Source organism: Salarias fasciatus, chromosome 23 (assembly GCF_902148845.1).
Source record: "Salarias fasciatus chromosome 23, fSalaFa1.1, whole genome shotgun sequence".
In the NCBI taxonomy this organism is placed as follows: domain Eukaryota; kingdom Metazoa; phylum Chordata; class Actinopteri; order Blenniiformes; family Blenniidae; genus Salarias; species Salarias fasciatus.
The window spans coordinates 13,846,859-13,991,037 of NC_043766.1; the positions used below are offsets into that span (position 1 = coordinate 13,846,859).

The following is a 144,179-nucleotide window of genomic DNA, read 5'->3' on the forward strand; positions in this document are numbered from 1 at the left end:
ATGCTGTTGGATATCGAGTAGTAGACGTCTGGTCCATTGAGTAGGTGAATGACTACATTAGCATTTTAGCTCTGATTGGCTAATCTGCGAGCGAACAGGTCAAGTAGTTGAAGCCAGTGCTAATGTCATCCAGATAACCCATACTACAGTAATTATATTGTTTCAGCTTAAAAGAAACAAAAATTTGATTTGGTCAATGATATTACAGAAATTCAATCATCAGGACAGACATTTCTAGAACAACCTGGCATACTAAGCAAAGGTTAGAAACTTTCAAAACTAGCTAGGTTGTTTCAGCAGGAGAGAGATCATTTGTCCAATTAATTTCCAAGGACTTCTGTTAGCTCACTTCAATGCAAAGGATTGACTTTGAGAGCCTTGCAGGGAATCAACCTGTCAATAACACACACCCATATTGATCAGTCCTGACTTTCATTTAAAAGAGCAGTTTCACCAGACACTAAATCATCATCATGAGTAAGAATACAGACTTCCTACCTGACACTGAAGGCTTTCAGGCATGGCTGGATCATTTTGAGTTTGTTTGTTTGCTTGTTTCACCTTGAATTGAAAGTTTGGGCATAAAATGGCTTTACAGTCCTGTCTGAAAAGGTGCAGGAGTTTTGTGACACAATTCGAGATTTGAATTGATAAAATGTAAAAGTCTGTGCATGCGAGGCCCAACACAAGGAGACCACAGTTCCACCTATGCCACAGGACAGCATGGAAACCCAACTATGGTCCCCAACACAATGAGAAAGGAAGCTTTATTGGAAATGACCAGCAAAGAAAACCTGACTGAACTGCCCTGGGAATGCAAGGAGGAAGTACTGTGTTGATTTTGGTGAATATTCAAATTATGTGAATTTATCTTTCATTTCTATTGCTTTGTCATTTTATTAGATTCATACTTATGCTTGTGGCAGATGTATTTATATTGTATAGCTGTGCCTCATCACAAGACAGTCGTGGGTACAAATATGGCCTGATCGTTCTGTTTTTTCTAGTTATACACTTGCGTCCTGTCTGAGGTGTACCTTTCCTTCACCTTAAGTCACCTGGGATCAACTCCTTTAACCCACAACCCGCACTGGACAGAGCGAATGATGGATGGATGGATGGAATCTAAGAAGGCCTACCACTGCAAGACCAACATCATATCATGACTTATTTCATTCCATTACTGTTCTCATTAATTTTGGAGGAGTAAAATGAAATTTATTTGTCTGTCTGTATGTCTGTCTGTCTGTCTAAAAGTTGGTGCCAATAAGTTTTAATGGCTTTCAAATCTAAAGACTATGCATGCATTTCCTGCACAATGGTGTCACACATTTAGAATGAAAACCTAAATATGGATTTCCTCCTGACCCGATAAAACACAAGGTATTTGGCTATTTTCACTTCTCATAGTAGGTTTGTATAATCAGGAAGTTGCTCTCATGCAATTCAACTAAATTGAAGCTATTGCTTGAATTTACTGAGCGTATTTAGTTTTGAATTTCTATTATAGGATTATTGTTATTAGAGATGAACTCTGAGGTCTCTTCATGTGGTGAATACCTCTGAGTCAAGTTGGTGGCTGTTTATTCTAAGGATGGGCAGTATATTTAGAAATGTGCGTAAAGTTGCAGCCTGATTGCACCTTCTTCCGAAGCCTTTGTTTGGATCTTAGACAAAAGAACAGAAACATGAAAGAGCTTCATTCTGGTATGATGCAACCAAAAACTCCTCTGAAGTCAGTCAGCTCTGTTTTAAATGCATTTTGAGCCTCTGAAATGCTTTTAGCTCCAGCCTCATGAAGACCAGGGCAATTATCAGTATGAAAATTAGGAAATAAGATTTTCAATTGTAGCTACATACATACCAGAGAGTTTTGTTTTGTTTTATAACAGTGGAAAACACAAATGGATTTAAAAAAAAAAAATCTGATGCAATGTATGAGTGCAGAGCACAGCAATCTTTCACAACCCAGGATAAGGCCCTTAGCGTCCAACTTTAGCCAGATTAATGGGTCAAGCAGAAGGGAGAACTACAAGTGCACCTGGTAGGTTAACAAAGGGAATGAATTTTGGCCATTTTGTTAACATGGAGCAGGGATTTGCAAACATTTTTGCTTCAAGACCCAGTACAAAAACATGGTGGCTCTGTAGGTACCAAACATAAAATAACTAGACTCATTAACTATTGATCCACACACAACAAACCATTAAAAAACGATTTCTTTGTAATATATTATGAGTCAAGTAGGGAAGGGTGCACCTAATAGTTTTAACAGATAACTTCGGAAATCTGCAGACCCTGCTTTTTCTTTAAAACTATCATTGCCCTACAATTTGCAACATAGAAAACACTGAGGCCTCTCTTCAGTGTTATGATTTGATTGAGAATACGAGCGCACAGGTTCTGTCACGCTGTAATTTGCTCTGTCAATTGTCAATTCTTCTGTCAATTCTAATTTGTTCGCTGTATTGTGAAAAAGAAAAAATCCATCCTTCTGTATAACAAACACAAATTCCCTTTGGGCAGAACTGTACACATCTGTGAACAATACTGCATTAAATATTGGAACTGAATATACAAAATACACAGTATTGTAAATCATGCATGCACATGCAGATGTTCCTGTCTGTCCAGACACATAGTTTCATCGACATCACAGCTGATGTTGTCTCTTGTAATGCAGCGAAGAAAGTTTCTCCCTGAGTGGCAAATTCAGCCTCTGCAGGACTCTCCTGGACAGATTTTGAAAACTAGTCCAACACTTTTGTATGTAATAACCCAAGCAGTGAAACTTGTTAGACAACTAAATAATTAGTTCATTAACGATAGAAAATATTCAGCATCCACAAGTAGGTTCAATGTGACTGACACTGACACTCTGATAATGTTATTAAACAGTAAAGAGCTGTATGAAAGCAGCTGGTGCTCATCCAAAAGCATTTGCAAGTTGTTGGAGGGAAGGAGAAACTGCTACTGCAGTGTGCACAAATGACTAACTGTTGTTGAGGGTGAACTAACTGTTAAGCAGATGTTAATAGTGTTGTGAGAAATGCACCAAAGTGACTGAGAAAAGCTGTAAATTGAACGAAGCAGGTTCTGAAGACGGGTGGCCCTCCCTGTGGGGTGGGGCTGCCATGGCGGTCTTATTATGCCCTTGATTTCACATGTTATCAATGCATATGTTTCTTACTGTAAAAACAAGCAAAAACACAAAAAAAAGTGTAGTAAATACTGTGTTATATGAGAATTAAATATGCTAAAACCTTGTTGTTCTTGTTTTGCTCCAGTTATGCTGCTCATTAGATTTGGTGTCTTGTTAACTGCACTGCGGAAACAGACAACAAAGACCAAAATGTAACCAAAAGGAGACATCCCTCCTCTTCTTAATACTGACAGTGGAAAATGAAGAAGTGAGATGTACACTTACAAAGGCCTTTACAGAGAGAAAGACTGAACTTAGCAATCAAGAGCATAATTTTTTTGCTTCTTTAAAAGCACTGAATCACATATATTCAAAACTATGCTTTCAATTCATAATCACATTGAAATGTGATACAGAGAGAAAGGTGTTTGTTCTGGGAAAAAGAAGAAGTCAACTGAAGAAGTCAACTGCACTCTGTTGAACAATCAGCAACAGGGCTCATACTGACAAACATGGCAACGTGGTTTTCTTGCAACATGGTGTGATGTTGAGACAGAGCCACGTTGTCAAGAGAGACTTTAAATACATTTACCAAGAACAACCACATCGCAGAAGTCCATAATGAAACACTAATTTTCCTATGAAAACCTTATTTGTTGCCTCCCAAGAAAAATCAGCAATGGCTCTGTTTGACAGATGAGCTGCAGTGGAATTTTAAACTGAGAAAAGAAAGATTTTACTATCAAAAACCTCACAGGAATCAATTTAAGAACTGCTTTAAATTCTTAGTTTGGAAACAAATCCACTGAACTAATAGGAACTCAGCAGGATCATGAGCCTCAAACTGGTGCAGTTATTTTCTGAGCCAAAGCCACAGTTACCCGCATCCTAGCTGACATGACACAGTCAAGGCTGAGCTCAACGGAAGCTGTTCAGAAATCACACCTTTTTTTTTTGTCCCCTTGACCATGAGCACCCACAAACTGGCTTTACTGCTAAGGTTATTGGTGGCACATTATTATTAGGTATGGGAGGGTAGGCATGCTTCTAGGTCTGCTTGGAACAAATTCATACATTGATAAAGTCACAGATTACCGCAACAAGCATGTCATAGGAAACCTGAGCTTCCCCAGGAAATCGTAACCATGCACAGCAACAACATGCAAACTCTGTACAGAAAGGCTCTCATTTCTGGATCAAACCAAATACAGTTCCTTCATAAATTAAGAGTACTGCGTCGACATTGAATGTATGTTCTCACCTTAACAGTAGAAGCAGAGTTAGCACAGAAGATGTAACTGAACACCAGTGGTTTTTGACTGCAATAGACAAAAACATGCATCTAGAATATTTCCCAATTTTAAGTTTTTGTAACGCATAAAAATATTTCATTTAATGGCACTAAACTGGAGTTAAAGGCATGCATGGTGACAGCTCAATTTTTTTAACCCTAAACACAACGTGGCACACTAAATGAAAACCTTTTTTCTTTTTTTTTTTTTTGGTCTGAATCACATCATAAATTGACACACTGCCACCCTGTTCGTTTGAGTTTCTCACCGCCTTCTTAAAAACCAACCACAAATTGAAAACAGCAGTCACATGGCCTGACTGGTGACTCAGGAACTGGACAGAGTGAGTAAACCTCTACGTCCCTCTGTGAAGGTTATGGCCTGTTTGGCTCAAGCTTAAATAAAAAATGTGATTATTTTGCTTTGTAATTAGCTGCAGCAGCAGCAGCAGCACCAAGTTACTGAAGATGATACAGTAAAAAACACAGTGATGTAATCTTTCAGGCCTGAGTAGAAGTCTTGCATGTTCTTGGCAGTGCAGACACAAGAAAAACAGCTCACAGGGCCTTCGGTGCCAAATAAAGGGCTTGACCCTCAGACCAATATCGTAAATCAAGAACTGTGGTCTGTGGAAGCATTTTATCGGTACCATCAAGCCATTTTTATGTCTTTTCTTCAACCATTTGCTAGTTTTCCATGAATTACTCATATTCTGTAGGCTGTTCTCTTCTGCAATAAAATGCATTTCAATAGCTGCACCCACTGTGCTAATGTTTACTTTTACATGGCGCTTTTCATGTTGTGTACATGAGTGTTTGATCTGACCCTCTGGTTTTCCTTCTGCTTCATACTAATAGTCACTTCTGACATTTCTGTTGTTTTGTAATGAGTAGTTTTACATGATCAAGGAATAATTTAAGTTCAATGTTTTAAAAGATTTAATTGGTTATAGTCAACTCCATTCAGTTATCACTTGTGTGGTTTCTACACATTATACATATATAATATGATGTATTTTTTTACTATCTCCATAAGCAGATGTTTTGATGTGAATTTCTGTGGACCCTGGAAATAATAGTCATGTGTTACTAGTGCTAACATGAAATAGAAGCTGGTTTAAATTAGTCCTCAAGAAAGAAACTAAAAAGATAGTAAGCTTACTTTTAAACATTTCACTTATAGCCCAGAAATGTGACATACGTGGCAAGCTGTTTTTAATTCATAAATATGCAAAAAAAAAAAAAAAAAAAATCTGAGTTTAATTATCATAAGTGTTTTTTAATTGACAGAAAAATTTAAACAAAGTTGCATGTGTTGTTAAATCGACATTGAAACTTACCTCTGAATGTGGTCCTCATCTACAGCCATGCTGGAAAAATGTTGGCAACAGCAGCCGCTCATCATGTGGAGCCGGAAACAATTTCAGGTGACACTCAAAAAAAAAAAAAAAAAAGTAAATCAGGAACTGTCCACCACATGGCCGACATATACAGGGAGAAAAAAAAAACATCAATTATTTCGGCATGTACCTCAACTTTGGTTGTCTCCTCAATTAGGTCTGTCCAAATATATCTGTATTGGCAACAACGGATCACACTGAAGTCAAGTCTATGTTACCTACAGTCAAGTACATTTCAGGCTGCCTTCTCTTCTGTCAGTCTGCAGAGGGTTCAAGACCAAGGGGCACTCCTCCAGAGGGTGAAATAGAAACAGAGCTGATTTAATTCTGCTGGCTGAATAACTTCTTGCTCACATGTATCCAAATGTAATTTAATATATTTGTTATGTGTAGCGTATAGATTTTATATATTTATCGATTTATATCTTTTTACATATCTGTGCCTTTACTTGTACTTTGCACCACAAGAATTGACTTTTAATTTTATTGTTCATGTATAATGACAATAAAAGCATTCTGTTCTGTTCTATTCTAAATCCAATATATGTCACGGCTTGTTTTAAGCTACTTAGTTCTTGCATCACTGACAAATAGACAAGCTTTCTTACATTTCTTTATCTTATAAAATACGCAGAAAGACAGACCTCTGAGAGCATTGAAATAGGAAAACAGTTTGAATGTCTGGCTGTTTTTGCTCTTGTCTCTGAAAACTATTGCTTCCCAGCACCTCTGATAATCAGTAATTAGCACATTTTTAACCAAATGAGAGCTGAAAAACAAACCGATTTACTATTGTACATATTTAGAATTATTCCATACAACTTATATTAAATCTTTAATGATACTGAGCGCAATGTTTAAAATGATGCTACAGAAGATTTTATGTTAAAACGCTTAAAAATATTCATTGAATCTTGTGGAAGTGTGCTATTTAATTGTGCAGTATATACTAAGATTTTGAAGCAATAATACAACTACTAGTATTATTAGTAAGTAGTAGAAAAAAAATGGTTTTTTATGCACACTGAAGTTGTAAGTTTTAGTTGTGGAACCATGGTAAATACTGTTGTTAGTCAACCAGAGGTTTTAAAAAACAGTTGTATCTAACCTCTGATTTGGCTTCTTTCTTTTTTTTTTTACAAAACCAAAACAAAAAACCCCATCTTTTTAGCACCACTCTGTTTCACATCCTTCAATTAGCAAGCTGTAAGGAAAATTTGTGATGTCGTCTTCTTACTCAGAAAAACTCCCTTTATACTATTGCAAGCATGTGAACTACAGATGAATATCAATGTGAAAGTGTCGGTGAAACTTCCTCTCTGATTAATCAACTCATGGAAATGACAATCAGACGAGCTGGTTTTCAGCGCCAGGACCATGGAGCTCAGCATGCTTTACAGTAAAAGTATTTCCTGACACTTTTTTAAGCACGAGATGCTTATGTAGATGTTGAGGAATAAGGTGTGGTCTCGATGAGAAACTACATCATAGCTTCCTCTTATTTTTTTCTTTCAGTTTGTACAATCTGAATTGTTGCTCAGAACTTTAATCTAGTCTCTTCTCCTCTCTTCTGCTCTCCTTTGTGAATGTCCAAGGCCGTACAGTGTACACACTGGCCGTTACACGATGCAGGCCACAGACCGTTTTATTAAATTTTACTGTCAGTTCCTCTGCGCTGTCACAGCTGTAACCACGGGGAGGTGAGATAAAAATGGATCGAAGCAATGTTCGTATTCGCCTGTGCATGTGATGCACCCAGACACATGCAGTTTTTCCTCTACCCTTTGCACAGTGCACCCACACTGACTGTGGTTTAAGAGCTTCCGATGCGTTCACACATCTGCCTATTGTCTCAGTGCCTTCATTAAGATTCAAAAATGAGTTTATCAAGACAACACATAACGCACACATGTGAATCACTCACAAAGGGTGATTTTGTGGCTTAAACAAAAATTAATAGTCACAACAAATGTGATATTGTCATACTGAGCAAATTCATATTATAATAAGTGTTTGTTAATCATTAACATTGAAAGCAGGTTAGATGTGATATAAGTCAATCATTAAAATTGTATAGTACTTTCAAATGGGTGAACATTTGTGACATTCATTTAGCCAGTTTAATCTAAAGCTCCTACTGACATCCTGTTCTGAAAGTTTTTTTGTCTGTATTTGTTATCAACTCAGCGTCGAGTTCTCCTGTGGACTTCAAAATACATTCTCTAACAGACACCATTTGAAATCCAAGCTACAGCGCAGTGTTGAAGGCACAGGGTATTCTTCACAATATCTTATTTGTTTTGTCAATTTCTCATGTGGTTAACAAACAATTACAATCAGTTTTATGAGAAGAAATGCAAATACTGTGTTGTCATTCAGTGTTTTACCCCCAGCTTGTGCCTCATAAGGAGTTAAATGAAATGGAGACATGCTACTTCAAAAGGCCTGTGTTAGAGATAATTGTCAGAACAACCTCTTTTACACTTCCCCTTTCCCCTTCCTGTCTACATGCTCTTTAGTGCAGCGTCTTTGTACATTATGTCACTTGTCAAGCTTTAAGTGTGCTTCCTCTCTACAGAGAATTCACATGATATCATTCCTTTTTGGTTAAAGAAGAACATTTTCTTAGAGCTCCTCCATTCCTCAAATCTCCCGATTAAACTATTAGACCTCAGCTCGTGTGCCTTAATCAACAAAGTCAGCCTCAACCTTAAGAGGTTCACGTCTCAGTGAGGAGAGATGGTGAAACAGCTGAAAACCACTGGAGGGCAGTGTGGCTTCATGTTGCACCACGGTTGTTCCCCTTTTTTCACACACATCTCTCTACTGATTTACTGACTTGTTTTTTTTGTTTTTTTTGGAATAGCCAAGTGGCTGAATGCATTTTGTACACGCACGCACACACACTCACTCACTCACACACACCCACACACACACACACACACACACACACACACACACACACACACACACACACACACACACACACACACACACACACACGCATGCACGCTCAGTGTTGCGATTTGGACTCCTTTTGGTTCCTCTCTGCCGATGACTGACAGGTTCTTAACGAGAGCAGCCTAGAGCGTTTGCCCTCCAGGCCTGTACATCAACCATCAACATACAACACACGCACACGCACTCACGCACATGCACGCTCACTCCCATATTTATACACACACACACATGCATCCAGTCTCGCTCTGTACAGACATTCTTGGTCCCATTTGGCGGGCTCAGGCGGTGTGTCCACTGGCGAGGCAGCGTTTGACAGTCACCGGGAGACGCTGCGGGTTTAGCAGCATTAACATGTTTCTATGAAGCAGCCTTATCCAACACAGGAGGAATGTCAGCTGCACAATTGTTTAATAATGTTCCCTACAAACACATTACAGCACCAGTAAGGGCTAGCCGCGGTGCGTCTGTGTGTGTGTGTGTGTGTGTGTGTGTGTGTGTTTCAGTGTGTAGTTAGAGTGAGGGCCACAATGATGAGATGGCATAGCTGGGTAGGTGAGGATGGAAACCCAGAGCAGCACATGTTCTCCCCCCCTCTCTCCCTCCCTCGTCTCCCTCCACCCCATATGATTCATCCCTCCTCTCACCTCCATTACTTCTTTTTTTCATTGGAGAAGAGAAAACCCAATTAAAATACTATGTGGACGGATACGATGAAGAAAGACATACCACCTCCATGACATTCTCTCTACCCCCCGCGCGGTGACAGATCTGGTGCATTCAAAAGGAGGTGAAAAAATGTGCAGGCTCCCACCCCCCTGCCGCCATTAAATGTTGATGTATAATCTCAAAAAATATAAATGGATGTGTACGCCGCGTGAAGATTAATGTATAAATCAAAATCGACTACAGATTCAACCCACCCACACACACACACACACACACACACACACACACACACACACACACACACACACGCACTCGCTGTTTGTTTATATGGAATTGCATGAGAGATTCCTATATGCCAAAAACCTGATGCAGCAGGAGGTGGAAGATGTATCCATTTTGTACATTTCAGGTAACACACACATACACGGACACCCACAAGCACTTTCATATGCATACATATACAATAACGGATTCATGTCTTCCGTGTATATCTCCCTCCTACCCCTCTTCCTCTACTCTTGTTTTCCTCTCTTCCTGACCCAACATCCGGCCCTCCCATGAGATCCTGCTTTCTGCTGCCAGACTGGGCCTATATAGGCACACATACACACACACACACACACACACATACACACACACGCAGCCTGGCTCTGTCTCTCTGTGGACATGTGAGCTGCCAGTCAATCCTGCTGCAGCTCGGTTGCAGACCTCACAGCTTTTCTGTTGTCGGGGTCAGAAACTGGAGATATATGAGTTTGCGTGCACACACATTCACACACTCTTCCAGTGCCTTGACCTTCTGGTCAAGGGGCTGCAGGAGTGTGTGGACTCTTCCTGTCAGGCCTTACTAAATACTATATGCTGCTGATATTTACTCACTTCAATATTGCAACAAAGCAGCTGAGGATGCTTAAGGAGACCTGCACACCTCAAGCAGGAGGAAAAAGCTCCACAGTTCGACTCCAATCGTTAGTCAGCAGCAGCAGCACAGGTATACAAACATCCAGAATAAAACATTTCTCCCCCTGTGAAGACATGCTGAAGGGACTTGGTTAACTGCAGTAAACAGAGCGCCCTTCAGTGAGAAAGTCCAGAGGGACCACAGTAACACCTCCCTCCCTCGCTCGCTCGCTCTCTCTCTCTCTTTCTCTCTCCCTGTCTCTCACACACACTCACACACATTCATACAAATCCAGTTCTGTGTTTGAGTGGCCATTTAGAAATCTTGACGGCAGTTCACTGACCCAGCACTAACAAGTCAGCTAGCACGGCCTTTGAGGAGTAGCGCCTCTTATCTAGTGACCACACAGGGCTTGCTATCAGCTGACCGTGTTTGACCACTGGTTAAACTGATTAGCCTGTCATCCAGTCAAGTTACAGTAAGCAGATATCCAACGATACTCCAGCAATGCACATTTTTGACTGAAGAAAGCTTTTTTTTTTAATTAATCGAGTAATGAGAGGTGCCTTTTCCAGTAAGTTTGCTTGAGCTCCAAAGTGTGTATTTATAACATACAGAAACACAATGCTTTTAACTAAAAGGGGCAAACAAAAGCTCAGTTTTTTTTTTCAATCCACTTGTCCAGTTGGATTGAACAAATGGTCAGCGGTGGAGAGATGGCTGTGTGGACATGTGATGGTCCAAGTGTCAGAGACTGGGGGACTCACCCGTTTAATGAGAATCTATGGCCCGTTCTGATAAAGGGTCTGACTGAGAGGCTGTGACAGTCCTAAGGCCCACATGTATAAATGATGTGGGTGGGTGGTTGATGGGAGGTGTAGAATGTGTGGCTGCATAGACTCCATCCTCAGAGAACATGGGTATCATTTAGCAACGGGCCAGAAACTTGACAAATGGTTGAAGACAGAAAACCACAAAAACTACTTGGAGAAGTGAGACCAACAAAAAAATAAACAAAATGTCTAAAGTAGGACTGTCAGGGTGAAAACACATCATGCAAGTAGTCAGATCTAAACCGTGTGGATAACACTGCTATAAAAAGCAATTACTGTCTCTACTGCAATGTGCAGGAGCCCAACTGTAAAGCCTGATCTCGGAATTGACATTCTAATGCTATTCTTATTGCCTCAGTTTCAGTCACTGCTTGTTGCTCTTCACCTTTTTTGGATTTGAAAACAATTCCAGAGCTGCTGTCTCTTTCTTCTTTACTATGATATATGCTAGCATTAACTGAAGCTGTTATATGACTCGTTTCTATTTAACTAAAATTCTGTTTACTGGGAAAAAAAGCAACTTATAAATCCTGAATTTACCCATTTCTCCAGAGAGTAATACAAGAAAAACGTTGTAATGGAGGTATTCACCTGTGATTGTTTACAATCATAGCTTCAACACTAGTCTACCTTTATTTGATATGTTCACTGTTTGCAGCATCTTCCTCCATATAACTTACGTAAACTCTGCTGAGGCTGATCGTGAATCAGCGATAAGACTTCTCTGATGCACTACTGCAATAATACACATAACACAGGACTGCTGAAAAGTTATTTTCCCCCTGAATGGTCCTTTTTATTTTTAACAATTAGCAAAGGAGGTGCACTTTTTGTATCCTTTTTTAAAGGTAAATAGTTACTTTTCTGAAAGTTCTACATTCAACTAATTTGCACAACACTGGATATTGAAAACGCAGCGGTAAGCTTTACAGAATACGTCAATTAAGTGTGTTGAGAAGAATTTTATGAAATATTGGAGTCATATTTTTGGAGTCTCTTTCCAAAGTCTCTGCAGAAGTTACTTTTCCCAAATTGTCGTTATATTTGATAGCGAATTCAATTCAAGGTGTTAAAAAAACAAACGAAACAAAAAAAACCAAAAAAAAAAACATGTATAAACATATATTATAGATTTGCTTTATTTGCATTGATGGAAGTGGCATTTGTATTCCCGTGTGGAGATTATTCAAATGGCTACGCATCTGAAACAATTTAGAAACCACACACACACACACACACACACACACACACACACACACACACACACAGACACACACACACACACACACACACACAGAAAAGCCTTTGTTATGTTGAGAGCGTTTTTCTCTGCACGACCGAGAGGGGTTAAAATCCGATTGAGTCGATATCACTTGAGAATAGCACATTTACCGTACAGTCTGAGTATGTGTGTGTGTATGTGCTTGTTGTGTACGCGTGTGTGTTTGTGTGCCGGCAACATGGAGCCAAGGGACTTCCTCCCTCTCCGTCTGCAGCCCTCAGTTGAAATAGAATTGAATAGTCTGAATCCTCAATGGTAAATGTTCACAAAGTCAATACCAACTGTTAAGTCTCCCCTGCATTGGGGTTAAGGGCATTACCATTTCTGAGACTTAGGAAAACACACACACAAACACACACACACACACACACACACACACACACACACACACACACACACACACACACACACACACACACACACACAGTGAAGGCGTACTCACCAGATGCCCCATGAGAGGATAAAATATTTTTGAATCTTTTGCAAAATGCTTACTGTACATTCTGCTTAAAAATTCTCTTTCACTGTAACACATTCATCTAAGGCTTGTTTTCGTTTTTGTTCACTAATCTCTGAACAATGATCCTGGTGGGCGCACAGCATTTTCTGAAGTGACATTAGTGCCTGAGGGACGGTGGTATCACTGATCTGACTAAGCACGAAATCCAGTTCAACTCAAGAGCATTTAAGTGCAGAGAGGCAAAAGGGAATTATATTAATATTAACTGCAGGAAATACATAATCATCACAAAGATTTAAGGCTTTATGTAGAAAACTGCTGGTGTGTTTTCCCTTAAACTCAGCTTAAAACACATTTATTATCATTTACACTCTGGCTCAGCCAGGAGAGTTAGGACTGGACAGTCACAAAGCAGCATTAATCTCATCCCATGAGCAAATCTCTTGTATATCTGACATTTTTCAGCCAATCTTATCCAAACTAGCTTAAATACACGTATTTACTTTAAAGTATGACTAATTTCAGGCAACTGCCATTGTCTGGAAGTTAACAACTTAAAAATATTAATAAATACCTATATAAATACCTTATACACACTTATATATTAATAACAGAAAGAACTCAAAGTCATTAAATGTAGCTGTGGTCAAGTCATGCTTTTTACAATAAGCATCGCAAAATTTCATATAAAACCCAATTCATTGCTAGATATCAATACAATTGACTGGAGCCTTTAGTTTTTTGAGTGTGGTTGCACAATTCTACATGTAAACATTGATCTGCTGTCCTTTTGAGGAGTTCTGTGTATGTCTGCTCAGGGGAATGAATGGCTTACAATCAAACACCATGTCAGGAAACCATCCAACGAACGAAAAATATTTTTGATCCCAATGTTTAAAACATTTATTCTAATGTGACTTGTCAGAGAAACTAATGAACAGAGATATTTTGAAATTACAGCACAAATTGCCAGTCGTACCAGCATATAAGAGAAAATTCAAGAAAAGGTTAACAGTAAGGCTGAAATAAAACAAGCAGGGTTAGGATAGTTACTCTGAAAACATAATTACGGTACAAGTTGCTTGTTGAAAAATGCAATCAGCAAGTTACTCCAACTACCACATACTTAAAATAATAGATCATTTATATTTACTTTTATTTTACTTTAATCAATAGCTTAAAAAAATTTTGTCTGCTGACAACACTTTGAGATGGTCAAGTTTTGTCTGTTTATGGAACGATGCAGGGTCCTGGTCCTGGTCCTGGTCCTGGTCCTGGTCCTTGTCAGCTGCTCTGGGCTGCTCACTTTACTCCACCTGGCGGTGTCATGACTCAGGAGCAGCTAACTCCTTCACACAGTGCAAAATTAACAGTCAATTAACTCATTAATAATAAATTATTCAAGTGTTTTCATGAATCACCTGGTAGTTTGTGATGATAATAATTATCTTTATATCACAAACCCTGACTAAACCTCATTCAACTTTGGATGTAACAACACTGCAGTGCCAGTTGTAGTATTTCCTGTTTACTGCAGTTCAACCCCAGATTATGTCAAAAGAACCTTCGAAAATTCTGTGGAAGGAACTTTTTTTTTTAAGAGTTAACCAATCTAACCTTGCAAAATTGTGAAATTGTAACTGAAAATGAAATTCACAAAATTTCAAAATGCATAAACTACACAGAAAAGCCCCCAAAGCAGAAATCTCAATAAATTCTTTGAATTAATGAGTGAGTGCCGATTACCATCTTTTTTAAGTGCTTGTCTCAGAAATGCCCACACATAGTAAACACGACTGTCCATAGTGCTAAAGCTGCTATGAGTAGCATGTGAGCATCAATACCACAAAATCCATAACTCCTGCACTACCCAACACTGATCGAGGTTCTGCATGTGTTTCTATCATGTGTCTGATTGTTCTAATTTTATGCTACCAAGTATTGTATTTCATGCTTCTGTGGATTTTTTCTGTTGTGGATCTGTTTGGCTTAAACTTTACCAGTATTTTTAGTAAAATGAGCGCTACTTAGCAGGATTCCAGGACTCCTGCTAAGTAGCGCTCACATTTTAAATAAATAACATTTAGATTTTTGGTATCCTAATTACGTAGCACCATTATATCTAATCCATTACGCCACAAGTCTGAAAACAAGACTTGAAATGGGCAGTAAAAAAGTCAAGGATCCGAAATATAAGTGAACTCCAAAAACTCATGATAAGTGGATGTTGACAATAACAACAACTGGACAATATCACATAAACTGTTCCTCTCTGAGAGTTGCTTGTCAGAGGTGACCTAAATGAAGACTTAATTTTTTATTTACTTTGGCAGGTTGTTTCCAAGTCCAGGGGTTCTGATGGCAAAAAGCTACTGATTCTCACTGCTGAACCCTGGAAACCACAGTTGTTCAGTGAGCAGATTCACAGGCTGGTGCTGAATCATCATTCCTGTAATGTAGGGACTCCAGGCAATTAAATTCTAAAATATAAATCAAATGTGGACATAATGTCTTCTATTGACAAGTAGTGACTTTTTTTTTAATATGGTGTTAGTATTTTTATTCTTGTAAATTTCAGATGGTTAAAAACAGTTATTGGGATTATGTTCCAATGTTACTGTGCAATAGTGTGTAAAAGATGGTGAAGACCTTCCATATAAACACTTCCTGTTAAAATCAGTGTATGAAACTTTATTTAATATTTGTTTTTGCCCACAGTGGTTCATATTTATTGCAGCTAAAGTTACCTGTTTTCAACAATTCGATATTAATATGGAGGGAAACAGCAGAGAAAGAATAGAAGCAATAAAATGAAGTTTTAGCTGGCAGTCATGCGCTCCAGACCTGGCAGAAACGCTTTTGCGAGCACATTTCCACATCACCTGGGCGCTCCTGCAGAGTGTAGGGCGACAACATAAATTTAAGACTCTCTAGGTGTTTGCAAGCCTTAAAACTGGATCCAGTTGCTCTTTAGCTCAGGTCAGGCACAGGTTAGTACAGTTTGTGGCGGCGCTCACTCTGTGCTTTTGTGTCGGACTGTGATAAGTTACTTTGGGCAAATTTGCTAGTCAGTGTGGTTGCCAGCTTTTACGAGTGGTGCAGCTTCTAATGCGTCCTGCTGGTCATTAACGGTGGGCCAGCGCAGACCTTTTACCACAGCGCAGTGTTTCATTTGAACAGCGAGCTATAAAACCCCAGGCTCTGTCACTCAGTGTCATTTAAACCCGGACTGATTGGAACTATCTCTGGCCTTTGCTTCCCTACCTTCCTCCCCGCTTGCGTTCTTTCCTGGTCGGTTCATGAATAATGAATGAGGATATATATGCAGGCTGGATCTCAGATATTAATGGAGCTGAAAAACAGAAGGAGAACCATCCTTTGTGCTGCCAGCCATTCCATCTCCATGCTGCTGAAGCTGCCCCTGCCCGGTCGCACCTTTTTCTCACCTCGCCTTTTCCTTCCTTATTTTCCTTTCCTTCTTTCTGCTGCCAGTGGGTTGAGATGAGACAATGCTCAGTCTCGGTTGCTCTCTCGCCTAAAGTTATTCACTTTCTCCCCTGGCCATCACTGTGGGGGCAAAGGGTGGTCAGTCACAGCAAAATGAGAGCTTCAAATTATATATATATCTTAAAAAATAAGCTGAAAAACTATAGCGACAAATGAAAAGTTGACTTGGCTGCATGTGTAAGGTGACCATTGTCTGTTAGACCAGATCTCGTTCATTCAAGGGCATGGCAACGAGCTTCCTCCTTTGTTTGCCCCCGTCCTGTCTTTCTTCCAGCCCTTCCATGATCTGGCGACTCTGGCCAGAGAAGCCCCCGGCCAAACTGTGGCAGTCAAGGGCGAGAGGTACAGTACTGTTGGGTGAAGGGCGGCTGAGTGGAAGCTGGTCTTAATGCACATTTTTACCCAGTTTTTATCACATATTTTCATCACGACTCTAGAAAACATGTTTTAAAACGACTGACCAATATTGTTATTTGCCATATCTGCTATAAAAAATACTCACTTGTATCACATTCTGTCACCCAGATTTGCTGAGTCTTACTTACAAAAGGCTTAGTTGAAACAGTCCATGTGGCTCGGAGGGGCTGGCAGTCAGCATAGTCTGGCCCCGGGGCTGGCAGAGTCACTGCCATCCTTGGATGACTCGCCCAACAAGGCCAGAGGGCACAGATAATGGGCAGAGTCTTCTAACCCTTTATTTGTGCCAGGATGTCTCCACATTCGACAATGTCTCATCCGCACCTTATAAGGCCAGACAGAATCACAACTGTGGAGTCCTGAAAGCTGTGAATTGGCTCCTGATGGACGATAGTGGAAGGCAGGTTGTCCTAAACCTCTGACCCGGGCTGCATTATCCTGGAGGCCTCCCGCACACAAACTCGTCTCCCTCACATATATTCGATGACCTATTTACATGGGTGATTCAATCATAAATGGGCTTATTGGTCAGTAGCTGCAACTTCAAATAATACAGTATTTTTCATACAAAGCCATGCAAATTTACTGTCAGCACTGTAGTCCGGAAGTCTTCATGTGACCTACACTCCTCACAGATACAGCTCTTCTGAACATTTTTCCAAATAGTTGCAGCATACAATAGGAAGGGTGAAATTTTATTTAAACACTGGTCAGCGGGTCCAATTACTCTGCGTCTGTCACTTCGTTAACATTTCATAAATATATTCATGTCTGCTCACAGCCTGTACTTTTTTCATGCACACACATTGCACAATTTTAACTTTGCACAACTTGTTAATAGGACTTGCAAGTTGGCAGAGCTGTTTTGCTGTCCACATACTCCAAAGACTCACATAAAATATATTTCTACCACGAAGCAAGGTTTTGATCTTGGAAGTGAAGCAGAGTGTCAGTGAAATACCGTTAAAAAGGAGTATAGTTCAAAAAGTTTAAAATTTAACTTTTTGTGCTTGCTTGGGTGAGCGTTTCAGCTAATTACGCACAAATCCCTCACGCTCACAGCTCCAATCCACCGGCACCGCTGTCTCAGCAGAGGACAAAGAAAACAAAGGAGACTGACAAACAAACAGTGAGTGAAAAAAAAATATATAAAAGAGAGGAAGCTTTCTTTCCATATAGCAGCTGAGCTGAGGCGACAGTGGCGTTTAATCAGTTGGTTTTTCCAGCGCCGTCAGCGTGAGCAGCCTCGGCGGTGCAGCCCTCTGATCAGTGCTGGGAGAGGAGCTCCCCACCGAGCTGCTGCCGCCCCTGAACCACAGGTCAGTCCTTGGTGAGTAGGTTTCATTCTGCTGTCGCCTTCATAGTACCATCTCCTTTTCTCATTAAGATACTGTGTGTGTGTGTGTGTGTGTGTGTGTGTGTGTGTGTCTGTTGCACACACAAGTGTATGTATTTATGGGCATGTGTGTGTGTGTGTGTGTGTGTGTGTGTGTGTGTACGTGTGCATGGAGTAAATGCACCCCAGGACTCGCCTAAAGGGGATGTGGATTCCCGGCCTCCGCTGAGATACGGCAATACAACTAGGATTTCTACCAGTGGGGGGGTTGTGTGGGTGTGTGTGTGTACATGTGCACACATAAATGTGTATTGGAGAGATGCAAGACGCATCAAGTGACTCGGTGCCTCGGGGTCAGACACACACACATGCAGAGAAGGCGCTGGTGCTGCGGCGGGGTAAACAAGAGCAGGCTGTTAGATCTTATCAGCCTCATCACACGCTTTATTATGCTGATTTGGGAGTATACTGTAAACTAATCAGGAATCCAGGAGTCACAGGGGGGCACTCGGCTTAAAGGTTAGGCGTATAGAGAGAGGAGAACTTGCTCTGCATCTAAACTCATAACTTTTTTATCTTCTTATTCTTCTTCTTCTTTTCTTTTTTTTTTTTTTTTTGTTACTCCACCGCCACAGTACAAAAAGAGCTCATAGCTGAAAGGTTGTAACCTTTCACCCAGGTTTGAAAGGTCCACTTCATGTCTGCCTGGGTTCATTTCAGAGGTGTGGGGTGATTGACTGGCACCGGAGAGCCCGGCATTGACTTGGGGATTTTGAATTGAAGTCAGGACTCGGCCTGTCTGTGGCTATATGCTAATACTGGCCTTTAAACAAATTCACAAAACACACTTCCAGCCTCATGTTTGTTCACTTGCATAAATGCATATGATTCTTATTCTGCACTGAGCATCTCCTCCGACTTACACAACAACACGACAGAGCAATGGCATAAAGTTCACAACGTCTATTAATTTTGAGGCATCTGAATAACATCCCAGTGTTTATTAGACCTGGCTTCGCGCTTAATAAATAATGAAAAAGCGAGGCTCCTCTGGTTTTGTGGACTTTCTAAACATTTCTGTTTATGATTGTCTTTGATAAAACGTCACTCAGTTCAACCATTTCTGAGTCAGAATGTGACCGGGAATGTACACAATTTTAACTTGGCTCTTTGGTGATTCATGTTTATGGAGCACGTCTAACAGCCATACTGAGACAACCACACACATTAACACAATGTGGCACATGAGAGAGTTAGACGACAAGTAGCATATGAAGGCAACACACTGGTGGGAAAAAGCTGGAATATGGGGGAAAAAAATACTTTTCTTGGTGAAAGATGATGGAGTGGAGACATAAGTATCAATTAAGAGATTTGGCTAAATGCATGGATGGACTGGGACACAAAGCGCCCTCTGGCTGGGTTGGCACTGCCATCAACCACAATGTGAATTCATAAATATAGAGCAAAGTGGAGTCAAGAGCGTTTATTCCCATCAAGAAAAATAAATGGTTTAAATGCATATAAAACACTTGCATGTGCGCGTGTGCGCGCACACACACACACACACACACACACACACACACACACACACACACACACACACACACACATACAACTAGAGACTTTTTTTCAATATCAGGCTTAGTTTTGAACATTTACTCTCAAAATTAAAAAACAAAAACAAAAACATAGATGTAGATGTGCAAACTCTGAGGAAGTTGACGTAGGTAAAAATGCTAACTCAGGCCTGAAGCCTGTGGAAAGTTTGCATGTAGTCCGGCTCTCTCTTACAGTCCAGAGTCGTGCACATGAGGAAAGCTGCTGATTCTAAATTGTTCCCATGTAGACTTCACACTTCCTTCAAGAGTCGTGATTGTCTGAGGGATGTCTGCTTGTTTTTGCAGAGAAAGAAGAAGTGTAGGAGGCCAGCTCATGCTGTAAGCTGGAAATGGACAGAACTGAACAGTGGGAAATAGGAAAACTTTAGAATAAGTGCATTATTATCCATCCATCCCATCTTCTTTTCCACCGCATCCAACCTAGCACTGTGGAGCGCAGGAGTAAATTACGGCTGACTGGACAGGGTACACCCTCGACAGGTCGCCAATTGCATTACTTCCAAGAACGGTACAATTTAACATCAAGCACAAGTTTTTGGATTGTGGGAAAAATATGTACTGGGGAAAAAAGCAAAACTGCAGACACAGGGAGAACATGAAAAGAAAAACCCACAAGCCCAGGCTCGAACCAGCAATATGTTTACTGTGCGGTGTGTGTTCTGACCATGAGGCCATGTGGACATTTCTATGGTTTTGAAATTAGGCACCAATCATTGGAAACTATCATAACACTGACGTGTTCTTCAGTTCTAAACATGCTGTGGTTCATAAATACTGATCAAGGCTGCAGTAAAAGCACAGTGTCTGTATTCTTGTGGGTTAACACTGGCCTGACTTGAGCGTGTGTGAGAGGTGACTTGTCCGGAGATTTAATTCGCGTGGCTGTGATTCACTTGATCACGGCACTGTCCTTTCATTTCACTGCAATTCAGAACTTTCAAGCGGTCCAAGTTTCCCCCATGCTTCACCTCTAAACTAACATGATTGGTGGGATTTTAATCACCCAGAGAGAGTTTGTGTCAACGTGTACAGCACGCCTCCGAGCTGCGGGGATGCACTCATGTGGCCAGATGGAGAGAGCATCAGTTTTAATCTGCACCTGCGTGCACTGGTGCTCCTTGATATAATAAGCTGTCTTGTGCGTGTTCATGTGGGCTGTCATCATAAGACGGCGTTCGCGTTCATCCCAAGCAGATCCTCCGCACCCCTCCTCTGACACAGGAGGCTCCAGCGGGGCTGTCTGTCGTTTAGGACTCGTAAACAAGGTGCATGTTGAGAGTCGAAGGGTCCTGCTGCTTTGGTGTCTCCTGTCTGCTGTCAGGGAACGCGCAACGCCGTCGAGCAGCCGAGAGGAGACAAGGACAGGAGAGGAAGAGATGGAAGAGGACAAGAGAAGGAGATATATCTGAGGGGAGGAAGGCGTGAAGGAGAACAGCGCAGAGGGCGAGAAGGAGGAGAAGACAGTGAATACGGACAATGTCAGAGCAGAAGACTTGATGGTTTAGAAAAACACAAAGAAAAGACCAGGACAAAAGTAATGAGACAAGATTAAAAGTACTGGAGCAGGATGATGCCTCATGTTTTGTTTTTCATTAATTCTGAAATCGGCTGCTGGATTTGATATCATAGTGAAATATGTCCATATACCATGTGTCCATCAAGAAAGGGGTTATAGGATGTATTGAATTAAAAAAATAAAAATAAAAGGACACTGAAATGGAGAAAAGAGGAGAGGACAGAAGGGGGAAACAACACCTTAAAAACCTAAAGAAGATAATGAGGAGATGAAACACTTAAAGAGATGGTAAAGTAAAAAAAACATGGCAAACTGAGGGAAGTATTAATGAGATTAATCAAAGCATATATATATATATATATATATATATATATATATATATATATATATATATATATATATATATATATATATATATATATATATACATATATATATATATATATATATATATATATATATATATATATATATATATATATATATATATATATATTTTAAGTGAAAGTCAAAATATCAATTTAATCGAACACAACACAGTCTTTGACATTCAGGACATTAGAGGTGCTTATTCATCTTGTAAAGCTGCAGAGTATTTTTTACTTCATTGTCTAAAAAAAATAAAATAAAATAAGATTCTTGTTCATAATTCTGGTAGCCCCTAAAGGAACATGTCAGAAAAAAGAAATACGTCAGAGAAAAAAACTGAAGTTTCTCATGTGAGCACGACTCAGGTTTCAAGTGCAAATGGAATAAAGAGCGATGGGGGATGCTGGGATTTTTGGCTCTTTGAAGGGAGCCGGATGTTTTGGATCAAACAAAAAGACAGAAATCAAACACAATCAAAAAGAAAAGCGTGCTGCTGCGATGATTTGTTCCGAATCGTCTCTGCGAAAGACTTGTTCCATAGATTTGTCTCGTTCATGAACATCAGACCTCCACAGACCACAGAGCCGACCACATCACCTGGAAAGCATGGATGCTGAAATGGGTTTATTCACCTTTCTGAAAAAATGAAATACACTCAAACTGAGCCCATTCCCACCAGAAACTCATCCCACTCGCACGTGAAAGCTACGTCGTGCCCACGATCTCATGAGCCCAACCGGTTTCACGTGCGAGTTAGGAGTTACATTTCTTGCATTTTTAGAAAACTGACTGAATCCACCTGTGCTTCGGTGCTTTCCAGGTAATGCAGTCAGTTCTGCGGAGGTCTGTCATTCATGAGTAGGCCTAATCTATGGAACAAGTCTTCTGCATAAACGATGGGGAACAAATCGTAGCAGTGCTCTGTTCTTTTTCTGCTTGCTGTATTTATGAATTGAAATGGGCCTCAATCTGATAGTAAAATCTAGGGAATCAATATATATAAAAGAAGACAGCAGTTTAATCAGCAGTTTCATCCAAACCATCCGGCTCCCTTCAAAGAGCCAAAAATCCCAGCATCCCACATCGTCCTTTATCCCGTTTGCACATGAAACCTAAGTCCTGCTCACGAGACACTTCTCTCATGAGCACAACATGGTATCTAGTTTTTCCAGTTCTCAAGTTGTTTTTCAGGTCATTAAAAAAAAATGCAATCAGCATTGCTTAAATTTGTCATGAACACAAACATTGATCTGTTCCAGCTAATGTGGGCTCAACATAGTGTGAAGTAGATTTCTACTACAAACCCACAATAATCTGAAAACAGGACAATGATCATCCTGTTTAAACAAGTTTTCTTTATGGTTTCCATTTTCAAAGGATGGTGAGCAGCTGGTCTTGTGACACAAACACTGTTGTTTTGAACCTGCAAGGTTAGTTAAAGCTAACATGTGAGTTAAGTTCGCCACAAGGAGGTCAAGAGCTTTAACGTTTTTAATGAGAAGCCATCGGTGAATTGAACATATTGACAAGAGGGACCAAAGAAAAAAGTAAGTGAAAATAAGACATGAGATGAAGAGGAGAGAAAAAAAAGAAACAAATAAAAGAATCTAAGACATCAGAAAAGATGAGGAGACAAACACCATAACAAGGAAGAAGACAGAAGACAAAGTCAGAAGAGGACAATAAAAGTGTTTGTGACAGAACAGAAGATATTCAGGAAAGGTGGGGGAAAACAAAACGCAGTGGGAGGGAAACAGATTGAGACAGGAACCCAAAAAAAAACTGGAGAAAACCAGACAGGACAGAGACATAACTGACGATGACGGACACCCACAAAAGAAGACAAGGCCAAAAAAGTCTAAATAATTAATAAGGGAGAGGGCACGGAGAGGAGCGCAAAACAAAACAAATCCAAAGAGGACAAGAGAGACGACAACACAACAGGAGGAAGACGACACAACTGTCCAGTGAATAATGAGAGCAGCGGTGAAGAGCACAGTCGAACACGAGGCTCCTTAAGACAGGCTGAGACGGTGGCTGGCAACTTGTGTGATGACCTGCCAGCTGACAGCACAACCTGACTTTACAGCTTTTCCCTGTTATTTCTGTTAACAAAAAAAAAAAAAGTGCTTTTGTTTTTGTGTGTGTGTGTGCGCACCAGTTTGGTTTTCCTCTACACACACACACACACACACACACACACACACATACACATACACACAAACCGCTCACCTGGAGGTGGTGGGTGGGAGTGGGAGGATGGGGTCTGTGTTTAGCTGTGGGCCCTGCAGACAGGGCGATCAAAGGCTCCTCAGTCTTTGTCTGCTAACGTTGAATAGACAATGGTAAAGAGGGCTCGCTTTGATTTCAGCTCACTTTTATTGATCACACAAGAGCAGGGATTGAAATATGAGAGACAACCCTGAACTGGATTCTTCTTTAGCTATTGATTATATCCAGAACAGACGGCATTTCACAATGATCCAAGTTTTTATTTTATCCTCTTTTTTTTTTAAACCATGAAAAAGTGTGTCTGGCTCCTTTCCTGTCTTTCAGGTGCAGCTCGTAATACACTGACTACCCTCATTTTTACCAGACAATATCTTGTCTTGAGTCTCATTTTTTTTAACAGCTTCTTAAAGTTGACATCCCAAACTTATCTTGGATATGCTGACAGGAACGCCTCCCCCATTCCCTCCTTGTGTCTTTTATCCATCCTCCTCTCCCACCTCAGCAACCTTTAAACCTCAGTTTTAGGAGGATGGTTTGTTTCCATAACTTCAGAGGTGGTACAGTCAGAGTTATCCGGAGGCAGGAGGACCCAGTGCAGAGGGGGTGAAGGGCTCAGGAAAGGACCGTGGGAACACGGGAAGACAGCATGGCCAGGTACAACAACACCCCCCCTCCTCCTCTTCCTCCTCCTCCTCCTCCTCCTCTTCCCATTCACACCACACATTCAAACAGAGCTCATCTCTCTCTTGTGTGTTCGGCCTCAACTCATCTCACAGCAGCCGTGTTTAAAATCACCCTAAATCCCGAAACCAGCAATCAGTTTAATGTCCCAAGCCTTGCAGTTATGAGGTGAGATGCAAAGCTGCCTGTGAGTTCACGTTGTGTGCAAGTGTGCAAGTGTGCAATGGTTTAAATTTAACTTTACTGGTAATAAAAAGAAGAAGTAGAAGAAGAAGAAGAAGAAAAAAGTCAGTTCCAGAACCACAGTAATTACAGAGCGACTGCAGGATTGCATAGCGTTGCATGAGCTTTAACAATTAAAATATGATGTGTCACATTAAGCTTCTTCAGGAAAAAAGCAAATGTCCCCAAAATAAAAATGTGAGCGTGTGTTTCAGCTTTGAAATCAGATGTTTCCTCATCTCAAGCAGCGCATAGGCCATTCTCTTGATACCTGCTTTTTCTCATTTCATGGCAGAAGTGCAGACTTTGTCTGGCTGCGTCTGTGTGCCGCCGACAGAGTCCCTTCATCTTTAAAAGTGACTCTTTAGGGCCTGTTTAAGTCGAGCTGACAGATGTGGTTATTTGGGGACAGCTCATTGGCAAGTTTATGGGCAGAGTGCTTATTTTACAGGGGCCGAGCACATGTGTTTGTGACAGTGAGGGAAATCCTTCTGGAAGTCTGGCATACGGCTGAAATATAGGAGGACTTAAGAGGACATAAAAACCCGCCTGATGTTTGTGGCTCTTTTGTCCAAAGATGTAAGATGATAAAGTTGGACTTAAAACGTATTGATGTAAAATTAAACCTGAAGTTAATGCACTATGTTGTCCACGGGATATAAATTTACAATTTATTGTTTGATTTTCTTTCTTTCTTTCTTTCTTTCTTTCTTTCTTTCTTTCTTTCTTTCTTTCTTTTTTTTGCTCTGCAGTACTGAAATAGTTGAGCATTAAATTATATCCATATTTTTTTAGATTGCAAACAGCTTTCTTATTGGTGATGTTATGACACACTCCCGGCCACCTGTAAAGTGTGTCTCTGAGGATCGGGTTTCTTTTGAACATGTTTAAGACAACATTTGTTCCCAGTAGTTTACAGTTTGTGAAGCCGTTCAGTCCGGAAGGCTGCGTCGATGCTTCCGAGTTAAATTTTGCGGGGCAGCGTTTTATAAACCTCCTGTAGGCTCTGCTGGATGGACAGGGGAGATGCAGTGCGTGCCTTTTAAGAGCCCCTGACGGCTTTCGTGAACCACTTGGCTTTTTTATTTTGGCTCAGCTCGCTGCAGGCTGCTTGTTCTTTACTGTGCCCCCTCTGTGCCGGCATAGCGGTTGCAGATTATGGACATTTAGGGCGAGAGTCACTCATTACGCCAGTGTTTGTGTGTGTATATACGTGTGCACACGTGCTTATTATACGTGGTGTTCACTGTGTGTGCGTGCGTGTGTGTGTGTGTATGCCGTTACATATGCTTGTGTGTGGAGGAGCAGAGCTGATGAGTGACGCCAGTCGCGGCCTGCTGGGTGTAGCTTCCAACAGATAAATGACTGCAGGGACCGTCTTTCTTTACCTGAACCTCACAGCATTTTCCCTGAAGAGCAGCTGCTGACAAATACTCTAACCTGAAAACCGAGCGGGCCTACAAGACAACTGTTTCATTCTAAATATGAGTTTAACCTGTTTAAAGTTACTGAAGTTCAAACAATAGCAGCTTTCAAATGATGAACAGGACTGTGCTGCTGTTCCCGCTTGTGTTTGGAGACTGTCCCTGGTGGTTCTTCTCTCCCAGCAAACTAATATGTTTGAAGCTCAGGCTGCCATTGCCAAGTATGCGCCACAAGCTATTTCAAATGTGCAAAAAATATTGATATTCCAGACTTCAAAAAACAAAACAAACAAACAGGGGAAAAGAAGGGAAAAAAAATCCAACTGCATGTCCCCTGGAATGGCCCCATTTTTTTCAGCCTCAAAACACTCGGATTCCATCTGGGACAAATGATGATGAGCTGAGAGATTATTCTATTTCTTCCACACCTTCTCTTTAATGTACATGGGAACACATACACCACTGCTACTTTAAACTCACTGTGTCGTTCAGTCCACATACCACATGAAGCATGTTAGCGCCTCTTCTTGTTCTCTTTTCAAGAAGTTAAAATGTCATTACATTCAAAAATCACCCAACCCCCCAAAACCTTCTGCAACAGCATTCGGTTTCACATTTCTATCATGTACTATAATGTATATTTTAATGTTTGTATGGACCTTTCTAACATTTACCTGGCTTAGAAAAATGTGGGTATGCATCACCTTTTGTGTATCTAATCTCCTTCCAACCAAAACAACAAACTAATTGCTCATGACCCTTTCTTTATTCAGATACAACACTCACCTATATATTTATCTACTTCTTTAATAGCCAGACTACCCGAGTGTACCTTTGTCCAAGTGGCTGTCTGCTGAAGGACATCTTCATGCACACTTTAAAAGGTTTTTCTTGTGGAGGACAAGTGCAGTGCAGTAAAGATTTTCCACCACAAGATGGACTTAGGGATGCACGGATCTGGGATGTATGGGAAATGGAAAGAACACAAGGAGCATGTGTAACATTTAACAAAATGCTTTTATCAGAACAACTACAATACAGATCCTGTGTGTGTGTGTGTGTGTGTGTGTGTGTGTGTGTGTGTGTGTGTGTGTGTGTGTGTGTGTGTGTGTGTGTGTGTGTGTGTGTGTGTGTGTGTGAGTTAATACACAAGCCAAACAACCTGTGTATTAATTCCAGTTATTTACCTTTGTTTGTTTTCACTGTGTTCAGGGCACCATGGGAGCAATTTTTGCTGTGATGAAACTGAACAGCGTTCTCTGTGGAGTTCATTACAGGGAGAAAGCCAGTGCCCACCCTCAGTGCTCCTGGACCAGGGGGGATTTGGAGGACCCAGAGGGATGGCATTCTGTTAGTTTGGTGGGAGGAGCAGAGAGAAGTTACAGTATGGCGCCAGGGTGTAGCAGGAGGGGGGCACTCGTGGGACGAAAGTAAAGGGGAAGCCATAAACACTTGTTTTAATGACCTCAAACAAAGCGTCAGAAATTAAGACTGTGGCACAAATGAGAACTTCACTTCTGGAATAATCAGCGGACAGTTTTCCTTCTTTGGACTCTGAGCCAAGAAAAACATTTGTGGTTGTTTAAGAGAGAATGCAAGAGACTTTTTAACTGATGTCAGCTGAAGAAGTTATGAGCAGAGGAAATTGATTAAGTCAGAAGAGCTAAAGAGTAGATCTCGTTTGTTCATTTTGAAAATGTCTATATATTTTTTTTTTCTGCACACTTTTCAGTCGGCCATCTGATTAGTAGAAAATAATTTTCTCTGTGCAAGGCATGAGTCTAAACTTATTCCAGGGTCATCACATTCATCTCGATAGGATTGAAACACTTTGCACCGATCAGCCATTGCATTATGACCAGTTCCAGTGTATAACACTGATTATCACTAGTGCTGTCATGCGATCAAAAAAATTAATCTCATTAATTACAGGATTTGTAATTAATTAATCTAATTAATCACATTTTAATCTTGCATATGCTTTAGGTCCCCAAGTGAAGAACTCGAATTCTAGGATGTTAGTGTAGGGAAGGCAAGTAGGGGCTCTGCTGCATGAAGGTCACCACCTTCTGGCTGCAGACCTCCAGAAACCTTGTCTCTTTTAAAGCACAGTATAGGACACGGTCAAGGGCCTGTGCAGGTCCACAAAATGCCATCCTAAGCATCATTCACAGCTTCAAGTAATTGTTACCATCAATACCATTCTGTCTAATGAATATATCTAAATTATGCATAGTTAAAAGTAAGCAACTGTTAATAATAATTTATAAAGAGAGAGTCTTGCTGTGTGATGGTGATGTAGTGGAGCGGTGGTGGCAATACGTATCTCTACGCCAATGCAATGTCTTACTCAGTAAGTATACTTCAATAACGAAGAAAAATATAATAATTATAATGATAATTATAATATTATTAATAATAATGGTAGTCATAGTATTAATAATATTAATAGTTATGTTTGTGTATTTATATGTTCATGTGTGTAAGTATGTATATATATATATATATATATATATATATATATATATATATATATATATATATATATATATATATATATATATATATATATATACACACATACATACATACATACATATATATATATATATATATATACATACATATATATATATATATATGTATGTATATATAGCAGGAGCAATTCTGTAAAAGAAAAAAAAGAACTGGAACTGGAGGTATATGACTTAAATGTAATATGAAATATGAAAGGGATGGGCCTTATAAGTTTACACTTCTTCCCATTCCTTTTGAATATATTTTTTATATATATGTCAATTGTGGAATGTAGTAGTTCCGGAAGCATGTATTCAATAAATTACAAAACTGTAGCGCATTACTCATCAAATGAAAACACAGAAGAGAAGATTTGAAATCCACATTTTTATTGATGATGAATGAAAGCTAAGTCAGGACGTCTTGTCGAAAATAAATTCTAAGCCCAATCAGGAAACTCAAATAACACTTTCAGTGTGTTTCATTAATGAAATTCAAAAAAAGAAAAAGTTGAAGTACATCCCAGCAAACCAATTCGGCCTAGTGCACTATTAAAAAAATCCAGTACAAATATAGATAAAAAAAACTCTGAAATAAAATAAGGCTGAATCTCAAAAAGCCACTGAAGTAAACTATCAAAATGAATACTAAAGCTAACTTAATACAGCAATTCAAAATGAATACTACAAGTATAACATGTCTCTAAATAGGACAACAATTCCTTTCACATTGAATTGCCACTCAAGTGTGCTATAATTAATCTTTGATTGATTTTTTTAATCCGTTAATTTGCGGTGTAACTAATTAATCTAATTAATGCATTAAAGTGACAGCCCTAATTATCACATTATGATGGCATCCGTTGGTGGGTGGGTGTTCTTATGTGGTAAGGTGACTTTATGTGATCAATGTTGGTGGGCTACAAGCAGAAAAAAAAAGGCAAGCGTAATGATTTGAGTGAGTCTGATAAGAACAATATTGTGGAGGCTGGACAGCTGAGTCAGTGCTGCTGCACTGCAGCTTATGTGTTCAGTGACTGCAGTGGTCAGTATCTATCAAAATTTGTCAAGGAAGGAAAAGAAGTGAAGCGGTGACAAAGTCACAGGCAGCTGAGGCTCACTGATGCATGGCGTCCCATGGGGCCTCTTTCAGGGTTTAAGGGATCTGCTGCCAGACAAGGGGTGGGCTCTTCATTTTTTGTGAGGGGCCACAGAAAGAAAAAAAAAATGTCTATGAAGGGCTAAGCCATGGATTTCACTCGATTCAGCTCAAGATTAGAACAACCTAAAGAGTAGAATGATTCAATATTTTTTTTCCAAACTAATTCTACTCAGTGAAATTCTTGTTGTTCCCTTTGGAATGGGGTCTGTCTTCCCGAAAGTAGCATCCAGCACATAGCTGAACTGTGTGTGTGCATTTATGATCTCTCGCTCGCAGGTGGGGTTCTCAAGCTATGGCTCTCGGTAGTTTTCCATCGTCCGCCCAGTCAGTGTCATCCTCACTTCCAGGCCGGTGGGTCAGTCAGTTCCAGCTTCTGCATCTCAGGCTCCGGATTTCCGTGCTTCGCTCCCCCGGATGTTATCTGCAAAGAGCTCAAACAAGAACACTCCCCGGGACTTCATGTGCTTTTCTCAGGGTCATAATTATAGTTTATCAAAATCTACACAAGCAAGGTTATACGCATTCATATTATAGCACTTTTACCCTTGAATATCATATGTAAGCAATCAAAAGGTTGGGTTCATCTTGCGTATTAGGCCAGCCAGCCAACATAACACAGCCAACATAACATAATCGGAATTATATTCCTTCAGAATCAACAAATAAAATACTACATTGTAGGAGGAAGCCAGAGTAGAAACTTTAATACTCAGAACATAAGTGCGATAAAAGAGCTACTTCAAATTTTAGTCTGAAATCTATAATCACACACGTACACATAAATCAGTTTAGACCAAATCATTTTGATATTTTTCTGAATGTTTTGTCAGGCCCTCCAAGCTCTTCTCCTAAAGGACTTAGTTGTATAGAAAGCAGCTGAGCAAAGTAATGAGTTCTACCCTGCATTTCCTGTTTAGGGTTTGCTCATTTGCTCTAAATGGACTTCACTTATTATTGTGCTGATTCACTGCTTTAGTTGTCTTAAATTCTCTCACACACACCAATGGGGACAGATGTAAGGCTGAGTATTTGGGATTCAGTGTCTTGCCTTGAAAATGGTAAATGGTAAACTTGGTAAAACTGTTAGACTCAAGAAAAGGCAAGAGTTGAAACGACTAACATTGGACAAAGTTTTGTGATGTTTCTGAATTCAGAATTATTTCATCCAGATTCAATAACTGAGAATTCAAGTATTATCCCATCACTTTTACATAGGAATAGTAATTCTGAAATAAGATTTATTTGGAAAACATTATGGCCTCGTTTATATGAGAGTTTTAATTCCCCTTTTTAATCCTGAATAAAACTTAATTTGGTTTTAAAGATGTTCTTGTTTTTTTAAAGCAGAATTTGGGGTCCCAACCAAACATGTCCCAACCAGCAACAGCAGCACAACCAGACGTTACTGAGCAGCACTTACTGCAAGCAACCCAAAAAGATACACAGATTAATGACACTGATGAGCAGTGGTGGAGAAAAACCACGCCACAGAGGCGACACAGCTCATTCTTGATGCATTAGGTGCCAGACAAGTGACCACAGGGATAACCGGCTTGTGGCGTTCATAGCGACGTCGCTTTTTGATCCTTCGATGTCGGCTCTTCCTGTCATTGTGAAGCAGAATTCACCAAGTGTTGGATTGTTCACCCACTAACAGGGAACGTGAGCTGGGTTTAGACCGTCGTGAGACAGGTTAGTTTCACCCTACTGATGATGTGTTGTTGAACAGGTTTACTGTTACAACAACACATCATCAGTAGGGTAAAACTAACTTCCAGCTCTCGTGTGTGAGTGTGTGTGTGAGGTTTGCCCAGTGGGCATGAATGGGACCCGCTTTGCCAACTGAGCTGAAGCTGCCCCTCCAGCTCATCACATCCCCCACTCTGCAACATCTAATGATCGTGGATGTCAGTGCTAATACTCGAGTAATGAGTCTCACTCATACATAAAGGATGTTGTGGTATAGATGTAGTTTCCTGTTTGAGGTAATCAAGCAGAAATATGGCTCTTTACTGACTGTGACTCTTGAACATTCGATAGTCATTCTTCTGTAATCACTCCCTCCCCCCCCCAAAAAAAAGAAAAAAAAACCTGCCATAAGTGCAGTGTTATCAGCTTATTAAGCTTGTCTGCACAGCACCAGTGTCACACACTCGACTCGATATGGCAGTGGGTCTCTGGATCCTGCTGCTGTGGGCCGGGACACTTCGTCTGGCTGAATGTAAGTAGCCAACTCCTGTACTAGCTTCAAAAACGCAAAGTTACTGATGTAAGTATTCAACTTCAGAGTCAAAAAAGGTACTTTTCACCGGAATATTTTATGCTTTCTAATACACTGCAACAACTATAAAACCATGAAAATATTCTTAACAAGGAAAAGAGAATAAAAAAAAATATCAAAGGTAAGTGCGATACAAGAAGAGATGGCTTTTAAATCGGCAGCAGCCTAAAAGCTGTGGAGTTTTCAGCAGGAAATTACTTATCTGTTTATTTATTTCTTTATTTATTTATTTATTTATTTATTTTGGTTGCTGAACAATTAGAAATTATATAATTTGAGCTCCTTGGATAACATTTTTCCCCTGTTTTAGTTTTACATTTTGATGGTGCAGAAATCTCACATTTATGCAGAAAATAACATCAATAAGTTATCACTGGGAAAATTACATTATTCACAGATTTTCCTCATAGTATCTGCTGCAAGCTTAGAATTTACAGAACAACTGGAAAGGTTGTCACGGTCTACAGTCAATACTTTCAAAATAAAAATTTCAGTTCACTAAAAAAACGACCAAAAAACTATAAAGAGCTATTTAGAAAAAAGCTTATGGTTTGAGACACTGAAGCACAAACACATAACTGTAAATACTGGCGTTTATTGGTCTGATTTAATAATAATTTAATGGATATCTTACACAGAAAAATATTTCTTTTCCCCACACTCCAAGTCAGTCATTAGAGATAATGGACATTATAGATACTGAATTATTTTGATTCTGGGGTAGAAGTCTCTCTCAGATCTCGGACAGCTGCTATTCTTACTTCTAAAAAGAGACATAACAATACTGATAAAGTTTTGTACTATGTTTCTCCTCTTCCAGACCATCTTCCACGATGCCACAATTAACAAATTAGTATTAAAGTTTTCTAAACTTAAATTTTCAGTGCATTGGTGATTGTTGGATTTTTGTGTGAGGCAGAAAACGGCACATGAGGTGTTACTGCATCATCATGGCGACCACAACTTGCCGCCCAGACTCATCCACGAAACTTTAAGACAGATGAAAATGTTTTTTCTCCCCCCATTTACCTCACAGTGTTTTCCAAAAAAAAAAATAAAATAAATAAAATCATCATGTCTTTCAGTTCTTCTACATATTTCTTTCTGCTTTATTTCATTACTGAAAAATTTGGCCTCTTCCGAGTTCCACTCTGACTCTTCTTCACTTCCTGGCAGAGTCAAGCAAAGCAGTGCAGGCAGCCTGAGAGCGTGCGGGAGGAAATAGCTCGAGAATTCATGAAATTAAAAAGAGGAAGTAGAATGCATGAAATGAAGAAGTGAAATCAGAAATGTTAATCACACTTCATGATAAAAGTAGCTTCTGAACCCTCATCTCAAAGCCAGGGATTTATCATAATTTATCAAATGAAAAAACAGAGGCCTACTGTACAAAGATATACTGACCAAGAACTGTCAAAACCCAGTTGTGCTTATTTTTTTTTAACTAAATGTCATTTAGAAACAGGCCAAATTAATAAGAACATGGAAGATGTCATATTTGCTTTTTTTAAAAAGAAAATATACTTTTTAAAAGTCATGCAAAATTTTCACGAATCTTTCTGTGAATCACACAACAGTCCCATGAGGAGGAACCTTATAAGCACAGATTCAGAAGATGCAGTCTCAACCATTGCATTTGTCCATCCTTTCATGTTCATAGCTTCATCTATTTTCCACTGATTCTGGAGCAGTGACTGTACCTTGACGTAACCTTCGTCAGTGAAAGAGGAATTAAATATTTTTTAAATTATACATCCTACATCTTTTGACTGGGTTTTCGCTTCCTTTATTATTCCAACCATGCATGCCTGTTGAATAATTAGTTCTTAAATAAACATGGTTATGTTGCATGCATCCTCCTGATTTGTCTTTTGCAAATACAATGCATCTTGAACATATGATCTGGAAAGAAGACATTTCCAGCATACAACACTAATAAGAAGAGGAAAATCACCTAACCCATGTGTGTGCTGGCCTTCCTCTATGCCAGCTCAGTTAAATGTCCATCTCACTTGAAGTTGTGCAGATGCGGGTCACACAACATGAGGCTAAAATGAATGAATGAATGAATAAATAAATAAATAAATAAATAAATAAATAAATAAATAAATAAATAAAATCAACCCAGTCAGCAACAATCAATACAATGGAATCAAACTATTTAAATCACATTTAATCGGCAGATTTAACTGCCCAACATTCCATCCACAGAGGATCAACAACACACAAAAAAATGCTTGAATTGAATTTTAGAAGAAATATTTAAAAAAAAAATTTGTTGTCATTCACCAACTTAAGAGAATTCAGATCAATAACCAAATTAAGGAGAAATAGTTCATGCTGTTTTTTAATATGCTGCAACAATTTAATGATTTTGTACTGAATATTTGGAGGCAGGCATCTGCCATGGATTACTAACAAGATAGATTTGTTTGCATTCATATTTTTTGTGGTTTGTTAAATATTCTGAAATGCTAATTCTCACAGTTTGAATGTATATGCAACACTCGTTTATAAATTAAGCATAAATATTATGTATTAATTTGTTTTTCTACTTATTAAAAGGTATTTTTTAAGTGAAAGCCGGGCTCTAATCATAAATAAAAAATAGGCTAATTCCAATATTTTATGTGTTTTTTCATATTTCAGTTTCATATTTGGATCATCATGCCTTGCTGGTGTTGATGGAGAATTCACAAAAACACAAAAAACTCACAACAAAACTATTTGCTCATGTCTTTCATTTTTCCCTGTTATTTTTTTTCACTGCTTTCTTTCTTATGATAATTTACACTTTGTTTTTCTCTTGCAATTACAGGTCAGTCTACAACTGGTGAGTTAAAAGAGCCACATAACTTATGTGTTTGATTGTTACTGTGTGGACCCCATGTTAATCAGCTCCTCTCATGTTTTCCTGTTCTTTTACCTTTTTTTCCTCTTTATTTAGATTATTTCCTCTATTCCTTCCAAATCTTGCTAGAATGAGTCCTCAAATGGAAAATCTGCCAGAAATGCTGACAGAACTGTGTTCTCGACTCTTTAATTTTCTGATCGACTTTGTCTTTCTGTTTAGATAATATGTTTTCTCTGAGGTTTGAAAGGTTTACATTTGAAATAACTTGACACTGAAAATCTAACACATGATAATGTAAAACAGATACCAGGCATGGGTGTTTTTTTTGTTGTGGTCACAAGAATCCTTTCAACATTTAAACTTTGTTGTCTTTTATTTTTGTTTATGTTGTTCTGATTCATCAGTAAAAACATCCATATTGTCCACAATTTGAATTACCAATAATTAACATGAAAATGGTCATCTTGGAAGCTGTCTCACATTTGTAGAATCTATGAAAGAATTTTTTTATGTAAATGTTTTTAAGCTAGTTTGGTTCTAAGAATATGTGAAGTAAATTAATAATATCAGTGAGTGTGAAATTATTGTGTTCTTTTGAATATAACACAACATAATCTTTATATTCATATTTAGAGAGGGCAGGGTGAAAACAACTATTCTATCGTATTGTTTTGTGACAATTTTCCCCCAAGTTCACACAAAATGTATTCATTCGATAAGAACCTCAAAAAAAAAAAAAAAAAACATAAAAACACATCGAAACTAAATCTGATAAAAACAGGCCAGTCAACAATAATCAATACAAAGGAAACTTAAACTATGCAAAACAAATAAATTCACAGTTTAACGTTCCAGAATCTACAGAGGATCTTCTGAATCCCAAAAAATACTTCAAGTGAGCCTTAGAGGAAGTAAGTTTAAGTTTTCATAAATTTCAGAGAGAAGAAAAAATAATATGAAAATAATGAAATGAAAACAAAACTATAGTATAGATGTTTTGTGATTTGCCTTCTTACTTATTTTTTTCTTTTTTCAATGAACAATAATGGACACAAATATTAGTTTTGCTTGATTTTGGTGTACAACTCCCCTTCTAGATCTCAGCTAGTTTCTATCCTTCTGTCTTACAATGTTAACTTTTGTGTGTTACATTTCTTAACTGGATTTATGTTGTGTCCCTCAGCTCCCACAACAAATGGCACCATGCCTCAGTGTATCAGTTTCAAAATTTTCAAAGGCTTAAAGATTTGTTACATCAGTGACCGTTGACAAATTCATTGCAAATACTGTGAAAGTGCAGACTGGGGTTCAGCACTAATGTTTAATTTGTTCTCTTTGTCCTCCAGCCACTGAAACTTCAACCGGTGAGTTAAAAGATGCAGATAACTTGTGTGTTTGGTTGTTACTGTGTGATGACCCCTTGCTACTCAGCTCCTCTCGTTTTCCTGTTCTTTTACCTTTTCTCCTCTTCATTTATATCATTTCCTCTCTTCTTCCCAAATGTTGCATGCAATCCAAACACAATTAGTTATAGAAATTCAGCCATTAATAACGATTAAAGGATGAATCTTTTCACTGCTCTAATAAGTTACTAATAAGTAAGAAACCAAACATGGGCCGATTGGTGGTGCAGTGATTAGCATTCTGGCCTCACAGCGAGAGGTCCTGGGGTCAGATGCAGGCCGGGGCCTTTCTGTGTGTAGTTTGCATGTTCTCTCCATGAGTGTGAGAGTTGCTGCTGGGTGCACTGAATTAATCCCACGGTCCGAAAACATACACGGCAGATTAACTGGTGACCCCACATTGCCTCTAGGTGTGAGTGTGAGTGTGAGTGGTTGTCTGTCTCAGTGTGTTGACCTTGCGATGGACTGGTGACCTGTCCAGGGAGGATCCTCCCCTCACACTTAAGTTAGTTCTGCTTGAAATAAGAAACAAGTCACTTCTAGATCTCAATGCTCAAACTGCAGTTCAGCACTAATGTTGAATTTGTTGTTCTCTTTTCTCTAAAATAATTGTGTCTTCCAGCCACTGAACCCTCTCCTGCACCAACAGAGTGTGAGTATCAGTTTAAAACCCATCATCTGTTTTCACCACACACTGCATCAGTGCGTCTGGGTAACTTGACAGTGAATGCAGTGAAAGTGTATTTTTACACTGAGTGTCGAGGATGGGATTCGTTATCGTCACACATGGGACCAAGTTCATCATCAGAACAAACTAACACTGAAGAACTCTTGATTTTCTGTGCAGGTTATTTCAATGTTAAACCCGTCAGGTTTGGCCTCTCGATTGAAATGATCAACGTTATCACTGCTGACTACACCGTACATATTACTGAAGAAGAAGGATCAACAGAGAGTCACACAGTCCACTTCTCCGACCAAAACTCAACACGTTCATTCAAAGACCTGAAGCCCTGTGCTAAATATGACGTTAGTGTTACTGGTAATGAAAGACTCTGCAACAGCACTGTGAATGTCACTGAGACAGACTCCATGAGTAAGTAGGCAAATTTACAGCAGGTTTGTATTAAACTCCTCCACTGACTTAAAGAAATGAGCCTGTGTATAAAACATTTCTCCTGTATTCAGATGCTGCTGATATCAGCCGTGGCTCCTGCATGCCTGGATGGGTTTGTTATCAAAGTGGTTGGGACCTCAGCGCTTCACTGTCAACACCCAAGAAAAAAGCAACTAAACCGTGTGGAAATGGAATCTGTTTCAAACCTGCTCTTGAAGACATTTGCTCAGAATTTACTACAACATTCGAACATGTAGGAAGCTGTGGGAACTCTTCAGACCGCAGGGAAGACATCACTGTTGGTGTGTGCAAAACTGTCAGCTTTTATTCTGAAATCACTCAATTCAGGCCAAGTTTTATGAAGTTTTCAATAAATGTTTTCTTTTATTGCATGTTTCCTCAGATTTCCTGAATCCAAGTGAAATAAGACAGAAATTTATCTCTGGACTTCCAGCACAAATCGACACAGTGCTTCCTTCAAAGTGTGTAAACCTGTCAGTGGATTACACCTGTTCAGGTGAGTGAGAAGAGCAGGAACAGCCAGAAACTCTTCTGGGAACAGGTTTAAAATTCACACACTACAATAAACCAATGAGAAGGAGGAACAGATGTAATTCAGACACAGTGAAATGAATTAGGAGTTTATTTACTGCGTTTCTGCCTCTGCAGAACCAAACAAAGCCAATGAGACCAAGAAACTGTCTGAGCTGAAGCCGTTCACAGACTACACCTGCACCGGTCTGATCAAGAACAACAACAACAGCTTGAACAAGACGACTCCACCTGTCCCTGCTCTTATCTCTTGTCGTATGTTGACATTTACTTTGTTTGAGTGGCATGAAATCTCCTATCCTGCCTTGTGCTGTTTGCTTAGTTATTGAGGTTTACTGGTATCCAACAGATTTTAGACTAAACAAGCAAGAGCCAGATGTGACTAACACGTCCATTAGGCTGAGCTGGGAAACCTTCAGTCCCAACTGTGAGAGCATCGTCCCTGACCTTTCATATGAGTGCAGCTGTCAACGATCAGGCTCCAAAGATCTTCCAGAAAAAAGTAAGTCGTTACTGAAATCCTCCATTTCTGTGTTTTAACGACCGTGTAGTTTGAGGAGTCCAGGAGATTATCGCCCAGCTCCGTTTATCTGTAAAGACAAAACCATCCGTCCTCACGTCGAGTGATTTTCACACGAGAACATTTTTGACTTTGTGAATCCAAAGTGCAGCTGAGGCTCAGTGGATTCAAGCGGGACGGTGCAGCCATGTCCATCCTGGTGAACGTGTTGGTCTTCTAGTAAACACACACTTGGTCCAGACGTCCTCCAGCTGAATTCTTTTTAGTTTTGCTGAGATGGTTTCAGTAATAAAGTCACAGTAAAGGAGCTGTTCTGCTTTTTCTCCCCCGTTGACACACAAACAGACGTGTTACAGAGTCACAGGACCAGATTCAGATTCCTGCAGCTGAAGTAACACACCCATTATTTTCTGTCATGTTTTTATCACGTACTGACAAACAGACCAAAGTCTCTTCCATGTTTGGTTTTTACTGACATGCTGGTATTTAATCAGATGTTTTGTGGAACTGTGTTGCTGCTGCAGGAGAGGCAGACCAACGTCCTGATGGAGGATCATGTCTTGTCAGGGGATTATCAGCATTCACCGACTATTCATGTAACGTTTCAACCTCTTACATGGATGAGATTCGTTATTGGGAACTCCAACCAAAGCTGAAAACTGACCGTGGAAGTAAGTGAAACAAATTATATGTATGTCCTTTTCATGTCTGACGAATACTGGGGTCACTTCATAACTGTAAGATTTAAATAATTTAAAAACACGATGCAGCGTTAAACTGAGAAATGAAGATTTCATTGATATCTTCTTCTGAAGTAACACAACTTCACAAAAGTGCATGACAGGGAATTATTTTACTGAATTATTTTTCATTTTGTTTAAATTAAATCATCAGTTCCTGTTTTCTTTTCCTTTAATGTGATGAACGTCTTTTGTGCAGAGATTTTGAAGACTGGAGGGAAACTGTTGCTTTTTTGAAAACCATGAATCATGCTGGCTTCATAATTAAAGATATATTATTACACAGTATTCTGAGTCTTCTGACCCCTTAAGAAAATATTAATCCACAAATCTGACTATTTGAAACTGCATTAAAAATATTGGCTCTCTTTCACTTTTCCTTGAAGCACCAGGACCGGTTACTGACTTGAAAGTCACAACCGTTGATCATAATGTGATTAAAGTGACCTGCAAACCTCCATACGGTGGATTTAAGGGGGAAAAAGAGATCTACATAGCACGTCTCAGTAATGGTGTTAAAAAACAAATAAAGTCCTCATGTGAATTTGAATTCAGAGACCTGAGCTACCTGACGGAATACACTGTGGAGGTTTGTATCATCCTATTTATCAGGTTTATTAATGCTGTTTTCTCCATGTGGTTCATTTAATGTTCTAATCTTTATGAAATAATACTCTCTGTTTACAGGTGACGGCTTCCAATGGAGTTCTGGAGAGCCAGCCCAGAACAGATAAACGTTCTACTCGCTGTATGTGCTGTTTCACCACAAATAATTCAAAAAAGTTATCTGTACATTTAATATTTATTTATCAACAGACTCTCTGAAAAAAATTAAAATCAAATAAATAAATCACTGGAAAGACGAGCACCTGAGCAGTGTGTGTAAACAAACAAGAAAATTATGCTGATTCAGCTGTTTCCTTCAGCAGGGTTTTTTGTTACCATAACACAGTTTTCTCATTTTCTCACAGATAATGACAAAGCTGTCGCTGGGTTTTTGGTCTCTTTTGCCATCCTTGCCTCAGCTTTTGTCATCTACATGGTTTATTCGAAATGCAGACCATCATGGTGAGGATCGTCCTGCTTCAACATGCACTGTGTTTTGGGCGTTTGGCTCGTCGTTTCCGACTGAGAAAATATTGGTTTATCATCTTTTGTGTATTTATTCTCACACAAAAACACAGAAAATACGAAAAGTAATTTAGTGTTTATACCCCGGCAAGATGGCAGCAATAAGAGAGGACTCGTAGTTTCTGTGGCTCGTTTCGCGCATCGGTGGCTCCACATGATGCAGCTTTAACAGCAGAGAAAGTCCAGAAAGTTAACATTTATTCATTTCTTCCTCTTCTTCTTCAAAAACATTTATAATTCACAAGTGAAAACAGGTTTAGCTCAATTTTCAAGAATCAGACATGTCAATTGTTGTATTTCACGTTATCCTTTTTGTCAATGAAATTCTTTAACTCCAACTCTTTTTCTCTGCAGTGCTGAGAGTCACGATGCGACGGACGACAAATCAACAGCAAGTAAGTAGACGCCCCGTGTAGCAGTGAACACCTGCCAGTTATAATCGAGTGTGAAGTGTTTGGATCACAGTGTTTATTAAAAATAAATTTGTGCCCAGTTGTACAGAAATATACAAACACATGTCGTGTAAGTCAGGGTTTGCAGTTTTTTAAAAATGTCCTTGTTGATGAAATGTGGTGTTTCTTGTTTGTTGCTTTAGTTTATCTCAATGTTTTGCCTCCTGGAAGACGCCACTTTGAAGCTCGCTGATGCTGGCAGACCGTACGTGCTCATCCCCTCGACCCCAGTTTGCTGGATTACAGCAGTAATCTGAGGAGATTGATGGCAGTCAGTCTGTGATCTCCTTCAACCTCTATCAAGCTCTATTAATATAGGTCTCTGTCTTTCTATTCTATTGTTAGAAATAGTATTTCTCTTCTCTTCTATTGTATTAATATTCTATGCTATGTGGAGCAATACTGTTAGGACCTTTCCCCTGGGATTAAGAAAGTAATTCTTTTCTATTTACTACTTCAGCAGAGGAGAAACACTTTTAAACGGTCCATGAAATGTTGCCACATTGACCTTTATGCAGAAAAACAAGCCAAAAGTGTGAACGGTGGAAGGAGCTGATATTGCTGTTAAATGAACTGAATTTAATTTTCTCCAAGCTGAATTGAAAAGCGAGAGGACTCACCTCAGATATTGTTCTGCACTCCAACAACATTTGGTGAAATACATTTCCAACTCATCAGATTGATATTTGTCAGCCTGCTTGAAGGATGATTCCATTCAGTAGTTTTTCAGACTTTTTTTTATTACTTAAAGCCAGAAAAGTAAAGAAAGCGTGCATAAATCAGCATTTTCACTCATGTTTAATTATTAGCTTCTGTATTTTTTGTGCAGTTTAAGTTGTGCTTTGGTTTTTTTACTGACACATGAGATATGAGTTATTTCTGTTTGCAGGTATTGATAATGTTTTATGAATAAAATGTATACATTGCCTGAAATGTGTCTTTTGTGGATGTTAGATTCATATAGTTGAAATTTAACTGTAGAAATTTGTCCACAGCTTATTATTTTTATCACAGTATGTGTTGCACTGGCAACTTGCTCATCTGCACTGTAAAGCTTACCAGATACTTCAAAAGAGGGATTTTTGGTGAACCAGAGGTAAAGATGAGGAGACAAGGTTCGAAGCTGCACAACATTTTATTTTAGGATTGCAAGGGTTACAGACAAGTCAGCTGAACGAGAGTAAAACTAATTCTTGCATAGAGCTCCAAGCTTCTCTGCCGTGGCTTCGGTCAGCCCAGCTTATAAAGGCGACAGCAACAAGAGTAACATCCCTTCGGTTATTCAGATGGAAGTTCATGAGTCCTCTCAGCTAAAGCAGTGTGTGCTTCACACAGTGTCCCAGGAAACTTGAAGTCGGAATATTCCATATCAAATTTTAATTTAATCAAACCAAAAAAACTGAAAGTCAAAATAAGTTTGAATTTTAACAATAATCTAACATATTATTAAAGACAGCAATGTCAAAGTAAAACCACTTTCTATCCTTGTCACATTTGAGAATTAATGTTTTCCATGAACGTCAATAAGATCAGTACCTCCAGGTGCATTGACTTTTTTTTTTAATTGTATAATTCCTATTTTATCTATATTTTAATAGCCATTCCAAACTGATCCACTGTCCTATAAACTCCATTCCAACACCCAATCATGGATGCAAAATCTTAACAGAATCAGCCCTGAAACAGTGACAGCTGAAAATACCTTCATGCCAAACAATCAATCCTCGACCAGGCCGATTAACCAGGAAGGCAAAAGACAATCAGTGGTCACGATGTGTTCAACCATACTATGAGATGGTAAATGTTTTTTATGAAGTGGACCAGAGGGTCACCTTTCTGCAGCTTTCAGTTTTGCGCAGGAAATCTCTGCCTGTCATTTGTGTTTATGCACCAAAGAGCAGCTGAGTGTTTGGCCTCCTTGAGCCAGTGGGTGAGGCTGGACGGATGAGCACCACCACTGGACTCCATCCACCTGCTGGGCAGCTTCAACTCCCACGTTGGCAACCAGAGTAACCTGGAAGGAGGTGATCTGATGAACCAGCAGGCCCGATCTGAGCCTGAGTGCTGGTTTGTTCTACAACTAGGACCTTCATAAGTGCTCTTAATATCAAAGCTCCATGAGGCTCTGTGATCAATTTTTTTTTTGCTTCACCTGATCAGATGAGTTTAGTGCAGAGCTGTAAACTGATCACCATCTGGTGGTGAGTTAGACTGGTTGGTTGAGGAAAACCATCAGACCCGCTGTGACGATGTGCAGGGGAAGGTTGATTCTACAGGAGAATGAGGCAAAATTACCAAACCTTCCTCTTACAAATGAAATAAAACAAATTCTCTTTTCACTCTAAAGGATTTTTCTCCTTTGACCATCCGGATACTAAATCCTTCAGAAGATGACTTTATACAACTGTCTAAAGTTACAGGCTCTACCCAAGGCTACATCGGACCACCTACTGGACCACCTCCGATCACTCAGTGACTCGGTCGCTGAAATTCGAAATTTGGCTTGTTTACCACAAAAGTTGAACCTCATACATTCCAAAGAATATGATATGAATGGATGGATGGATGGATGGATGGATGGATGGATGGATGGATGGATGGATGGGTGGATGGATGGATGGATGGATGGATGGATGGATGGATGGGTGGATGGATGGATGGATGGGAGAGGAACATGTGAGGAGAAAAACCACTCAATCTGGGCAGATTTGAAAGCTTTATTACGTTGAGTTTGCATACATGGGGTTTCTGATGAGGGCATTTAACTTGACATGAAATGTTCAGTAAACAACTAAACTACAAAGACAATAAATAGCAACTGCCAATATTTTACTATTTGGACTGAGTGGACTCTTCAACACCAACTGAAGATGAGCACGCAAGTGAGGAAGGAGGCTGCGACACAGTAGAGCATTACATTACACAACAACACACAAAAACAAACATCAATACAGAGCTGCAGTCCTCGGAGTGACTTTGCACTGCGTGCATTATACATCCCTACTACTGCACAAATACCGCCACTTTCAATTCAAGATGGTGCTTTGGTGCTGTGAGGGGACAATATTGCAAATGCATTTTCAAGCTATTATAATTGCATCTTTTTTCTTTCTTTTTTTTTTTTGAGGAGGGGTGGGGTGGGGTGGTCCTGTGAAACACACACACAATTTGGGGAATTCTACTCTGTACAGTATCAAAGTAAACCATTTGAAAAGTGCTTCAAAGCTCCTCTGTAAATACAACAAAACACTGAAACTTTTTGATGCTATACAGATTGTTCTCATACAGGCGATTAACAGGACGGAGGTTGAGGATGATAGTAAATTAACATCATTACTGCAATAGAAACACGCGCACACACACACACACACACACACACACACACACACACACACACACACACACACACACACACACACACACACACAGTTTCACTGCTGAAAAATAAAAGCAATATAAAGGCACAAAATGTAGGACAATTCCAGACAGAAATTGCAAACACTGTAATTGCAGGTCTCAGACACACAAAATAAAGTTATAAGACAACACAATCAAAGGATTTTGTTTACCGAAACAAAATAACTTATATTCTGTTGCACTTATGAGCTTTGATTTTGAATATAACACATGTTAATATCATTACATGTTAATAAAGAAAAGAAAAACAACAACAACAACAACATAAACATTGGGCATACAGTTTCAATGAATGGTTAACAAGCTATTCGATAATGTCAAAAAGAGCTGCAGTTATATAAACCTGCCCAAAACATGCCAGAATCACCTGCTCATGCTGAAATCATCGTTATAAACACATGTAATAATTGAAATCCAAACTTTTTTTTTCTTTTTTTTTTTTTGAGGTGAAGACATATGCCAGCAACTCTATAGCTGAACTTGAAGTGAAATTTAGCTGGTTGTAAACTGTGCTTTGTTTTCAAGGCTGCTGAGTGAAGAGGCTGAAGTAGCAGCCTTAAAGCCTGCAGCTTTAAAACTCTAGAGGAAACAAAGTCTCCCGTAAATAAGTCACATATATCTAAAGTGGCAAGAACAAAATCAATGGTACTGAGGAGACTGGATTTATCCACGTCTTTTCTCACGTGATGATTTTTCTATTTTTTTCTTTTACAGCCACTTTACCCTTCATACCACTGGCTTTCTGAACCCAGACATCTCACTATACCATGAAAGCCTCTGGCTCTCTGTGCAAAGCCAAGTTACTCTGTTTCTGCTCATAATATCTGTAGAACAGTTGTAAACACCTAAAACAATTAATTCGTTGCTGTCTGACTTAAAATACATTGCTATTTCACTTAACTACTAAGTAAAAACATGAAAAGTGAAGAGTCTATCATCACTGGTTCAGCTAAAGAGCAGCTGCTTTAAGTCTTAGGCTTACAATAAACTAACCTGGTGACACCACGTGCACAGAAATAGTATTTATTTATGGTAATTGTGTTTCTAACGATGCATTTCAGTCGAGGGCAGTTGAGACAGTGGCATATTGAGATTCCCCAGGTGTCCATCAAAGCAGGGCAACATACCATATCGATGTGTGATATCATGGACATACATCACTCCCTCCTTCCAAACTCACTAAAAGCTTTTACTCATTTAGTGGGGTTTTAATTCTTTATGTACACGAAAACAAAAAAGACCAATGGGTACGTTTTTAAAGTCTTTTCAGTACATGTCTTTGATACCATTGCCGTAAAAGACTCATTTACATATTTTAAAACCCCTCAATGTGCAACTTTGATCTTTTCCTCTTTACTGAGGCCATAGGTTAGGCACACTGTGGTGTACAACTATAAAACAAAAATATTCCCATATATCTAAACTGTGACTAAAAAAGACACATACACTGCAACTTGTACAGAAACACAAAAACTTTAATTTGACTATCGTCGCGGTGGGACAAATGCATCTACCTGGTAAACCGTGTTTTCAGTTGAATATTTCTTCAAGGTTTTTGTGGCCCTGTTAAATAAACTTTCACACTATGCAGCTGCAGTATACCTCTCGCTTACGTTCAACAAAGGAGGAAATATTTTGGTATCTGTGACTAAGGTAAACAGCAGACAAAAAAAAAGTGTCTTGAAACCAGCTTCCATGTCTGCTCAAATGTAAAAACGGAGACAATCTGATTTTTTTCAAATGTAACACTTAGATATCAAAATGACTTACATTCAAAGTGTTGTGGAGGCATTCCCCAACATTCCCTCCCAGCACATCTCTCGTCGACCCTCCCAATGATCCTTCCTTTCCTAATACATTCATCAGATACGATCACCCTGCCAGCCTTCCAGTACCAGGGTAAACAAAAGTGCAACACAACACTTCATCCATCAATTACATTTTCTTACATCTCAGATTAACTGCTTCACAACAATTTCATCGCTTTGAGTTCAGATTTTTAATTTTTTTGATGACTAACTATAAAAACGACACACCGAAGGTTTGCACTGTCATTTCAATTAAACAGCTGGAATCCTGAAACATCTGCTGATGAAGACCAACTTTACGAAGTTAGGGTTTGTGTTCAGAGAGCTAAAATACACTAATTTTCCGTGTAGTAATCACACTACAATGTGAAGACCAGGATGCCCACTGACAAGAAAACGGTGTGATCTCTACAGCTGGTATCTCAGGGCAGAGAGGGTTTGGGTGTAAGTCATGATTTGGACTGTGCTGCCACTTTGAACATAATCTGTTACATGAGCTACCTATCACAAGAAGCTAAACTCTGTAAAAAGTTTTCATACTGAAAGCTGAAAGATGGGATACAAGTCCAGCATGTAAAGCAAGAAGAGACGTGGAAAGGAGTTCTGCAAGGCATAGTGTGTGTAACTCTGGGCTTAGCTGCCCTGTGTTAGGCTCTGCATGTGTTTGGCAATGTCGTACACGTAGGTGATGTCCGGCCTCTTCTCCGGGTCGGGGTTGATGCACATATCTACCAAGTTCCTCAGCTGGTGCGGAAGACAGGTGGAGGTGGGGGAGGGGTAGAGAAAGACACAGGGTCAGTAACATTGTCTAATTGGATTGTATAAGAGCAACTTCAGAAAAATGAACGATCAAAGAGGTATTTCCCTCCAGATGACCTCTTTCTATTAACGCAAATAACAAAGCAACAGGTCACCAAACCGAGACAAAGATGCACGGCTGGGTTAGTGCACTAATCGCTTACTGGTCTGCTGCATACACTTTTACCCGAGCCCACACATGTGCGCCGACACACATCCACCACGAAGCACGCGCGCACACACCGCTGTCACTCCACTGCCTTCCGGAGACAGTACTTACACTTGAAGCCGAGCGGATTGGCTGATTGGAGCAGATAGATAGACAGGCTCGCAGGCGGAACAGCCACCGCCATCATTAAAAAAAAAAGAAGATAATAAAAGATGGAGAGGAAAGTCAGGAAAAAAAAAAACATCTACACGAGGTCGCTATGGTAACCATCTGCTGACTTCCTGGCCGATGTTGCGTGGCACCGGCTTGGACAAGTTCTCACCCGGCGCTGTGTGCGGACGTGCACGTGTAAGTTTGTGTGCGTGTGAGTGAGTGTGTGTGTGTGTGTGTGTGTGTGTGTGTGTGTGTGTGTGTGTGAGAGAAAGAGTAAGCGGGAGAAAGATGCAAATTCAGACAGTCTGAGAATTAGTCGCACAGAATGGAGAAGGGGCAGAGGAGGGAGGGGGTGTACAGAGATGTAGATATGTAAAATATTCATGCGCTTCTTTGCATGGCGAGTGGGGTGGGGGAGTGTCAGGTGGAGGGGGTGTGGGGGGTGGGAGCTAGTGAAGGGAGGCGTGGGGGGGGGGCATAGACGGAGATGGTTAAATGACACAACAAAGATGAGCAGCTGACAGTTTGCTGCCGATCCTTCAGGAGCATTGTTTACATCCAGACAGGCGCTGCAGGCACCCCCCTCATCTCCATCTCTCCATCGCCCCTGTCTCTCGCTCTATCATTCCCTCTCTCTTTCGCTTTGTCTTCCTTTCTCCAGGATGGGGGTGACATGTGGGGCAACGAAGAAGCTCAGCGTGATGTGTGTGTGTGTGTGTGTGTGTGGTGTGTGCATGTGTGGAAAAACAGCTCTTGTAACAAATATACACTTGCACAATTTTTCTCGCAAGTGTAAAAAAAAGAAGAAGAAGAAGAAGAAGAAGAAAAAAAAAACACAAATAGACACCACAGAGGCCTGAAACACCGAGCAATTAGCCTTTACCAGTCTAATGAACTAAATACCACAGTATAATAAAAGGCGCTCTCTGCTGGGTTTACGGTTTCACTCATGAGACATGAATAATGATAACCCCTTTAAACTAGCCACAGTAGATTTATGTGTGGATACACTGGAGAGAGGAAGGTGTGAAGATAAAACCAGCGCTTGTCTTCTTCAGGCTTCAGGGCCCCTTGTTAATGTTTGAGATTAATGCTACTCTTTTCCAAATGCTGCTGTTACACAGAGATATGCTATATTGTATCATTTGTGACAATATTAGAATGACTTCTTAGATGTTTGGGGGGAAAAAAATCATGTCACGAAAATGGGAAAATTGCCAGTTTGCTGCAGTTCAAAAGCATGACATGAGGAACCATCCACTGTGGATGTGTGGGGAAACATACGTACATGATTTTAAAATACTATAACTTAAGATTACTGTACAAACATGATCAATTATTGTGCAATTACATATAATTTCACAGTTAATGCATCATTAATATGCCATAATTTGATTGGTGGATGATCTTTTCAGTGACCTAAACAATGTTGAAATTGATGAAAAATGTGCAGAAATTACTTAACTTTAGTAAAGAGGTTAATTACTATGTAAAATACATTTCATACATTCTCTGTGTTATTTCACTTTGGCATTATCAGCAATGGCTTAAATTATGCAAATGTTGAAGCCATCAAGACAAGAAAAAATGGATTTCAAACTTTCTCTTAAGTGTCTGATGTAAAACAAATATTTGTTGGATGAAACTTTAATATCTGCAGAAACATCTTTGACTAGAAGGCAACACCGCATCATGTTCAGCTCTATAGATGGACAAATGCACAAAAAGCTGCGAAACAGACTGATTTACACACACACACACACACAAGCTTAAGCTGGGGCGTTGGGTTAAATCAACTGAAACCACACTAAATTTCATGAAACAACATGAATAATAACAATAAAGTTTTACTAAAGTCATGTAGAAAAGGCTGAAACTGTGCTGTGTAGTAATGTTGAAAAACATTTGGGACAACTGTTGATGTATATACTAAAAATAACAATAATAGAGTCTACAGCAATCATGAGTCATAAGTCGGTAATGTTTTTGCGTCTTGACTTAATCCATTCAAAAACACAGAAAAAAAAAATGCCACCCACACAAAGAGGGCATGCAAAAACAAGGACACGCAGATTCATACGCATGTCACCGATAATCAGTTATAAGGCGAATGTTAACCGCAGCCTGAGTGCATTACATTTCTTTGCGCACGAACAAGTCTTCACAGAATTACAGCAGATGATTTAACGTTTAGTTAGAGAAACACGACACTCGAAGCCATTCGCTCTCACCGAACGCTCCAGCGCGACCACATGCTTTTGATATGTACATTTAATTTTCAAAGGGTTAAAGTCATGGCCGGTCTTTCATCAAAGAGTAATATCATATGATGCTATGGGTCAGACAGACGGGTATACTTGAATACTCTTTACAGAGAAAATCAAGCAACTAACAAAGAAAGTTTTGACTTTAGACTTGGCTTAAATAAAGGTCCAGTTAAAATTTACTTTTTTTTTTTTTTTTTTTTTTTTTAAATGAAGTTTTATGAAAGCAGATTCTTGTCGATCCTTTAAAAACATGGAAGAAGTTCAGATCCACTTTGTGCCACTGCGGTAAAGGTGACCGATCCAAGCTCGGCTAATACTCACCTCCTCTGAGTAGTGATCTGAGGGAAGAGGGGGGTAGTCGCACTGCTCTATCTTCTTACAAAGGGAGTAGAGGTTCATCTTGTCCCCATAGAACGGACTCTGTAAGGCTGCCATCTGAAGCACAGAGAGATGAAGAGACGGGGAAGGGACACAGGGAGACATGAGGGAAGGGAGAGAGAGAGATACAAACTTAAAACAGGAAGGAAAAAGGACCAAAACTCTCAGCGGGTGTTGCAGAGAAAAGACTTCGCCATATCTTCAAAATGGACTCTGCCAAGTTCAGTACCACTGCGGTGTGATTACTGATGATACAACAGTGAGTTGTGAGAGAATAATCTGATTATAAAGGACACATTTCATGAGAAGCTAATTATAATGGTGCATTCCAGAAAATGGAAACATTGAAAGTTATAAGTTGGGACTTGGCCTCTTCTAAGTTGGCAGTGTTGACACAACGAAAGAAAACAGCTGATAAGTCAGCGCTGTGAAACTTAACATGTAAACAACACACATTGTCATTTCGTAAATTTGAATAACAGCGAGATCAGTATTATTTGAGCAACTCTACACAGCATTACTGTTCTGGTGTAGCAAGCAAACGGAGTAGTTAGCTAAAAGAAGTTTGACATTTTTTCACTTTAACTGAGACTAGATTGGTTTATTAGAAACTGTACTATTACGAAATACTCTCCTATTACCTAAATGCTACATATTATCATCCTCATGTCAATTAAAAAAAAAATCCATCCATTTTGAATAAAGCCAAATTTGCTTCTAGGAGTATTAGAATTTCTGGAGGTCCATGGAGAATATAATTGCAAAATAATACAACAGAAAAATGTTCAAAATGGACTGTGTTTCAACACATTTTTTTCCTCCACAGCTCCACCCCCCCCTCCATTCACGGCCACACCCATACCTGCACACCTGCCCCGCCCATTTCTCGAGTTTGCAGAGAGACACAACATAACCATGGAGAAAGACGTAACAGCTGAAGAGGAGGAACTGGTGATGTTGAGCTGAAAAACGCAATCTGAACAGAACGCAAAAACTGTATCAGCCATAAGTTTGGGCGCGACAAATTTATTCAACCAACTCTGGAGGTGTAAAGACAAAAATCCACAAAAGCTTTCCCTGACCTCTTGTTTTTCTTTTTCCTCCAGTTTTGTGGCTCTTTCTGCTTCCAAAGCTTACAGATGAAAAAAAATGAGAGGGACAGAAGAGGAGCTTGTGAGAGGAGAGTGGTGCAGGGATACGAAAGGAAAGAATTTTTCAGTTTGCTGGAGCAGCAAGAAAACCAAATCCTGTAGAAAACAAATGCAAGCAAGCAGAGCAGAGGTAGGGCAAATGGGAATGGGGAGGGGAGAAATGGAAAGCAGAAGGAGACCTGTGCTTGCCGGCGAGTGGAAACAGGTGAAGAATCCTTCCTGCATTTCTAAGAATAGAAAAGAAGCATGCCACTTTTGCCATGCTCATCACTGACTCACTTCCTATTGTTTAAAGGTTTGTGTGAGAGGTGACGCCTGCAGCAGACGAGATTAAGATGCACACTTTCTTTCTGCTACCTGACCCAGAGCTTTGTACGGTAAAACTGTGCATAAGGCCGAAGTGGTGGGTTTTATTTTATGTTGGGATTAAAATACTGGTAACACTGGAGTCTTTGGGGTTTATTTCCAGCATACCTGTTTGTCTTTGAAGGCTGCACTACTCAACACAGCACTGCAAGCCTAATGTTTTAGTGCACTTCAGTTATTTCCCCCCTTGTTGAAATAAAAAAGAAAAAGTAAGCAAACATATGCACAAAAGAAATTATGAGATTGTGCTGTTTCATTTACCTGAAACTCAATATGAGACTCATCAAAGCAGCTACATTTTAAAGATAAAACAAGGAGAGCATTGCACCACTGGAATAACATAACCGTCCAAACAACACCTCGGTTTTCTGGTGAAATGGCCTGATTCAACACTTTGTGCAGCCTGTTTGTGAGTAATCCACAAAATATCAGAACATCTTGCTTGAGTCAGTGTTCAAGGGCTGATTTACTTTTATTGCTCCCGAAAAGCTGCACATTGTTAACCCATTCTCCATCCAGTTTTAAAAACCTGACAAAAATGTTGACACTACTTCTCAGGGGTTTTTTTTGTTTTGGGTGGGGTTGGAGGTTGTCATCTAAACTTTGACATTTCTTTTACTAGTGGTGGTTTAAAGCTTATATTCTATCTTTGTCACTAAATGCACTTTCCCATCTTAAAATACTTTCAGTTATTACTTACATTAATTTTAAACAAAATGTATATTACAGCAACAACACAAAAGCATTTTCATGTGTCTGGTTAGAATTTTTCTAAACAGATATTTCATGGATATAAAAATAATAATAATAATAAAAAAAATACATGTATGTCTGACAAATGCATTTTATATGCAGAAAATTGACAATAAAAAAAAATTGCTTAGATATTGTGAAGAGATTTATAGTTTCAGTGAGACCCAGCCCATCAGTTTCAATGAAGACACTTCTTTAAGCACAGAAATGCTTTGATTTATTGGGATCAAATGTGCTCAATTATCAACAGTGGAACTGATTATTTTAAAATAAAGCCCAAGTCCTGCATTTGTTTTCCTTGTAGGTTTCACCTGCAGGATGGTTTTTCTTCCAGTCCAGATGTGATCTTCAGGAACATTTCTAAACTTATCAGAGTAATATTGGTGAACTGGAATAAGAAGCATCCAGTGCAAATAAATAAATAAATAAATAAATAAATAAAATGCTCAATATTGAATATTTCGATTACTACTTAACTTTTAAATAACATAATACTGTCGACTCCTTTAAAAACAAAACAAGACCAAAAAGAAAAAAACACACGGTCTACATTGTAAGTAGCTACAAAGGTAAATGTTTGGTACTACCCAAAATGCCCCCAACACACCATCCAATGTGAACACGGCTTCATCATTAGAGTCCTCAATGAAAGATACGTCAAACATTGATGGTGAATAGACAGAAAAGTTCTTGTTTCCCCATCGGGGAGGTTTTGACAGACTCTCTGTCAAAACCTCCAGTGGGAAGTCAAGATGACGACAGCAAAATCTCAGGGGGGCGTCTTTCCTCTGGACACAATTTATCATCACGCAATCACTGACTCTCTTAATCAAATAGACACATTAATGAAGCACATCCCCACAAAAACACACAACAACATGAGGTGAAGAGGATCTCCTATCTGTTTCTCCTTGGACACGTCTCTCCCCCTGCTCCAAGGATTACTACTGAGAATGGCGCAGCAGGAGGCTGACAGTGATGGGATACGTGTGGAAATGTGTATTCCTGTGTGCGTCAGCAATGATAAACTTCCATTAGTAACAAAGACTCATGTCTACAGACTTTTTTTGGTGGAATTTCTAATTCTATGATGACTGAGCTGAATGAATGGGTCTCTTCCTATTTTCTATTAAAACCATATCAGCTGAAGATACATGGACACCACCTTCACTGTGGTGCACAACTAAACAAATAATTCACAATTTAATGCAGCTAATAAATGCATTGTTGTGCGACAAGAAAGTCTAAAGAAATATATTAAGCTCAGCAAACTTACTTCAGAATTAATTTTGAAAACAAGAGGAAAGGATGTTTTAGTCTTTGAATAAATTCAATAATGAAATAGACTTCTACTTAGAGATGATTCAGTGTTTTGGAAACTGAAACACCTTTAACTGTTATTCAACAAATGTGTATGTTAATGGCAAAAAACCAAAAAAGGAGAAAACATTTCTCTTGATAGTAGCAGGAACTTAACATAATAGTTCAATAAAAACCCACAAGAGACGTTCAAGCAAAATTGAACATTGAGATCTTTGTATAAATAGGTGTATTCTGGTTGACATTAGATAAGCTTGTGAAAGTGTGGCCATGAGAGCAGGGATGCGTCTCAGGAAGACAGGATGTATGCTTTCATTATCCATCCAATAACGCTTCCCACAAAATGTTACAATTTGTGACAAAAAAAAAGGGCAACAGAGAAAGGAAGAAAAAGAAGAAACCCCGCTAGCTACAGACGCCAGCAGGCAAAGGGTTAAACAAGACCCCGTCGTATTTTCATGCATCTTCTGCTTTTGACAGATGAAAAATGTCAACTGTCCTGTTTGTATTTGGGAGTTTTTGCACTATTCATCTGCTTCATTAGTGCCTGCTGCTCCTAGCCCTTGACAGCTGCCGGCCCCCTGCTCTCACTGTGGCCCCCCCCGAACACACACACACACACACACACACACACGCACACACACACACACACACACACACACACACACACACACACGAGGGTCTCAGAGGTCAGAGAGTGAGTCAATCATTTAAACCGCTGTGACGACACAGTCTGGAAAAAGATGTGTGTGTGTGTGTGTCTGTGTGTTTCATTGATATTCGAGAGCCATACAATGCACACGCATGCCTGCTGTCTCTCTGAGGGGTGTGAGCAGCTGGTGGCAGAACACACGCACCCCCTCACAAACCCACTTGTACCTTTGTGTTACTATATTCCTGAGGACCACCGCTGACTTATCTCACACACTGGCCCCTCACCTAAACCGTCATAATTCAATTCCCACTCCAAACCCTGCCCTTAAGCCCAATGTAATTCTACAGTCAATCCTAAGACCAAACCTCATCCATCAAGCATCCCTTTGAAGGTCCATCCCAAACAGAGGACGACTGGCCTCACTAATGGTCTCACTGAAAAATATTTTCACTCTAAACGTCTCAAGTTCAAACAGGTCCACACAAAACGTGTAGAAGTAAACACACTCTCCCACCTTTGTTTCTCGGCTCCTTATTTGAGCAGGTTGTGCTCTCCTCTGGCCAAAGCATGTAAAGCTAGCATCCCTGAGCGTGTAAAAGGTCTAGATGGGGCCTTCCAGTTTAATTAACATTGATCCAGCTCCATCTCTCCGGCTTCTCTCCCTGTATGCCAATTAAAAGAAGCAGCGAGATGCTCCCTGTCTTTTCCCTGCAACCCTCCCTGTATCCCTTGTGTCTTTGCAGCCTGGGACCAAAGGCTTTTCTCAAGTTCTCATTTCTAAACACACATACAATTAGAGCATGTTACATCAAAATAAACACCTATAATGTTAACGCACACACGTGCTAAATGGACGTATATGATGGACATTTTCCTCTTGATTTCTCTCTGTGCTTCACACACACACACACACACACACACACACACACACACACACACACACACACACACACACTTTGGTAAAAGAGAAGAAAGTATGACTTTTTTATGTGTTCACTGGTCGTTCATGTGGTTTTTATGATGATATATTGATCAAGGTAATAACTCACAATGCAGGGACAGTCATTAGATTTATACTTACACCCAGTGGAGTCATCACAACTCTTCCTTCAACACACTACAAACGGCAGAGTGACGGAAGAAAGAAAGAAAAAATGTGGACGAGCGAGTTCAAAGTATGATTTTTTTCAGTGAACTTTGGAAGAAATTTATCAAAAGTGTGTTCTTATATCACCATGTCAGTACAGTTACACAGAGTGATGGGGCTTGAATTTTTTAAAAGAATAGTTTTTAGCATGTAAATGTCTTCACTTTTCTATTTGACACAAGGCTGTAAATAAAGGGGAAAAAGTAGCAAGAAAAAGAAAAGAAAAGAAAAGAAAATCTTCCTATCCGAACCATTTCTAAGCTCTACATGAAAACAAAAACTTACCTTTATTAAAGTGTTACAGTTCTTCTTAAGGTGAGTGTCATTTTAGTACAGATTAGTCTTGAAGAATATTTTCCTCTACTGATACCTGAATAATAATAATAATAATAATAATAATAAAATATACAGCTCTCTTATTAGGCCAGAATAAAATGAAGGAACTGTGATGAGATCATTTACGATCAAACTATTCCTAAAAAGAAATAAAAGTATGAGCGTTTTTTTTTTTTTAATCTAAAAGTCCTCCACATATCTGCCACTTAGCGATACTATCTATAGTCTGACATTTAATCGGTTTAGAAAAAAGATATAAGCGTGGACTTGTATCTTTTATCCGTTCCATCAGTTAACATTATACAGAAACAGGATGCAATGTGCTGATAACACTGCAGTTTCAGCAGCACATTTTTCAGTGAGTTCAAGGTAACGAGGCACTTATTATGGATTGTACAGCATCTTCAATGTTTGCACAGGCTATATTTAGTGAAGGAAAAAAACAGCAGCGGTTTGTCATGCTGAAACTGACTTTTGTAACATCTTGGTGAACTTGTAAAAAAAAAAAAAAAAAAAATTGAGAGACCAGATCCAGGATCAGCACACAGAGATAAAATTAAACTTTTCTGAATTTACTGAGAGAATTACAGTCTATAAGCCACGGTCAATTGCAAACGAAATGTCTTAGAGAATAAACCATAACAATATCTACTATTTTAAAAAGGTGTGCTCCAGTGTGCAACAATGGGAGAAAGTTGTTCTACAAAGAATCATCACTGTTAATGTGTGAAAAAATGCAACTGAATGATTTACAGTTTCAGTTTGGGGAGGGAGGGGGGGAGGGGTCCCCACCCTCTGCCATACAAGAAACAACCCACAGGAGCAGCTCATCACATGAAAGCAGCAGCTGCTGAGAAACCGGCATTTTTGGGCCTCGTAAAACCAACAGCAAAACAAGAGGGAAGGGGGCCGCGAGAGGCCTCAGACACGGGCACAGTCGGAGGCAGAGGTACTATCAGATGTGCTGAGCACAGGAAAGAGACACATTCCCATAAATCTTTCGCAGATATTCTCCTCTACCGCTTACATCAAACACAACAGTCATACCAAATCACAAGAGGCACAACTGCAATGTACGTAAAATACATCTCCTTAAAGGAAACGGATTAAGCATGTGGGAGTAACTAATACAAGTAGTGTGAGCAGATGGAGACTGGAGACAGATTGCCAGGATACTGGAATTTCCTCAACCGCATGTGACCAAACCACACCCACCCCCACCGTCTTTTACCTCTCCGGTCACCCCAGGAAACAATGTTGACGAGCATCCCTGTTTACCGACGCGCAGGGAGTTTGGGTGAAGGGCACAGGGCAGTGTGAGGTGATGTAATGAGGTTGGACACACAGAGAAAAGGATCAAACAGAATGGGAGATGAAGATAGACGCAGATACAATGACCACGTATTGATGGACGGACCCTTCGGACTCGGAGTCAACCCTCGGGCACAGGAATGAAAAATGCAGGCTCTCTCAAATGGAGCCATTTCACACATAAGGAACTCCCTGGGATACAAACACACATACAAGAACACGTGCACACACACCTAAATGAGCACAATCCTCAGCCTCTACTGTATGTTCAGCGTGAAATCAATGAGGACCAAAGGGATCAGGCGTAGATTTCTGTGTGAATTCCTTATGCCTGAAGGTTAAGTGAGGAAAAGGAAGGTATATGGAAGAGAACATAGCAGAAGGAAGGAGAAGAGAGCGCAGGGAGAAGAGAGTTTTGGAGAAAAAGTGGTAAGTTTCCTGACACTGTGAATGCACTGTAGAGCCCTCTTACCGAGAAGCAGGAGTGTGCTCTTCAAAGAGAATATGCATGGTGTGGTGAGCACTGCTCTGGTAACAATACGGTTGTAAAATCTTTATCTCCACAGGCTCCTTGCATGGCTCACCTTGACCTGATGGCTGGAGTTCTGTCTTTGCTCATGTACCTATAGTACTTTATCTCTGAATGAACAGCTCGTATCTTTCTCTTCGCTCCAGCAATCTATAACCCGGCTCTCGCTATTTGTTATTTTCCCTTTCCACTTCTTCCCCTCTGCTGCGGCTATCTCTCTAGCCTTCTATCGCCTCTTTCTTTTCATTCTCTCTCATGGCGTGTACTGCCTATGCCCTTACCCTTTTCCAGCTTCCTATATAGATTCTTAAACTTTTTCACCTCACATCTTTATTCCTTGCCTTCTGACCTCCTCAGGGACCAACAAGTCTCATCTATTTTTTTTGTTTTGTTTTGTTTTTTCACTTTTGCTCTCTAGCTCTCTCTTTGCTTTTCCTCATCCTTGGTTTCCATCTTACTTTTTCAGTATTTAGTCCTGACTGTGATGCCCTCAAAGCTCTCCTCACTGTGAAATGTATGAAAAAAGATCAATGTACTGTGCACAAAGTGAAACAACTGACGCTCAGGTTGCAAAAGGAGCACTACAAGAATTTAGGACTTTTCATTTTCAAGTAAAGAAAAATCATAATTTTTCCAATCAAAGTACAACAGTAAGAACTTTGCCTACAAAAAGTAACTGGGTAACCTTGGAAAACTCACTGTGACTAGTATAAAGAAGACAAAATCACAATAATTTAAACTATTTAGTGGGGCTATAATCATATAAACAGAACACCTGCAGAAACTATGCAACTAGAGAAATAAAACCAAGCAATGTGTTTTCTATTAAAGGTAAAAGTCGCATCTTTCATGTGAACACGCATACACTGCACACATAAAAAGTACAAAAAAAGAATGTGACCTGCAGCACCCGCTGCCTTCAGCCAACCACAGACACGCACGGCAGCAATGCATTGTGGGAAACTAATTAGCATGAAGGACTGTGGTCTCTGAGCAACCATGACCTGCAAGCTGTGCTCAAACTTCTTGCGTGTTCTCCACCTCTATGCCTGAGGCGCTGTAGTGAAGGTGTAGTCACTGGTGCGTTGAAATGCAGCCCAAATGATCTGCAACTCGGGGGAATTCGGAGAGACGAGGGGAGAAAAACGTGGGTATTTCCTTGGCCAGCAGTGAGCCTCTGAATTTGTGCCCGTCTGTGTGTATTTGGTGCACGTAAATGCTGGCAAGGTGCAGCGTCAGATTGACTGCTATCATCCATGTCTATCATTGTTCTGCTCCTGACTCTTTTTCTCTTATGTTCCCTTGGCTGTGTGTGCTCCTCCCGGGCTTGTCTGCGCTCAGTGTGGTCTCTGCAGAGCCCTGTGGTGTTTTGCTCCTGACTAATCAAACTAGTCAGTGTCACTGGGCAGCCTTATCTAAAACACATGGCCATGTCAGTTCCCTTCACTCGCCGGCATTTCAATGTTTACCAGGTTCCCAGGCTAAAGGACTCCAATTCAAAGAGTCTTAGAAACGCAACAAAAGAGATTAAGAAATGTGTTCCAACATTTGAATATTTTATGACTGCCAATCTATGTCTTTTATCGATAAATACGAAGACATTATTAGACTAGTGAAATAAACTGTTGATCTATGCTCACATATATAAACACCAGAAGTGATTGTCAAGTTCAGCAATAACAGTGTGCTGTCACTGTCACTTTTTAAGGTGATACTACTGCAAAACTTGAGTTGCAGAACAGAGATGCAGTAAAAAAAAAAAAAAAAAAAAAAAAAAAGCAGCTGAGCTGCGCAATCAGCACAACAGGAGGCAATTGGCTGAATACCAACCTCTGGTTTTGCTCCATAAATAAATAAAAGCCCTCTCTTCAGATGGAAAATGTAAAGTTTTAAATGATTACAAAACATGAGCTTTTCCTGCATAATCTTAACCTATTAAATTTTGTTTCGACATGGGGAGTTTTGTGAACTGTATGTGAACAAAATGCAGGTAATTTTACACACCCACAGCAGTCTTTTATGTTTTGGATCGAGGATGGTCTGTGTGACAGTATGTGTGTGTGTGTGTGTCAATGTGTTGTTGTGTCACTCCTACTTCAGGCTGCAAGGTGACAGTGTGTACACATTTTCCTATAGTTTACCTCGTACAGCAGGCATCCTAGCGACCAGATGTCAGATTTGAAGTTGTAGCCGTTTTCATGTATCCTCTCCGGTGACATGTAGTAAGGGGTTCCCACTGGAACACAAGGACAGGGAGGGAAAGAGAAGCAGGAATGGGCAGAATGAATGAGAGGCACAAAAGGAGAACAAGACAAACAGTGATTGAATATTAACATTTTGTATTACAGCCCCGTGTTTCTCCCAATACATCACTGACAAAGCTCAAACAGCAGAGGCGAGCAGGTGGAGAACAGAGGTTTCATTTAAACCTGTGATGCACAGAGAGGTTGCAACATTTACAGTATTTTTAAGGCAGAGCAATATAAAATGGTGACTCTGAAGTGCATCTGCACTGCAACCATGAGGCTTAGGCAAAACAGCGTTCAATAATGCGTAGACGTATTTTGTCATATACATCAATACCATGCATGCAATCAATACAAGTATATACAAAACCACAACGCTGCACACGTATGTACAGAAAACACGACCCACACACACAAAATATACATAAATCAGTTTTGATTACTGGGGCTCAGTAATGATCTGAAACAGTAGTCGGCGCATACGCCCAGGGAGCAGCGGCGGAGCCTTAAAAGCTGGTCCATTCATGGTTCTGGTTTTGAAACTCAAGAATCCCAAACTGCCATGGCGAATGGCAGAGCTCCAGAAAATCAGACCGTCACCCAAACGGACCCAAAGAGGAACCACATTCTAACATCAGATCCAGAACACACTGCAGGAAGCTTAGGAGATTTGCTGCTTTCTTAGCTCAGTTTGACCGGCTGCTTTCTTTCTTTCTTTTTTTTTTTTCATCTGCTTTCTGTTTATTGTGATTTCCCATGTAAAAACCCATCAAGCACATCCAGCAGAGGTTTTTATTGCTCACATATGGTTAGAGAAGAGAAATTTCACCAGCAGTCCAACCTGTGCTGAGAAGTTCTCAGAATTCTTTTAACGTAAATATTTGAACGGAAGCTTCCTAAAATACAAGGAGGTTTCAACAGGCTCTGGTGAGTTGATACAATGTGTGGAAACTAGCGATGCTGCACTTCAGTGTTGGTAGGCCATACCGCAAAGTTTGACATTACCATCATCTTGGGTCTCTCGTTCCATACTGCCTAGAACTGATTTAGTATGCTGAAATATTTAACTCATATTTCTAATTGGGTTGATTATATTTCACCACAATTCTTTTCTCATTGTTTATGACACAAATTATCATGTCAGATATGTAGCATGACTAATGTGGGCAGTGAGACAGAAAAATCCAGCCATATATCCACCAAACAATTCAATTCAATTCAGCTTTATAAACAGGACACCAGGTCATTTTGCTTTCTTTATCTTGAGTGTATATTGTACGCTTTTATTCAATTATTTTGTGGAGTAATGTGTAGAACTGAATCTTAACTACTACCTTGCAGGCAGTGGGGATTGTCTCATGGAAACAAAATCCATTTAAAACTAGACGATAATTATTATCAGTGAAAATATCAATACTGAAATCAGATAAGACTTTGTTTTGTGTATGAAATATGAAATGACCCAAATCATGTTGCCTATAGCATCTACACAAAAAACTGAAGCGAGCAGAATAGACGGGAACAGCTCTCAAGTGGAAAGAGCTCAGGAGGTAAGTCAGCTTGCACAAAAATTGAAGAAGAAAAAAATAACTGCACACTCATTTATTGTACTCAATCGTGCATGCATACAAGTACGCACAAATTCTCCAGAGCCAATCTGCACATTAACAGGTCTGTGGAAACTCAACCAATGTAATTGCAATTAATAAAACTATTACAGAGGGGGCAATTAGATTTGAAGTCTATGGGAAGTAAAATGAAAGACAGCACGTTTAATTTTTGTGCAGATCTAATTGGGTTGAGAAAACATGCTTTTATCTTAAATGTGCGATTTTGAATAATGAAGTGTTACCTGTCATTCCAAAAATAATCAGCATCTGCACAAGCACGAAGCAAGAGAGAGCAAGTGGAAGAATAATCAGGGTACTGGGGATTCGCGCTTTAATTGGTCATCAGGTTGGTATGGTGGTTTATGTGAGTGTGTGCATGTGGGCGTGTGCGTGTGTACGTTGTGAGGTCTCATGGTGCGGTCTGAACAGGCTCCCCTAACATTCATTATTAGTTGATTAAAAAGAATCAGCCTCTCTTATGCTAATAGTTGCATAAAAAAGCAGCAGTGCTGGGCTCAAGCTCCTTCAGCATGCTGAATTAAGGGCACATTACTTATTCATGCAAATAAATTGAAAGTCATGTTGGGATTGATTTCCATTATTGTGAATAGCAATGACAACACTGTATTCTCAGCATAACAGGATAAGCGTTGTTGTATAGGAGGTGAGAAGTCATCCACTATAAAGAACTCCACACTTTTAATTTCCTACTGGATGTGCTGTAAAATGAAACTTGTGCCATCTTAAATACATTATCGGTTTGATTGCATGCACACGCTGTCGGTTCCTTATTAACACTTATAACCTAAAGCTTTCAGAGGACAGCTTGAACGATGCCAAACATTCCAGGGGCGCTTTGCTTTAATTGTATAAGCTGTCTCTAATCTGTGCTGTTTTACATTTCTGTATTTTGAAGTAAAAGAAAGATTCAACTAAAATCCCAAAGGCTAAGACTGAATTTCTCATTCAGATGCATAGTAATAGTTTGTAAACCTGTGTAACACATTTCTGTGCAACAATACAATATGACTGGACTGACTTGATGTACACCAAAAAAACCATTGCATTTAAATAGCACCAATATTATATATTTCCTTTATTTCATTATGTCACGCTGAGCCGACACTTCCAATTTGGCTGTCTGCCTGCGTCTCTCATTTCACAACTCACTCGCCTTCATAAGATAACTCAGTCTCTATATACACATTTAAATGGCCCTAATTATTTTCAACATCAGCCTGCCCAAAGTTTTTCTGCTCCCATGCTCTCATTTTCCCCCAGCACTCATCGTTAACACCTTTCTCATTACAGGTGTTAATTGCAGGTATATTACATTACTCATTGCTGCCAATTGGCAGTTGCAAATAGTAAGTCGCTCTCTTTTTTTTTTTTAAAGATTGCACTACCTTATCTGGTACTAAGTTGCTGTTGTTTTTTTTGTTAGAATTTTTATTCCTTTAATTCAACTTTTGCCTGAACTGAACAATACTCAACCACAACAATGAAATCCTCAAACCGTTCAATAAGTGTCTCGAATCTATTTTAATCAGCTGAGACTGTGGATGCATTTGTGCGACAGCGTGTGCAGCTGTTGGTATGCATGTTTATTGCACATCAATCTGAACGGCCACGATCAACAACCTCTGTATGTGTGTTCATAGATTCACCCTCATATGCACCTCAGCAAAGAGATACATCTGTCCAGGAGACAAAAGAGTGTGTATCTCTTTCAGTGTTGACCAGAGGGTGTTAGAGCGTGTGTGTGTGTGTGTGTGTGTGTGTGTGTGTGTGTGTGTGTGTGTGTGTGTGTGTGTGTGTGTGTGTGTGTGTGTGTGTGGATTGCTGAGCAGCTGAGTTGAAAGCATGGGAACTGACAGGCTGCATGCCTGGACCCCCATCTCAGCTCCACCACCCTGCTCTACTGTTCAGCTGGGTGACTGAGCTCATTACGTACCCACGCGATTGCATGCACACACACAGTCCCACACACACATTGCTCTCTCTCGTTCTCTTTCTATCACTCTCTCACAATCTCCCTCTATCTTAGTTGCCTTTATGTTTTCCATTTTCTGCTGTCACGTTGTCACATCCCCTCGTCTAATTTTGCTCGACATTACTTTTCTCCTTTTTACTCCTTTTTTCTGTCACTCTGTCACACTTTCCTCCAACACCTTGGACATTCTACCTTTTTTCCAGTTGTTTTTTTGTCATCCATTGTTCTTTTTTGCATCCTTTCTTTATTCTGACTTGTTGCTTCCTCCACTCCGCCTTATTTCACACTTCCATTCTGTAAAATTCTGGCATTCTCACACCTTCTATGTCTGTCCTTCATGCATGCCATAATTTCTCTCTGACTAAAAGTCAAAGCATCGTGGGGAGGGGTGATGCAGAGGGAAGTGAGGTGAAGAGAAGTGAGGACAAGTGAGATACAGAAACAGCAGCAGGAGAGAGGGAGAGGTGACAAAGAGAGACAGAGGATATCTGCTATTTCAAACACACAGCAGGAAATGTCAAGGGGAGAGGCAGGGAGCACGAGCGAAAGCTTGACACACTCGGAGTCCCTCGTGTCGACAGGTCATGCTAACCTACAGACATCATCTGCTTCTACTGCACAACACCATCCAGTGATACGTGCATGTGGCTGAAGAATTCATAAACATTTACATCTTACGTACATAATTAAAGTGGGGCAGATTCTCTGATATTTTTTAAAAATAATAATATCATCAACTTCTGAGTAGCACTGTATGAGCATCTATAGTGGATTTCTTGTTTGTCTGTAAAAATATCTTGACTGAGTCCAGTTAATGATGAGCACATTAAGATTGACCCCTCCGTTGGTTTGGGCTGCCTGTCCTCCAGCAGCCTAAAGAGGGTGCTGTGCACTCAGCATTTAATGAGCAATCACAGACGTTCCCACCTTGCTCTGCTGGCACTGCAGGATGCTCCGCTGATAGAGCTTCTGCTGAACTGATCATGTGATTCACACTTTCTCAAAAGTCTGGGCTGCTGCTGTGTACTGGTGCTGAGAATAGCACAATGTGGTAATAACAGTTTGACATAGGAAAGTGAGACAATGGGAAGAGTAGCGTCTATATTCATCTATAGGGTTAAATTTCTTCTAACATTTTACAGTCTTCTGAAATCACTGCGGGCATGTTTGATAGAAGCAATGCAACATTTTTTTTTTCATATAATAATCTGTACTCCATTTTATTGTGGATTACTGGACATTCAACTGATTTAATCAACCATGAAAAAACAAAGCAATTATTTTATAGACCATTAAAAAGAAATACGAACAATAAGCAGTGGGAGGAGCAAACTTAAAATCATGACAGTCTGCACAACAGTAAGCACAATTGTAGACGTTTGTGTTGTTTTTCTTGTGTAAAATTTACACAAAACAATCCCATCAAAATGTATGCCCTGCATACAACAAGCAGTGACCTAGGAGTTCAAACAAAGCAAAGTTCAAAAGCAAATTCAAAATTAGTAAACAACTTTCTTAAATTCAGGAGGATTTCTTTTTCTTTCAACTAATAATCACTCCATAATTTTAGCATCGACATTTGATGTTGTGCATCATATTTAATTTACAGCAGATGTTTTCACTATTTAGAAAAATATGGTTTTGTTCAATGCAATTAAAAAAAACTTAATTCAGCTGAACATGTAAATATAGAAAGAACTAGCCAAGACAGATTTTTTTCTTAACAAATATTATCAACTTCCATCATAATGTCTGAAGATAATTCTGTAGATAGAATTAAGACACCGTTTAGAAGGGTCTCAAACAGTGCCAAATAAAAGGCTGAATAATGTCATTTGAAGGAAGGTTTTGTCTTTTTTATCAGTCAGTGACTTTAAGTCTTGTTTTTATTATTATTTTTCTGCAAAGACATTTTTGTCCTTTTCTCACTTTAAAGGGCTGTTGACTTTTTGTTGACCCACATTTCAGCTGCTCAGAGCATTTTATCCCATTTGGCATATGCTCTATTACCACTCAGGTCATGACCAGCTTTAATAACAATTCTTTTATTATACTCCTTGAAATAATAATTTATTTGATTTTACTGATGAAGCAAAGAAGGATCGATAAAATATATTTTTTTGAAAATGGTATTTGACTTTAAACCCTTAGAGTCACTTGAAGTTAAAGTATATTCTATAAGTGTACCTGAGTGCTACTGCATTAAACCCTATTACTCCAACATTTGCTAGAATGACAAGCTATAAGCTGTATACCTTTTCTGAATAAGCGTCAAAATGCCACAATGCTCCCTTCTGAGGTTTATGGAATCGACTCTTTAAACAATGACAGACAAGATCTATTTTAATTCAAAACTCAGTGCATTAAAGACATGATTTAACACAATGGGATATCATTTTTTTAAGGACTCAGGTTCAACAAAATTGATTTTCATGCTACATCTTTGATACTGTTGCAGGTTTGATCCATAACTCTTATTTCTTGGAAGAAAAACAGTGTTATAGTCCCCACAAGTGATAATCACAGGCACCAACAAGAAAAAAAAAATACCAATTGTAAAGCCAGTCAGTTTATTTTATATCAGGGGGTCATAATCAGCTTTGTGTGTTGTCGCCTTCAGTCTTCAGCTCCATTGGGGTTAAAGGTCAAGGCAACAGGAAGCAGTTAAGTGGCCTATGAAAGAGGCCGGGTACTTCACTGGTAATGCTCAATGACCACATGACTGTGGAATTACTATGCCTAATGAAACACATTCAAAACTGGAACATAAGGGAATTTACGTGTGTAGCTATATATATATATATATGTATATTAAAAACAATTGAAAACAATTGTACATTACCTAGTGAGTGAGCAGCAGTGGTTTTGGAGCTGAAGAACCGTCCCAAACCCAAGTCTCCTAGTTTCACTACTCCAGTAGCTGTGATGAATACATTCGCTGGTTTAATATCTGAAGTTGGACATGAAATAACATCAGAAAAGAAGAAAGGAGAATGGAGAAAAAGAAGGAAAAATAGCAGCAAGACGAGAGATGATGAATGATAGAAGAGAATAGAGACAAAACAGAGAGAAATGATTATTTGCTTGAATATTTTCATTTTTAAACGTGTAACAATAAATGTGTCACATAGTAAACAGAAGCAGATGACTCACATAAATTGCTTAATTGAAACTATTATTTAAGGTAATCCAGGCATTAGCACAGTTCTCTGAAATCATGTCAGTGTAACATGTATCGGCCTTTGAAATTTACTGCTCCTGTGTAATTGTGAGCGTCTTTTGAATAGGCGGTCTCTGCTAAGTGGTCATTAAAGCTCAGAGCTCAGGGTTCATTAGTGTCCCTGTGCCCTAATCAAAGTCAGTCTGAGCGGAAGTACATCACCTGTAGCTATGTGTATGCCTCCTTACGTGCAGCAGCCTGTGCACATGTACCATGGGTTTGATTTGACTGGGTCCTATTGAAAGCATGTGGGCCCATAAACACTGTGTTCTCTGGTCTATGTATTGTTTAACACCTACACTTAAGCCTCCTGTCGCATGAAGCAAGGTGATTCACACTGAAGAAAAATTACCGGATTTACGTACTAATTTATTCAATTTTGTGATATTCATCTTCAACCTGCCACATTTCCATTAATTTTACTTCAATTTATCAGTGTGTGGAAATGAGTCTGAAAAACCTTTAAAGACAAGTCAGAAGTTTTATTTCTTTTGGGAAAAAGAAAATGTTCTTGCTCCTACATGAAATGCACAATAACGCACAGATTTCTTGTTGCTGCTGAGTTAATAAAAGATGAGCGCATATGATACTACAAATTCTCATTCATGGTTTGAACTGATCGTAACGTAAAACATTCACACACTTGCAGTGACTGAGGAGATACTGTTATGGCTTATATAAGTATGAGTGTGCATCAACACTACCTCTGTGCATTACTCTTCGGGAGTGCATGTGTTCAAGCGCGCTGCAGAGCTGGACAAAGTACTTCCACACTGTCCTCTCAGGAATAAGCCTCCTCTGCTTCTTGAAGTGCTGTAAAGTACATGCAAACACACATTCCGCATTATTAAACCCCATATTTTAAAAGGAAAGGTAAAAAGTCCTGTGCACACCAGAATAAAACTCTAACATGGTAGAGAAGTGTGTATATGTGTGTTTGTACATTACGCTTTCTCAATCTCTGTGACTCCACTCCTAATGCAACCCAGACCTTTCTCCTTGAGGTCTGTCCTTTGCTTAACCAAGAGCCGTCTCATTTTCTCTACAACCTACAATGGAAAGCACATGCATTCTCGGGTACTGAGAGAAGAAATTTGTGGTACCTTCCAAAAGCCTCCCATCTGGCAAACAGTACTTTTGTTAGGTAGATATTTCAGCAATGCGGTGGTTTCAGTTGGCGCGTTCTTTTTTTTTTTCCTTTCGTTTTCTTTTTCTTTTTTTTAATTCATTTTTGGAGTCCTGAGTGAGTTATTCTCAATCATCGAAGACTGTGGTCCTAACCCATAAAAGCCATAGTGATGACAACGCAGACGTATTGATCGAGATCTACTAAAATCAACTGATAACAAGAACTCTTCACAAAGCAGGGAAACAGCCAGTGGACTTGACAGATATCGGAAGTATGGATAGCATGAGGATTTTATGGTGTGTCCTTGTGGTTTCATTTTCAGGAAAGGAATTAAAAAAAAAAAAAAAAAAAAACAACTTGGACTTTAGCCAGCCTGGATGTGAGGCCCACATATGACAATTAAGGCATTTAGCAGACTCTTTACCTTAAAAACAAAAAAGAAAAAGAAAACAACTTTAAGAACACTAAGTGAAGATTCCCTTGGGATCCACAGGACAGTAGCTGCATAAATCAGCCCCATGAAATCAACAACTGCTATATCCTTAGTTAAGTAAAGGAACATCTCTGAAAGTAAATGTATGATGTATTAAGGGTTTTTCTCTGATACGCTGTATATGTGTGCACTGTATGGTATGCATACCATCTGTTTATACCCTTTTTTAAATAAAATAGGTGCTGCACAGCCTTTAAACAGTGTCTGCTTTTTTCCCCTGCTGTTTGGTTGTTTCCCACAGGTTTTCATTAGTCTTCATTTTGGCACTTGATATTGACTTCGCTTTAGCCTTTTTGACGGTAATATATCAGTGAAAGTTTTCACCATCAAATTTTTATTAGTTTTAATAGAGTTTTGCAAAAAAAAAAAAAAAAAAAGTATTACAGTCTTGTTTTTGCCTTTTAATTGTTTGAGATCTCAGAAGAATTTTGAGTATACAGCTGTCACCATGTCTGTGTGCTCTTACCATAATTATTGGAAAAAGCCCACATTTTGTCTTATTTTTTGCAAGAGTATTGTTGCACTTTGTATTTAGATGAAATATATGGGTAACCAGGGTATGTTTTTTCTTTTTTTTTATTTCACTGAATATGATACAATAGATTATCACTTAATGTTATCATTTTCATTTTCATTTACTTGAAATTATTGTGCACAGAAAGGTGATTAGAAACACTGTCAGAATGAACGGCCAAATGAATGAATGAATTTTGTTCCTTAACTGCACAATGAGCCCAATTGGTGGAAGTCTGCCACAGAGAAGGAGAACTTCGATTCCTATGTAGGTGATGGTAAGAGATGCTAAAAATGAAAAAGGTGTGAGTGGGAAAGAGGGATGGAGGTAGATGGAGAGATGGAGAGAGGGAAGGATAGACCTTGGCCTACATCCAAACAAAGCCTCAGTGAGGAGCCATTCTTCCCTTGCCCCCCTATTTCCATATCAGAAGACTGTTTGATGTCAATGGGGAAGCACATAGACGCCCACCAACACCACCACCACCCTCTTCTCCATGCCTTTAACAGCAAACACAGCACATGCAATATTCTGTAAGTGCATGCAAATCAAGGACCATTTGATTTCATTCGAATTCTGAGATGGTCAGACTGAGAGAGAGAGAGAGAGAGAGAGAGAGAGAGAGAGAGAGAGAGAGAGAGAGAGAGAGAGAGAGAGAGAGAGAGAGAGAGAGAGAGAGAGAGAGCAGCATAGAGTAGGATGAAAAATCAAAAAGAATAAAAAATGTTAAATTCATGCATGGAGTGGAGGGGTGGGGGGGTTCCTTCTATTTTACATATGGCAAAGTGTACGAATGTGTTTACCTCCTGAGAGGGACCAAAAAATGTGGTGGGGGTGTCAGATTTAACCCTGGCATGCACCTCTGGACTGCCATTGTGACATTGAAAAAGTAAAAAGCATTAACCAATGGTACAAAATACAAATGATGCAGAGCAGAAGAGTGTGTATGTGAGTGTGTGTTGTCAGCAGCCATAAGGATATGACACAAGCTGAATGCTGCCAGCACCCATAATAGCTTAGCTAAGATAGCAATGACGCTCAGCGGTTTGTTATCGCATCTCTTCGTGCTGCCATGTTTCGCCTTTGTGAAGTGCATCTCTGAACATTTGCCGGGTTGTGTCTGCACTTTCTTTGCTTACACTGTACACTGTATACGTATGTGTGAAGGTGGGTGGTTGTGTGTGTATGTGTGCATGAGATACATATCCGTGTGTGTACGGGTGTGCTGAGCCTGCCATGTTCACTCTCTTGTACCACTAATCCTCGCCTCTCCTAATTTGCTGTGTTGAACTGTGCGGATGTGGAGCTGCTGAGTATGACTGCAAACAGCTTGTCGAGCTATGCTGATACAACGCTGCAGCATCATTTATGCATGGGAGAAGACCAGGCTTTTTACATGCACACCACTAATTTGCTATACTGGCAGGTTTTTATAATATAACTGGGGGTTTGGGTCTAGCTCAAAGACGAAAAACAGGGCTAGCCTGGGATGTGCTCGCTACTGCTTTGGTGCAGCTCTGTTTTTCGCCTTCTGCTTCAATTCTAAGAAAAGACAAAACTCAACAGGTTGACATTTAACACAAGGTCAAATTGACAGATCAATGAGGCTCTAAATTACGTATTATATACTTAATGCTACTGTCAAGTTCATTTTATTTTAGACTGCACTGACTTTAAAGATTACAACCACTTGAACTAAAATGAGTGTGTAGATTGTTTGAAAGACATAGTGCCAATTTTTTTTTACAAAAACAAATGCACTAAAGGAGCAAATCACAACAGCTATCCATAAAAATAGCATTTTAATGTAATTACCATTCTTCCAAAATATTGTGTGTGAAAGATATATGAAAGACCACAGAACTCACTCAGTATTTAATTAGTACCCCCACAGAATGTATGCTGGAGATTTATAACCACGACTTTACACTGCTGAACCAGACTTATACTAACAGAATTAAAAGAAGTCAAAAGATGCCTCGTATTATTTGGGTTTGCGTTTCATTTCAGAATGGATGATTCAGATTGACTTGGTGTCCAGGTAGGTAGGAGCTTCCAACAACCACAGACCTCCTGCCATCATCCCCTCATTTATAAATGGCCACATCAGCACTTTTTGCTTCCACGCTCACATTCCTGTTGACAACAACGATACGGTGTTGGGCTGGCTGTGACGTTAACAGCCTGAGCTATAATGATCAGGTATGAGATGGGGAAGCATTCTTACCTGTTATTAGTTAAGTGTTTTATTGATATTCTTCTCAACCTTTTTTGAAATGAACTTGTTTCTTAACAGATCATATAGTTTAATCATTCCTTTCAGGATTTCGTGGGACTTTTTGCTGAGGCCAAAAATTCCTGATTTTGCGGGAGCTTTTTCCACAAAAAAGCTATTAAAGTTGTGGTGAGGTAGGGCTGGGCGGTATAAACGGTATAAACTGTATGTGATATAAATTTGGCCCACGGTAGGGATTTTGGTCATACCACCCAACCGCGATAGTACCGTGTCCTCCAGGTGGCAGTAATGCAGCTTTTAGGATGTCCGGTTCCCCAAAGAAGAAATACACAACAACAGCAATGGCAGTGAGCAGTGAACAGACAGAGGAAGAGCTCGTGAAAAAGACTGGTGCAACATCTAAAACAGCCATCTGTAACTGGCGACTCGCCGGCTGAACATTAATATCTGGCCCGCCAGATGATTTTGAAAATCTAGGGCAGCTGCTTCACGGAGGCAGTAACACCGTCCATTAACCTGTCAGCATCCAGCTCCTCCTAAACCGCCTTCTTTACCTGTGAAACACCTTGAAACCCTCTGATCCAGTGACAACCTGAGCCGTGCAGCTCCTGCTGCCTTCAGGGACACTTTGTAAAAGTAGCTGCTGATAAATGTCACCTGTCTCAGTCAGCTGCTAGCTTAGCTGTTAGCCACTGAACGGGATCAAAAAAAGGAAAAAAAAAAATGCCCCAACGCCAAATCAAGTTGCAGACCCCTGATCTATAAGCTGAACATGGTTTGGACTCAAAGTAACTTGACTTATGTTATTTAATAATATAAAAACTACTTCCTGCTTCCATGCTTTTACCATGTGCTATGGTAACCATTAAGAAACTGTTATGCTGTAATTTCTATATCAAATTATACCGTGATATATACCGTCTACCATGTAAGATTCAAATTATACCATGATATAAATTTTAGGCAATATCGCCCACCCCTATGGTGAGGTTTATAGCTGTTTGTTACAGTGACATTGTGAGAACAAGTGAAAGTTTCGATGAATAGTTTTGAGCCCACCCCACCACAATCTTATTTATTTATTTATTTATTTATTTATTTATTTTACAGTATTCCAATCATGTTTTGGAAAATTGACAATTAACATTCTGAATTAATGACATATTTTGACTAAAGAACGCTGAGAATGAGTTTTAGCAATATTTTTTGTTGGTAAATGAGAGACATTACAATCGCACATGTTGACTATTCAAACCATAAACAAGGAAGTGAGTTTGACGGTGTGTGTGCATGACTGCTGGGGGCCTGGACGCTGGTGACCAAAACTGCAAAACAGTTGGGGTGATTGGTCAAAATTGCAAGGTCGTGCAAAATTCATGGAGATTGGTGGAATTTGCATTAACTGTTGCGATTGCAACATCATGAATTCCTGGAGGGCCTGTTTAATCAAAGTGTAAAAAAATTTACTATATTCAGAAAATTTTGAAAGTGGCCATGAGAGTCTATTGTAAATATAACTGAAGCCTGTCGTGTAATTTTCTTTGTCATTCTGCTTGCTGTTGGCATTGTGCTGCTCTCGGCCATTAGCTACCTTTACTTGAATCAGCCAAATTTTAGGATTCGTGGCAAAGCTCAGTGGTCACAAATACACACAGTAGCTTTTGGCCTTCGTTTCTGTGTTAGTGTGATTAATAGTGGCGTTTGTGGTGAGGAGTGCAGACATAAAAGAATCAAATGATGCTTTCAAGAAGTTTGTCCTTCTTTAACAGGCGATCCATAAAGACTTGTTTTCATACATACAAAGGTTCAGGGGTTTTCTCTCACTAAAAACAAAAAATATCGAGTGATTTTTCATGTGCTTTCCTCCCACCCAAGTCACTTTTATCTACATTGCATCGTCAACATTAATGACACCAATGAGTACCAGTGAAATGTAGCTTTTTATGACGAAACATTATATAGTGTGCATATGGTAGAGTGCATAGTAGGACAGACGAACGGGCAGACGGACAGATGGATGGATCTATGTTTTGTTTTGTAAAGATGCATTTGAAAATTAAAGTGAACAAATATTTCAATAAGGTGACATCAAAAAACCTAACAATGTTTGGCAAACTACCTGCAACTACTATCAAAGTACGGTTATGTGGGACTAATACTGCTAGATTTTCTGCTTCTATAAAAAAACAACAACATATTTTACTTGCGAGTCAGTATTCTTTAAGGCACTCCTGTGCTGAAATTTCAGAGCATGTCATGACCACAAATCACCTGCTCTTTTTGCTGTCGTGAAGAGTGTGTGAACTAACAGTGCAGCAGTTGTGGCGAGGTCCTTACCTTGATCATGCGAGAAAGGTCCCCAGCATCTGCTAGCTCCAGTACGATGTTCAGCTCATTGTCTTCGATGAAAGATGCGTGGTACTTTATCACATTGGGATGGTTCAATTGCTGTCGGACAAGAAAAAAAAGTCAAAGAAACATGTCACCAGGAGAGAGAAAAAAGGAAATAAGAGGACATGTTGGTGACATTCGTCATATTTACAACACCCTTTACTCTTGAATTTTTTTCCAAACTTAATGTACAATTTACATCAGAACAACTGCATTATGTATTGCAGAGATTTATGGGAAAATCTCGATATTTCCCCAACCAATTAAAACTAAACAGTTGAAACCTGACACCGAATCAGTGTTCAATAGATGTGGACCTAATGAGATGGTTTTGTCCTCAACTGTGACAAAGCTGGGTGACATGTCACAACAACCCTCTGTCTGTGATGACAACAACCCATGTGTGTGAGACACACAAATACACACACATGCCTGACAGGCTGACATGGCTGGCAGTCTGAAAAACAAGCATCCCGGGCTCATGTCTACCTGAAATTCCTTCCTGTTGGTTGGTCAATAAGGCAGGAACGGCATTCCCGTAGTAAACAAAAAGTTTTTATCCATCCAGAGCAAGAGGAGAAAGGGAGGGAGAGAGGAGCGATGAAGGTACAGAAACAAATGACACAGTGACAGAGACAGGAAAAAAAAAAACGAATGATGGAGATGGGACAAGGTGAAGAGCTCGGAAAAGAGAACAAAGGTGAAGATAGAAAAAAAGGGGGGGCAGAAGATGGAAAAGGTAAACTGGGTGAGAGATAAGGGGGGAGGGAAAGGGGTGGGTTGGTGATATGAGCAGAGTTGGAGCCGTGATGTGAGCAGACGGAGCGGTGTGACATGCGTCCTCCGCTCGGCTCGGCTGTGCTTTCTCTGCTGTGATTAAAGAAATGTTCATGCTCTGGATGATGCCGAGAGGAGGGTAAGGGAGAGCACAGTACAGTACACTACGCTACACTACACTCTCCACTCCATCTCTGCATCCTTCCACAATCCCCCTTCTCATTCATTCTCTCTTTCACCCTTCCTCATGTCTCCATCTTTCCCCATCCCTCCCTTGTCCTTTCTTGCCAGATGTATTTTTGGCTCAGTGTGGCAGTTCTGCACCACACTGGTCCACATTGAAGCGCAGCCAAAGAGTGATGACAAGGCCCCCTTTTTGCTGCCATTGCCATCTCTCTACCCGCTATAGCCCACCGCTCTTCTGCAACTTCAACCTCAGGCAAAGGATACAGAGAAATGATGAGTATGTTCACATGCATCTGTTTATGTAAATGATGGATGGGACCTTACTGCAATACAATAATCACTCATTGGGAAATATCACGTAGAGCCTTGCGTGATTATGTAATTACACATCCTGGCTGAGATCCACTAGAGTGTGTAATTACTTAATCATGCAAGACTTGATGTGATATCTTTGTTAAACTGGTGATGTGTTTCAAAGAAGAACAGGATGCAGCCTAATGTAATCTGACGGCACAAAATTAAGTGCAATAGAAAATTAGGAAACAGTGTGATTATATGGAAATAGTAAAAGCAGCTGTTAAAAATATATTTTTTCTAATGACTGCTGATTGCTTTCCAGGTTGAATCTGCTGTAAAGGATATCATAAAAGTACCTCATATTCCGCATCGACAGTAGAAAATGATGCCTTGTGTGGTGCATGTCATGTTTTATGATACAAATACATATGCTGTATTTTAATTCAGCCAATCAGCAGAGCAAACAGGATCTTAGAAAAGAGACTAAATTAGAGGAAAGCTGGCAATATAGACCCTAACTATTCAAGTAATGCGTTGCATGTAGTGAAAACTGTAGATAAAACAGAAATTCACAGTGGATGTACCAAGTCAGAGGAAGCTGGTCGCTGCCAGTTCTCAGTCTTATCATTAGACTGCTGCTGTAATCTAATCAGATCGAGAATCCCAGACATGCGCGCGTGCGCACACACACACACACACACACACACACACACACACACACACACACACACACACACACACACACACACACACACCTTGAATTTCTACACAAACATACCGCACAAAACCCAGAGAAAGAAACAGGCATCATTACAGCTGTTTACTGCTGATTAGAGCAGATCATTAGTCTCAAAACAATCCTGACATGATAGTAACCACAGGCGGGAGGAATACACAGCTGGGAGAGATTTCAGGAATGGTAAAATTAGCAGATGAGCCGGGAGCATGCTACTTCCACAAACACCATTCCTATCAGAGAGGAGACAATAGACAATGGGACGACATGAGATCCTCAAGTTGGAGTTGTCATGCCAGGAAAGAAAATACAGATGAATGAACAGACACAAACACAGACAGACAAACAAATAGGAGCAGTGTTGAAAGGCCATGACTGACTATGTCTGTATGTGAGCGTGTGTGTGTATGATCATGGGCGACTATGTGTGTCATTCCAGTCGGCCCTTGCCAGTGTATCTCTCATTATTCTGATTTGGCTGTGTCTCCTGTTGGCCTGTCTAGAGGGGAATACGGCAGAAGGACTGTCTCTCTCTCACACTCAGGCCTTTATTATCAGGCTGGCTGGGCAATGCAGGGCTAGGCATAACTTCAACAAGCAATCAGCTTGCAGGATGAAAAGAACTGAACAAAAAGCTCTGAGTGATGAAAATGAAGCGAAGAGAGAACATATATGAAAGATGGATTTAAAAAAAAAAAAAAAAACAACTGGCCAAAAAGGTGCAGACAAAAGTGATGGAAATAAACAAAAGGGAAATGCTCACTCTGAGAAAACAGAGTAAAGAAAGAGGATCAATGCATTAAAAAAAATAAGTAAATAAAAATGGAATTGATACAAAAATACAAAAACCATACAGAAGCACCTGGTTGTATGCGACATTTAACCCTGCATTGACCTCCCTTAGAAGGTGAGAAATACAGATCAAGTTAATCCAGCTGTCTCATGCCATCAAGTCAATGATGGCTCATCTCAGATTACAGCTCTGAACAGGAGCCCGTCTACATCTCAGTATCAGAGCCTTTGATTGGCCCAGAGAGCCTCAGGAACTTAAGCAAAGTATTGGTGTGTCAGAAACTAATTGGTTTTGTTTCCATATTCTCTTCAGTGTGTATGTGTGAGTGCACCTGTGCGCAACAACTGCCTGCAGTGCACACATTCACACGCACAAAGGCTACATATATGAAGAGAAACACAAATGCGCACAATCAACAAACAAAACTTCTGACACACATCTAGGATGTTTGAGACAGGCGCAGATATTGGAGCTGTCTGAAGTTTGTTCATTAGTATTTGAGGGCATCGTCTCTGACACACGGTTACGGTAATTTAAAAAAATTGAAAGCAACTCATTGGAGTAAAAAAAACAAAAAGAAGAAAAAAACAAGAAGACAAAAAAATGAAAAAAGAGGAGAAACATGAGAGAGAAAATTCCACGCTGATTCGATGCAACCTGGCTCTAAAACCTCACTAAAAGATTAAAACAACAATACATTTGGCATTTAAAAGAGAGCCAATGTGTGCCTGGAGGGATGCTGTACCTCTGTATGCGTGCACAAGCACGCGCGTGCGTGCGTGCGCTCTCTCTCACACACACACACACACACACACACACACACACACACACACACACACACACACACACACACACACACACACACACACACACACACACACACAAATACTTCAACACCTCTCTGCATTTGTAACCATCCAAGGAAATGCATGCACACACAACACACAAATCCATGCTGTCTGGTGCAGATCAATTGTTTTCCTGTGGTGGAAGGTCTCAGCTGAGGCACCTTAAGAGAACAGAGCACAGCGCATGGTGCCGTCTCCCTCTTCTCTGGTTCTTTACCTTAAGGAGATCTATCTCTTTGATGCAATCTTGCCGAGCTTTGGCATCCATCAAGTCGAATATCTATCAAGAGATCAAAAGGGGAGACAGAGAGAGTGAGAGAGAGGACAGAGAGGGGTGTTATGACATATTCAAAAAAATGTAAGATGGAGAGATGTAGAGAAACTACCAAAAAAAAAAAAAAAAAAAAAAAAAAAACACTAAACAGAGAACACGACTGCTGTTATCTAGAGGGTGGCGCTGGAGTGACTACAGGTGTTTCATATCTGAGTAACACACACATTTTCCCCGTGTAAAGTGCATCTGAGGAGTGTGCATGTGTACACAGGTTCTATCAGGCGGTGAATACTCAATGTAGGTGCAGAGGTTTCACCACAGCACTGCAAAAAATCCTTGTGGTACGATAACAGGCAATTTTTAAGCAAATGTTTCACATTTAGGTTTATATTCAGTACTTTCAAACCTCAGGGAAAATGCCTACAAGCAACTCCTCAGTCATTTAAAACAGCCTAAATTACAATTACTATTTGCTTTGCTTAATTTACAATGCCTCACCTGAACTTTCTTCAGGGCCACTGAGGTGTTGTCTAACAGGTATCTTGCTCGGTAAACCTCACTGAATTGGCCACGTCCAATCTTCTTCTCGATCTGGAAGTTAGCCAGTGAGTTATGGCCCATATCTGGCTGCAAAGGTTTCTGAAAGAAAAACAGATGAAACAAACTTCACTTTCATGTTTTGCCTCAAAGCATACACTAAATTTACCTAAACCAAGAGCAATAAACACAATTAACAGTAAAACCACTCAGTTAGCCAAATGTAAATGTGTTTTTCCGCACTGCGTCAGCCAAAAACAATTCAAATTCTTTATGTTAAATGCTTTGTAGTAAAACTAAACTGTATCAAGTGAACATGCAAAATGTGACAATCTTCTCAAGCCTTTTGGTAAAAATATAATCTGCCATAAATACATACAGTTAAGTGGAAAGTGTTAGTCTTTCTGCTTTGAGATTTGTTTTTTCCAATAACAATGCTCCGTCTCTTGCTCCTAATGCCCCCCTGACCCCCTCCATACACTTTGTGACCGCAGACCCTCACATCTACCTAGTGTGCAGGCCTCTATTGTTGTTAGCCTCCATCTGGTTGTCCAAATAGGAACACAACCAAAGCATGAATCCAAAGTGCATCTGGGAATAATTCATTCCTATTCAGTCAGTCTTCTACGCATATATTAAACATGTTGATATTGTGGTAGTAATGAATCTGCGATACATTCTGAAGCCCTCTTTACAGTCATTTAAATTGATGTGTGCCGTGCATTTGGTAAATCACATTCATTCATTCATTTTCTGCCGCTTTTTCCCTTTCGGGGTCGCGGGTGGCTGGAGCCGATCCCAGCTGCTGTGGGCGAAGGCGGGGTACACCCTGGACAGTTCGCCAGTCTGTCGCAGGGCTGACATATATAGACAAACAACCATTCACTCACACATTCATACCTAGGGGCAATTTAGGGTGATCAATTAACCTACCATGCATGTTTTTGGACCGTGGGAGGAAGCCGGAGTACCCGGAGGGAACCCACGCACACACGGGGAGAACATGCAAACTCCACACAGAAAGGCCCCGAGCCCCGGCCGGTATTTGAACCCAGGACCTTCTTGCTGTGAGGCAAGAGCGCTAACCACTGCGCCACCGTAAATGGTAAATTTACGTATGGTAAATCACAATCATCACTATATATCACCTACATTTTGAAAACACATGGAACAGTATACAAAGTATATAGTTATGCACACATGTGTGTAGACGCACACACAAATACATACACAGGGAAGAAATATGATGAAGACTAAAATGTGCTTTAGGTTGCTTATTAGGAGTAAGGAGCATAGCTATTGTGTAAGCTAGGTCAAACAGCATTGTGCAATAATTCAAATTGTTTATATTGTTTACATTTGTTTCTGGTGCAAAGACAGTGGAGGTCATAAAATGCTAAATAAAAAAAGCTACACATTTGTAGATGAGGTATACGTGAATATGAAAAAAAAACTTAAATTAAGTGCATGAAGAGTCTCATGCAACTATTTCCACACAACTGAAAGAGGAAAGGAAGAGGGCTGAAGCACGGAATGGAAAAGCTGTAGTGCAGCTTGTTTCTCTGTGAGGCTGCTCTGGGCTGATGATTTCACTCCCATTAGGCTGATGTGACATGCTGTGAAAGGTCTTGAGTAATGTTCATACACTTAACTTGAGCACATCGCTGAAGTACATAGGTGAGAGAAATCTTATACTTCAAACAACAGAAATAAAAACTTTAAAAAGGCTATTTTTTTTCCACAATCAGATAAATTACACTATTCACATAAATACGGGCTTTTAATCTGTCCATTGAAGGTTTTAAAGTTCACATGCATCAACAGTCTTTTTCCTGTCTGTGCCAAGTTATATCACTGACAGACTGGCAATGGGCCACAGACTTACGGACTTCTCATCATTCCTTGCCACATGATTGGCTGAGCAGTCTGAGGCCCTCACCTTACCCAATTAAAAAAAAAAAAAAAAAAAAAAAAAACCACTCAAAAATAAACGAGAATGAGCCCCTTGGATATAATGTGTGAAAAATGCACAGAGAAGGCAGTGTGACCTTTCCAGCCTTTTGGTAAACTTGTAAAAGGCGTCGGCGGGAGCAAACAGAAGGTGACAGATATCAGAATGCCACATGTCACCAGTGCTTTTGCCAGCATGGCCAAGGGAGCAGCTCAGGGGCAAGCGACTTAGGACAGAGGGAGGGAGGATGAAGGGGGGAGAAGGTCAAAATCTAATCTCCTAAGCACTAAAACATGCAGAAGGGAGTGTCATCACATTTGTTTGCTTCACTTGCTTTTTACATTTTGACAAAGTTACTGTGAGCACAGACTGGAGGCTATACAGGATTCTCTCAGCTGACTCAACATAATGACATTTTAATTCAGTGAGAAATCAAAACTGAAATCCAACCAGAATAATCATGATGTAACTGAATAAAGCTAACGACTACTTTGTCTGGTGACAACCACTTCCTAAAATTTGTGAATTTTTAATATGCAAAAACATCTCAAAAATGTGAAAATGCTAATCAATATTACAAAAAACAGAGGGAAGCACACAAATGTTTCAGTATTGTTGAATCGACAAGCCTTTAAGTCAAAAAAAAAAAAAAAATCTAATATAAGGTCAATTAAAAGAATGAAGAAGGAAGGACCAGCCAATGTTTTTAGTATTGCAAACCAATTAAGTGGTGAACCAATCTGTCAGCAATGGTGTTAATGCATCACGACACAGCATCGAACAATGGTTCCATTCCCAACACAAAACCAGCACAATCACACAGTCACCCTTAAATCCATTAAAAAAAAAAAAAAAAGAATAATCTTAACCTACAACTACAAAAAGAAAGACAAAAACGCACACTGAGGAAAAGTACGGCTCCAAACAGCAGCAGTCACATCAGGTTACACAACTGAAGGGGGGCACCAATTTAGACATTTGTTTTGTTTTTTTGACAGCCGAAGAAAGAGGCGCAAGCCAATGAGATGCCCTGTCCAATTAACACCGCCGAGGTGTGCATTTTCCAGCGTGACACTTCCATCATCCCAAGCTGTCTGAGAGTCACTGACAGTGAGTGTGACACACTGTTCAACACTACCTTCAATGAGAAGGAAAAGTAATATTCACCGCAAATGCTTTAGCGAAAGTGACATATTAATGCTCTGCAGCACAAAAGATTGTGCAATGTTTTAAAGTTGTGCCAGAGAAGCGAAATTAAAACCCACATAAAGATCTACAAGGTGTGTCACATGATGAGTGGAGCCGTATGGGGCAATGAGGAGATGATTTGACAGAAGCGTTTGTGTGAAGATGCACGATGGACAGTTGGAGGTGTACAGATACAAAGAGAGGGAGGGGGAGAGAAGGAGCAAGTGGGGGGGGGGGGCAGAGAGGACAAGAGGGCATTGCTTTCATTCGCTGTGTGGTAGCTTGACAAATGTTAGCATGAGCCTCTAAAGCGCTGTGACAACCGCCTGCTGAGAGCACAGTCTTGCTAATGTGTCCTGGCATGCCAGCCTCGTAATCACACATTTACATATGCAATGACCTACATTTGCATGTCAGATCGCACACTGTCCAGCATGATTAACAGTGGGCACCTCCCCGTGTGGAGTCGCCCTGGGTGGCAGCAGAGGCCATGCGAGGGCGGAATAGAGGGCTGGAGGGAGGGCGGCTTTTCTGGCAGCCAAGGGGCCGGGCTGCCAGGCAGGATTATGTCAGCCAGCGGCCCCGACATTAGACACTTCATTAGAGCTAATCTGTTTAGCAGTGGGCAGTGTATGTAAACTTCACAGGCCATTTGCGGCACCTCTTCGCCCCCTGGCCTGGCCTTCAAAGGGCAGCTAGGCCACAGCTGACTGACAGGCCGTCTCATCAGCCACACATGGGTATCACACAAACAGGGGCTCCCAGCTGAAAGACAAGGTCCCATTGCGCACACACACACACACACACACACACACACACACACACACATGCGCGCGTGAGCACCCATCAGTGAGGCAGAGGTCAGAAACTCAATGAAACTGGGAGGAGAGGGTTACATAGACTGCCATTTGTATAGATCTCAACTTGAGTGTTGGTATGATGTTTGGGAATGATTACAACTATCTAGGATGCTAGGGTGCCTCTGCTCTCCTATCAGAGGAACAAGTCGTTTGTGTCTTACCTATATCTTCAAGTGTGTAAATATTACCAGCCAGTTCATTACCATTCCTCCCAAAGTTTTGATTTTCACAAAGCAGTTTCTCTAAATGCAATTTTCTTGACTGATAGTTCTGTTCTGCACCATGTGGTGTGTCTTTTCACTCACATCATTCTGGGTTGTGATGGGGACAAGCTGCAGGGAATGAAGATTAAGTGGCAGTTGTGCAAGGAATTGTGGGTAACGTCTGTGAGGGACAGTGTGTCTTGGGCATAAAGGTGACACACAACCGCCACGGGCAAGTCACTAGGAGAGAGAGAGGGAGAGCGAGAGAGCGAGCGAGAGACAGAGAGGAGGCAGACAGACAGCTCATCGCAGGAAGTGTGATACAGGCTGCCCAATAATGACACCATTGCCAAACACAACTGACAAGACACATGGAGAGTGGAATAGGGAATGCAGAAGATAGAGAAAGTGAGATAGGGAGGGAGGGTGGGTGGTGAGGGACAAGCAGCAGAGGGGAGAGGGTGTGATGTGACAGCCCAGCAGTGCCAACGGCTGCCACAGAAAGGCCAGCGGCAGCAGAGAGGTGCTGTCTCTCATAGAGGAGCACCGAAAGGTATGCCGAGATCGAGAGACAGAAACTCAGGGCACATTCACGCCATGAAGGCTACGTATGAAAGCTTCTCACCTTTTTTTTTTTTTTTTTTGAACCATCCACACTGAAGCAGCATTTCATAGACCCCAAAAAGTTGCGCTTCTGGGAAACCATCTCTTCAGAGTTAGCACAGTTGACAGTTTTCCATTAATTACAGATATTGTAGAAGCCTACCAGTTTAAATTGCTCAACCATAGTTTTAAGAGAAACCTAAAGCATCTTTGCATTTGCAGTAGTAAAGATTGTCCTGTTGCTGTAACACATCATTTCTCACTTAAAAATCAGCACACCATTGACTCACACTGACATGCTCAAAAAAAAAAAAAAAAAAAAAAAATCACAAAATTTTCTTCTGCAGGTTCATGAACACTCCGGACAGTCCAGCACTTGTCCACTGACACTGCATCACCTCCAGATCACAGTTATGCATTTAAGTTAAAATGAGAGGAATTATGCAATCAACAACAGATTCTAAGCTAAGAAGGGAGAAAGGATGGGAAATGACATACAGCAAAGTTCAAAAGTCAAATTAGAGACATTGGGCCATTCTGAAAGCCGACACTTCCAAATGCACAATACCTGTGATTCCATCAGGGTGCATCAAGCAACAATCAACTTTCCCTCCATTAGCTCATTATGATCAACAATAAAACTGATACAGTCAATTATTATAGGACAACAGATATTTCTAAAAAAAAAAAGTATACATTGATAAAACTAAACAGAGCGTTCAGCAGCAAAACAGCCATCCTAGACTCTATTCTCTCAAGCAAACAGTGTGTTAAAAAATCTGTTGAATTAGCTTGGAAGTAGTCCGAGAGGGACAGAGGGGGATACATGGAGAGACAGAAACAGAGACAGCAACTGGCAGGCGGGGGATAGAGGGGCAGCTCCCACCCTCACCAGTCACCAACCCCCTTGAGCAGACACCATGCAATATTCATCCTCAGCCAGTCAGCCAGTGAGCCAGGCAGGCAGTCAAATCGGCAGGATTCACCCCAAAGGTGCTTCTCATTCTTCTCCCCTCAATCGGCTCCACAATCACACCGCCTTGTCTCAGCGCTTGCAGACAGATCTGTGTCTGTCAAACTCTGCAGCGACGATCAAAATGTGATCTGAGGGGGCCTCCTCACTAACCCTCCCACTCACTCAAGAGCAAATGCTCCATTAAAAATGCACATCTTACCAGCTCATCGCGTTTAACTAATGCATATGCATCATACCTCCGGGACCAAGAGAAATTATATTGCAAGCAATACAGAATATCCTTCATCACATATACAATTCAGATTTTTCAGGAGGAGGCTGGTGCTTTATTTTTTTTTCCCCTTGCTGCCGAGTAGACTGAACCTTAGGAAAGTGTGAAGCAGATACAGGACTTGTTGAAAGACACCCATCTGGATGCTGGTTAGACAGTCATCTACATAATCTTACCGTCTCTTTCTCCCTCCCATTAAATGTGAAATTCGTTTAAACATGCTCTGTGAGAGTGAAAAAATATGATGCAACAGAAAAAGTTCACTATGGTACCAAAATCTAAGCAGAGAGAAGTGAGCCTGGAATTAGCGCTGATGTAAACTGCTAGAAATAGATTGAAAAACAGAAAGAAAGGGGAATCATTAGGGCTGAACAATAACACATAATCAACTGTTGGGAGATCAGTAGAGGATCTACAGTCTGTATGTGTGTGCATGGGGGAGTGTTGCCTAAGTCAAATTAATTATTAGAGCTTTTATCTGACTTTCTTCTGTGTGCAACCCAATTATCCTTAATTTTACAATTACAAATCTTAGAATAAATTAACTCCCTTGGCAATTCCAGAGTTAATATTGCCGTGCCCTTGCATACGCAGGAAAAACAACAGCCTGTACAGACCTATTTTTAGAGTTCTTTCTTTCTGGAGAAGAATCCACATTTACTCTGGGGCATATGGATGATCCTCTTTGTTTAAAGTCTATTCAATACTTATGGAGGCAAAAACATCCTTCTGTAAAGAAATCAATGCCCCTGATGTTGGAGGGCGGTATTAAAATCCAACAATGACCAGATCTGCGCCAAGCAAACTTGAGGTGTATCGAACCAAAAGAGGCATACAGAGAGGCAAGGCTCTGCCAGCCTCCTGAGCTCTGATCAATAGAAACAACTCAACATTCATCCACTGCTGTGCATTTTATACACAAACTACAGTGGTCTCAGGCATGATTGGACTGAAGGACACATCTGGACTGATGCAGAGAATGTAAAAAATGAGGAACCTCTGGCCCACGGCTGAAGGTTGGATAAAGAAGTATAAAAGCTGGATGGATAGATAGAAGAACAGGTCTTTGATGAACGGATGAATTCCATCATGAATTATTAATAATCTCACTTCATTAATCTATGCACAGGAAACTGATCACAACAGGAAACTGTAGACAATGAACCATTTACTCTTACCTTTTCAGTCACAATCACAAAGAAGCTTTTTTTTTTTTTTTTTTTAAAGGAACTAACTAGTCATTTTCAATGAACGTCGTCACTTGGAGTAATAATTCTATGAGTGCAACATGTCACACTGATCCGAGGAACTTCAGACAAAACAACCACAGCATCAAAACAGTGACAAGATATCTGTCAGCTAATGGTTCATATAACAGCACAACCCTCAAAACGAACTTCACTTGTTCTATTAGAGATGTAAGAGATCACAACATTCTCAGTTGGAATGGTATGAAATCAGATATTTTTTCTGCTCAAGAAAACTGTTCATTAAGGTATTCTAATATCCATTTCATTCAAGACTTAAGTTTTGGGAGGATTTTTCAGCAGAAAGTTACAACATTTAGTAGATTGTTCCACTCAACACATACAGTCTGATTAGTTAAACTACTAGTAATTGTGTGTGTGTGTGTGTGTGTGTGTGTTTGTGTGTGTGTTTACCTGAGGTTGAAACACTGGCACAGCTGCTTGTTGTCCTTGTGGCTGCGTGTCCATATCCATGGTGTTAGGAGATTGATCCTGCACACCTCTTTGAACCAAGCACACAAAACAGAACAGACTCAATGTCAACCATCAAATGAAGACTTTCCATTCAAAATACTAATAAATTCACGCCAAGTGTGGACAAATGTTCAATGCTGTTCAGCAACAAACAAAATAGTTGGCTGCCAGAGTGTCCAGTTTCAACAGAACTGGAACCTACGTCATGCTTGAGGATTTGACACTCTTTGTCCGTGTGGCTCTCAAATTGCAACGCAGCCGAGCAACAGCGGCCAGCAGTTCTCATCTGAACAAAGCACAGATTATACTGTACACTACACTTTAATGTACTCATTTGACACTCCTTTGGGGAGCATTTCATGGGATTTCCTGTTAGTAACAATAATTGATTTGTGCAATTTTTTTTTAAGAAAGTCAAGCAAAATAAAAGCAAAACAAAGCTGAGTGAGAAGACCATGGATGTGACTGTGGTGTTGTTCAACTGCATGCTGTGGCATGGGTCCTTGATGGTTGTTAATTGAATAAGGTGTAGTACCCTCCTGTCTATTTTACAAATGATAGAGGGAGTGCAATCAAATAAATTATATAGTCAATTTAACACTTATTAAAAAAAAGACATTTTAAAAAATTACACTGGACGGCAAAGGAGACGAAAATGCTGTGCATCGGGACAGGAAGCCGCCACAGCATACAGAAAAATGAAACTTCTGATATCTTCAAATCTCACAAAGAGACAAAGACGGTTTGTCATTTAAAATTGACAAAAAAACATTGTCCTAGGCTTTACTTCTTATTGTCTCATGCTAGCTGTTGCCAAAGCTGTCCGTCCCTGGGAGAGGGATCCCTCCATACTGTGGTTCTCCCCAAGATTTCTTCTTTTCCCACTGGGTTTTTGGAGTTTTTTCTTGCCGGATGTGAGGGTCTAAGGCGGTGGTTGCTTCGTTTTGTCTCGTTACTGTAAATATTGACATATTACCATTATGCTTATTCACTGTTTTTATTTTTACCGACCAATGTAACATCTTGAAGCCCTCTGAGGCAACTGTTGTTGTGATACTGGGCTATACAAAAATAAATTGATTGATTGATTGATTGAAAAAAAAAAAAGTGGTTTTAAATCACGTAATATATCGATATCAACTGATATAAACAGGGGTGCACATAATATTTTTTGTCTGGTTCTAAGGGGAGAACCTTGGGTTGTTGCTTGGTCCTCACATTTTAAAATACATTTTTTCCCACGCCGACCAACAGGAAGAACAAAATAGAGGGATGCGTGGACAATGTTACATAGCCTGCTTTAATTTCAACTGAAAATGAAGCGAAGCAGTGCAACAGAATGTCTTAAACCTTGTAACTTTCACAAAATATAATGGTGTTTAAAGTTCTGAAAAATAAAAGTGCTCGTACAGTATCGGCTTTTTATCACTTAAACCAGCGGTTTTCAAAGTGTGAGGCGCGCCTCCCCTGGGGGGTGCCAGAGGGCTTCAGGGGAGGCACAGTGAGCTTTTTGTCCCTGTGCGGCTGCCGTACTCTATGCACAGGACAAAACAGGACAGTCTGAAGTATTATGTGCGGCATTTTACTCACAACAGCAGAACATTACACCTGAAAAGAAAGCTCTGAGTGAGCACCGCCCACTCTGTTGTCCCCAGAAAAGAGTTTCAAAATGCTGCTACATGTCCTTTAACCGAGCATGTTACGGTGTGTGTGTGTGTGTTCCATTGCTAAAACCTCTGATGAGCGGTCCATACGGGGTTTCAAATTGACTGGTTTCCTTGTTAACTGGAGACTGACTCCCTTTACCATTTCCTGCTGCTGCTGCTACTAGCAGCAGATGTTGAAATTAGACTCATAAAAGGTCTGACAGTGCTTTTTGTCTGGTTGTTAACATCTATCAGCAACAATGGATGTGAAAGAAACCCAGTCGCCAATTAAGGGAAACTAGTTATTCCAAAACACCGGCTCCGCTCCGGGTTCTACACACTTGTCTGCTAGTTAGCTGCTGCGTTCAGGTGACTGGAGCGAGCGGTGGAAAACTAAAACTCGGTAGTTCACATGAAGGCAGCGGTGGCAACTGGACTCAGGACACACTCAGGAGAAACCTGAAAGACGCGTGGACAATTTGCACAAAGGAACGGCTCTCAGACAGCTGTAAACCGGCTCTCGTCGTTCACTTACAAGAGCCGTTCAAACGAACGGCTAGTTCATTGAACGTCACAGCACTAATGCGCACCTTGCTATCCCCAAAATCTTGGTACGCAAATGAGCATTACAATGTTTCATCAGGTACGCATTTTTTAATTTGGTAGCGCATGCGCACCAGCGCACCGCTTATGTGCACCCCTGGATATAAAAACATTACTGTGATAGGACGTTTTTCCATATCCCCAAACATACTTGATACGTTTAAAATGTGTTAAAGTTTCAAGGCCATTTTACACCGGCTATGTTACGGGTCTGAGACGGATGGGCCCCAGAACATAACGTCAAGCAGCAGTAGATTCAAGCATAGACATATGGCTACAAGAATCAGGCCCCATCGTAATTTTCCACCTGATCAGAGTAGATTGGAGTTCCGCAGCAGAGGTTTGCCATCCCCACCAGGTCCATATGCATTTTGGAGTGTAAGGAGGAATTTTTATTTTTGGAGGACCACCATCCGGTCATCCATGACTTTACGAGTCACTTTACAATCTTTCGTCCAATCCCTGGCATGTCGGCTGCCGTATGTAGAGAAAATAGACCCGCTGTCAGATTACTACTGCAGCTATGGGGTGCGTTAAGCCACAAGTAAAATACATATCCAGTAGATATACTGCTGTTTATTGCAATGGGGGTTCATGCTTGTATCTTATATCTATACTTGGAGCTACTGCTGCGTGACGTAATGTTTCACTGCGGATCCAATCCGGAGCCGTAATGCAGCCGGTGTCAAATAGCCTTTAGAGTGTTCGTTAGTTTTAAAACGTTCGACAATGTGTGTCACTTTTTAGAACGTGTGACCGTTTTAAAGTGTTACAGTTTTTAGAATGCTTGATAGTTTTAGAATATTTGATGGTTAGAGATAGTAAGAGAGCTAATGCTGGGAAGTATATACAAGCGTCTGCTATCAACAGTCTAAGCTTTGCTGATTCAGAAGTCAGTGAGAAGAATTAAACATCAACAACACTGTTCTTCCATATGAAGCTGATCCGCCAATTCTAGTTGCAGTGTTTGGATTTATGATTCTGCGCTAGGTTTTTTTTCAGTTTTATTTCCATACTGTACGTGCATACAAGCACAAATGAACATGCAGACAGAAAATGGTCCCACACACACACACAAAAAAAAAAAAGGCACAACACACTTCAGAGTGGGACATTTGCATGATTTTCCACTATAGTGAAAACAGGCAGTCAGCAGAACCGTCACTCTGTCATTTGCGTATTAGTAACTGCCTCTTGTCTGTGTTACCGAAAACCTCCCCGGACCAATTAAAAATCCCCTGGTATAATGGATATGAGAATGACACTGCAAAGCAGTCTCTTAGTTGATGGCTTCAACCTTTTCCATTATAAGTTATTATGTGTACATATAATGCCGTGACATGTTTGATATTCAGATCAATAAATTGATACATGGATGGATGTCTTCATTTCATGAGTGTTTAACTTGAATGTCCACATGTGAGCAGACTTATACTGAGGTTAATTATTTTAGATCGATTCCCTTTTCTTTACTTTTCGTTGATGGGGTTCATCGGTTTTTGTGTGACCTTTGAAAATCATGAAAGTGTTTGCACAACATTGTTCCTCTTGGGAATGCATTGATTTCATTCATGAAATTATTTTCAAGAATTTACATTTGATTTAAGGAAGGTTTAAAAATAATACAGATTTGAAAGCAGCAATTGCTGGAGACAAAAGAGTCAAACTCCAAACACATCATTAAATGTCGGATTGAATATTTTACTTTATCTTTTTGACTTATCTTTCTTACAAAAACCAAAAAAGACAAAACTGCTGCTGTGGCTTTGTGAAGGCCTAATTCTCATGAGCCACTGACCAGAATATTCTTGTTAAATTTTAGACTGTCTATTAAATCACAGATAATTTCACACTGTCAAAAACAAGTTGTAACAATATATCATTGTCATTTCACACTATTAAAATGACAGGTGTATTCACATTTAAATGCTGTTTATTTTGACGCCACTGATAAAGTAAAAAATATTTATTATGACAAAAAGGGAGGGGAAAAAAAGAAAAGAAAAACAATGAGTCATTTTCTCCGGTCTGCATTCATAAAAACTGAAAATAAACTTGTGAACTTGAGTACTATCTAAAGATACTTCAGTGTTTGTAATTGGATGTTTTTGTTTTGAAACATATTATAACAACTTGAAAGAATCTAAAATGGCTTTGTTAATTGTGAGTAAATATGGGACATATTACACTGAGTTGGTGGCTGACAAGGTGTGTGTCATGGCATTTGGGTTTGGATGTCAGAAGAGGTAAGCTAGTGTAGGCCACCCCCCAGCTGGCCAAAGTTCCCCATCGCGAATCTTCACATTTCACCCAATGTTTTGTCAAACTGAGGCTGACACCCTCACCCCTCTCCCTAACCCTCTTATGTGTCTGCCTGGATGTCAAAATAGCCAGGGGGCATCCGAGGTTCCTGACACAACTTTGCCTCCTACATACCACGTTAACAAGATCAATTAAGTCTGCCACGTTAGATTACCACACACCAGAAAACAACACAATTAACTAAGTCAACTCAGGGTCAGACTGTTGGGGCTCCCGTTCACACACTGTTGGTGTGATGTGGGACAGAGCAGAGGCAAAGCAAGGGGCAGATTTAAACTTTCACATCCTGCTGTTTCTCCGACTGCTTTTGTTTCCAAACAAAATGCCTCTTAGTGCAAAATGGAATGGTTGACTTACAAAACAGAGAATGGCTCCAAACAACACTGAAAACTGTAATTTTTCTCCTCTGGAAAAGAAATGATGGCTGGCCGGCTGGCAGGCAACAGCTATAAGCTAAATCCAGTAACTATTCACAGAAGCGTGTTGAAGCCAAATTTGGACTTTTACTGTGGGACAGCCTTATATGCAACAGGATGGATTCAGTTTGCTGTGCAGACTAGAGTCAATGTATGTTTTCCTTGAAAGAAAGATTTGAAGATTAACACCCGTGTAATTGCTATTTCAGATCTGTAAAATGACAATCACAAGCACATATTGTATAGTATCCGGAAATTAAAAACTAGCACCCACTATGCTCACATTTCACCCAGTTAGTCAGATCTGAATACAGAATTTCTTATACATGAGACATTATTTTTCTCTATGATTAATAGCTGGTTGGTTCCACTGGAACACTCAAAAGTGTGTGTGTGTGTGTGTGTGTGTGTGTGTGTGTGTGTGTGTGTGTGTGTGTGTGTGTGTGCGGGCGTGCGTGCGTGCGTGCGTGCGGGTGGGTGGGTGGGTGGGTGGGGGGAAATATCACATCCAGACCACCAACCACTCAGTGCAAACAAAAACTGTTATCTGACTGTGATCTGCCTCATGTGAGACTCCAGTCACAGTAGGCCCAGTCACACATAAGTAATTACAGGATAGAAGAGGGAAACGCACAACAGGTGGAAGCCGAAAAAGATATTAAGATCATTGAACCATTTCCTGTGAACTGCCTTCATTGCTGACACATTTCAAGCTTCGGAATTGTTCAAACAAGTGAAGTCCGTCATTTAATCACTTATGAGCAGTATTACTCAAGTTACTTGGAAATAGTAATTAAAGGCCTCAACATGTCCTCAACAGTATAGACATAGATGATCTTCTTCAGTTCAGTCCTGCTGCTCTTCTGTCTATTTTCACGTGTTTATCAGTAGAAGGGCCCTGAAAGGTTTGTTTGGTGGGGATGTGGTCTCCACAGCAGGAGGTTCTCCTGGTGGGGATGTGGTCTCCACAGCTGGTGTGTCAGTGGTTGTATCCGTAGGTTCCTCACTGAGTTTCCCATACCGGCTTGCTCAGGTTTGAGGTGGAATGTTTTGCTGTAGATCAAAGATTCCTTCCCATGCACCCTGCACACTGTACAGCAGATGCTGGTGTGTTGTTGTTGTTGTTGTTTTTGTTTTGTTTTTTGCCCCCAGCTTTCACTGAGTCAGAATGTCGGTTCCAAAATAATGTCGGTACTGTCTGTTACATCATGCCACTGACGTTGCGCCGCCAATACGTCATTGTCTCATGACAATGTAATGAAATAAAATCACAGTTTATTAACGCAGTAACGCAGCCTGCTTTCAGGAAAGTAACATTAATTCCTTTATTTGCAGTAATCAATTACAATAACACATTACTTGTAATGTGTTATTGCCCATCAGTGCTTATGATCACCTGAGATTGATACACATATGCTCTTGCATTATAAACTATACAGACTTAAAGCAACACTAAGGAACTTTCAGTTTTCATTGATTTTGGCAGCGCCAGTGGACAAAAGCGGTAGTGTTTTGCCTGAAGGAATACTACAGTTCCCATGAGGACTAGCGCGTGACGTCGTAAAATGCTGCTCCCGGTGGCATGCTGTCGGACTGAACTCGCCTTCATTTGTTTCCAGCGGCTGTGTGAAGGATGGATAGCAACGAGGTAATGAATCTAATGGTGGCTAAACAATGTTATATCATGATGTGACGCATGCCGTAAAACAGTCCGCACATTTGGAGTGTTTTAGTGTGCAGGGTTCCTACCACCCTCCTCACAGTTGCTTAGTCCAAGTGAAAGCAATACTGACGCCCTCAGGCCGTGACAGAGGGGTCATTCAACTAGTTGTAAGTCGATGTATCATCACAAAAGATATTGAAATGTTTTATTAAGATTGAAAAGTTCCTTAGTGTAGGTTTAACAACAACTAGAATTTGGCACTCAAGAGAGCGCAGACCTCTGCCACAGGTCAAATCAGTCACCAACAACAGTAAGAACACCACATATAATAATAAAACAACATTGTGATCGGGGGTGTGATCTGAGAGGAGTGCTGCGGCGTGCGGCACGCAGAGCAGTGGTGCGGCACGTGTAGCAGTGCCGCACTGCTACGCGCCCCAAGCCGCACAGGCCCCCTGTCGGCGGGCCTGCCCAACTATGTGAAAGACTGCCCTATCTCTCAATGATAAAGAATCCTTTCGAAATTCCTGGATTCAGACCGTGATCCGGATCATCACCAAAATTTAATGGATTCTAAGTTAGCCCAAGACCCACCTTTCCACAAAGTTTCATTGCAATCCGTCCATAACTTTTTCCGTAATGTTGCTAACAGACCAACCAACCAACAAGCCAACAAACCGACGTGATTACATAACCTCCTTGGCGGAGGTAATTAGTCAATTCTGTTGAACTGATTTCATCAGCAAAGGGTCAGAAAGTCATGGTCGTGTGTATAGATCTTTACCACTCAAATTTAATCATGGAATATGAGTTAAAATTAATGTATGCATTTATTTCATCAGTGTATACTCACAACTGCACTTCTTCTTAGCAAAACCTGAAAAGCCTTGATTGCAAGGACGGTTACAGAGGAATGTAATGATGAAAAACAGTCTTTCTCTAGCCAATGGCGAGACAATCCCATGGATAGAAACAAGGATTCTCCCCATCCCTTGACTTGGTAAATCACACAAATTTAAACTGTGTTCCCACTCAGCAGAAGATTAAGTTTGCTAAACACATAAGCACCAATAAAACAGATTCAACCTCTGCAGCCACTTCATATTCATGAACTGCACTCGCAGTAAAGTATAAACCGAGAGGAAAACTGTACGCAATTTGTAATTGCTGTATTTTTGTGAATGCAACCACTAGGCCTTTCAATGCCACAGAAAACCCCAAAGATATGATTTGGGGCAAACATTATTGATACAAGAGACAAAATATCTTTTTGTTTTTGCTAAAAGTGAAAAGACAGCTGCAGTGAAGCTACTGAGCTTTTCTAGAAAGTCAAGTTGCACGGTTGCATGGACACATGACAAGTTTCCCTTTCGACATCCTGAATTAAATTCACTCCTCCATTTTTGGCGATCTGTTTGAACCGCAGATGCTGTTCAAAAATACAGTATTCATTCATTCTGGTTCGCCCTTTACTTACACCCTTGAATCCACCTGCAGGCTCTGATTTTTAGCATATTTACTCCATTAAACATACAAAGTGGTACAACATAAGAGACATGCTGGCTGCCACACTGGCTCCTGTTTTCTTTCTCACTTTTTGCTGTATTTTAAGTTTTCCTCATCACTTTTTTGATTTTTTTTTTTTTTTGCTTTTCATTAATGTCCTTTTGGGAATAAGAAATTGTAAATTATTAATAATTTAATTAAACAATAGTTTTTTTTTAGCCCCCAATTCTTTGGGAAAGCCATGTGAGGGGAGTGATGGCCTTAGAGAGTAAAAAGTCAACAAAGTGTTAATGGTAATGATGATAAATACATTAAATCTCAGTGGTCTGAGCTAAAATATGATTTATCATCATCCTATTTTATTATATTAGTGATCTGTGCCAATTAATCCACATCTCTTTTTTTTCAACTGCTTAATTTGAGAATAGGTTGACCAGACAGGAAGTTCAAACCTGAAAAGAGTAGATATTGTAATTTTCAAAATGAAACTTGATAACAGATTCTATTAACTTCATTAAATGAGCTGTATCATGTTTTTCCGAGCCTGCCGAAGCGATCTTCATAGGTTATATTAGTGCCTGTGGAACTATGGAGTGCTTTTGTATTAAGAAATACTAGTAATTCTACATGCTGTGCTTTCAACACGGAAGTCTAAACAAATCAACTTCCTAAATTATGCCCCGATGCTGCACACGCATATTTGTAGCTTCTTGATTGGCACCACAGAGCTACGCTGATCGGTGGTAAGCCAGTTGTTTGAAGGGAGCTAGAGCTTGGATTGAATATTCAAAAAGATTACTCAAACATGCATGAATGGGAAGAAATAATGACTTATATGAGTTTTTGTGAGGTAATCGCACATTAACAATGTCAAAAGCTCATGAAAGTCAATTTTTAATGACAGGGCTCCTTTAAATCAAGAGCATACTATATCTGGTGGGATCTGGTCAAATTTAAGAAAAACAATGACCAAAAACAAAAAAAATCAGAAAGACGTCCGCTTCTGAAAAACTTTTGAGGATCCAGTCATGGCTGTACTGATAGCACGAAGTAATGGTGAAATCCAAGGGTGATGAGGCAACAAAAAATGTAAAGGTAAGTTTGCCAAGCTCTTAAGTATGTAGTATAAAAAGTACACACAAGGTTGACAACTATTTGCCACTAATACCAGGGCATAACTACATTCAGTTAGGGCATTGAGAGAGAGGGAAAAAGAGCAGGACACAGCAGGAACGATTCAGGACAGAGACAGACAGATGTGAAACTGAGAAAAATGCCACAGGAGGGAAAAAGAAGCTTGTTAGTCCTGATATGTTCATGGTCCTGAGAGAGAGATGGTGTGGAGCTGTGCACCACAGAAGTTGGCACTGGCTTTAGCTCCTCTTTAATCCCCATTTCCTCCCTTCTGCATAATTCATTTAAAACAGGAGCGCAGGAAAAACAAAGAAAGCGAGATGATTATAAAAAAGGTGGATCAAGGCTAACTTGGATGGTGGGGGGATGAATGAGAAAATGAAGGGGAAGGGTCCTGGAGTTAAGCAATCCCAGAGAGAAGAGTGCTAAATCAGCTTTCAATGTGACAACAATAAATATGAACACAGACTGATGAGGTTGGGCGAAAGGAGGAGAGGAAAGTGAAGGGCAAAAAAACGGTGAAAAAGGAGAGAGGGAAAAAAATAATGCAACACTATCCGGCCCGGGTGCACGATGTGAAGGAATCAAAGGCACCTTTGAGGAGCCAGAAGACGACGACAGTGAAAGTGCTATAAGAGTGGTGACCATGATTACAAGAAATGGAGAAATCTTTGAGTTTGTGCTCATGAAAAGCCCACCCCAGGCCTCTTCTCAAACCCCTGCTTGACTAACACTGATGATACAGAAAGAGAAAGAGAAGAAGAGAGAGGAAGAGAGTCACTAATGATGGGGGGGGGGGGGGGATACTACAGAAGCAGCACACTTCCCAATTCATTTTAATCACTATTCAAAATCATTAGTCCAAATGTACGAGCACTCATGTTCATTGGACCATGAGCTGAAGAGAGAGACCGAGAGGGATAGAAGACCAATTACACCTCAGCATGTGAGCGAGTCTTTGAGGTCTTTCAGTAAGATGGTCCAAGACTTGACAGAATAGAAAATGAGAAGACGTTTTATTGTCTCTTAATCTAAAAGGGGGGGGAAGAAAAAAAAAAAAAAAACAACACAGCGACAAAGAAGAACCCCTTGCAAAAACCTTTGAAAAGCCAGCCAAATACAGCACATAGCCCAACTATTTAGACTTTTCAGTTTCCTGAAATCTGGCTACAAAAGCATAAAGTTAATCAAGGACTGACTCAGCACGAGAACATTACAGTCATACAAAGATCCAAACAACAACATTGGCATCAAACAGGACTCACTTCTCAAGACGAGGCAGAACATTGCTGGTTCTCTTGTAGGCAGTACAAAGTGTGCACTAAAGGTGGAAGGAACAAATTGAGGTATCTGATCAAACTCGGTGTTGCTTCTCATGCTTTTCTTACTCCCTGTGTGCTTTCTTGAGTCAAGGTTTCAAAGACGAGCTTATGAGCCATCATTGGAAATAAAAAGAAACTACAAAAAATAACCTTGAATTTTACAGTGTGTGTGTGTGTGTGTGTGTGTGTGTGTGTGTGTGTGTGTGTGTGTGTGTGTGTGTCTCATTTCTAACCTTCACCCTCTCTCTCACAGAAAAGAGAGCACAGCAAAATGATAAAAAAGGAAATTAAGACAAAGAAACCCACAACAGTCCACTGGGACACAAGAAGGCCAGTGATCCATAATGCTGTTTGCTAACTATTTATAGCCATCCTTTACATTTTTCACTTTCACATTTTTATAGGCTCATGATTATTTCACTTCAAGTAAATAGCACAGCACAAGCCTGCGCTTCATGTGAGGCCTGAATTTATTTATTCCCCGACAACCCAAACAAACTAGCACGGTGCCTCTGTTTGTGTATGTTTCACCTCCTGCCACCTACATGAAACAGCTACACCATCAAACAACCCTCCACGAGCCAGTGAGTGTCCCCTAAAATAAATTCTTTCAATTCTTAAAAGAAGACATGCTTTTGTTCTTGGGGACAGCTGTAGCTCAGTTGGTTGAGTGAGACGTCTTCCAGTTCTGTGGTAGGCGGTTTGAGTCTCCATCTTGCTCTGTGTGTCAAACTAACCTTGGGCAAGACATTAACCTGAAGGTGCTCCCAAAGGTGTGGGAGCGGTTTGTATGTCAGCTGTCAACACTGGTGTGTGAATTTGTGCCTGATTGTGTGAGCAAATGGGTAAATGCAATGGATCATGAAAAGTCTGCTGAGGGAGCTCAAGTTGTAACTGCAGAATACACAAGTGATGTTAGTTTACCGTTTAGGTTATGGAAGGGGTTGCAAGTAGCAGTTACAGCTAAGTTTAAAGTAGTTTTGCAGGACATAGCTGAGAGCCTAATTGAATGTCTGGGGCTGTTCAATTAATCGATTTGAAATCATAATTGAATTATTTCCTGAGCCAAATATTAAAAGTGAACCTCAGAAAATGAAGTTATCCATTAACTGTGGTAATCACAGAACAAGACGCACACTCCTTCTCTCTTATATCTGTGAGCTGCGTGCCTCCAGTGATTTGCAGACAATTTTAGAAAATCACAGGCATAAAAAAGTTGCCTAACCCATGCTAAATACCTATACAGCTGTGCTCTACCTGGCCATGGTATAAATTCTATGCTTGCGCTAGCCGAGTGCCACAGTGCCATGGGTGCTGTGTTTTCCTGAGTGGCTCCGACCGTTTGAGCCCATGTAGCTACTGTGATGCCACAGCAATCAAAACGGGCGGTCGTCAGCTGACGAGTGAATGTCATTATATGCTACTGAATGTCCTCATATGGTCGGCCTAAACTTTTCCCCTTGGCTACTATCAATCGAATTCCAGGTGAGGGGGCACTGAGAGCACTCGTCCCAAGGCAGGTTTGGCGGCGACGGTGACTCCCAGGACCAGCTGTGAGCTTTACAGTGCTCGCGACTGCGTAGCTCCCCCCGGGGCTGCGGCATAAGTGCTCTCTCCTGGAGTGCTCGCTCCGGCAGAGGCGAGGGACGGGGCTCCCTCACCTCACCTCCAGTACAACTGCAGATCAGGATGGGCTGTCAACGGTGTGCCCCAGCAGCGCCATGCCCATTCCTTCGGGTGAGGAGGAACTTGGATGTATGTAGGAAAGTCGTCAGTGAAATGGGGGTGGGGGGTTTAGCTTTCTGAGTTTAAGGTCTGCAGTCGCACTTCATTCCCAATAGGGACATTTCTGAGCTTCTTTCTAAATTAAAAGGAAAGTGCTCGAAATCATATTAAAATCATAATTAAAAATCAAGTTTTCAGTAAAGAAAAAAAATTGGGATTTTTTTTTTTTGAGACAAAATCGTGCAGCCCTAATGTCTCTAGATGCATAAATGAATGAGTGTGTGTGTGTGTGTGTGTGCATCTGCCTGTGCACACCTGCACATTTGTGTCCACTCATCTCTCAGTTTTCATGCTCAGCAGCAGCGGTGTATAGCAAAGATGTGCACCATTGAGAGAAGACCTCAAGCACAAGCAGGTGTCAGCTGATCTCCTTCCTTTTCTTTATCTCCATTGCTCTTGTGTTGTCCACCTCCTCCCCTTCCCCGCTCCTCGCTGCTCTGCTGCTCCTGAGCGTGTTTCCAACATTAGCTGGCTCATGGTTAAAAAGCTCTGGCCACCTCTCGGCCCCATTGTACTACCCACTCTACAGCAGCAATGACGACTCTCTTGTGGCGCAGGGGCCCTTTGTTGCTAGTCTTTCACTTTAGCAGGTGCCTTACAGTAAAAGGCATGAGCCAGCCAGCGCGTGCTGCTTCGTTAGCGAGGAGCCCTGTTTGATGTGCTCATTTCATCAGCCAAAGACGGCAGCCAAGGAGGATGCTAATAATCACTTGAAAAACAAAAACATTCTACTCAAGCTTGTAAAAGATAAACTCCAATTTCAATGATAAAAGAAGAGTGACAGACAAGCATGGTACCAGTCAAAAAAGACCGCCAGCCACACTACCCCTCTCTCTTTATTCCTCACCACCCCCCTGTTCCTAGGTGAAACCAATTCATACTGTCAATCACTGAGAATAAACAAGGTATATTGACAAATCGCTGACTGTGTAAGGAAAGACAAAATTGTGTGGTTAAAGTATGCAAAAACAGGGCTACATTTAAGACAGCTGTGTGATCCCTCAGAAACCAGCTTAGTGTGTCAAGGAGCAGGCTGTGTGAAGGAGAGAACCCCCCCAGGCGTGCAGGAGAGGGGACCCTAGGGGTTTGGGATGTGCTTGCACACCCTCACTGCATTCACAGCCCTTCAGAATGCCACATCACCATCACACCTCAGTTAAAATAGAAACCCAATACATAATATGTAAAAGAAAATAAAGAGCACTTAATTTAGGCCCGTTTATCTAGCTGCAGGAGATGCCACAACTTTTTAGGATGCTCAAGGGACAAAATAAGAAAGACTTTGAGTAAGTAATCATATGTAAATGTATTTTCCCTCCATATCGGTGAATCAAAAATAGTCTAATTATGGATGTACTTCCAAATCCTGGCTGTGAATGGTTGGGAAATTACAAGTTGCAGGGTGCCACAAAAAGTTAAGCATGGTACTGAATAAGAAATAGTGATCCACATAAAGGTCTGTGCCAATTCACATACATTTACAAAGTATTAATTTAAAACAAGGAGCAGCCGATGCCGATCCAGGGATGGAAAAGACTGGTTTGTTGAAAAATGGAAAACAATGAATAATAGCTAACAGCATCTTTAAATGCTGAAATAAAATCAGCATTTCAAATTCTCACAAAATCTCTAAGACCACTTAAAGCTAGGGTTGGCGATTTGAATGAGATACATTTTTTAAATACTAGTTAAAATGATCTTTATGACCCGATAGGAAGCAATTCATGGCCTGTTCTTAAAGTAGTTTGGAAAATATCCGCTATCTACAGCAGGAGTAAAACGGGAAAAACAGCAACCAATCGTCTTGACGGGACACCTTTTTTTAAACCAATCAAATCCCTTCACCGTTCGACCCGCCCCCTGCGAGTACATGTCAATAGCGTGCACTGACCCTGGTTCAGTGCGCGCGTAGAAGGACGGAGCGTTGTTGCAGAATGGCGGAGAAGAATGTTTGGGGCTTTACTTACCGGTGAGTGCGCCATAACTTGGCGTAGTCCAAATAAAGAGAAACGAAGCGCTGAGGACAGGTTGCGCCAGGGACGCACTGGACACGGAAGCGCTACGCGCAGTCCAACGGAGCTCCTCCAATGGGGTTGGAGCTAGGCGGAGCCTTGGGGAGATGCTACATTCATGCTACATGCTAGTTTTCCAAGATCGCCAACCCTAGCTTTGAGATGAAACCCAAGAAAGAAAGAAATTCTGACATTAAAAAAATTAATTACACTGAGGTAAGGTGAACTTGCTCACTGAATGCTGCACAATGGATTCACAGCCATGTATAACATAGTGATGTCCTCTAATCATTGTTATGTGGCATCATTATCATGACCAGTGTGACACTGTAATTTTATGAACATCTCCCTGTCCAGTTTCCATCAAAATACAACCACTTGATCCAAGATAGAGTCTGAGGAAACTTGAGTCTGTCCCAGCCAACACAGAACAAAAGGCATGGTACATCCTGGCAGGTCACCAGGTTATGGTAGGGCTATATGAGTTACTGCAACAGTCCCGAAAAATACTAAGAACTAGGACTGCTAAATATTCTATGAATTAACAACAATGTTGGCAAGTGTACATATAAACATGATTACTGTGATTATGACTTTATTACCCAGGAACAGGTGCATCTGCAGTTACCACCAGTGGTGTTTCAGTGAGAGCGTGAGTACTACTATGGAGGTGACAGGTGGGAGTCGTCTATGTGCCTTTTCAGTGTCAGATGTGTTTTCAGATTAAACTGAACCAGCATTGTTAAATCACTGCCATCACTGAGGTAGTCGAGCTGTGACTGAACCAGCTGTACAATGATGAATAACTCTGCACTTCCGCTTCCGATTTACCTAAGAGACCAAGATCCAACAAAAAAAACAAAAAAAAAGATCAATTACTAATGTTTTCCATATTTTTAAGACTCTTAACGTAACATCAGAATAGCAACACTAATTGTATCTATGTGAATATAAAGTAAACTATACTATCGTAAATTATTTTATTAATTGTTACAGTCCTGCTCTGAATAGTGTTGTTTTTGAGATTCAAGGTGAAAGTGGTGACAATGCTGCTGAAGTCGGCAAGTTGTTGACAATAAGCTTCAGAAGGGTTAAAAAAAAGTAACATATTTCTCTAAAGTCATTCTGTCACAATCCCTCTGTTTTGTGCTTATCGTGGTAGAAAAAGAACAAAATGAAAGGTAAAGCATATTTTAAAATGTTTGTTTGGTTAATTTGATTTTTCAGGCCATATTTTAGGTATTTTTAGAGCACAGCCCCTCACTTCACGTGAACTAAATCCATGCCCACAGTTGCACACCACAGCATAATGAAGATCCCAAGGCTTTAGGTTGCATTAGGAGCCCTATGGCAACAACTCACGGTCTTTCACAATACAGAACGGAGCACTGCACAACAGAGCAGAGCTCCCAGCCCTCCAGGACCAACAAGGGTTTTTGTTTGTTAGCCATGTCACTGACTGACCACCAAATTAGCTTCATCACCTCTGGCACCAGGATATTGGATATGACATTCTGTACCACGAGGCTGTGGCTCTGTTTGTCTACAAGACTAGAGGGCTTATAATAAATATATATTATCAACATAGCCTAATAAAACCAGGACAAATGGGTGAATTTTACATGAAAAAAATAGATGAATAAAATGAACACCGTGCTTAATATTTGAGGGACTGTAGTAAAAGAAGCGTTTGACACCGTGTTTTAGGCAGACTCTGGTTCTCATCACAACAGGTGTTTTCAGAGGCCTAATCTCATTCAATCAACCAACTAAAACAACATCTTCCAAGCAGTGACCAGATAATGAAATTACACTACCTTTCTCTGCCCTCCATTAGTATCTGTATAGGAGGAGATGAAGCTTCAAGAAGGAGGCACGGGAGCACAAACACAAGTTGGCAGGTCATACAACGATTGTTATGAAGCAGGCACAAATTGTCATTTGCTAGTTACACAACAATGGAGGTTATGTGCACAGAGTTATTAGAAAATCGGCAAATCAAATGTGCTTTTTCTGTCACACTTGACGCTCTCTACACTGTGAGCAGTTCTCAGTATGACTGAATTCTCATAAATCAGAGATGAAGCAGCGATTGCTGACCTGTCTCTGTGTTGTCTGGAGATGATGAGGCTGGCCATTCAAGATTCTCATCTAGGAAACCACCTTTAAAAAGCATCAACTGGAGAATGAAGCCTATTTTCCCCTCTCCAAAAAGCAGTAGTCTCTTCATACTGCTATTCAACAAGGGTTTCCCCTGCTGTTTGGATGGTTTGAAGCAGTTAGTCTGCGTTAGCATAACTTTGTCTAAGAGGAAATGACAAGTGCAAGATGTCCAAATCATTAGTAATGTGAGAGGAGCAGTTCCCAGGCATGTCTCATTACATAGCTGACTGCTAATGTGAGGGCTAAGGGCTTGCATTGGGACTTTTCTGGGGCCTGAGTTTTCTTGAACGTGAGAGTTGGTGAAGAGGACCACAAGCCTCCAGCTTCTCCACAGACAGTATGGAAACATCCAAGGAATGAAACCAAAACAACCTTACCTCAACTCCTGGCACTCAATAAGGTGAGAGCAAAAGTGATATTGAAACACTAACTGCCCGGACGACAAACAAAAAAAACAAAAAAAAAAAACTGCATGCACACTCCGAGATGAATGTAAAACTGGAAACCTATACTGTGTACATACTAATACTGGGCTCATGGGAACATGGCTCCACAAAAATCAAGCTTGGGTCTGGGTCTGGTTCAGTTTCAGTCTGTTGTGGCTTCTGCGGTGGGTCCTGTTGGCTGCCGCACACACACGCACACACAATGTCCTAACCAGATCCAGAATACTGCTATACAATCAGAGGTCAAAAGCAAACATATACATACATGCTACTGTCACCATGCCAGACTATGGCTCCTTACTATGAGACTAAAAAACTTTGTTTCCAGTAGCGCAATTCACCAAGGTTGTGGCTCACATCACATAAATATGCATCTGTTTGACGACATCTGTAAACTGACAAGACAAAATCAAATTAACAGCTGAAAGTTGTTTTTGTGAATTTGAAACCCAGAGGTAAAGGCAGATGCAATTTGCATGTATATTTTGTCTGGTTTCTAAAATAGGTGTACCTCATGGAGAAAATAAGATGGGACAGGAAAAAAATGAGGAATGACAATAATACTGAATAAAAGGCACAGGAAATTTTTGGTACATGAACTGAACAAAATTAAATATGTTGGCTTGCATTTCTCTACTAACTTTCTATTTCATCATCAACATTTAAGAAAAGAAAAATATAGGCTTCCATGATGAGAACAAAGTGAGGATTATTCTTCCATTGTCATACTTCAATCCCCTAAAATCGCTGCTATCGGGCCAGTACGATTTACAACCCCAAGAAATGTTCATTTGGCCAAAAATTATTGAAGAAATGGAAACGAGCATGCAAGCAAGCACAACACATTCACAGACAGATGCACAAATGCACACACAAAAAGTTCAATGTTTATTTTTATTCCTCAGGCACTCATCCTTCTTTGCATGAGTGCATTACCCGGCACACCGACAGAGCATCCCAGTTTGTGTGCGAGTGTGTGTGTAAGGAGCTGACGATCAGAGAATAACGTTACCCCTAAGGGGTCGCACCTCTCTCCATTCTCGCCCTCCTCCCTTATCCCTCCTCACTACTCTGTGCCTGCAGGGATTTCCCTTTTCAGTTCAGGAGAGATGTCAGACCTGTTCCACCATCCCTCACACAGAGGCTGGACTGCCCTATATTCACCTAACATCTGTAAAGCTCCACAAATAAGCCTCATTTCCAGATATCAGGACCAAGTAGGGCTTAACAGGAGGACAGCTGAATCAAAATGTCCTCAACTTGCCTTCAAAAAGTAAACAAATGAATCTGGTTGTTTTGAACCTGGTTGCTGGAGTCTGAATATGATATCTACTGAACACAGTACGCATTTGGAGATATGGAAGAGCCTATTTTAATCACAGAACAACAGTGTGAAGCAGTCTCCAAAGGCACTTGCTATAATTATTTGGAAGTAGTAATAATGAAATGCCAAAAGACTGGCTAAAATGGATTATAAAACAGAGCTTGTTGAGATTAACAAATGCATTTTCAGCCAGCCAGATATTGCACTGCTGCAAAAAGTGGAAAGCAACATAGCCAATGCGTAGAGAAAAACATATATTTTTAACAATTGGAGTAATAATAACTTTAATAAATTGTGGACATATGCTGATAAAGCCTTTTTATCTGAATTAGTTACATTACTTTAAGAAGACCTTTAACACACCAGGGTTTAACAAAGTAAATACTAATACTAAATACTAATGTTAATCTTTAGCATCAAAACTGTTACACTAGTGCTGATGCAGCTATTTTTTCAAGAATTAAATAGATTTGCTCGATCTCCCATTATGAGCCATTATGAATTCAATATTTTCCATACATAATCATTCAGTCCTCTTCAAGGTTCAAAAAAGCTGAGATGTTAGGAAGATCTAACAGACTTACAGTTTTCTAAAGCAAAAAGGAGAAAACATTCTCCACAGGCTCATTCTGGAGCATAAGCTCCACAGCAGCCAGTTAAAAACACATTTGAAGGTGTCTGTTGAAATTCAGCGTATCGCTTCTGTGAAGCCTTAAACAACAAATGTAATCAACAGATTTGTGTTTGGTGTCATGATATAACTTCTCTTACAACCACCGCAGCTGACTGACAAATTAATCTGCATACAAAATATGAGAAATAGGAAATATATTTCTTAAAAAAAAAAAAAAAAATTGTCTCATTATAATTTCAGTTACGTGGTAAATGTTGCAAACAAAAACTGTCAAAACAGAATATGCTGACTAGGGGAAAAAAATGCACCCAAAAATACCATGTGAATGTAAATTATTTAGATTAGTTTCAATATGTCGAGGAGAGGGTCATGTGGCCCACGGGCCACCACTTGCCCATGTTTGCTTCAGAACAAGAAAAAATCAGTCTTATGAAACATAACTAAAAGTAGACACTGGATCCACTCGGTTGATAAGCCCCTCTAATATGACATGAACAACGGCATATCACAAACAAACTAGTTTCAAAGCTGTAAGACTATACCGCCTGGTATTAGTTGCCTGTGAAGGTCAACACAGCTGGTGGTCTTGCACCACACCAAGGACTACCTTAAAGCTAGGGTTGGCGATCTGAATGGGATACATTTTTTAAATACTGGTTAAAATGATCTTTATGACCCGATGGGAAGCAATTCATAGAGTGTTCTTAAAGTAGTTTGGAAAATATCTGCTATCTACAGCAGGAGTACAACAGGAAAAACAGCAACCAATAGTCTTGCCGGGACACCTTGGTTGTAAACCAATCAAATCCCTTTGCCGCGTACATGTCAATGGCGTGCACTGACCCTGGTTCAGTGTGGGCGTAGAAAGACGGAGCGTCGTTCGCAGCTCGCGTGAAAAATAGAAAGAAGCGGATTGGGCGCGCTGTAGAGCGCGCAAGCCATGGCACGTGCAGCGCTCCCCTGCGCGTTGTGTGCGGGCAGTCAGATAGGCTAACATGGGAGGCGATCAGAAACTCTGTGAGCGGCGCTTCCGCACCCAGTGCGTTCCCCCCGTAACAGCGGTGCTCGTGCATGTAAGCGGGTGCGTCCTATTGGGACAAAATGGATAAAATGGAGGAGCTCCCAGTGGGGTGGGAGCTGGGCAGAGCTAGGCGGAGCCTTGGGGAGATGCTACATTCGTGCTACATGCTAGTTTTCCAAGATCGCCAAACCTAGCTTTAATTGGGAGGGCAGGGATTTTCCAACACCATCCAAATGTCCTGTTAATTTCCAACAATAGCGATTTGAAGAGAAGAATTAAAAATATTAGGTATGGAAATAATTTAAACCAATACAAACCTCCGTGCATATTGCGGCATTACCACTCCTGCTTTAAAACACAACAATATCCTCATTCATGAGAGCTGAGTGTTGAGAGACTTTGTCATAAATAGAATATAGTATTTTGTCAGAGAATAACTAATAAAATGGTTCACTACATTTTCAGAGAGTTCCTTATATAGTGATTATTTTCTCTGACAATGTAGTTTTCTCACTGATAAAAATGCCAGATACACATAGAACCAGCAACAGATCCGATTATGAGGACTCTATTTTCATTACAAATCTGAGAAGCAATCTCAGATTTTTTCAGCATAGTAAAATATAGGGACCTGTAAGTTTATTTATAACAGAACGGATTTGACAAATATTCAGAAAAAAAAGAAGGAAAATATCAGAAACCAAATTTGCAAAGAAAGACAGATGGAAGGAAAGAGAGAAAGAGAGAAAAGCTCCCCAACAGGGGTTGAAAGCAGCTAAACCAGAGAGGTCTTCCCTGCCTCTTCCACACATTAGAATATTAATATTAATGAGACTTCCTGTTTTCCCCGTTTTTTTCCCTCAGACGATTTGAACATGAAAAACTTAAAAAGCGCAAATTCCAGGAGTTGCGTATCACAGTTTGACCTGGAGCCACACAGCAGACACCAACCATGACAGACTCGCTGTTCAAAGCAAGCGGGAGCCGCTTTCATCAGGGGATCCTGGTGTTTTTTTATTTTTTTTTTTTTTTACAGTGTGACACCACCAGCCCATGCCATCTGCCTTTTTCTAAAATCAGAACTTCAAGATGTGCTTCCCGCTTGCACGTTGTTTTTAGGTGGGCTTCACAACCAAGGCCCAGCGTCACGCAAGCTTTTGCTGCTATGCTGCTTGCTGACTGCTGTTTACAGCCAAACTTCACAGTGTGGCGCAATGTTAAATATTCACTGTTAAACTGTCAAGCCAGAACGGGTCGGGAACCCAGCCAGGCATTCACACTACAGCAGCATCAGATTCTTACCGTCTTCAAAAGAAACTCAACCAAATCAATCATTCTATCCGCAGCCAAATCCAGAATCAGACCAGCCTTTTTCACTCCTCCTGCCACAAGCCCACTTCCTGACAGCCAAACCCAGAAGGATCATTTTGTAAGGTCCTTTTCCACTGTTCATAGTTAAAACTCATTTTCTTTATCATAAATACTACACAGAAATACATTAACACACACATCATTTGTACTTAAAAGACACCTCCACTGCAGGCCTGAGTAAGCCTCTGCCGACTCCGTTTGCCTGCCATCAGACATCTGTAAAATATTTTTATTTAGTGCCCCAGTACCACACTGGCAAAGGTCTCTCATCCTTGGCTTGGCAGGACTTCTGACAGAACCAGCCGGCAGCGCCATATAGGCCTAACCCCTGCTGCTGCAGCTTCCTGCTGCTCTGAGGGAGTCAGGCTGCCTGCCTCCCTGACAGTGGGCCAGGCTGGGCAGGAAGCATCAGGCTGAGGGGAGGCCCCAGGTAGAAAGGACCCCCAGGAGAGCAAAGGCAAGAATAGGAGGGGGGCTAGGAGTTGCAGAAGGCAAAGGGTAGAAAGTGGGAAAAAGAAATGTGGAATCTGCATAATAGAAGAGGCCTTGCAAGCAACAAGACTGAACGGTCTAATATGAGAATCTGTAAAAGGAGAAGAGATGGGTGACACGGATAGTGTAAAGGCAGTGAGACAAAGGGGCTTGAGGGCAGGTTGGGCAGCAAGAATTGAAGGGAGCTTCTCATTATGACCCCTCTTCCTTTCTCTGTGCCCCCAGGCCTTGACCACAACCTCAAAGCCCTAGGCCAAACCAAGAGACCTCCCCAGAGACCAGGAAGCTCGTGGAAGACTACGGTGAATAAAAAAACAATCAGAGAAAGAGAGAGGAGACAAGCCAGGTCAAGATGTCTTACACACTCAAATTTGATATTGTGATAAAAACATTCTGCAAATGAGAGAATGTGTTTCACAATTTAATTTTCTCTGATTTTATCGGTGGCTCAATTAATTTTGTACCTATCTACATCAACTAATACCAGTTAGATAATTACACCTTTTCTATAGTTCACATACAGGTGAGGTCTCTATTACGATCAGCAAAAGCAGCTCAAGTAGATAATTCTATATTTAGTAGCGAAGAGAACAGTTATGAGAAAACAGCACAGAAAAAAAAGGTCAAACAATATTAGGACATTTACTTTTGTGGGTTTTCTCATGTCAGAGAAGCATTAACACTGTACATAATTGCTACATCTACAAGAAAAAAAATAGTCACAATAAATCACCAGAAAATGCATAATGATGACATAAATAGCCATTAATGTGTAAGAGTAATTGAATAGGTGACCTGGTAAAAAGCAGCTAACAATGGTTAATACTGCTAAATGAACCATAATCCTCAAATCCATGTGATATCACTATGGGAAAATTGAAATTAAAATCAAAGGTAAAGCAACAAAAGCATGAGAGAAAGTGAAATTCCTCTTGTTTTTCACTCTGAAATCGGGGGAGGGTAAATCAGACCGTCTGTCAAAACAAGATGCTCTCATACAAATTTGCTGTCCTCGGCAGCAAATCCCGTGTGAAACATTAAGGCTTATTTGTGGTGAGACTGGAACAAATGCCCATAGCACAGTCAGCATGCAACACACACACACACACACACACACACACAAACACACACACACACACACACACACACACACACACACACACACACACACACACACACACACACACACACACACACACAAATCTTCCTCTCGCTCTCTGTTCATGAGTGCAAATTCATTCTGCTTTTGTCTCATCTCATGACAAATGCATACTGTCACTGTCACTGATGTGGTGTTTACAGTGACATATAGCATCTTGTAATTATTCTCTGAAAGAGGATTTTTATCCTGGGGGATTTGTATTTTTGCGTGTGGATAATCAAAAGAGATAGAGAGGGAGAGGGGACAACTGGAGAGTGATCGCTAATATAAAAAAAAGGAAAATTCAGCTTGAGACTAGACTTTCTGGCACAGTTCACCATGTGCCAACATGACTTAAGTCGCATTTTTTTGATTACAACATACATGAGTTCATGCATGAATAAGACAGTTTAAAGAGCAACAAAAATATCTATTTATGAGGGACAGTGCTAAAGTTAAAGGCTAAAAGAACTTTAACACAAATAAGAAATCAATTTACAATCAGTACACTCTCACAAATAAACAAAATCTATTGTTCACAATCATGTCTTAATATTCACTAATGCTCACTGCACTCTATTTCTATCAAAACATTTTTCTGTATCTCTGTCTTTACTAAAAGATGTACCTGAACGTATTCCCAGAGTTAATTGTAAAGAAGCCTTAAATGAAGTTAGTGTACTTGCAACTGCAATGAATTGCTTTGTTCTTCATCTTTATTTCTTTTTTTTTTCAGTTTAAAAGACAATCTGTTGTCAGTTTTACTGCATTAATTACAGAATTATTTTAATAGTACATACCACTATTACATGTAAATCTACTTGTTTCCAATACAGTAAGGGTCTCTGAGCCAAAGACAACACCAAGGATGTCTAACAGAAAAAAAAGAATAAATAAATAAACAAACAAACACATAAATAAATGCCTTTTGTTCCCAACACCCTTGGCTGTGAAACAAACCACTGATACAGTGTGGTCATGGCATAAGATGACCCAGGGGCACAGAAAGCATTTTGTAAACTTTAAACAAGGTCCGAGGTCAGTAATTTTTGTGTTTGCATGTCTTTGTAGTCTGTTTTCCCCCAGAGCACTACAGAGCCCGATGAGAAAAGGCATCAATGCCACAGTGAAATTGAGAACTTTCACGTGACACGGGGAGCTGCAAGGCATCCTCCAAGGATATTTGAATGCTCGAATATCAGTGACCCTTCATAAGATGGAGGGGAGATGGATATAAAAAATATTGACAGATTGGCTGTTGGTGGAGAGTGGAAGAAGCTGCTGAGACAGCCCACTCATACTGCCAAAGACCTTTTCTAAACTCTAACCAAACTGAGCCAGAAAAGGAAAAACTCAATTGTAAATTCTTCTAAGGAAAGCATTAAGCTTTTTTTCTTTTTACTTTTTGCTTTTTTTCATCTAATAAAGTAAAATATAATCGCAAAAGCCAGCACTTCAAAAGAACCTCTATAGATATCTGCTACCTTCGCCAGCATTATTTCTGTACAATCCTTGGCCAAGGTCTTTGACATCATGCAAAAGACAGTGTTTAATGTAGCTCAAAATTGCCTCAGGAAGCATCTTCCTTCAAATATGCTTTGTGAAAGAGAAAAAAAGAACTAACATTTTTTTTGTTCTTCGTGAAAACCCACAGGCAAGATGACTGTTAAAGTGGTCAGATGACAAATGTCTCATCTGATCTTTAATCCAGTAGAGGGGCCAGCTTCAGGGCTCAAACAGGAAACTCTCACAGCATTGAGTGATTTGGTAAATTCCACTGCGCTAAATCACTCCTGTGAGTGCAGCCGATTTCTCCACACCAATGAATGGCATTTTACCTTTCACTGTCAATGCCTTTGCTGGAAGAACATAAGAACATAAGAACATTTATACATATATATATATATATATATATATATATATATATATATATATATATATATATATATATATATATATATATATATATATATATATATATATATAATTTATACATATTGTTATCACGTTAAAAAATAAAAATATAAATATGTGTTTACACGAATCACTGTGTATTTTCAAAAATTGTCAGTCAGTCAGACTTACCACAACTGGACTGGCTACTCTTAATAAATCCACACAAAACAACAAGACTGAATCACTGAGTTTTGCCAAAGCTTGTCAAATGTAATCCACCTCTCATCAGCTGAAATTCAAAGTGGGACATACTGGCAGAAATCCCTCACCACTGAGACTGATGCAAACATTTGGCTACCATTTTCTGATCATCCGGTTCATGACACATTCCTTGATAGTCAACTTCACAGAGCCAGCCAGCGCTCATCTCAATCACCTGATGACGCTGGCAGGCTCACGCCTGTTGTCTCTGACGATGATCGGATGTGGCAACAGAGAAGTGAGTAATAATTGGGTCAACAAGGTATGTCAGTTCCCACTAACTCTCGGTTGAATCATCTCTTTGCAGCAGAGCCAAACGTGATAGTATGACGCCTGAAATATTTGGCTGTGATAGGCAGCGACAGCAACATGGCACAGGATACTGCTTTCAACCTACATATGACCCCCCCCCCCCCCCCCCCCCCCCTCCTCCCCCAAATGGTTAGGCTTACCCAAGATGAGACCGCCTACATACCTGTACACATTATCTTCCTTTTATTTGTGTTACTTCCGTGTTGTGCCTTGCCTCTGGCTTTAAAATAATCTTTGTTTTTCTATTGTTTGTATTTATAACGCGTAATATAAAATAATAGCAAATGAATAAATTGATCATTTAGAATGAGGATGAATCAAAATGATACACTAAAATTCCAATAAATCACACTGAGTGTGTAAGACTTCTGCAATAACCACTTAGACACTTAAAAATCTCATCACATAGAGAAAACCTTGACTGGTTTTTATCATTTTTCATTCAAATAATCATTGTCTTTACCACCCCTAGCAGATCTCATCTAAATAATGCCACTCTTCAAGGATATAACACTCAGTGTGTTTAACAGCTTGAAATAAACAGCTGGAAGCAGCACTTAAGCCAAATCTTTTAGTAAATGATTAAAAGGCTAAAAAAAAAAAAAAAAAGTATTTGCTTGGCAGTAGGGCTTCTCTACAGTCTGAAGTTTAAAAAGAAATCGAGAGAAACTAATGTTTCTAATTTTAAATTTGTTATATAGTTTATCTGACAAGCACTTTGGTTGTAGTCTCTTCATAAATTGCTCTGTATCCACATCTCAGAAGTACAAACTGGCTGAATTACAAATATGTCTGAGAATTTCCTAACACATTTTTAGTTATACCTTATGAATTATCGATACTTTCAATGAAATAAGCAGCTTCGGTGCTCTGTGACCCTGAATCGGATAAGCATGACATGGACGATGAATAGATTTAAAATTGAAAACTACTTTCATGCACTAACAGCTATTTTATTTATATTTAAAAAAAAAAAAAATTTATGCAGCTATTTAAGGTTTAATCTTGATATTAAATGGTTAGATGGACTAAGACACGAAGCGTAGTATTTATCATTGTGCCACCCTGCTCTAATTTTCTCTAACAGTAACAATACAGGTTTCTATGTCAAATAGGTGCACTGGGATCGCTTGTACCCAATTTTATGTCAAGCTGATAACTGTCAAATTAGGGATGCACTGATACCAATACCGGTATTAGGTGTTGGACATTTTAAACATTCAGCCTTAGCCTACTACTCCACTTCAGCAGGGCATGCAGACCTGTTAGAATAGCACGTAATACATGCTACAGTCTCTAATTGAACAAAAAAGGCTTTTGGAATATCTGAATCGGAGCACAAACTCCCTGACAACCTCACCACTCAGCAGTGAGCTCATTTGAGAAAGCCCCTGCAATTGAAAAGTATCTGGCAGAGCCATGTTTAATAACCCATCAGTAAAAATCAGCAGTTCAGTCATATTTAAAAAGTTTGTTCATTTTTATACCCAATGTGTTGCAATACCAAAGTCAAAAAAAATATACAGTGAATGTTTAAATGTGACTTAAACATTATCTGAAATTTAAAAGCATCAGATTAGGAATGTAAAATATTGGATATGTGACGATATCTGATATGCCAATGTTTTTAAAAGAAAGTATTGTCAATTGTCAATGCCAATATTTTCCTTATTACTGACAACATTAAATCACAATTACATTATGATGCTTTTGTCAAAATGATGATGGGAATGTTGTTTTGTAGTAACTTGCAGACCAAAATAAGAAAACTAATGCAACTTACATTTAAACCACATTTATTCTTGTAATATTTTTAATGAGAAAACAGTAAACTCTTTATTCAATATTCTTAAAATATTTCTACAGTAACTAAAGCATGAAATGCTTTGCAATCGTACACTATTTAATAATGAAAATGCACTTTACTGCTTTACAGAACATAACATATTCCTCATACCTAAAAGGAATAAATCCAAATTATTGGACTGCAGGTAATTCACAGAGTCTTGTATTAATATGAAAGCAATTCTTTCAACAACAGGAGCTCATGTGGCAGTACAAAGCTTAAAAATATAAATGTAAACTCAAAACTAAGCTCAGCCTATTGTACACATTTATCTGAGCACAAACCAATGACAATCATGTTGATGATGACTGACAGACCCAAACTCTACACAAACCAAAGAGAAGAATTCCTCTCAAGCCCAAGGGGGAACAAGTCTACAATCCTACATCCAACAAATTCATAATGAGAAGCATGTCTTTCTTTATGAAAATAAGCCTTTTCACAATCTGTGCCAGGGGTGTCAAACTAATTTATTTCAGGAGACATAGACAGCCCATTTCATCTTGAGTGGGCCAGACTGGTAAAATATTGCCAAAATATCCTTTAAATTTAAACTATTGTGGTGCAGAGTACAATACTATGGCAGAAAACTTTTTATAATTTGTTAACTAGTTTGTGGGCCAAATTGGAGCCTCTTACGCGCTTGTTTTTGGCCATGGGCCTTATGTTTGACACCAATGATCTATCCAATTTCTCCGTGGGACACAGCACTGACATGGGAGGTACCTGTGTACTACATGGACCAGTACCAGGAAGTGGGCCTGATTGGATTTCCAGTATTGAGAAAGGAGAACCTGATTCTAATCCCTTCTTGCATGAGTGATGTTGAACATTCATTGCAAACTGTGACTTTATTAATGGTTTCTAAATCTTCACCAAAAAAAAAAAACCTACATACAGCAGATATGTTGCATTTGTCCCTCTTTTACTCTCATCAAAGTAATTACATCTTGTTGTTACTGTTTTTCTTTTTACCTTGACAGACTAACACGCTCACTGTGTGCCAGGAAAAAGAAATCATCATACGACCATTAGCATTTCGTGATAATGCTTTTTTTGTGTATTTATCAGCAGATAAAGATGTTGAAAATAAACCGTTTTGAAAACAACTGTAATTGTAATGGTATTCACAAGTTCCAGTACTTGGTTATCAACAGATAGCTAAAAGGCAGTACTCATACTTGTACTTGTCATTTGAAAGACTGGTATCGGTGCATCCCCAGCTTCAAATAATGACAATTACAAATGTTGGTATTTGTTCTAGTAAAAAAAGATTCGCAAAACCTGAAAATGTTATATAAGAGAGACATACAGCAAAGTAATAAGCAACTAAACTTTATGTTAGGCACCTATATTTTCCTTAAGTTTTTGATAGTGTAATGAAACAAACAATTTTATGCCATACTTTGCTCTTCAGATCACCTTAAAGTTCTCAAGTACCATGGTGTAGTGTTGGGAAGGTCTGTCATGCTCAGTTACAGCTCACATCAGTTCGCTTTCATAAATGTACCCTCATAGCATGGCTTTGATGCTAATGCTATTTTGCTAACAAAAAGGTGTCTGGCCTTCATGCTGCATCACTAATTATACAGTTTATAATCATAACAGTGTACTGTTATATCCACAAAGCGCACCAAAACACGACAACACAGCTACTGTTCCTATTGAAAATGGAAGATAATCTTTTTTCTCGGTATTTGATAGTTTGCAAGTTCACCCGTTGGGCCTTATCACACCTTTTAGTGGGTCAGTTTTGACCCACGGGCCGTATGTTTGACATCCGTGTATTAATATCAATAGCTATGAAGCTTGAAAGATCATTTTGACTTTTTTTCCATACAGCTACAACAGAGAAGCTACGATCCGATCAAATACATGTCTCTGCGCCACACATAAACCACCGTGAGGGTACAGAGTGGCACACTGACTGTGACACATGTTGAATCGCGTTTAAAAAACAGTCTTATGAGAAGTTTTTCGACTCACTTGTGTAAAGTCAGGATAGCATGACTGTGCAGCATGTCATTAAAAGTGACCACTGTCACGGTAACGCGGTACAAACAGGCTGAGCTGCATGGCAAAGGTAAAAGTTACAGTAAAGGGAAAACAGCTCCTTATTACATAGTAATTACCACGTTACCGTGTTGGTATTATCGTCCACTGACACAGTCCACGATATACTTTATTGGATTTTTAAGTTAGCGAGGCGGTATGCTAGCCGGCTAACAGGCTAAGCTACCTAGCTTACGAACTTCGTAGAAACTTTTACGAGTGAGAGTAAACTCGTGATCTCGAAAAAACTACCAACTTCTGAACCCTCTACGAGACTATCATTTCCCGAAGAAAGTCACACGGGGACTGCGGTGCATTTTACAAGAGGTTAATTAGCCGTAGCTTAGTTTCATAAGTTCATTGTCAGTTCTTACCAGGAAGTGGGAGTCTGTTGCTAAGCTATTCCTTCTTCACGCTGGGAGCCTCTGCTGATGATTATGGCGCTTGTCTTTGTTTTGACTTTCCCTTTCTTTTACCAAGGTCGCTGCAGAAAGTCGACTTGACCAGCCTCTCGTCTGGCGTGGCACCTCGCCTGTGCGCAGAGAAAGTTGTGTTCGCAGGGAGCGCCTGTGCAGAGATGTGTACGTGTTTTCAGACAGCCTGCGTGCACCGCTGGGCCCCCCTCATCACCACACCGCGCTGACCCGTGTGCCAGTAATGTAAACAACCCAGCATTCCCGGAGCGCAGAGGAGGGGCAAGTGTCAAAGAGTGGAGGGAAGCTGTCAAATACCGCGAGATTCAACAGAGAAACTCAAACCACCACCCCGACCCTCACCTCCACCTGGCTGCTGCCACTGCCAATAAGTTTTCAGATGAATCATAATCTCTACACCCAATATGCTGAGACAAAACACACCAGAGTGGAGCCTGGACATCCCTCTCAGCCTTCACCGGGTACTTCTCCTTGCTTCATTCCAGCTGTGATTACAAAAAGGTGAGTGGATGTGAATTAAACCAAGATTCAAAGATGTGCAAATCTCATGAAACCAAATTTCTCAAGAGAATTCAGTTCAGTTTTATTTATACAGTGCCCAATACAGCACAGTCATTCATGTTATCTTTTTTTTTTTTTTTTTTTTTTTTTTTTTAGAGCAAAACCCACTAATTTCACTTCAGGAAGCATGGCCAGTGGTGGACATGAAACACTCACTTTCAGCAGGAAGAAACCTGCAGAAACAAAGTCAGAGGTAGTGACTTTCTGTTGTGGTTGAGCTTAGAAAGAGAGAAAAGGAAAGGACAGTGATAAAGAGCAACAAGCAGACATAACACAAGATCACAAGCATGGTGTTGTATATGTCATATTAACATTTTGTGAAACATATTCCTGTTTGAGTTTGCATTGGTGTATTGATCAGCAGTCTCATCTCACATGACACAGTTTACCTGGTTTAGGTCCTGGTGGGGCTTGACAGCTTTTCTGGGCCAAGAACAAAATGTGAGGCTATTTCAGGTGTTAACAAAAGTGTGACAGGATGAGTCATCCCACCCATGCACAAAATTTAAAACAATTTGACTCCCACCTGAAAACTCTCTGGCTAAATTCTGTCTAAATGTGATGCTTTGGAAATATTACCATTAACATGTTTTGGGACCCACACAAAATAAAAACAAAGCCATTTTTCTGATAGTGAGGGACATATCATCTGAACTATTTATCTCTTCTACACTTTTTCCCCCGGAACACAATTTCTGTTCTTAAAATGTGTTTTTTTAACAAAATAATTACCAGTCATGTCCTCCATTCATTTCTTTTTGTCACAATTTCTTCTCAAAAAATTCAAAAAGAGAAAAAAATCTTGCTTGAAAGGGAGGATTCCATTGATCCCTATTTCTCCCGCTGCTGCGCCTCCCCTGAAGCTCTTTGGTGTTACCCAGGGGAGGCCCACCCCACACTTTGAGAAGCAGTGTGAGTGTGTGACTGTCTGTCTCTCTGTGTTTTCCCTGTCATGGACTGGTGACTTGTCCAGGTTGTGTCTTGCCTTCAGCCATCGTCAGCTGAGATTGGCTCCAGCGCCCTGTGAACCCAAGGTGGATCAAATGGTGTAGAAGATAAATTTTATAGCAGCAATACAATTCAAGAAAAGTTGCACCTGTGCCATAATGGGTCAAAAAATATGCCTTTTTCAGTTAAGATGTACATTTTGCACACTTGAATATTACTCAGTTATTATGTTTAAATGTTCAACAAATAACATATGAATGTACTAAAACAGAGAAAATTTAAAAACAGAAACAAAGCCAGGAAATCCACGATTTAGACACATTCTCAGATTTATAAATGTATTCAAAAATTTAAACCTTCAATTTTACTCTCTACCTGAGTGTTTACCTCTACCTTTGTTTACATGATGCATCTGCACATCTTGAATCCATATGTGTTAAGATGTCTTTAAATTGTGTAGAAATTAAGGGACAATGAAAGGGTTTCATTTCTACATTTTTATTAAATTTAGTGTTAAAAAATCCCTGCCATTTAGGACATTCACTTACATGCAATTATAGTTTTATTTATACCCATGAGTGCAATTTATTTTACATTTTAGCTAGCACAAATAGTGATTGTTATTCTGCAAATGTATGAAGGCAAATTAAGGTTGATGCAGAAATTAAAATTCAGACAAGTTGTTACCATCAAAGTCTTTATTTGCTCATGTTAAAAGTAAAATCCATGTGCTTCGCTTGTGAAGAATAGATTCATGTATTTGAGCATTACAGCATGAATCCCTATTTATTATAAAAGAGAGGAAATTAATGATTAATGCAAAACAGGAAGAGCAGCTCACTAAAAATCATGTGACAAACAGTTTTGGTTTTTAAAATGGATTATGTTAATAATAAAGACTAGTTTAGCTTCTGGTTCAGAACTCCACATCCGCCTTAGATCTTCGTGTGACCCCTCAGGAGAATGTAATTCCCCACTTCACCGTAGGCACTAATGTGACCCTACACTGTGCGCCCAGAGTGCGCAAGCAGCAAATACTGACCCTGGGCCTCGTCCATCTAAATTCTTTGAACATTTTAGTGATATCATATTGTTGAATTGCAGATTGTAGGATTTTTTTGGAGCTTTTTCTGTTTCACATTAAGGGACATTTTTTGTGAAAATGTACAAAAATTTTGAGACACTTTTATGTAAAATGTTCACATTATTTGCAGTGCGTACTCCTACACAGTAGCAGTCTTTCATCTTTGAAATATGGTTTCATAGAATATTATAGATTCATATGCAGTTTTCAAGTATTCAAAGTAGCTTGACATCGGATAGATTTGATTTTAAACTAGCATGATTACCTTGCATTGGAAGCCAGATAATATCTCTCAGTCAAAGAAGTTATTAAACTGTATCTAGGATAATGTGAGCTTTTTCCATGTAAATTTATATCATTGTCTTGATGGACTTCATGAAGCTCCGACATCCCAGGTATGACTGCCGAAATATGTGAAAGAGTGAAATATAAATGTCATTCTTCCTGTGTGAATTCCTGATTTGAAAAGCAAAAGTACAATATTTACCTCTTTGACGACTCGGTGTCAAATGAATAACGAGCATGAAACAGAATAATACACATGGTTCAGGACTGTTGGCTTAATTTGCTTTCATTGACAGTAGAAAAAGACTCAGTTACTTTCCACCGATGTTGGTGACAAACTATTAAGTAGCAACAAAACTAAAAGATTTGATATTTTAACTTTGTTTAGAATTTCTGAGATGATCTGTTGTGTGAGTAAGTGTGACTGTCAGCGTGTGCAGTGGAGAGATAGAGGCAGCCGAGGCTTAGTGGATTTTCCTGAACACACGTTGAAATATGCACGCAGTCTTGCTTGCCATCATTATACACATGCATGGAGACTACCCACACATCCCATGGCACACACACACACATCCACGCCGTCTGTAATTGGGAATATTAAGAGAAGTTATTGGTAAAAAATGGTATTGCGTATTGACACGCATGGACAGCGAGAGCATCTGGAAGCTGATCAGCTTACTGTGCTTTGATAAAAGCTTCAGTGCTGATTTCAGACTGACAATTCAAACACTGCTGATACACAAGAAACACATCTGTCTTCTTCCCATCCCCATTGTTAATAATCAACAAGTTAGGTGGGGTTGTGTTTTTTCTCCATACTTCAATAGCCTTTTTTGTTAACCTCACTGCAAATATGGAGAAGGGAAAGATGCCTGGAGTGTGGGATTTTTTCCCCCTTTTTCTTCAACAACAGTTGAAGATTAAAAGAAATGTCTCACAGAAATCTGTCAATTCTGTATGTGAATAATGCTGTGTGGAATTTAATGGCATGAGTTATATTGGGTTTCCTCTACACCCACATTTTCTTTCAATAAGATCAATGCCGCTCAGTGACAGATAGGGACGGTCTTTTGTATCTTCAAATTTCAGGTTTCTAAGGGAATAATTAGATGGATGGATGAAAAGTAATGCATCAGTCTGCAAGGGGAGCTGCACCCCGAGATCCTCTAGTTCAACACGCATGCCTCCACGTCTGTTTGGTAGAAAACTGTTTAATAATCGTGTTGGATTTCTATTGTTCTAAAAGTGGCTCTGTGCACTGATCTGCCGCTTTAAACCAATGGCAAACTTTTTGTGTTCTTTTAGCTGATATTGTTTATTTAACAGAGAGGATTTCCTTTTGATTTGGGGATATTTTTTAGCATGAAGAGTACTGTCGTCTTTTTCACTCTGTTCCTTTTCAAACTTTCTGGTGTCGCTTGCAGGTAACCATGACGGGAAAGGTACTTCCTCCAGGGGAAATGAAAAAGGTTGAATTGCTGAGTTTATAGAGAAACATTTTAGACATTTTACTGTAAATGTGACATTTATTTCTGATACGATGTGCAAAATTTGTCTCACTGTTTGGGCCCTTCTCTGTGGAATTTCATACGAATGTAAATAAATTGTATTTTACCTGAATTTAGATAATATATCTCGTTGCTTATGACCATATTAAAGCGCAATAACTAATATGCACGATATGAACTGTATGTCTTCACAAACCAGAGTATTTATATTATTTTAGACCCACATGCACATTCGTTCGGTTTTTGTTTCTTTGCACATTCAGAATCGTGTGTAATCCTATTCAGGCTTCTCGATGCTAAATATGCTGAATTTTTGCTCCCAGGGGCTGAAAGCCAATCTTAAACACCTAAAGAGGAAAAAACTGTTGGTGTTTTTACTCGTGTCTTTTTTATTTTCCTGTGTGTTGTTGATCTGGCTCAGGGGTTAGGTATGACTGCAATGTGGTAGAGACAGAAGCTGCAGTCAAAGCTCCTGTGATCGGGTGCAGACTTCATAGAGACCAGCAGATGGAGGGGAGAGGAGCTGCGTGCATCCTGAAGGTTTAGCAAGAACTGAGAGGTTACACTCCGCCAGTACAAAGATGACCTGTCACACACTGAAACATGCCGTACCAATGCAGACGAGCTTCCTGTTTATGCACCTCACAGAGTGCAGCTATCACAGGGAAAGAGAAAAGGGATTACAGATGGAAATGTGTATGAAATGTTGTCTCTCTCTTCATATACCCAGGCGAACTTGGAGGCACCGTGCAAGTGATGCCTGAATTTCCATTTTATTCTCTAATTAATGTTGTTTTGTCTTCAAAGTGCAATTGCAACCTGTAGTTATCAGCCTTGATCGCAGCATTTTCAAGGTTGTCTAGATGTGAGCCGTCACATAACAAATAGGTGTAAATATAGAATAACAGCACAATAGAGACTTAAAGGATTTATGGCATGTGGAGAGCATTGTACAAATGAGGCACAAGAGACATAGTCTGTGATAATGTGAAGGACAAAACTGGCATTTTATTTCTGTCTAAGTCACTTTATAAGAAAATTGTTTGGCTGCTGTTGTGTGTCTCAGTTTATGTGTACCTGCATGTGCACCAATAAATTTGTGTGTAGCTTCTTTTGGCAGACACCCAGCACAGCGGATCATCTCCACCTGCTCGATATCAACAAGAGGGGCAGACCTCAGTCACACACACACACACACACATGCTCTCGCAGCAGTTGAGCTGTGTTTCACTCACATCGTCACCCCTCTGACATCTGTCTATGTGTGTGTCCCTGCACTGGTGTGTATTTGAGTTAGCGGGGTGGTTGGTGTGCGAGGTGAGGTTAAATAGGCGCCTAGCAATGAGAGCAGGGTACTGAAGCGGAACTGGCAGAATATCACACACACACACACACACACACACACACACACACACACACAAGCAGTGACAATTGAAACAACACTATCAGAGCAACATGTAAACTCCAGGTGTAGCCTATGCCTCAGTGGTTATTCCATACTTTGTTTGGCTCGTGTCGCCTGTCACTGTAAATGTATAATGTGTGGAAATGTGTTACCGTGAAAGTGTGTGTGTTCGCAGAGACACGCTGTCCTGGACTATCATGTAGGTGGTGAGAATTACAGGTGTTGTCAGCCACAGAGAGGACAACTTTGTTCTGTCGTATCCTCCAAAACGAATCACACCTGTTGCTTTAGATGTGGTACAACAGCTACTATTGTCTGCATGTTCGTGACTTTGATGCATTCAAAGTATTGGACACCCACTGATTTAATTATGTGCCTGAAGTAGCTTCTGTAGTTGTTGCAAAGCTGAATTAGATACCAGAATTATTCATTTAAACCTGAGACTTCCCCTGATATTTTGTGTTTTGACGAGCACGAAGCTTATCCTTGTGTCTGTTTTTTCATTTGACCTTTAAGAACAACAATACTGAAGGATTAGGAAGAATCTGATCACCAACCTGTTAAGTCTGCGAATAAACTAGTCCCAAAAAAATTGTATTTCAACTGGAGTGCTGTTGGCTTTTGTGAATTGGGATGAATTTTGCAGCACTAAAAGTTGAGCACTCTTCCAACTGCTTATGAGTTTCATCTGTCAAGCGGGTTTTTATTAGTCTTTACATTGTTATGCTAAGTGCTCTGATATATGTGTGTAAATTGATGCTGTGAAATAAGATACAGATTCAGACATGTATTGGTACGTACTGATATTATTTTAATAGGTGTGTAGTGTATATATAGAGTAAGTGCAACTTCCTTTAAGGATTTTTCAACGGTAAGTATTTCTGTCACCTTAGTTTTCTTTCTTTTTTTTGAGGTCCACATCTGCTGGGTAGCCGCAGGATTGGAGAATGCTTTTTATAGTCATTGTAGACAGCTGTGCTTAAAGAGAAGTAGATAAATGCGGAAGGCCTGTTTGTGATACTTGCAGTTTGGCACAGTCGGTCTCAAGAACCATGAGATCAAAAGAAATTTGCTACACAAATGCTGGAACGTATGTTTACCCCCCATCTTCTTTTTTCATTTAATTATTTTTTTATGCTCTTTTCTTTTCTTTACAACTATCTGGACAAGAGAAAAGCAGCATTGTTGACAACAGGGAGGATGAGCAGGCATTGCCTATACACACACTGTATATACAAGAACATACAAATACCGATAAGATGCATTCCAGCCACCGGCGGCCCAACAGTGAACCCCTGAAATACTTGTCAACACGAGGCCATGATGTTGTCCAGAATTTTTCATCCAACAACTCCCAAAAAGCTGAGCGGTGCCTGGCTATGTTTGTTTGTGTTGCTGCTCCAGCCCTGTTTCCTGTAGCTGTGTGGCGTCAACCCGCCCACCGTCCTCCCGTCAGGCCTGCTGCCACAGCGCCCAGGCACCCCGGCGAGACTGAGGTTTCCTCCCGGACTGACGGAAGTGTTTGCTGTTTCCCACATTGTTGGAATTCAACACCAGCCTGTTTACTGGTACCCATGTGGCTTTAGTCTTTCTTTTGCCCGCTCTCCCTCTTTATTCCTTTCCTCCTTGTTGTTTACACTGTCTAACTAAATCTGTACTTGTTGTTCATACCAAGATCACTGTATTTATATCACTTGTGTCTGTGTTTAGTGTCATTAATCTAAGTGATGAATGAAAAGTTACCCTTTTTTTTCTAAGTTATGACAAAAGCGACTGTTTCTATATACTGATTTGTTGTGTCTTTCAAATTGTGTGACAAAATGCAAAGTGTCCCATAGTGCAAATCTTTAGTGTGAGAGATGTTTATCATCCTAAACCACCTATTTAGAGGTGACACAATGTGAAATGCTCCACGCCTATGTACATTATAGTAATGAGAAACCAATGATTTCGTCTTCACGGGAAGCTGAATGTCATTAGCGGATAGGATTGAAGCAGCGCTACCCATATCCTCACAGTCACACTGGCGGTGTTTGTTTCAATATGTGCAACACTATATATGGGCATCAGGGACATCATTTTCATATGCTTTATTTTGCAGCTGACAATAAATCATACAGTAAATCAAAGGAAAAGAATATACATCTCAAGAAAAAATGTTAACAATATGATGAGGCGCATGCAAAATGAGAATCTCTTCTTTATCTGCTTTTGTGTTTCTTTTTTTTTTTTTACTTCCTTTCCACGGTACAGCCAGATGGCAAAGCTCCAGCTCTGCAGTCCTCTTCATACACTCATCATATCTGATGGGCATCCTGCTGCCGAGTTTCAAGGAGGCCGTGTATTTATGAAATGACACTTGTGACAAAAGAAATCTTCTATTTAGCAAGCAGATCCTTGGGTGGGGTCCATGTGGGGGCAGCTTGTGTTTACAGGTGTGTGTGTGTGTGTGTGTGTGTGTGTGTGTGTGTGTGTGTGTGTGTGTGTGTGTGGGGGGGGGAATATGTATTTATACTGTTCTTACTATAGAAGCAAGGCAATGGTTGTAGGACTGTATATCGTGTGTAAGTGTGTGTTTGTACATGTGTTAGTATGTGTGCTCATCGTCGTCACATCCATACTGTCTGTTTCACACTGTCGTTACTGGACGCTTGTGGTTTTACAGTTGCGTCCAGCAGCCTATCTGTGAGATTTTTTTTTAAACTATGTTACAGTACACTTTATTATCATTTTGGTGCATTTACCATTCCAATACAGAGATTATTTTTCACATTAATATCATATATATGGTACACTTCAGCGTCTCCTCCGTTGATGGATTCAAACATTCAGGACAAAGTTTTGCTTTTAAAAGAATTCTTGTACATTTGCAACTGAAACAGATTTTTTTTTTTTTTAATTGTTGGTCGTTCATTTATTTGTACTCAATATGCTATCATCTTATCCTAACATTGTCTTTGTCTTCAATGGTGAGGAATTCCCATCAAAGTTTTCCCCTTCTGTTAATACTTTAGGGAATTTTCAAACGTCGGGATGTATGGCTGTAATGCCCCAAGATTTGTTCTCCCTGAAAGAAACGATAGAGTAAGAATATATTAACTACAGAGCAACCTGGCTTTATGGGGTCTGCATTTACTCTTACTTCATTTTAGGCTTACCAATATATTATATGCAGAAATATATACTGTATATGTATAGCGATAAAAAGTCAATATGTGCTTTGCAGCATTCCTTTTATTGAAATTTAAAGCCACGTTCATGCATTAAAAAGCAATTTCATATTTTTGACTGCAGGGTTTAGATGCAAATCCATGGGGCATTACGTTGAAAACTATAAACATCATAAAATAGGAAATAGAAATTAAAAAATGGAGGCAAAAATGAAGACGTTCAACTGGTCCTAACAACTGAAAGCTCTCTCATTTGTCGATGTGAGAAAGGAAACATAATTGTATTCAAGAAAGAACACAAAAATGGCAAGTGTAATGAAAAATAAAACCCATTTAAAGCAAAGTATTTTTTATTCACACAAATTTAATAAGATATATAACAACCGTTTGGTCCATAAATATTTAAGGGGAAATAGTTTCTATACACCATCTTTATCAAGAAACAGGGAAACATGGACAATCTTGATAGAACACTTACTGTACTCAACTATTAACACGAAGATCAATATATAAGGTTCTTGGATTACCCAACTATATCTGAAAGAGTGCACAAATGCTTTCTATGACATCGCTGCCCCCTTTTTAACAGGATACACCATAAAAAGATCTTCGGAAATAAGATGCAAAACAGTACAAAACTAGTGAGGCGCCAAAAGGATGTGAATCAGTTAACAAAGAACACATATATCCTGAATTTCACAAACTTTCTCCCAAGTTATAGCATAAGGCACATAGTAGAACTGAGTTAGGCATCTACTTCATTAAGTAGATCAAGAGTGCCACTTTGTCCCACAATAGAACAAAATTGTGACGCTCACAATGAAACATATCAACTCCGTTGAAGATTTTGCTTTCTCTTTCCTCTCTATCTTTCAGCCAGAAGAAACATGTTTTTGGTCTGTTCAGTGGCAAGTGTTGTCAAAGAAAGTATAAGTATGGCCCAAAAAGAGAACACGAGGACAATGATTACCCACTGGCTGCTTCTTACGACTCCACCTATCTGAGGTCATTTGAATGTTGTTGTCAGATCTACAAATCTAGTCTGCAATGTCACAATCGCTATATTTCTCACCCCTACTCTATTTTTTTCTTTCATTTTCAAAATCACATCGTTACCCTGAGCAACATGATAAAATCAATAATGCACTTTTTTTTTACTGGGCAGTATATTGTCACTGTGCAATTGAGTTTAGCTGTGGATCTATGGATATGTCTACTCAGCTTCATCCATTTGACTTAGTCTATGAGGCCACAATTAAAATAAAAAGATGCTGCCATGAAAACAATCGATTACAACAGTGCCCATTAACTACTCAACCATCTGAATTTCCCGTGCTTATTTTTAATCATCAAACAATTTATATCAATGTGACTGCATTTACATGTTGAACAGTTACCACTGCACAGATTGTGGGATTTGTTTCTTTTTTTTTTTTCACCTCATTAAAAGTAAAGTTGTGAATCAAGACAAAATGTAAGTGGCTTAGCGTCTATCTGTCATTACAAGCTGCAATGGCTGGCTGCTTACAGTGTAATTTAGACGTTTTACAAGTAGCTCTGTGAGATATACCAATGTCTGATTCCGTCCAACTCAGTCTTCAAGACTGAAACATTCGGAAATAATTAAAGCCTGTTTTCTGGAGTTACCCAAATACAGAACATTCTACAAGTTTATTTAGCAAATTATTCCAGAACAGAAACAAAGTCTTTAAATTGAATAGTGCGAACACAGTGCATACATATACAGGTTTCTGAGGGCAAGATATTCATATTACTTTTAAATTTACCAATTGACCATAAATTAAGAAGGGCTCATTCTAATCAGAATTCAATACAAATGTACAAATAAAGTCAAATCATGTAAAGAAAATTCTACTTTTGCAAACAAGCTTCAAGTTTTGTTCTTTTTTTTTTCCTTCAAAAAATTTCAGAGTCCATAGCAGTTTACTAATTTCTTCAACTGCAAAAATGTCCAGTCCAAAATCAATCTCTGCATATGCCGTGCAGGTTCGAATACTACACATTAAAAAGATCTCCGTGTTTTAATGTGGTCACTGCTGCTGCTGCTGCTGCTGCTGCTGCTGCTGCTGCTGCTGTTGTTGCTCTTGTTGTTCTTGTTTGTGTACACAGTACAGCACTTTCTGTTCCAAGGAGCTGTCTCTGGTTGATTTAAAGGTGTCACTTAAAAAAATAAAAATGTAAATCGAGGAAAGAGAATAAAAAGGACCTCACCCCACCCACCCACCCAAAAAAAAAAATTTAAAAATCCCAAAGAAATTAAAAAAAAAAAAAAAAAATCAGTCTGCTATTGAGAGCTTCTTAGAAAAGGTTTGTCAAGGTAGTTTGTGAAGGGCTCCCCGAATCATGGCTGTCCAAACTAGAGGTGACGGAGGTCACTACAGTGATAGAGGGGTTTGTCAGGTCTGTTAGTGTGGCCGCGCTGGAGGGGGGGGTCAGGGCCCCACTGTCGGATGAGGGTGGAGGGAGTGAGGTGCCATCAGCCTTATCAACACCTCCATTCTCCTGTCGCAAAACGTTCCTTCTGAATTTGGCTCTTGCGTTTTGGAACCAAACCTGCAAACCAATCCCAGTGTGGCTTTTACTTTTTTGTTTAAGTAGAATTACTTTTAAGAAAAGAAAAAAAAAAAAGGAAAGTATCAAATCATTGGTACAGTAGCTTACATGTCAAGTTAGCACACTTCTTTCTAATTTCATAAATTATTTTGGTATTAAGGGGCACTGAACACTGAATGCAAAATCCTATTTTTTTTCCTTTTAGCTGTGAGACATAAATTACCCCTTTCCGCCAAAGTAACTATAACACGGAAATGTGCACTCATGTTACTGACCAAGTTACCAGCAATTTTAAACTTGAGTTTCTACGCTTCACAACTCCTTATCTTTTTCCTTTCTCATAAGAATAACAATTACGATTACAAAAATTCACATAAATACCCCTGGATGTACATCTAATGACTAAATGGACCAACAAAACAAAGTAAAATCAAAAAGATGACTGATGGTAATTTTGGTGTGAAATGAGAGGGACATGGAGGGGGACTGGGATGCACGCACACAAACACGAGGAGTGATCACATTAGTTAGAAGAATGGCTCTCTGCTTACCTGTAGCACTCTCTTAGTGAGGCCTGTTTTCTGGGCCAGCTGCTTTAAGTCCTTGGCATCAGGGTTATGGTTGATGGCAAAGTAGGATTTCATTGTCCGCAGCTGATGGTGCTTGAAGGAGGTCCTCATGCGTTTGGTCTTCTGTGTTGGAGGGTAGGCCTGCTGGTCCCGGTCCAAGTGATCAGTGTCATTCTCATTACAGCCTGCAGAGAGGACAGAAAGCAGAACACAGTAAAATTATTTATCTCTGCAAGATTTCTTTTTTTTCCTTTCTCTCTCTCTCTTTCTTCTTGTTGTTCTGTTTAATTTTTTTCTGCATTCTTAAGGTTTCTTGATTGACGTCTAACTGATAATCAACCATCCCACTCCACTGCTGTAAAGGGAAATTATTCAAATCAGAAAATATGCTTGAATCAAATTATCCTAGGTGTCACTAATTAGATTTCACACTAGTTTAAAGGTTGAAAATTACATTAGGTATGTTTCAATATGGTCAGTATGGAAAGGACAAAATCATTTAAATCAAATGTGTTATAAATTTGTCTTCATAAAACTTTGGTTTACCCAACAGTGACAGTCAGGAAACTGATTCAAGTGAATAAAATTGCATTAATCTGATGTCATTATATATAAACAACCCATTGGGTGTTGTGGACTTTTTTCCATTAAAATCTATGTTAGTAATTATCAAACATAAAAATGATAAATATTCCCCAGAGACCCGGACAGAGCTGAGTTATCTCTGCTTGTGTTTGCAAAGACTAAAAGGCCTAATGGGCTCCATTTGTCAAAAGCTGAGTGCAAAGAATCACAACAAATTTACTGTGTTAAATGCTTGCATTGCTAAGAATATCAACTATAATACTTATAACTTCAAAAAATATAAGATTACATATATTATTTCATTTTCACTAACTTGCTCCACTGAGATGGAATAACCTTTTTGAGTAATTACAGCAAAAACATTATGTGTAAATACCAATATTTCTACAATGAGCTTTCTTTTACAGCTCATGTATATGAGAAAGGACCCAAAATAATTTAGTGTCTTATTTTACTTTAAAGACAAAAGAGAATATTAAGCCAGAAGCGACTTCCCGAATTATCTACCACATTGTATGCATTCCCAGTCTCCCTTCACTGAAAAGCCAGCCAGCTGGTTTTCTCAATGGGTAATAAAACATCCTATTAAATAAACTAACACCTCATCATAAAGATGGAGTGCAAACAGAGCCACAAATTAATTACTTGGCTAAATAACAAACCTGCCTGGATCAGGCAGAAAGTTGTTTTGCTTTTTGTTTTGTTTTTTTGATTCTAGGTTATTATTTAATCAGTGTCATTGTATTGCTATCTATAATGCTGTAAAATATATATTTTTGTGTTATAGAACACTTTTTGTGACGGCTTTCTCTACAATAGCATAAACAATGATTTATAGATACGTTTTCCTTCCCCAAGCTGCACAGGATTGTGTTTCACTTGGTATTACCCACTAGGGGTCTCTATATCCAAACAAGACCAAACTACTGAGTGGTGGGGAATACGCTGAAGACTCGCTCACCTTTCCCTGGTGAAAACAAACACGAATGTGCTCACTAAAGCTGAAACAAAACCTCTCCCTACACCTCCTGATCTTCAGAGCAAAACGTTAACATGAACAATTTGATCCTATAATGAGAAAGGTTTCCAAAGTGTGATCGCAATGTCGCGATTGAGGCAAAGGAGCACTTTGGAAGGGGAAAAATGGCTCCTTGTCGCTTCTTAATTTAATTACAAACATGAGCAGTTGTTTTCCTCTAGTTTATCAGCCAAATCGAACACTGCCAGTCAGATTAAATCCTCGTTTAGAACCAGTTCACAACCCCTCTCCCAAAAATAAATAAATAAATTTAAAAAAAAAAAAAAAAAAAACATCCATACAAGCTTAACGCAAATCCACCAACAATTCTCTTTTCACATTAATGAAAAGAAAAAAAAAATTGTATTCTGTTTAAATTCCCCCTAATGAAAGATCAGATTCCCACTGGGGCTTCTGTGGGGTCTAACAGGGAGTCCACAGTAACATCTTTTTTCTTTTTTTTTTTTTCTTTTTTTCTTTTTTGGTTTTGTTTTGTCTTTGGGATTTCCTCTTGAGTGTGTTTTTCTAGGCTGCCCGATGTGACTGCACTACATTTTAACACAATGATGCAGTGCTTCAGGAGGTAAAATCACAGGACAAACAATGGACATTTCGCCACGATGGCATCTATGACAACTTTAGGATTTGCATAATCCCTCGGAATTGTGTGTTTACGAATAGCGAACCAAAGCTCTTTCAGCCGGAGCAGTGACTGTACAGTGTTGTGTTTTGAGTGGCCCCGGCCTCTCCCCGCTGCAGGCCCCTCTGCCCGCTGCCGCTGAGGCTGCTGCTGCTGCTGCCGCTGCTGCTGCCTGAGTCCCTGAGAACTGTGCTGTGCGCCGCACAGGAGGCCAGGGATTCCAACGTCACCTTCAATTAAGGAAGAACAATTAACGCGCAGATTACCCCTATTCCTCCCCATTCACCGGGAACACTGGAAACTTGGCGCACAATGACCAACTTTCTCAACCGCGCACTAATTCGCAGAAAGCGACAACAAAATGGGGACGCTGCAGGGAGGGTTTTTGGGGGGCCCGGGTCATAATACTCTGAGATCCTCTGCAAGATTTGAGATGAAACCTACTTTTAACAGTAGCTCAGAGTGCACTGAGAGGATCTTTCTTCCTCCAACAAAAGTAAAACACCCACAAAACACTTAAGTGAGTATTCAACCGCAATTTTACGCAGCAGCCCTAAACAATATTTACCCCACTCACAGGCATTCTACTGCGCAATAAATTCATCCTAATTATAAAAGTCGATTGAAAGTTGACTGCGGGGTCAGATTTCGATCATTGTCTGTGTAACACACGCCATAGAAACCGTGCGTAAAGGGACAGAGATCTCCAAATCAATTAGCCCCTAGGGTGCGGCGGTCCAGCCGATGTTCGCCTTCATTTGCGAAGCTCACATTACAGATTTATTAATATAATGCGACTGATGCAGCCGGGCTACTGAAGCAAGTGACCAAGGTTTTGTGCGTAACGAAGCACAACTCCGAGAGAAATCATGAAAAAAAAAATCGTCCTCAATAATTTAGTGGTGGGATTTTTTTTGCGTAATCCCTCATATTTTCTTAACCATCTTCAAAAAACACTGGAAGTGAGACGATGAGCTTTGATGAGCGCAGTCCGATGACCATTTCTAAAAACAGCAACACAGCCAAATCACCACTCCTGGTTCTTGTGACTTCATGGTGGATCAAGTGTACATCATAATATTTCACACTAAGCCTCGGATTAAAAGATATTAAAGCCTCCCTGTAGATTTTTCTGCCTTCCGTTCCTGGGCTTATCCACACACACAATATAAAGGTCAAAGAGTTACAACTGTGAGCCACTTATGCACCAAATAACTACGTGGGAATAGCCTGAATCTATACAAGTTATTTTTGAAAAATGTGTGAACATGTTGAGTCGACATGAGATCCGGCTCTACGCAGCACGCTGTCTCACTTGTGTTATAGCTGGGTATATCTATCCCCATGGCTGGGCTCTTCCTCTTGCGCGGCCTTCCCTTCTGCGCGGTGCCGGTGCCGTTGAAGTAGGGGAGGGCGAGCCCGCCGCCCTTGGCTGCCAGTTCGGCGAAGTTGAGCTGGGGGTGGTAGTCCGGTCCCTGCACCAGGGTCTCGAAGTGGAGCCGGCAGTACACCAGGCTGTCCTTCATGCCGAAGTGATCGCCCGTGGTCAGGGTCTTGTTGCAAGTGGTGCACGTGAAGCAGCTCAGGTGGTACACGGAGTCGCGCGCTCGCATCACCATCTCCGAGGCCGATATCCCGAGGTGGCAGCGCGCGCACCTCTGCACGGAGAACCTTCTGGAACAGGCACATCGTCAAGAACCCTCATACATAAAACCTGAACGGGACAAACACACACGGGACGGGAGCGCGGGTCCAAATACGACCTGCACTATCCCTGCATGGTGAAAGTAGGCCGGCCAGGTCTCCGCTTGCTTTCTTCGGGTATCACACTAACAAAGGGCTGTAAGTGACACAAACTGTGCTCTATTTACTGGCTGTGATGGGCCTATATTTTTCAGCTTGCTTTTTTTTTTTCTTCTTCTTTTTTTGCCAAGACCCACATCTGGCTTACAATTCAGCGCGTGTGCACAAAAGATACTCCCTGACAGACATAAAGCCACAGTATAATGAAACCTACAGCTGCACACCGATTGACGTTGCTTAAGACGTAAAGCACAAGGCTGAGCTATAGAGGCTGCACTACAAGACTGCTTATAACAACATCTCTTGTCTCTCGTGAGATATTTTTCTATAACAGCGTTTTGAAACAACGTTCTGGCTCATGCGGGACGATAAGTGTGTTGCTCAACTATGGCACAAAAAAAAAACCCCACAACCGCATTTTTACAGGCTATTTTCGGGCCAACTAAAACATTACTTTCGAACACAAAACTACACAAATGCATGCTGCAAAGATGATGATTATGAATTCATTTCGATTGGATTACACCTCACTCCGATCTATACAGAAAACACTACACCTGGGCTGGTCCACAAATTAACTACAGTTTCAATATCTCTGATAACTCCCAATTAACGCCATACAGGCCCCCTGTTGGGCTGCTGGGTTACTTTTCAGGCTTAATTGGACCAAAAGGCTTCATCCTAATTCCAGGTGAAAAGCCTGTTGAATGAGGACTGAGAGTGGCTGTATACAATTAATGACCAAATGCTTTTGTATGAGTTTAAAATAATCTTCACCATAGATCATGAGTGGGTCAGTTTTTAAATGAATCTATGGGAAAGGGAAAAAACAAGCAGACAGCCCAGATTTTTTTCTTTTCTTTCTTTTCTTTTTTTTTTTTTAGGTGAATTCTATATTTGTGTGAACGATTGACCTGAACTCCTCTTACCTGTAGTAATCCTCCTTGCAATAGATACTCCCATCCTTGGCAAAGCAGGTAAGCTCAGACTCCAGCGCTAGTTTACATTCACAGCATTTGAGACACCGCAGGTGCCACTGTTTGTCCACGGCCAGGAGGTAGTATCTATCCGAAATCTTGCCGCCGCAGCCGGCACACAGCGCTGGCTTCTCCGGGCTCATAGAAGGCATGGTCTGCATGGAGGAGAGACAAGACAGCTCAGGGCAACTGCTTCCTTCAGACGACTGCAGGGGAAACATTGTGCCAGAAATACTATCAAAAATAAAAAGAAAAGAAAAGAAAAAACAAACACTGACTGAGAAGTATTCTGCTCTTTAAATTATGTTTGTGTCAGCTGCCTCAATAATATTTTTTTAACAGCACAGCACAGTGACACATGTAAAGACTGAATATGCTTACAGGCCTCAACAGAATACATATTATATTTATATGCATTAAAACAAAAATAGGTGCTTGGAAATTAAATAAAATTAAACATTTTAAGAACTTGAAAATATAATTGTGCCTCTGAACGTTTATTTTATTGATATTACATACATTTTTGAAAAGAAAAACAGATTTTTAAATGCGATTAAATAAATTTAATATTACATTGTGTTGATTTAATAATAATAATAATAATAATAATAATAATAATAATAATAATAATAATAATAATAATAATAATAATAATAAATAATAATAATAATAATATACCGTTCTTAATTTTTTTGATAAAATTACTTTCAATTCGACTGAAACTAAATACTTTTTTTAATGTTATTAATACTTCATTGTCCTGCCATATATATCAACAGAAAACTAAAATTGTTGACAATTTATTCTTTTTTTTTTTACAAACTATTCCGTGTAAATAACAGAGTATAGCTGTTAGTGAGATCTAACATTTTAAGAGCTAGGAGATATTTTATCTTTAAAGGATTTTTTTTCTTTTTAAGAGGATGAACTCCTCCTGACTGCTCTCCTAAACAACTGCACTTTTCTGGGCATGTCTGCCGTGCCGCAGTCCCTCTTCTATTTTTTATTTTTTTTACGCACGTTTTAAACAGGAGCTTTAACATAAAGCCACAGACGGGTCGAGCCGGCCTCTTACCGACTCTCTGCCGTTGAGCTGCATGCCCTTAGCCAGTCGTGACTCCGTTTTCGACCTTCTCTCCATCTCCTCCATGATTCCTTGGATGTGATCCCCGGAGATCCCGTGGAAAAGCATGGCTCCCGATCCTGGACGCAACGTGCAACTGCCTGCCTCAGTCTTGCAGCCCACAACTTCCATATACTGTGCTGTAGCGCTGCGCCCCGCTTTTTCAGCGGATCCAAATGGACTGTGAGGCTCTAAGGGAGGCACACAAAACAATGACACAACCCAAAAGACTCAGAGCAGCTCCACGGCAGAGTGCAGAAAAGGCAAGTGGAAGAAAAAGGGAAAAAACGAAGAAACTACAGCATGGGTGGGACAGGAGGAATGGTGGTGGTGCACCAGCTTTTTCCTTCTTCCCGATAATAACTGGGCTCCAGAAAAATAAAAACAAAAAAACAAAAAAAAAGGAAAAAAAAATAAATATAGTCCAAATGATGCCACACACCGGTGTGGAAGTGGTGGGGATGGAGAAGGGGAAGCTACAGTGGGCGCTCGCAGAAAAATAATGACACAAAGTTTTGTGTTGTTTCTGTTCTGGTGATTTCTCTCTCTCGGTTTCCTAGTCTGGGGTTCCTCTAAGCTTGGAGGTCAGGTTGGGACTGCCTGGATTTGAGAACCGTGTCCTATTTGTGGGGAGAGCAAAGCCGGCCCAGTCTGAATAATTTGGTAGGAGGAGTTCCCTTCTCTCTCTCTCTCTCTCTCTCTCTCTCTCTCTCCTCTCTCGCTCTCTCTCTCTCAACACACACACACACACACACACACACACACACACACGCACGCACGCACGCACGCACGCACACGCACGCACAGAAAGAGAGAGAGTTTCTCTCTTTCTCTGATTGCTATTCACCAACAAAGAGCTGTCACTCTCTCTCAAAAACTCCGATTCCGACTGAAGGAAGGACCACTACTGTATGGTATTGACATTTTCCTTACTTTTATTCCCCCATTTAAAAGAGCAGAGGCGGTAGCCTTGTCATACATTTCATGAATCGTAACTTCAGTGTAAATATGTTTATTTATTTTAAGCATCTTAAAGAAGTACAATAAAATACCAATAAAGTATGTTTAAAAAATATTCTCGAGGTTTTATTATAGCAGACAGAAATGACCTCACATGAAACATCGTTTAATTACAGTTTATTTGATTTATTTTGAGTTTAATTAAATTCTCTGTACTGAAGTTGTGCCTACGAAGAGTGACAGTTTTGGGAGTATAAAATGGCTTTAATCAGGTGTTTGGGTGTCTCTGAATAATGCAATAACTGTGTGTGTGCGCGTGTGTGCGTGTGTGTAGAAGTTGTTTATTATTGTCTTGGGCAGGGTGGTGATCACAGATAGGCTGGAGGGAGGGAATAGATAGAGTTCATTAAATAGTTTGACAGAAATTATGTGTGTGTTTGTATACATTTATACGTGTGTGTGTGTGGCATAACAGTTTCTTTTTCTTTGAACATGACGAATAACAATTTAAGTTAGGGTGTTCGTTTATTAAAAAAATATTGAAATGTAAGCCTGGTCTTCTGTGCAAAACTCACTTCACTTGCTCTCATTTGAAACAGGAATTATTCACTGTCAGAAAATTAATTAACACGGTCTTCTTTCTGTTTATTGAATCAGGGCCGGTACCTGCAGGAGAGTTGACTGGATGGCAGTCTGAGCCAGTGTGCAGAGGATGCAAAAAGATCTGAAGGGGAAGTATAGCCAATATAAACAAACTGGGAAACCACCACCAGCTGGTGGGTATTTTAAAATGTGTAGCTGTCTAAAATGAGATATAAATTTCACCTATTAAGCCTTAGTGTTGTGCACCGCGTGTTGTGCAGCTACAATTGGGAATTGTGTTATTTAAATGGACGTGAAAGCTGTGCTTACAAAATGAAAGAAGACGACTGAAGGGTTTATAGTGTCCGGAGAACCAAACATGGTGTCACAGACACAAAATGAGGTATATTTTCATTTCTACACTGACAAAGACCATTCTGCTCTTTACAGGCAAACTTGAGATAATGAGCGATGCTCTGCGCGGGATCAGTGATTGAAAACATCCCGAAACAACAAATAAAGTGGCTGAACGTGCACGTCTGCCTCATCCCCAATAATAGATTTACTGAGATGGGGGGTGTGGGGGTAAGGGTAGGGGGGGTTGCAGGTGTTGATGCTTCATCTCAAGACGTGTTACATTATCATGTGACCCCCCCAGCACACAGACACGCGCGCACACGCACACAGACAGACGCACGCACGCACACACAGTGAACTTGTGTTGGCTTTAATTGGAGGCCCCTTGATAGCAGCGCTGTAAGACGAGGCTTGAACCCTCCTGGACGGGCTGAACCTGCAGCTGCTCTAACGTTAATTTTCGCTCTGTCAGAGTCTCAGCAGCAGCCACGGAGCCCTGAAAAGAGCCCTAAAAGGACGCACGGATTTCATTTCACCTGGACAAAGACACCCTGAGAGCAGCCATCAGCTCACTCAGTGTGATATTCAATCTGATGTGTTTAAAAAAAAAAAAAAAAAAAAAAAAAAAACTATATTCCATATCGTTTTGCCTTTTCCCTTTTTAAATTTGAACATTTAACTTGGGACTGATTCCCGCCGTACAGTCTGATGTTTAGTCTGTGCAACTTTATGTTTCTTATGAAAGCGCCTCTCATTGCGTTAACGTCGATAATAAGCTCCTGTTTTGACCCGTTGCCTCCAGCAGTGACATTTCATTTGACTGAAGAGGGTTTAACAATGTGTCAGTGAACACCAAGGGGATGGGGGAATAATAACAATAATAACCTCTTTTGTGCTTTCGTTTTGTTTAGATTCATTTGCTTGTTTTCCCTTTTCCCATAATTAGAACATACCTTGCCTGAATACAAGCAGAGGAGCCCATTTTGTTTGTTTTACTTTTTGCTTTTATCACCCATTTAAATCAAAGAGCGACACCAGCATCTTCACATTATTTTTTAATAAATGACAAGAATAATTTTATTTCACAAAATATAATAGAATTAAATGTGCCGATAATTGTGATGAATAATATTAATAAATTCGGAGTAGAAAAACAAAGCTGATTGACACGGTGTCATTTTTACTTGAGTTATTGAGCATGATTTGACCTAATTTCTGGTTGCTGATCTTGTTTAGCTAAATTAAACGTTAAGTAATCACCGCTAAATAATATTACTGTTTTTAAAAGCACGTGGCAATTTCAAAAGAGTGAAAACTGCATTCAGTACAATATTAATACGTTTACAATTACACGAAGAACCATAAAGGATAAGTAGGCCACTAACTTTTAAGTAAAGGATTAAAAAAAAATAAAACTAGTAATATAATATTCACTGAGAAATAAAGAGACAAAGCCCATATTTTTCTAATCGTTCAAAAAAAAAATGTCATTGAACGACTACTTTTAGACATTTAGTTTTGTAACACGTTATTTTTTTTTTAAATTCGATTGCAGTAAAAGTGCTTTTAGTGAAAATAATCTGTAAAGTGAGTGAGTTTATACCCTTACACCTTCCAGCACATCCCAGTTAATCGCGGTGACTATTCTCCACTTCTCTGTATTTATCTCACGTCAGATCTGACGCGCATTGCTTCACCCGTGCTTCTTCTTTTTATTACAACAAATGCTACTTTTTATTGTTATTGCCTGGAGATAAATAAATAGCTAGGAAAAAAGGGGGGTCTTACCTGAGGCTGTGCGGTGTGTGAGAGAGATCCCTGTGCTGCGCGCAGGCTGAGCAGCTCCGGACTGTGCGCTGTGCGCTGAGGAGACGGAGGAAACACTGCCGGTAGATGGGGGCTGTTCCTCGTTTCTGAGCTCACACTCCCAGTTGCAGCGTCAATTAAAACACAAGGCATTTAAATATTCCTCTCTCGTGTGCAGACAGCCCTCAACACACCACAGCACACACAATATGGGAAGTCATGAGCCAATGGCCTTCCCAGCGTGCAGCCTGTAATATGTAGTCTATCCTGGAATTAAATAAGAAAAAGTCGTCACCAAATTTTTTACTTAAATGCCATTTTATAAGACAGGGTATGGTAACATTTCACGATTACACATTTAAATCTTAAAAACAAGACTCTTGCTGCATATGATTTTTATGTTTTTTGCTTGTTTGTTTGTTTTTTTAATTTTTTGTAGCCACAAAAACCAAGTACACCAGACCAGAAATATTGGCAACTTCAAGCATATGTTGGTTTTATATTTAATCAGAGAACGTATCATTACCTATCTTGAATGCACTAGGCAATACTCGATGAGATTCAAACGAAATGAATTTGTGTACAGTTCTAGTTTTACTGGTTGGAGAAATTTGTGTGAATAAATAATTAGATGAGTGTATCGTCAAAATAGATCAATCAATCTCACCAAGACGTGGAGCTCAGCAACACATGCCTGCAGGAAAATGTTTGGGTATTGAATAACTAAATACAGAATCGAAATAAAAGTGCCTGGTTATTGAAGATTTTTGTGTATTTTAGGGTCCATAACCAGAGAGCAGAGGGTGATAATTATCAAAGGGACTCTATTTCTTCACTTCTTTGTTTTGATTTTCGAAGGAGGATTAACCAAAAATTACATTTGCAAAAAGATTTTCACTAGCTCTGAAGACCAACAACTACACTTATTCTCTTTTTAAATGAACTATGTTAATAAAATCAATAACAACAACCCAATGAACCAGAAAGTTGGGTTCAGTTTTGTACCATACGAACTTCATTACAGTGTCCACTTTTCTGATCTGTCCACCTAGACTGATAAACTGGCAAAATCAAAATAAGTTCAACATTATATAGTGAGGAGATTCAGCCTTCTGCACACATGTGGGTTGTTATTGCAACATGTAATGAAAAAATAAATTCTGATGAAAAGTGTAGCAGTAGTTAATAATGTCAAGATCACAGTAAATATTAATACTGTTTATGTGTTGAAGATGGTTTGATTGTGAATGGTTATTCATAAGAGTGTACTTTCTCAGTTTAAGAGCTAAAGTAAATGTTTAAACCCTCATGGTCTTTTCCTGTTTAATTTGCTTGTGTATTACTGGATTCTTATTCCCCAGGCAGATGAGTGAGTGTGACACCCATCCATTCAATAATAAGAGTGAGGGAGCTCGTTGACTCCACTTGAGCTGTATATTTACTGTTAACATGAGAAAGGGAGGTCATCCATGAAAGAGGGTCTCCAAAATCTGCCAGCAGTCACCTCTTGGTGAGCAACACACTGAGGCAAAGACGCACAGATTTCAATGACAACAAGTGCACCGAAAAATGGTGGAAGTGAGCGCTGGGGCTGAGAGCAAAAGGGTGACAATTAATTACACCTCTGTACAGCCTGCATAAATGATCATGTGCCACACTGCTAACAGTCATTTTGCTTTGCTCTTCCAGCCTGGGTTGACATCACAGTGTATCTCATCAATAATGCAGCAACACTAAGATCCATTTCACTGTGTACCACAACACAGCGTTCTCCGAGCATGATACCCAGACAGACGCTGCAGCCGGCTCGGTTCACCGGCGAAACGGCAGCCACAGCACCCACCAAGATGCCCGATTTCCCTGGACGCCCGTGCTCCTCGCTGCTGTAGGGCATGGTGGTTAGATTACCACACATCCAGGGTTCATCTGGAGTTATCATTTCTGGGTCACCTCGAGTGACACTCAGTCTCGCTGAGGGAGCTCTCAGTCACTCCCAAAGCCTGGCCAGAGAATCAGCCAAGGAGAGGTGGAGGCGAGGAGGCAAGTAGTCAAAGACAAGGCAAGGAGGAGGAGTGGAAGGAGGAGGAGGCAGGGAGGCTCTCCCAGGATCCGCCGTGGTGCAGGGAACCACAGGCTAAACACTGACAGAATGAAGGAAAGGGCTGAGAAGGGAAAGGAGAAGGGGGTGTTTGAGGGGGAGGAAAGAGGGAGGAGTGAAGCACTGTGAAGCTGTATCCTAGTCACATGTATCCCAGTCACATGAGTCTGGGAGGGTAGGTGGGTGGGTGAGAGGATGGTGAGGCATCCTGGAAATATTTACAAACACACACAAGACATGGCTTCATAATTATTTGAAGGGGAGAAAATATTAAAATGCACAAGGAGGCGAAGTAGCCACGGCTGCAAAGATCAGCAGTGATTTAAAAAAAAAATAAAGATTGGAAAAAATAAGACTTATAAAGAGATTTGCGACTCCAGTGTATGCCATTTGTCATTTCCATCCTTATTTTCGCTCTCCCTCAATATTTCCCTATCTCCTACTCCATCTCCCTGTTTCCTCCACTTTCTGTCTTTTGCAACCAATGTGTCCCCCCCCCCAGCCTCCCCCACCCTCCCCCATCACCCCCTCCCTCTCTACCTCTCACCACCAACACATCCCCTACCTCCCTCCACCCCTCCTTCGATCTCCTCCCTGCTCTGCTCTGCTGGAGCTCAAATCACTACCCCGGTCCCTGGCAGATGGAGGATAGGAGAGAGAAGCTCTTAACTAGCCAGCCTGAGCCTCTGCTCTCTGCACACCAACTGCTGCCTGCCTCCCCCCCTGCCTCCAGAACAGCTCCAACAGCACACTGCCACCATCTCTCTCTCTCTTTTACACACACACACACAGACACAGACACACAGACACACACACACACACACACACACCACCCGCTCCTCCTGCAGCTCCTCTGGGGACCCAGTATTCTCCTGGGGAATGGTGCGAGTATTAGTCCATATCTGGCCACACTAGAAAGGACATGGAAACATAATAGATGGATGTTTTTTTATCACTATATAACCTTTATGGGGCAAAGCAGCTTTTCAGCAGAGATGCACGGGTCCAGGTGATGCTTGTAAATGCTACACTGACAAACAGATTCCATCTTTGTATTTCAAAGCAGAGAGTCACAGGGCAAGTTAATGTGCAAAGGTTAGACAGTGGAAAAGCTACAGAAAGAAATGACTGCTGGTAGATATAAGCAAGAAATGACAAATATGACTGCGTTAATGTTAAACCAGGAGGGAAATAAAAAGACCAAAACTCTCCTTGGCCACGTAGGTGCCTTTGACTGTCCCTGACTCTCCTTTTATCTGGGCTCATCTGGCGACCATGGCTTGGCCTGGCATGAGCCTGACCACCAGTTGCGGTTTCAGGGAGAAAATGCTCCTCTGTGCTATTTGCAGCCCTGTCTGTCCAAAGGAATCTGGTGCGCTGACAGTCACTCAGTGGCCATGTGTGTTTTTTATCACTAATTCTACCACAGGGATGTGGTTGTCCATATGACCACTGTGGAGGCTACTGCCCCGAGGCGAGCTGACATTGTCTGTGTAGAACGACCAGACGTTGATGTAGGGGCTGCTCAAATGCTGCTTGAATATCAAGACACGCGCATGCACGTAGCAACACGCACACACATACACACACACGCCGCACAAAAGCAGTGGCTGGCCAATTGCTGAGACTGATGTTCGTTCCTTTCAGCCATCATACGGCTGACACTCAAGTTTTTTTTTTTTTCTCCCCCCGCCAACCCTGTGTCAGTTCCTGGCTGGTCTGGCCAACAGTGATGGAGACACTGTAACTGACTGTGGTTGGGGCCATTGGCCGCAGGGCTGCTGTGCCTGTTTGAGATGGAAGGGGAGAGGAGGAGGGGGAGGGGGGGGAGGAGGGGTGCCTGGCCTGTCAACTGGTTATGACTGGAGCCTGTCTGGTCTCAGATCCAAACTGGACAGCTCTCTCTTTCTCTGCGGCTAGTGCCACCATCCTGCAGAAAGGCACATGGTATATAGCTGCCACTCTGCTCCAGAACAGCATATGCTCCAGCTGAGGGCCAGAGATGTTCAGTCCAAAATGCCTGAAATAAACACCTTGCATGTGGCGTTGGCTGGTGTAACTTGGGAGCACATCTGCACTGAGGGAATATCAGCACCTCGTATGCGTGTGTGTGTGTGTGTGTGTGTGTGTGTGTGTGTGTGTGTGTATTTTTGTTTGTTTCGAGAAAACTAAACTTTTAAATTGTATTCAATTTTCAGCATTTTAGTGGTATTGCATCATGCAGCTCAATACATCATATAAGCAGATCTATCAGGCACAAAGATTCAGAGGTTTCACGAGTAAACAACATAAATTTTAAAAATGGGTAAAAATTTAATTGATGGAAGAAATTTGACATATGATTATTTATGCAATAAAATAAACAAATGTGACAGTGTATTGACGTACCAGTGTATATTTATGGCACCATTCAAGAAATTTTCACCGAGGCCAAAAGTTTTTTCAACACTACAGGCTATTTTAATCATTGCACCAGTCTACAGGTAGAAAGTGTAAATAGTTCTGTAGAAATCTGTCCATAGGGTAGCTGTGCTGTTTGGGTCTCAGTCACCAAATGCTAGGTTAGAGGATGATGAAAAAAAAAAAAAAAAAATTCAAACTGTGCCATCACTGGATTGGGAAGACGTGGAGGGATGAGGCAGACATGAAAGTTGGCCTATTTCATGGTCAGGCTGTGGGACCGCCGAGGCCCTGAATGGCAATGCATCTACTTTAATGTGACAGACAAGTCCCTAGGCAAAACCCGCAGAGCCGCGGCAGGCAAGCGGGCCCAGGTACTTGATGAGTGTGACACCTTCACCGTCCCGCTGTAGAAATGTTGCTGCCGCACGCTCCGCTGCCTCAGTTTAGAATAACACCAAATAAATTCGCCTCTCATCCCGCCTGATGACGCGTCCCCAGAACCTGTCCTCCCCAGCACTGTTGGGATCATGAATCTCCTTGTAGCCGCTCACAGGGCTTTGCTCCGATCACTAAGCACTTGCCTTTGGGACCCACCTGCCGAGGAAAATTGTGGCTGCGCCAGTAGGCGGCTGCGACAGAATCCCGCGGCAGACACATCCTCTCATCACGACGCTGTTTGCCCAATCAGGCGGAGACAGGCGAGTGTGTGTGGCAGGTTCAGAGCGAGCGCCTGAAGGCATCGCGCTGCCTACCCACATGCACTCACAAATCAAGTGGCGCATCTTTCCTCAACATCTCCTGCACGCACAGGTAGTGCAGTGTGAGCGCTTGACCTTACCTAGTACTATTACTGTGGGCTCCAAAGTGTAGTGTTAAGTACAACCTTTATTCTATATTGGCCTATTAGGAGCCACAGGGTGTTCGATTGGAGTAAGCCTGCCTATGCATGTGTGCGTCTCAGCATGCCGGTGAACATGAGCTGATCTATTGCAGTCCTGGGATAAGAGGGCCCAGGAGTTCATTAGGCTGCAGCTCAGGAGAGCAGCCGCAGGGAGCTATACTGTAGCCAAGTGTTGCCAGGAGGCTGAGTTGCAGGTCCGGTGGGGAGGGCTGCTGTTGATGTCCATGGCATGTTTGCTAACAGCCTGATTCCATCAAGTGGTGTAAAAGCAGAGCAGCCAAGTGTGAGGGCTGACCCTTGGCCCCTTCCTATTTTTAACAACACAGTATTTCAGTCAAAGGTAGACAGTTCAGTCAAGCACTTGTGGAGTGTAAATGATGCTAATATTTATGCAGTCGTACATTTGGGAGAGAAAAATAACAAGAGATGCAAAGCTGAAGAGCACAAGGCTCCAGCTGACTATCTGCAGTTACTTTCGCTTATATGCCCTTTATCTTGAGGGCGAAGATCTAAAATGCACTTTCAGTTTTCATCTCCATACTCCCACAACCCTTGTAAATGCATCAGAGGAGCAGAATACGACAAAATATTAAATGCTCTTGAAGAGGAATGAACAATGAAGCTCAAGGCATTTCATTGGACATTGGAGAGGGAAAGAAATATCTGAAAAGAAAAATAACAAAACAAAAATGTGATTAAAGGCTATTTTACATAGTGAAAAGACCCTTTCTCCCCCCTTCAATGTTTTTGCGAGAATGAAAATAATCCTAAGAATAGTTGAGATTCATAAGAGGTAGGCATTGCACAGACGCTACCCATATTTCATCATTTATTACACGGCTAAAAAATGACTCTCAAGTAGTCCAAATAACGACAGGCAGAAGACAAGCAACGTGCAGTGGGTTCTGTCATCTGCAGCTTTACCTTTGGCATGAGTATGTTAGGTCTATACATAAAATAGTGAGTTAAAGCGTTTCTTCATTGCAGGGTCCTTGACGTTCACCTGACCGTATGGACACTGGAGGAGAAACAGAGATAAAAGGTGTTCAGGGGTGATACGCAGTGAAAGATGCATTCAGACATGAGCACGGACAATGGACAGCAAGTCACAGGAAAGTAAAAGCAAACACAAAACATCTGTAAAAATGTGAGCAGAGCAGGGAACACGGTCCTAAAGTTTCTTAAAACTGATTTGATGAGAAAAGCTACAAATGAAGGGAGACAAACTTCTAGTTAAAGATGTAAAAGAAAATACTTGTTCTGTGCTTTGTTAAAAAAAAAAAACCACTTCAATTAATATTGACCAGTCATGTTTTGTAATATAAAATATTAGAGTATGATGTCCAAGTTTCTTTGTAGAATACATCAAGATGATCGTTCTTTGATCCAGTGTGATATGAGTGTTTTTTTTCTTTATGG

General features: G+C 40.2%; 4 protein-coding genes across 7 annotated transcripts in view; 1 reads left to right on the top strand and 3 right to left on the bottom strand.

Annotated features, from left to right (window-relative positions):
- The first annotated feature begins 32,093 nt into the window (after positions 1 to 32,093).
- On the top strand, positions 32,094 to 41,864 carry LOC115381228 (receptor-type tyrosine-protein phosphatase C-like). 2 transcript variants are annotated; one of them, XM_030082497.1, is made up of 15 exons: positions 32,094 to 32,161; positions 35,040 to 35,054; positions 36,422 to 36,439; positions 37,101 to 37,130; positions 37,326 to 37,574; positions 37,667 to 37,897; positions 37,999 to 38,112; positions 38,265 to 38,402; positions 38,497 to 38,649; positions 39,192 to 39,338; positions 39,794 to 39,996; positions 40,095 to 40,155; positions 40,379 to 40,475; positions 40,893 to 40,933; positions 41,134 to 41,863. In XM_030082497.1, the coding sequence occupies exons 1-15, from the start codon at positions 32,104 to 32,106 to the stop codon at positions 41,181 to 41,183; spliced, it is 1,605 nt and encodes a 534-aa protein (XP_029938357.1). In that variant the 5' UTR covers positions 32,094 to 32,103; the 3' UTR covers positions 41,184 to 41,863. The 2 variants fall into 2 exon arrangements, with proteins under 2 accessions (XP_029938357.1, XP_029938356.1); XM_030082496.1 differs by having other exon boundaries at positions 37,101 to 37,574; positions 41,134 to 41,864.
- Positions 41,865 to 43,693: 1,829 nt separating this feature from the next.
- nek7 (NIMA-related kinase 7) lies at positions 43,694 to 115,633 on the bottom strand. Its single transcript, XM_030082502.1, has 10 exons — positions 115,344 to 115,633; positions 85,542 to 85,629; positions 77,790 to 77,930; positions 77,235 to 77,297; positions 73,327 to 73,437; positions 67,322 to 67,430; positions 66,240 to 66,347; positions 59,690 to 59,784; positions 49,924 to 50,037; positions 43,694 to 46,959 (listed from the first exon to the last, which is right to left on the bottom strand). Exons 2-10 carry the CDS (start codon positions 85,599 to 85,601, stop codon positions 46,849 to 46,851), a joined length of 912 nt encoding a protein of 303 aa, XP_029938362.1. The 5' UTR covers positions 85,602 to 85,629; positions 115,344 to 115,633; the 3' UTR covers positions 43,694 to 46,848.
- An 8,091-nt stretch (positions 115,634 to 123,724) lies between these two features.
- lhx9 (LIM homeobox 9) lies at positions 123,725 to 137,627 on the bottom strand. Of its 3 annotated transcripts, XM_030082498.1 has the most exons (6): positions 137,341 to 137,627; positions 133,606 to 133,844; positions 132,483 to 132,685; positions 131,066 to 131,424; positions 127,490 to 127,692; positions 125,452 to 126,938 (listed from the first exon to the last, which is right to left on the bottom strand). In XM_030082498.1, the coding sequence occupies exons 2-6, from the start codon at positions 133,783 to 133,785 to the stop codon at positions 126,684 to 126,686; spliced, it is 1,200 nt and encodes a 399-aa protein (XP_029938358.1). In that variant the 5' UTR covers positions 133,786 to 133,844; positions 137,341 to 137,627; the 3' UTR covers positions 125,452 to 126,683. The 3 variants fall into 3 exon arrangements, with proteins under 3 accessions (XP_029938361.1, XP_029938358.1, XP_029938360.1); XM_030082501.1 differs by lacking the exons at positions 125,452 to 126,938; positions 137,341 to 137,627 and adding an exon at positions 123,725 to 124,261 and having other exon boundaries at positions 133,606 to 134,302; XM_030082500.1 differs by lacking the exon at positions 137,341 to 137,627 and having other exon boundaries at positions 131,066 to 131,421; positions 133,606 to 134,303.
- A 4,140-nt stretch (positions 137,628 to 141,767) lies between these two features.
- Positions 141,768 to 144,179, bottom strand: part of c23h1orf53 (chromosome 23 C1orf53 homolog) — an 8,245-nt gene continuing 5,833 nt past the window's right edge. The window contains exon 3 of the mRNA XM_030083278.1: positions 141,768 to 143,778. Coding sequence (XP_029939138.1) covers positions 143,707 to 143,778 — 72 coding nt within the window. The 3' untranslated portion in view covers positions 141,768 to 143,706. The remainder of the gene's footprint in view (positions 143,779 to 144,179) is intronic.

Coding starts and splice junctions, on each gene's coding strand:
- LOC115381228 (XM_030082496.1), top strand. CDS start 32,104: ATGGCAGTGGGTCTCTGGATCCTGCTGCTGTGGGCCGGGACACTTCGT. Junction 38,113..38,264: donor AGTGGATTACACCTGTTCAG/GTGAGTGAGAAG, acceptor CTGCCTCTGCAG/AACCAAACAAAGCCAATGAG. Junction 40,156..40,378: donor AGATAAACGTTCTACTCGCT/GTATGTGCTGTT, acceptor ATTTTCTCACAG/ATAATGACAAAGCTGTCGCT.
- nek7 (XM_030082502.1), bottom strand. CDS start 85,601: ATGGATATGGACACGCAGCCACAAGGACAACAAGCAGCTGTGCCAGTG. Junction 73,438..77,234: donor AAGAGATAGATCTCCTTAAG/GTAAAGAACCAG, acceptor CTTGTCCGACAG/CAATTGAACCATCCCAATGT. Junction 50,038..59,689: donor TAGGATGCCTGCTGTACGAG/GTAAACTATAGG, acceptor TCTGTGCTTCAG/ATGGCAGCCTTACAGAGTCC.
- lhx9 (XM_030082498.1), bottom strand. CDS start 133,785: ATGGAAGTTGTGGGCTGCAAGACTGAGGCAGGCAGTTGCACGTTGCGT. Junction 131,425..132,482: donor TGCAAGGAGGATTACTACAG/GTAAGAGGAGTT, acceptor TGCCTGTTCCAG/AAGGTTCTCCGTGCAGAGGT. Junction 126,939..127,489: donor TCACTAAGAGAGTGCTACAG/GTAAGCAGAGAG, acceptor ATTGGTTTGCAG/GTTTGGTTCCAAAACGCAAG.